The 144,179-nt window shown below is 37.5% G+C and overlaps 5 protein-coding genes, 3 long non-coding RNA genes, 2 other non-coding genes and 2 pseudogenes across 20 annotated transcripts in view; 4 read left to right on the top strand and 8 right to left on the bottom strand.

Moving 5' to 3' along the window:
* Positions 1-5,166, bottom strand: part of LOC125589850 — a 5,698-nt gene extending 532 nt beyond the window's left edge. For 2 of the 8 annotated variants that reach the window (XM_048762418.1, XM_048762419.1), the window contains exons 1-2: positions 404-5,166; positions 88-199 (exon numbers count right to left, since the gene is read on the bottom strand). In XM_048762418.1, coding sequence (XP_048618375.1) covers positions 2,624-3,556 — 933 coding nt within the window. In that variant the 5' untranslated portion in view covers positions 3,557-5,166 and the 3' untranslated portion in view covers positions 88-199; positions 404-2,623. Of the gene's footprint in view, positions 1-87 lie in introns of all 8 variants that reach the window. The other 6 variants (XM_048762423.1, XM_048762424.1, XM_048762420.1 and 3 more) reach the window with 5 other exon arrangements.
* A 5,567-nt stretch (positions 5,167-10,733) lies between these two features.
* Positions 10,734-11,491, bottom strand: LOC111212525 (ethylene-responsive transcription factor 11). Its single transcript, XM_022714083.2, has one exon. The coding sequence runs from the start codon at positions 11,419-11,421 to the stop codon at positions 10,915-10,917; it is 507 nt and encodes a 168-aa protein (XP_022569804.1). The 5' UTR covers positions 11,422-11,491; the 3' UTR covers positions 10,734-10,914.
* Positions 11,492-19,334: 7,843 nt separating this feature from the next.
* Positions 19,335-20,018, top strand: LOC106392740 (annotated as a pseudogene).
* Positions 20,019-29,942: 9,924 nt separating this feature from the next.
* Positions 29,943-30,049, bottom strand: LOC125590887. The gene has a single exon (XR_007326889.1). It is a non-coding gene; the product is annotated as a small nucleolar RNA R71 (small nucleolar RNA).
* Positions 30,050-32,680: 2,631 nt separating this feature from the next.
* LOC106392742 lies at positions 32,681-35,084 on the top strand (the record flags this gene model as incomplete). Its single annotated transcript, XM_048764071.1, has 3 exons — positions 32,681-32,926; positions 33,041-33,781; positions 34,100-35,084. Coding segments are annotated over 3 exons (1,881 nt in total), but the record flags the coding sequence as incomplete, so codon positions are not given.
* A 23,398-nt stretch (positions 35,085-58,482) lies between these two features.
* Positions 58,483-71,883, top strand: LOC106394435. 2 transcript variants are annotated; one of them, XR_007326230.1, is made up of 5 exons: positions 58,483-59,023; positions 69,517-69,724; positions 69,864-71,284; positions 71,365-71,452; positions 71,567-71,883. It is a non-coding gene; the product is annotated as an uncharacterized LOC106394435 (long non-coding RNA). The 2 variants fall into 2 exon arrangements; XR_007326229.1 differs by lacking the exon at positions 58,483-59,023 and adding an exon at positions 62,504-69,301.
* Positions 71,884-73,810: 1,927 nt separating this feature from the next.
* LOC106396936 lies at positions 73,811-89,298 on the bottom strand. 3 transcript variants are annotated; one of them, XR_001279599.3, is made up of 9 exons: positions 89,069-89,298; positions 88,446-88,569; positions 88,161-88,373; positions 87,692-87,817; positions 87,533-87,587; positions 85,814-85,942; positions 85,529-85,741; positions 78,130-85,185; positions 73,811-78,057 (listed from the first exon to the last, which is right to left on the bottom strand). It is a non-coding gene; the product is annotated as an uncharacterized LOC106396936 (long non-coding RNA). The 3 variants fall into 3 exon arrangements; XR_001279598.3 differs by lacking the exons at positions 73,811-78,057; positions 78,130-85,185; positions 85,529-85,741; positions 85,814-85,942 and adding an exon at positions 86,936-87,455 and having other exon boundaries at positions 89,069-89,200; XR_007326666.1 differs by lacking the exons at positions 73,811-78,057; positions 78,130-85,185; positions 85,529-85,741; positions 85,814-85,942 and having other exon boundaries at positions 86,936-87,587; positions 89,069-89,200.
* Positions 89,299-94,030: 4,732 nt separating this feature from the next.
* Positions 94,031-96,399, bottom strand: LOC106396934 (bystin). Its single transcript, XM_013837446.3, has 10 exons — positions 96,152-96,399; positions 95,930-96,085; positions 95,679-95,814; positions 95,536-95,572; positions 95,121-95,439; positions 94,962-95,041; positions 94,836-94,883; positions 94,598-94,744; positions 94,439-94,532; positions 94,031-94,350 (listed from the first exon to the last, which is right to left on the bottom strand). The coding sequence occupies exons 1-10, from the start codon at positions 96,227-96,229 to the stop codon at positions 94,204-94,206; spliced, it is 1,242 nt and encodes a 413-aa protein (XP_013692900.2). The 5' UTR covers positions 96,230-96,399; the 3' UTR covers positions 94,031-94,203.
* A 140-nt stretch (positions 96,400-96,539) lies between these two features.
* On the bottom strand, positions 96,540-123,542 carry LOC106392745 (annotated as a pseudogene).
* On the bottom strand, positions 102,557-102,663 carry LOC125590918. Its single transcript, XR_007326917.1, has one exon. It is a non-coding gene; the product is annotated as a small nucleolar RNA R71 (small nucleolar RNA).
* Positions 106,024-113,950, top strand: LOC125589952. The gene is made up of 6 exons (XR_007326123.1): positions 106,024-112,156; positions 112,265-112,561; positions 112,637-112,709; positions 112,814-112,870; positions 112,955-113,398; positions 113,486-113,950. It is a non-coding gene; the product is annotated as an uncharacterized LOC125589952 (long non-coding RNA).
* An 11,949-nt stretch (positions 123,543-135,491) lies between the features above and the next one.
* LOC106392748 (glutathione S-transferase T3-like) lies at positions 135,492-136,280 on the bottom strand. Its single transcript, XM_013833543.1, has one exon. The coding sequence runs from the start codon at positions 136,278-136,280 to the stop codon at positions 135,492-135,494; it is 789 nt and encodes a 262-aa protein (XP_013688997.1).
* Between the last annotated feature and the right edge of the window lie 7,899 nt (positions 136,281-144,179).

Below are 144,179 nucleotides of genomic sequence, written 5' to 3'. Positions count from 1 at the left end.
CTAGTACCATTCGAAGTCAATCCCTAAAGCAAAATAAAAATGAAAAAACCTTTCTCTACATGGAGGAGGAGCTTAGAGAAACAGTACCAGTGCCAGCTCTGAGTTACAGTTAGAAGCTTTCTCAGCTTCACAGTCAAACATTCTCCGCCATTCTGCAGATTCATCCATTGCTTCCCTATTCGCCAAATCAAACTGTCTCCTACACACCAGCGTGAACACTTACTTGATTAACCACCACTATACATCACCAACCATATAAACGCAGTTGAGCTCCAAAAGATCAAATCAAGGGAAAATGCAAATAAAAAGTCTGAAACTTTAACGAAACTGACGAACCCTTATCACCAAAAACCAATACTTGTAGCAAATACAACCCAGATTTGAGAAAAGAGAGGAGGAGAACCTTAAGCGTTCTGTGTCGTCAGAGGCAATTGAAAACATAAAGTCTGGAGCTTTAACGAAACTGACGAACCCTTATCACAGGAAACAAACCTCGTGGCTAGAGAGTCGACAATGTGTTTCTGAGAAGATGGTGGTGGCTTCTGTTTGTAGTATCGCATGAATTCCCGAGACCCAAGAGTCCTGGTTACTTTGTTCTCCCCTCTCCTGGTTACTTTGTTCAACCCATTCATCCTCACTCAGCCAAAAGAACATAACTTTTAACATCCCCATCAATGCAAATCAAAAACCGAATCATCAAACACACACAAAAAAACCGAATCATCAAACACGCAAATCAGCGACTCGTCTATCCTATCGCAGCCGAACTTTTCGATCACCTTCCCGTAATCGACATTACCGGAGACGACCCACGGAGTCACAGCTTGCGCCTCCTCCGATGATGACGATTCAGGCTCTTGTTTCTCCAACATCGACGAAGAGGAAGAGAAACAGAGAGAAAACATTAGCCAATAACAAAGAAGCACGTATAGGGTGCTTATCATTTCTAAAAGTGTCATATTAGACACCGTTCTCTTCTTTTAACTCATTTTTCATTTAATTTTTTTGGTTTTTTTCTTTAGGACCTGTTATTAAAGCCTCCGATGGAGGTGGTGTAACAGCTTAATGTTTATGCGGTACTAATGCATAAACTAAAGACCATTTGTTCTTCATTGTGATGTCTCATCTCAGCTGTGGGATATCGTTTTGACTCTTCTTGGCCAGCCGTACCGTTTCTCATGCTTTCTGATTGGCAAGCTCTCCTCTGCTTAATGCTTTCTCAGCCTTGCCAGGATTGTCTTCGATCCTTAAGAGACTCACGGTTCAGGTGGAGATATTTTATCATTTGGGAAGAAAAGAACAACATGCTGCGCAACAGCATCTCTGACACCACTCTTGCTATGTTTAGGAGGCTGGATAGAACTCTCCGTGACACTCTCTGAAAGTTCAGAGACACCCAAATTATAACTCACACACAAGAGATTTCAAGAACACTTTCTTGTATATTAGAAACCTTTTAAACAATCTCATAGATCTGTTTAATCTGATTTATGCTCAGTCACACACGACTAGCGACAGACCAGTTTCTAATCTAAATCACAAAGACCCAAGCTAAACATCTGTTACTTGATCTCTGTAGCCGACAAGAACAAACCTCTTGTTCTAGCTTTTTCTCACTTAACACTTGACCTAAAACTCTTTTAGATTATCTCATTAAGTAGACACGAAAAAGACAATATTCTATTTCCTAAAATCTTGCAAACTAGAAGATCTTCTTTGCTTCACGTTGAAGCAATATCTTCTATTTCCATAAGTTTGTGACACGTCATCACTCGTAACAAACTCTTCATACTATGTTACACAATCACCGCACTGTGTAACACACTCTTAGCTCAGCTCGAACACGCTCACAATCTTGAGCTTACATTCTCCCCCTTTTTATCTGAATGTGACACTCTACTCAACTTAGAACCAGCTGTCCTAACATCAACTAGATATCGCTGTCGCCAATAGCACAGGATCAGAGCCTGTCGTACGCACAGAACAAAGTCTTGCTAATGTAGTGCTGTTCTCAGTGAGTCAATACAAGCTCTTCTAGCCACCATCTCATGATCGCATCTCCCCCTGCATTATTGAATCACAGTCTCTCATTCTCCCCCTGTATTGAACAAATTTGAAATTCAAGAAACCAGAAACACAACATATTGATAAGCTTAAGAGTGTCAGATTACACAGCCATATTAATTCAAAAGAACATATGAAGCAACATCCAAGCAACATAGCAACATCGTAAACACTACAGACTTTCATTCACTCAGAAACTCTCACTACAGAGTTCCATTCGCTCAGAAACTCTCACTCTGATCACTGTCCTGCTCCATTACAACCTCCTCATCCCGTGAAGGCTGTTGTGTGTACTGCGGGTATTCTCCCCCTGAGTAGATGCACATTAAGATAAAACAAGATTAGAGACTCATAAAATTCAAGGAATGACTACAAGTATGACACCCTTACTCCTCAAGCGAATCCGAATGTTTTTCAGATCAGCTATGGTTCGCTCAATGTCAGCCAAAAGATCCACAGACCGAGCATCAGCACCCTGTCCTCGACCTGCCTTGATGTCTTTGACAACGAGCTTCGGATATCCTGTGTACTCATCATCTTCTTCAAAAGACAACACAGTTCATTGATAGTCAATGACTTGTTGAATCAGCGTAGGGAAGATGATCCTCCGAGACTTGTCAGTGTTAACGTTAGCTGAAAAACTGATGATCTGATCATAAACGGACTGACCAAAATCAAAACTCCTGTGATGATGAAGCATGTAGAGGAACTTGAGTCGCTCCTGATTCATTGAAGTGTAGTTAGTCGTAGGTATCCAGTTGGAGCACACGAGCTTGTAGAGCACCTGATTTGTCCGAGTTAGGTATTTGGAGCTCATGTCTTCCCAACGTTGCAATCGATTATCGGTCAGAAACGAGCACAACACGTCGATGTCAGCAGTCATGTAGTCAAGATCCTCTTCAAATCCCGGAATCAGATACAGATCATTGATCAGTGTAGGTGAGAAATCTACCATAGATCCATGAAGAAATACAGCAATGCCATCCTCTCTATTCTCAGCAGCTCTCAGATTCGCAATGAACTCTTTCACGACATTTGGGTGAAACAAATCGCAGTCAATTAGAGTATAGATCAGTCCGGACCTAACTACCACTCTTTTCACATCAGACAAGTTCTCATCATTCACATCTAACCTTTGTTGAATCACGAAGCCTCGGGGAGCCAACTTTTCATACCTTTCAGCTGCATTGCTTGTGACAAACCGACTCGAGACCGGTGTGATGTGCGAGCGAAGCAAATCGGGATTCTCCTGATTTCGTGCCTGGAAAGAGGCACGACTTGCTTGATAGCGTGGTTCCTTGGGTTGGAAAGCTTCAACCTCGTCATCAAAGGAAGAGGTAACTGCAGCAGGTGGTGACGATGGTGACGGTGTTGTTTCTCGGCGCTGCTTGCGGACTCGTTTTCGAGAAGATTCAGAGGGCTCAGCGGAGGAGGAAACCGGCGCAGATGTAACTTTCTCAGACAATAGAGAGCTTCTGCGGGAAGGTTGCATGTTTCGACTTTGGAGAGAAGAAGAGATGTGGCGGAAGCTGTTTTTGGGGGTGACACGGAAAACCCTAATTCCACTCAATTTAAAGCATTAGTCCCAAATCAAGTTCCATTTATTGAATTAAATAATCATAAATAAAACCCTGTGTGTAAAGCAATAAAACTGATGCGTTATACACACATGTAACCAGGAGCACAGACTTCACTTACAGTCGTATAAGAGCAGAGGAGTCATGTGAATTGTGATATGAGCAAGTCCCGTAACATAACCAGCATATACACATAGGCATCTATGAACATGATGCCTGCATCTCGGGGGTAAAGTCACCGAAGAACGATTTAGCCACACATCTAGCTACCAAAACTTTTATAAATGAAATCAATGAGTCAACCCAAGTCTGTAGCTATTTCTCAGCAGAGTAGCTGTCACAAACGAGATTCTGCTGTGTTCATTCAGTTAACCCCAACTCTGTTTTTCACACTCTTCTGTACAGTCTGGAAACACATGTTAGGTATCTTGTGCGTCTGCCTCTCCATCTTCACAAACAACCACGTTTCATCAGTTCACAAGCAATGAATACACAACTTCATTGTTAGGAAAGAGATGGAATCCAGAGACAGAGTGGAGTGACACCCTGCTCCGAAACATTTATCCCAAGAGATTGGTAACATGCCTGCCTAGTCAGGACAGTGATCGAGATTAGAGGCAAAGTGGGGTAACACCCAGCTCCATCACGAGTATCTATCATTCCAGGCCTTGTTCACGATTGATTTCTTTGTTGAGTAACACACCTCTTTCATGAGACTGCACACGAGTCTTATTTCTTGACCTTTTCGTGTGACACACGTTTATCCTTATGTAACACTCACCCTCTTATGTGTTTCCTCATTCAATCCAGGCAGTGATCAATACCTCAAACGTGAAATGGGGTAACATCTCAGTTCAAGGTGAGTGCCCTTCACCAGTGAATCAGAAAAGAGAGTTAAACAGAGTCAGATAAACGAACTTACACAGCGGAACTTGTTGACTCAAGGTGTTAGTGGGGGAGTAGCATCGACGTACAGAGTCAATCAAAAACTTATAGTTACTCTTCCCCCTTCTTCAGGTCTTAATCAGAGTTCCATGATTCCCAACGCCTTTCTAAGACCAAGAAAGGTGTTGTAATCCAATGGTTTGGTAAAGAGATCAGCAAGTTGTTTCTCTGTTGGTACATGCTCTAAAATCACAATCCTCATTTCCACCAACTCTCTCACAAAGTGATGTCTTATATCCACGTGTTTAGTACGTGAATGCTGAACTGGATTTTTAGAGAGATTTATAGCACTCATGTTAGCACAATGAACAAGCATGGAAGAAGAGATGATACCGTAGTCAAAAAGCATTTGTCGCATCCAAAGGAGTTGAGTGCAACAGCTACCTAGTGCAATGTATTCAGCTTCTGCTGTGGATAGAGAAACACAGTTTTGTTTCTTGCTATGCCATGAGACCACGTTGTTTCCCAAGAAAAAGCAACCACCCGATGTGCTGTGTCTGTCATCTAAGCAACCTGCCCAATCAGCATCACAAAAACCTGCAAGATTCACATTAGTCTCAAATGTATAATGAAGACCAAAGTCAAGGGCACCTTTCACGTATTTGATAATACGCTTTACTGCATTCATGTGAGACTCTTTTGGTTTAGCTTGATAGCGAGCACAAATCCCCACACTGAGGCACAGATAAGGACGACTTGCCGTGAGGTAAAGAAGACTTCCAATCATGGCTTGGTAGAGTTTCTCATCAACTGATTTCCCATCGCTATCTCTGGAAAGTTTGGTTGTTGTGCTCATAGGAGTTTTTGCAGTCTTACTTGTCTGAATTCCAAATCGCTTGATGATATTTTTGGCATAGGTACTCTGTGACACTGTGATTCCATCGGTTAGTTGTTTGATCTGAAGTCCAAGGAAATAGCTCAGTTCACCAACCATACTCATTTCAAATTCCTTTGTCATAGTCTTCACGAAGTCATCAACCATTTGCTTAGACGTTCCTCCGAAAATGATATCATCCACGTAAACTTGAATGATCAGCATGTCATCTCCATTTTCTCCGATGAACAGTGTCTTGTCCACACCACCTCTTTGAAAACCAGCTTGTAACAGGAACTCCGTCAAACGGTCATACCAAGCTCGTGGAGCTTGTTTCAACCCATAGAGAGCTTTCTTGAGTTTGTAAACGTGATCCGGAAAATGTGGATCCTCAAACCCTTTTGGTTGTGTTACGTAGACTTCTTCTTGTAATACACTGTTTAGGAAGGCACTCTTGACAACCATCTGATAGAGTTTGATTCTCAGATTGCACGCCATTCCAAACAGTAGTCGTATTGATTCAAGTCGTGCAACTGGAGCAAAGGTTTCATCAAAGTCTACTCCTTCGATCAGAGAGTATCCCTGTCCAACTAACCGCGATTTGTTTCGAATGATATTCCCTTCCTCATCAGTCTTGTTCTTGTGAATCCACTTGGTTCCAATGATGTTTACATTCTTTGGTCTTGGTACCAGTTCCCACACTTGAAGTCGTTCAAACTGTTCAAGTTCCAGGTGCATCGATTCAGTCCAGAATTCATCATCCAATGCCTCCTGAATGTTCTTAGGCTCAATAAGTGACACAAAGCATTCCACTTCATTCATCTTCACCATGAAACACGCCAACTTTAACATCTCTTTGAAGTCGATTTGTTTCTTTCTTGTAAGTCTTTCATCAAACAGTCCCCCAATCACATCTGAAGAGGAGTGGTTTTTGTGTACTTTTCCTTGATTAAGATCGACCTTGGTCATCTCAGGTTCATCGTCTTCTTCAGACTCCTCTTTCACTTCATTCTCAGCTTCATTCTCAGCTTGTCTTGAGGAACTTGGCGTGACACCGTCTATTCTCTGTGTTACACGAGCCTCATAGAATCCAATGCTATCGTCAAAGACTACGTTAACATTGTCGCCTACAAACTTTGTACGCTGATTAAACACACGGTAGGCTGAACTGTTCACTGAGTATCCCAGAAACATCCCTACGTCACTTCTTGCTTCAAATTTTCCCAGATGTTCTTTGTCATTCAGAATGTAGCACAAGCATCCAAACACATGCATGTGACTCAGGTTCGGTGTTTTACCTTTGAGAATTTCATAGGGAGTAGTCTTCGTCTTTGGCTTGACATAGACCCGATTTATCACATAGCACGCAGTGTTGATTGCTTCCGCCCAGAACCCGGATGGAACACTGTTTCCACACAACATTGCTCTAGCCATTTCTTGCAATGTTCTATTCTTTCTTTCCACAACCCCATTTTGTTGAGGAGTTCTTGGAGCGGCATACTGATGACGGATACCTTGACTGTGACAGAACTTGTCAAACTGCTCATTCTGAAACTCACCGCCATGATCGCTCTTGATCTGAATGATTCCTCCTTTATCCTGTTTGAGCTGAAGAGCAAGGATTCTGAAACTCTCAAGGGCATCAGACTTGTTGGGTAAGAAGTCCACCCATGTATACCTGGAAAAATCATCGACCAATACAAAAATATATCGCTTACCCGCAATGCTTTCAGGAGTTATAGGACCCATGAGATCCATATGAACCAGTTCCAATATCCGTGTAGATCTGATCTCTGAAATTTGTTTGTGTTGTACCTTGACTTGCTTTCCTTGACAGCATGCTCCACATACTGTCTCTGTTTGTTTCTCCAAATGAGGGACACCTCTTACTACTTCAGCATTTACGAGTCTGAAGAGTCCATTTGTGTTCATGTGACCCAGTTTCTTGTGCCAGAGATCAAGTTTGGATTCAGCAGCTGCAAAACACACGTAGGAAGGTCTCCAAAGATAGCAGTTGTTTCCGGAACGAATACCCCTTAGCACGACATTGTTTCTTGCGTCAACGGCATGACATTCCTTGCTGTTGAAGATAACCTCTAATCCCTCATCACAAAGTTGACTCACACTGATCAGATTTGCCTTAAGACCCTCAACAAAGTAAACATTTGAGAGTTTAGGCACATCAGGTTTGGAGGTTATTCCAATTGCACGGATTTTGCCTTTTCCACCATCTCCAAAAGTAACTTTTCCACCTCTGATGAGCTCGAGTTTCTCAAGGTAGTCTTCATTTCCAGTCATATGCTTTGAGCAACCACTATCAAAATACCATGGAAGTTGCGATTATGATGCTTCTTCAGCAGAGGTATAAGCAACATTACTCACGATCTCTGTGTCTACTTGCACTCGCACCAGGTTGCAAACTAGATCATGTTCTGCTTCCGTGTGTGACTTAACAGAACTGGTGTTTATCTTAGAATGAGTATTCTCTTTGAAGTTCGGATACAGATCACGTTTGGCAATCCATACACAACCGTAAGCAGTTGGTTCGGTGAAGCACAGGTTCAACCTCCATGCTCTCTCATACTGATGTCTTCGAAAGTAACAGAATCTGGCGTTGTGTCCTCGTTTCCCACAGAAATGACATCCGTTTCCAAGTCTTCTTGGTTTAGGAAAGACATTCTTGTTTCTTTCAATAGGGACTCCTTTCTCTTCAGGTTTCTTTTCTTCATTAGGAGATTCTTTCACAAACTTCGTTTCAGTATCCTTTGAGGTAGATCCTTTATATCCCAAACCGGTGTTGAGACTCGGGCACTGTCCCAATGTAAGTATGTGATCAAGAGTTGCAGTACCAGATGAGAGCATGCAGACCTTCTTGTGATTTTCAGTTAGTTGACTTTCAAGTAGCCTGCTTCGATCAGTCTCTGCGGCTAAGAGATCACTCAATCTTTGTACGTGTGCTTCAGCTTCTTTACGAACTCGTTCCTGTTCTGTCATTGCTCTCTTTAGTGCAAGAACTTCTTGATCTGACTCTCGGTCAATTGAGTAAGTTTTTGTCTTAGTGGTAGGTTGGTCAAGTTCCAGTATGTTGATCTGAGCTTTCATCATTGCTTTCTCCTTCAGAAGCTCGAGGTTCTCATGACTGAGATCAGAGAATTTGTCAAACAGAGTCTTGTACTCAGTTTCAAGATCTTGTTCAAGATCATCATCCCCATCGCTGCCAGCATCAATTACCATTCCACTTTCTCGACCAACTAGAGCCATGAAGTTCAGGTGCAGCTCACTTTCTTCATTCTCGCTTTCAGATTCAGTGTCACTGAAACAGATGAGAGACTTCTCTTTCTTGAGAATGCTAGGACACTCCCTGCGTGTATGCCCAATTCCTTTACACTCAATACATTTTTGCTCTTTTCTCTTAGCAAGGGGACACTCGCTCCTGAAGTGCCCGTAACCTTCACACTCATGACACTTCTTTGTGTTCTTGCTAGAATCATGCTTTGAGTGCTGAGAGCTACTCCTTTCATAATCATCCTTTTGGTAGCGTCCATTGAATCTACCACCACCTTTCTCCATACGCTTGACAAACTTGTTGAAGTTTCGTGTCATTAGACTCAGGTTTTCTTCAATCTTAGTAACTCGACCATCATCCTTAGACTCGGCTGTGAAAGCAATGCTCTTCTGATTAATAGATTGTCGGTCGTTTTTCTCAAGATCATGCACTTTCAAAATGTCAGAGAGTTGATCAAACTTCATCTCATATATGTCTACAGCCAGTGTAAGTACAACTTTATAAGCTTCAAACCGTGGAGGTAAACACCTTAGCAGTTTCTTTACCAGATCCTTTTCTTCATACTTCTTTCCAAGGACAGACGCTTCACTTGCCAATTCACTGATCTTGCATATGAATCCATCAATTGGCTCATCGTCACTCATTCTCAGGTTTTCAAACTTAGAGGCTAGATGATCAAGACGTGTCCTTCTCACACTGGTATTCCCTTCAAAGTGATTTATGAGCGTATCCCACGCTTGCTTGGCAGATTCGCATCCTTGTATGATCTTGAACTGCTCAACATCTACTGATGAGAATATGACAGTTAAAGCTTTTGAGTTGAATTTAGACGCCTTCTTCTCACCATCAGTCCACTGGTCTTTAGGTTTTGGACCTACAGACTTATCTTCCAAGACAACAGTAGGAGCACTCCAACCATCTTCTACAGATGTCCAGGCATCTTCATCAACCCCTCTGATGATGTGTTGCATCCTTACTTTCCAGTGACCAAAGTTGGTACTGTCCAGCATGATAGTCTTATGAATGTGTAAAAGTTCCTTCATGGTGTCCATGAAATCCGCAGGATCCCAACCTGTAAGTAGTACTTGATACCACAGAGGTTTCCCGTTCTGATACCAATTGAAAGTTCAGAGACACCCAAATTATAACTCACACACAAGAGATTTCAAGAACATTTTCTTGTATATTAGAAACCTTTTAAACAATCTCCTAGATCTGTTTAATCTGATTTATGCTATGTCACACACGACTAGCGACAGATCAGTTTCTAATCTAAATCACAAAGACCCAAGCTAAACACCTGTTACTTGATCTCTGTAGCCGACAAGAACAAACCTCTTGTTCTAGCTTTTTCTCACTTAACGCTTGACCTAAAACTCTCTTAGATTATCTCATTAAGTAGACACGAAAAAAACAATATTCTATTTCCTAAAATCTTGCAAACTAGAAGATCTTCTTTGTTTCACGTTCAAGCAATATCTTCTATTTCCATAAGTTTATGACACGTCATCACTCGTAACAAACTCGTCATACGGTGTTACACAATCACTGCAATGTGTAACACACTCTTAGCTCAGCTCGAACACGCTCACAATCTTGAGCTTACACTCTCCTTGCACGTTTATTCCCATAAACGGTGTCTCACTGGTTTCCGCTCATAGTTTCATCAGGATTTTATTTTATATTTTCGGAATATTTATAGACTTTATAGTACTTCTCAAACGCTTGTAACTAAAGTCTTGTTCTTTCTTTTTTGGAATAGTATTTACATTTATACAAAAAAACGTTAACATGATAAGGCTTCTAGATCTTATGCTATTTGTGACACAATTCCATAACAACAAAAAACAAATAAACTACTAATTTACTATGCGCCTTTATTTGAGACAGCAAAATTCTGTCTTTGACCAATAATCCCCATAGTATTTTCTCCTTTTGTTTATTCTGCCCTTTCCTCAAATAATTGTATACAGATAAAAAAGAAACGACTTATATTTGTTCTTTGCCGACAATTTTTATTTCTTTTTTTATGTGTTCGTCAAAAAGATTCATGCCAAAACAGATTTACTAAGTTTTGCTGATCAGAAAATTAAACGAAAACGTTACAATTAGTCGATAAACAACAGCAGATGAGAACAAAACATTCTCTACACTGGCACCAACTTAATAATAAACGAGACAAGCTTCATCTATAGTTACTCTCGATTCAGACCATTTGATAATTCATCTTAGTCCTCAGGCTTTGGAGGGAGATTAAGATCCAAATCCAATAACACACGTGACCGTCTCTCCGGACTACGATCCATCACCACAGACGACGAGTCCGATTCACTCCTCGTCGACTCTTCATCGAACAAGATCATCCCAGGCTTGACCTGAACCTTCGGGAAAGGGAGTTTCGAACCGACGGATCCGAGATTGAGGTCCGGAATCGACGATGATTCGACGGTGCTGCTTTGCGTCGGGCTCTCGTTGTTGTCGACCATGTAGGTATAAGGGAAATTGGTTTTCGCTTTAGCGCCGCGGAAACGAAGAGCAGCTCTGTCGTAGGCACGAGCGGCTGCTTCTGGAGTGTCGAACGTTCCGAGCCAGACACGTGTCTTCTTGTGCGGATCTCTGATCTCGGCGGCGTAACGACCCCATGGCCTCTTTCTCACTCCTCTGTAACGGGTTTCTTTGATTCCGCCGTCTCCGCCGTTGGTGTTAACTACCGCCGTTTTAACTGTCGGCGCCATATAGAGAGAGAGGAGAGATTCAAGAGGTTGGTGTGTTTGTGTGGTGGTTTGAGAATAAAGAGAGAGAGAGAGAGATTTGTATTTATAAACAAAAAATAGGAACCGCGGTTTTGACTGAGGGGCGGCTGAGTGGTAGTATCGTAATTATGGATTGAGTTGCGTGGCATCTTTGTTTTTGTCTCCACGACACGGACGGGGAAAGTGAGTGAAGAAGCTTTTTTTCTCTCTTCAACACTTTTCTTTCTTGCCTTTTTAGTGGTTTTTTCTTTAATGATATTAACCAAACTATAAAGCGCGGATATTTTTTTTACAAAATCTAATTACAATATCAATAGATTGTAACATTATATATGAGTAATGTTTAAACATTTTTATTTTAGTGTCTTTTATAATTATATAATTATATTATTTTATATTAATATTACATAAGAAAATTATCTAAAATATTACATAATTTTGTTTTTAATTATTTTAGCCTGTTTCATTACGAATTTTAAATAAAATATCTTTAATTTTCTTGTTAAATCTGTGATATATAGTTATTTGATAATTTTTTAATTATAAACTTATATGATGTTAATTTGTTGACTCTAACATTTTATTTGTATAAAACTATCTGATGTCAAATTAAACCCAACATATTCTCAAATATATAATTATATGTTCTTAACAATAAAAAATTAACAATAAAAATCTAATATTTATTAATTTTAAGGGAATGCAAACATTTTATTTATGAAAATACGAAAAATAATCTATTAATTTAATTAACAACATAATCTGCATTTTCCACCAACTTATGTATTCCTCCATGTCTTTCATCCTTGTGTTTATATAATCAATTTGGGAAAAATACAAGATCAGTTATTATATATATACAGTTCTTAAAGATAATATATCTTTTCTTATTAAAACTAAAGCAAATTCTTATTTGAATATAGCTAGTTATTAAATATATTTAGTTATTAAAAAATAGTATATATTTTCTTATTGAAATTACAGCAAATTCAGTTTGTTACTTAAACTCGAGATATACATTATAATATATTATTTTAAAAGGATACCACTAAATTATTACTTTCTACAAACTTTAATTTTAATCAGTTGATGAAAACTATTATATCTTGAGTTTTTTCATTATTATCCTTTTGTTTGTAAACAAATAATTCAGAATAATATCTTAATTATATTATTAATAGACCAGGTGTCATGAGAAAAAAAATCTTCATGAGAAAAAAAATCAACTTTGTTATAAGTATGTCCTTCTTAAATCATATTTTCATTAATTTTTAGTTATTTAAAATATATTAAAAGAGGTAAATATAGCGTTAATGTTAAATGTTATACTATTCGGTATGCTTATCTGAGTGTAAATGTGGCTTACGAGAGGATAATATTGTAGCATAATTAATGAATAATCTGGGTGTAAATGTGTGGCTTTTAAGTTGGAATATCTTTTTTTTTTTTTATAACCGTAGTGTGATCCCAAAAATTTTCTAAGTCTAAGGACTAATCACTACGAGATCCGCAGGATCCGTGATTTTTTATCATTTAAGATGCTCCGGGTGGTCAAGGAAAATCGAATCCAGGACGGTACTCACAGATGTGAGCCTTTTACCACCAGGCCTTACCACCAGGCCAAGACTAAGTTAGAATATCTCTAAAACAAAACACCAACTTTACGATTAAAACAAAAGACAATTAGGTGGAATGGATCGTATCTGAGTATTTCAAGCTGCATCTAAAAAAGGGATTTATAGTAGTATTCTAATTATGATCAAAATTCAAAATTCATCACATCTATAACAAACAAATTATGATTAAAATCTTTGACATAACGTCCAAATTTTCTTAAAACAAACCGAGCCAGTAATGCAAACAGTCAAATTGGTGTCACATGCGGTTACGGATGCTCGAGTACACAGCCTTTACACATGATAAATGGTAAAATAACAAACCATGCTTAAAAACACAAATCTATTTCTGTCCTAAAACTTGATTACTTAATCATGTGTTGATTAAAAAGCACATTATGAAAAAATAAAAAATCAAAAAATGTACACATTGTATAGACCAGAGAGCATGAAGATCAGTTTGAAACCGAAGACACAGGACTGTAAAACTGTCGGAGAACAAACACTGACGGAAAACATACAGTATTTTTATATATAGCTATCGTAGTATATAATAATAACAATGTTAATTAAAAATTGGGGTTTAAGAGAAAGTCTTGAAATTGTGTTGCGGGTTTCCTGGCTTTCCCACCGTCCCAGATGTTAATCCCACATTGCTTTCAAAGTTTGAAAGATTCGTCCGCTCATGATTTCACAATAGACCCCACATATACTCGATCTGTTTCATATTAAGTGTCAATTTAGTTCATTTTTCTTGTTTTACAAAGAGTGTCATTCCATAATACCAATACAATTTATATAACTTTTTAGTTGAAAATTAATTGCAAAATACATTGATTTTATAAATAAATCGATTTATCTAAAATACTATTAGTTATATATATGATATTAATTAAAATATAAATGCATTTTAATAAGTTCTTTAATATGTGTGAAAAGTGTCTAAGTGACACTCTTTGTCAAATGGTGGGAGTATTAGATGTACTCGGTCGGTCTTCTTAAACACTGATTTTTCCTTTTTCGGGATAAATAATTTGTTTCACAATTTTTGTAGCAAAAATAGTATTACCAAACTGATATCCGATACAATCAACGTTATCGACGTAACTGTTGATCAATATATAAGCAACACATATATCAATTTGATGAATAAATTACGTATAATTGTTGATAACTGAGTTGTTGTTTTTTTCTTTTGATATACTTTATCGTGTGATCACATCAGCTCCGCTATAAAAACATTTAGTGCTGCAGTGTTAATTTTGCTCTGAAGAATAACCACACTAACTAATTTGTGTTTGAATTTTTTCCAAATAATGTCTGGGGTAACCGAATTGCTTATTACAGGACGACCGAATAAACTGTATGCATCAAAGTCCAAATACAAACTTTCCACATAGCTGTGATGATTTTATCTCAATGGAAGGAAATTTTTTACCACATTCACACATCTTACATACCACTTGACCACAACATGCGGACATACTATTATGATAACTGAATTACTTAAATATATTAATTGTTCATTTCATTTAACACAGACGAAAGTAGCTGCTATCCGACCTTTGTCATTCGCCTGAATTTTATTTTTTTGCAACAGCTGTAGCGTAGCTTGCTCCCACAAGCATGTTAGAAACCTCAAATTGGATAATGCAGTTTCCTAGTAATTTTAATTTATATTGTTGTAAGGTTCTTAAATCTACCTTCAAGCTAACATCTAACTCTATGGCTCCAGGGAAACTCTCAAATCTTTACTGGCAAATCTCAACTATATTTTTTCACAAAAACAATCCTCCACTATTAAGCGTCTAAAATGCAATTGAGCACCATGCATACAAGTCACTCTCGCTATATGTTGAATCATTTTATACATGCATGTCATATATATAAATAAATAAATAAATAAATAAATAAATATATATATATATATATATATATATATATATATATATATATTTATATATTTATTTAATACATAAAAGTAATATTAATTTACAACTATTTGTGTTTGAGAACCTGTGGCAAACAAATCACTTTTCACAAAACAAGTTTTATAGATTTTGAAACCCTAGATATATTATATTAAAGTTTTTAAGTCAGTCATTCATCCATAGACGGATAGACCCACCTTATACGCGGTCATGATGCATCAATATCAGGATTTGTTTTTATTCATTTGGGTCACGAACTATTCCGAAACGGACATGTACTTACGTCTTACGCCTTACGCGTTACTTGTTTTTTAGTCAGAAATGTTTTTGGATCAAAAGTCAGAACTTCTAATGATAGTTGTTTAAATGTGTAACGGAGAAATTGAACACTGGAATATAATTATACGAGTAAAACAAAACAGTGGGTTGATGCATGAATGAAACTCACATCACAATTTTGATAAAAGTATCTTAAGAAATTTTTGGTTAAATATCTTAAGAAATTTTAATTATAAAGGTCAATTGATTATTGGAACGTGCCGAGAAAAATAACAACGAAGACTTTAGATTTTCATGATGGTCAAGATGGGGGACACTGGAGACATTTTGGATCAAAGCATGTCCCTCGTTGACCAAGTCTATTATTCGTCGCGTATCATATGGCAATCTAAAAAATCAATGAAATCATATGTTAAAAAAATATTGTGTTTTCTGGTACTAATAAAATAAGTCTAATTCGTGTTTATTTTCAAATAAATATACAGCCATCTTAGATTAAGGACAGCCACATGTTCACTTGAATGGATCATAGGACGGGCCTTAATATATATAATATAAGTAATGTTGCCTAAAATTAGTTAGTGGATGTAGTTCAAACCTCTTTATTAATAGTTAATAATCAAACTGATTTTACTAAGATCGGTACAAAACTCTTTACAAACGAAAAGCATAATATCTAACTTTATATTTCTATCATGAGATTCATGCATTAGTTTATACTCGGGAAGGAGATTTCAAAATTACCAACTCGTCGAGCTTAGGGACTTCCGGCGGACATAATGATCATTGATCAACAGCTTACTAAGATTTTGATTGTTTTTAAACAAAATATTTGTTAATCTGCGTTTTTGTTTAATAGTTCTAACTAACAAGAAAAGTTATTAATTCTTTACCACAACTAAGTTATATAAGATTAGAAAATTTTCACTATGGTTACATTTATCATTTTCGAAATAATTAAATTTAATTAAAATTTAAAACAAATAAAACATCTTTAAAATATTGTATTTTAAAATAAACTAATAAATATTGATATGCTTTAAATCTGATATTTTTAGAAAAAATGTTAGTTTCACAACAGATAACAAAGGTGTAAACTATACAACGTTTTGTAAAAGAGATTAGCTAATACAATATTTTTTAAAGGATTAGGATAATACAATATTGTGCTAGCTGGTGTAAGATATGCAACATCCTACAAAATGTGTAAGCTAATGCGATAATATTACGTTAGGTTTTAGCTTCAAAGAAATTGGTAGAAGGTGCATTTTTGAGAAAAACATAGAGATGAAAATTCAGACCTGCTCCGGCGTCGTCCGGCGCGTTCGCGCGCGTCCGGCCGCCGGAGGCTTCCCTCCTCCTTGCTCTGTTTTCCACTTTGCTTCCCGGTCACTCCCCTCCGCTGTTGCTTTGTTTCGGGCTCTGGTCAAGCGTCTCTTGTTGATTCCGGTGACCGCTCGCGAGATTCGTCGGAGTTTGCTATCGATTCATCTTGTGTTGGAATCAAGACGCGGTGGTGTGTAGTGGATTTGGCCATGGAGTTTTTTTTTTTTTTTTTTTTTTTTTTTCGTGGCTGAGAGAGAGGATTGTGTTTTCTGAATTTCTTTTAAATTACGAACCCGCACTTTACTGTGTTAGTAAGTACTGCCGTGTCTACAGGTCTAATTTAAGGGGTCAAAGAGATGTTTCACTTTGCGAGACCATTTCTAGTGTTTGAGAGGATCGAAAGGAGATATATGTTATTCTGGAGCTTTTGCTTCAGTGATGGTCGATTGCCGCTGATTTGCTCGTGTTAATGTTGGATTTGGAGTGGTTTTTATCTAGTTACCGGCTGTTGAATAAGACGTAGTCGGAAAGCTTTCTTAGGCTTTGCCTTAGGGTGATGGTATGTTGGTGCGTATGAGGCGCGTGGAGAACTCTTTCAAGGTCCAATGGCGAGACTTAGTTGGGATTGAAGGGTGTTTACAGCGACGGTTAAAGATTCTAACCTCTTTTAGTTCAGTTATATGTATTGGTGATGTTCGTGTGCTTCCAGTCCTCCTTGTTACTCTTTTCTACTGGTGTTAGTGGTTGATGAGGTCTCGCTAGGTAAGTTCATCTTCGAGTGCATGGTTGAGCATTCCTTGCTGAAGCTTGGTTTTCACTCTTGTGCCTTTTGTCTCCTTTTTCTTGGTTATATATTAGCTTTAAGGGTGTGAGTTATGTTTATCTTTTGGCTCCGGGTGGTTTTTGTTACCTCGCCGGCTCTTGGCTTCGGGTGGTACTTGTTACCTCGCCGACTTTTGGCTTCAGACATTGTCGTTATTGTATGCGTGTAACCGAATGTTTGATATAATCTTAATCTACTAGATGACAAAAAAGAAATTGGTAGAAGGTGTAAGCTATAAGCCTATATGCAACCGTCAACAGAATGCATGAGGTGTAAATTATTCAACAAACTACAAAAGTGTAAACTACTCTGCTGGTTACTGAATCCTACATGAGACACTGATGTTAGTTTAAGGGACACTGATGTTAGTTTAAGGAAAAGTGATTGCTGAATAGATGAATTATTGACCATTACATGGCTAACCATGCAAACTAAACAAATGTATAGTTAGCTGTATGAAGTATATATTATGTATGACAACATCCCTTAACTTTATGATGTTACGTAGTTAACGTCACGAATTTAATTTCACTCATTCAAAAAATGATGTGTATATCAGAGACCGTTTAAATATTTCGTTTCATCTATTAAAATGTGACATAACTGACGGTAATCTATCTAAATTAGATTTTGACCCATGTTTTAAAAGTGTAAGAATATTTTTAACAAAATCTAATTTACAAAATCTAATTTACAAAATCTAATTTATAAAATCAATATGTTTTATAAATTTTGATAAGTAGTGTTTTAATATTTTTATTTTAGTGTATCTGAAAACAATATAAATATATTATTTTTATTTATATTAAATATAAGTTATATAAGATATTATTTAATTTAGTTTTTTAATTCTTTTAATCTGTTTTGGTATGAACTTTTAATAAAATTTCTGTAATTCGTTTGATTAATTGTCTGATATATACTTATTTGATAAAAAAAAATTTTATAAAATTTTTTTGATGTCAATTCATTGACTCTAACATTTTATTTGTTTAATATTAAATTATTAAGTTAATGAATTATTTTATATATATTTTCATAAACAAAAATTCCATTCATTTAAATAAAAATAATACAATCATATAGTTTTAAAATACACTAAAATAAAATGTTAAAACACTACTTATCAAAAAATGTTAAAACATATTGATTTTGTAAATTAGATTTTGTTAAAAATATTCTTACGGTTTTAAAATGTGGGTCAAAATCTAATTTTAGTTAAATTATAGTTGGAACAGTCATATTTTAATTGTTGAAATAAGATATTTAAACGATATCTGACATCCACATCAGTTTTTGGATGAATGAAAATTAAACTCGTGATGTTAATTACATAACATCATAAAGTTGAAGGATGTGCATAGCATATACTTCTTGTGGCTAGGTATATAGGTATACATTAGTTTAGTTTGCATGGTTAGCCATGTGATGACTAGTACTTCATGTAAGTCAATAATCATTTTTCCTTAGTTTAAAACTGATGTTAGTTTAAGTTAAACCTGAAAAACGTGAAAACAAATAGCACTACAGTGGTAGACCTAGTGGTCGTACCCTGCTATGCTACATTCTCGAGTTCCATTCCTTGCTGGTGCAGTGAGCTTTGAGGATTCAGGTTTCAGCGTTGGTTGGGGTCCTTCGCAAATCGCAACTCATGAGCCATGAGTCATGACTGAGTTATATTTCAGCTATACCAAAAGAATAAGAAAAATGTGAAAACAAATCAAATCCCTAAGTCAGAAGAAAATGTGGGCCTTAGCAACTCCTGGGCTTGTGCTATGTCTTACGTCCTAAAGAATCCATACAAGAGTTTAATTGTAACCAACGTGATTTCGTTTCCAATGGTATAAAGTATGAAATAAAATATAAACAGCAAAAGTACATGCAAATCTCATGATCTTTTTCATTCGTATGACGTGATAGCCAAAAACACTATTGAGTCCTCAGACGCTCTCTTTTAATTACATTATACCTTATGTAAAACAAGTTAAAGTCATTATTATACAAAATAAAGAAATATTAAAACAACGCACGGGCTGTATTCCTCTATCTAATCAGGTTTTAAATATCTCAAAAAGGTAGGAACATCATGCACATCCTAAGAATCTTGATTATGGTTCCTCATGTTTCTAGCATGTCTAAGTTTCTCATAACTACCCTCGTTGGCTCGTTATCATCATCATCTCGACCGTAATGGCAAAATCCTCTTTTTCTACTTCCAAATCTTCTTCTCAAGATATCAATTCTTCCTATAAGGTGAAATCCAATAGATTTCTACCAAAGTTGTACGGAGATTACGGGTTTTGGAACCCTAGCCCGGTTTACGGAGGAGGTTTTCCTTATCCTGGACCAGTGCCTCATGGAAGTCTAGGTTCGCAACAGAGACATAAGAAGCTAAAATAAACCTGGAAGTTATGATGGATATGATCTTCAACTTTGCTACTTACGGGTGTGTTCCATAAATAAGGTAGTCTAAGGAATGCATACATACGTCATATGAATAATGTATTCATTCGTGTTTTGTAGTAGATATATACAAAGTAATTAGTTATGTACACATTTTGTTCCATTCTCTAGAAAATCTATGTAGTGTAATAATATTCCTAAGAGTATATTAGCAATCAACATAATATGAAATATCTTCATTAAAAATTAAATGTGTACAATGTTCACTATATATACATGTGTATAATTAACTACTTTAACCTCTACTCTAGCTACTTATTTTACAATTGTGTGTTATATACACTAATAGTCTCCCTCAAGATGGCGTTAGAAGCTGATGAAAACCCATCTTGGACATAAATTTATGAAACAGAGTAGGGTAGAGTGGCTTAGTGAACGGATCGGCTAGTTGGTTCTCCGATCTCACATGAGGCGTTTTGATCTGACCAGTCACCAACCGTTCTCGAACTGAATGACAATCTCGCTCTATGTGTTTGGTCCGCTCATGAAAAACAGGATTCTTGGCTATGTGTAGAGCTCCAGTACTGTCACAATAAAGTACCGGTACCGTAGGAGCAAAGACCTCCAAGTCATAACCATCCGAGATAACCAGATGACTTCCTTAGTAGTGTAAGCCATCGATCTGTATTCAGCCTCGGCTGATGAATGAGAAAGAATGTCTTGCTTCTTTGATTTCCAAGAAACCAAAGAGTTGCCAATGAATATGCAGAACTTGAGATAGATCTTCTAGATCAGGACATTGTGACCAATCTGAATCACATAATTCCTTAACCTGAAAGTCATCATCAACATGATATAAAAGAGCTTAACCAATTGTTCCTTTGAGGTAATGAAGAATCTTGTGAGCCGCCTTAAGATGAGGAAGACGAGGAGCTGAAGAAAATTGACATAGCTTATGAACCGCAAAGCATATGTCCAAGACGCGTGATAGTAAGATATGACAACTTCCCGATTAAGCTTCGATAACCTTCAGCATTAGGAATGAGCTCACCATCTTCAGAAGAAAGTTTGATGCTGGGATCCATTGGAATCAGAGAAGGACGACAATCAAGAAGACCAACATCAATCAGCAAATCAAGAATATACTTGTGATGACATAAAGAGATTCCAGAAGCAGAACGAGCAATTTCAATGCCCAAGAAATATTTCAGAATTCCTATATCACGAAGCTTGAAACAAGCAGAAAGTTGAGCAATCATGGTAGAGATAGAAGCTTCGAAGTTACTGGCAATGAGAATATCGTCTACATAGACAATAACCAGAAGAAACTTCTCACCAGAATGAGACCAAAACAGAGTGTGGTCACCATTGATCTTTTCAAAACCCATATTCAGAAGGGTTGTTGAAAATTTTAGAAACCACTGTCTGGATGCCTGTTTAAGACCGTAAATAGACTTCTTGAGCCTCAATGCTGCATTCTGTGGCAGATTGTCCCCCTTTCTTTCTGCATAACCTTGAGGAATATCCATATAAATCTCTTCTGATAAATCTCCATTCAGAAAGGCATTAGAGATGTCTAACTTATGAAGAAACCACTTCTTCTTAGTAGCTAGGGCAAATAACATCTTGATCGTTACCATCTTAGCAACTGGAGAAAATGTGTCAACGAAATCTACACCTTCTCGTTGTGTGTAACCCTTGGCCACCAAACGACCTTTAGGACGCTCAACTGTTCCATCCGCATTCAGTTTGAGCTTGAAAAGCCAACGACATCCAATAGTCTTCTTGCCCTCAGGTAAAGAACAAACTGGCCAAGTATCAAGGTTCTCTAAAGACTCAAACTCGTCGTCCACAGCTTTACACCAGATTTTGGACTTCTTTGCCTCATTGAAAGTGGAAGGAGCAGTAAGCATAGAAACAGAAGAGTTGATGAATGAAAAATAAGAAGAAGAGAGTTTATCATAAGAAACAAAATCAGAAAGAGGATAGATAGAATGAACAGAATTGCACAGAAAGTCTTGCAGATAAGAAGGTCTTTTCTTGACACGAGATGTAGTTGCAGAAGGCAAACCTACATCAGAAGGTGAATTGGCAGAAGCCAACGGTTCACCAGAAGAAAATGTAGTTGCAGAAGGCAAAACTACATTGGATGGTGAATCAGCAGGAGCCAACGTTTCACCAGAAGATGATGGTACAGAAGGTACACTGTCATCAGGCAATGCAAGACATGGAAAGAAAGCTTTTGATGTATCAGAAAGAGAGGAAGCAGCAAAAGGAAAGATGTTTTCGTGAAATATGACATGCCGTGAAATGGAAATGCTATTAGTCTCAAGATCAAGCACTCTATACCCCTTGTAACCAGTAGGATAACCTAGAAAAATGCAAGCTATTGCTCTAGGATCAAACTTAGTTCTACCTTTGAGAGACGTGCTCTTGTAACAAAGACAACCAAAACTTCTAAGAGAATGATAATCTGTTGTTTTGTTCATAAGAATTTGAAAGGGAGATTTGTTTTTAAGAACTGGTGAGGGTAAGCGGTTAATGAGAAAAAACAACTGACATTATGCATTCACCCCAGTATACTAACGGAATATGAGATTGAAATAGAAGAGCCCGAGCAACATTTAGTATATGTTGGTGTTTTCTTTCTACTACGGAGTTTTGTTGGGGTGTTTCAGGGCATGAATGAAAAGCAAGGATACCTTTTTCTTTCAAAAGAGTACCAAAAGTTAACTCAGGAGCATTCTCAGTCCTAACAGATTTTATGTTTTTGTTAAATTGAGTTTCAATCATTTTAATGAATGCAGGAAACACAGGCAAAACATCAGATTTCACTTTTAACAAGTATATCCAAGTAGCACGACTGTGATCATCAACTATGGTTAGAAAGTATTTATAACCATCATGAGTTTGTACTGAAAACGGACCCCAGACGTCAATATGAATCTAATCAAAGCAAGCATCACTAATATGATTATCAGATGGAAAGGATAAACACTTTTGTTTAGCTTGAGGACAAACATTACAATGAAATGGTTTATTTTTCTTAGATTTATGCAATGACAACAGATGAGACTGAGTGTCAATATTTTCCATAGATGGATGTCCTAAACGAGTATGCCAAACTTGATTATCTATAATAGATGCGCAAACAACATTGTTTTGATTTTTATTAAAAGGAACAAGAAGCAGAGAACCTGAATCAAGCACATAGAGGTTGTAAACTTGTCTACCCTTCCCAATCATCAACTCCCGTGTAAGATCCTGTATAAAACAAGCAGTAGAAGTGAAACCAACCAAAGATTCTGTATCTTTAGTAAGGGAACTAACACTTAGTAAATTGAAACGAAATTGAGGAATGAACAGAACATTTTTCAGAGTAATGTTATCACTAAGTGTAATAGGACCAATACCAATAATGCTCACTGAGTTTCCAGTTGGTAAAGTGACAAAGGTATTGAGTAATGGTTTTAAAGTGGTGAAAAGAGATCTATTATGACAAACATGGTGAGTAGCACCCGAATCTATTACCCATGAATCACTTGAGATTAAAGCATTTCCGGAAGAGAGAGCAGAAGGCTTGCCAATGAGAGAAATGTATATAAAGGTAGGAACGTACTAGACGCTTTGCAAGCTGATGGTACAGCTGAAGGAGAAGGAAGAAGTCCATCTGATGCTGGTGTATTGATGTGATCTTGGAGCTGAGCATTAAAGTAAGCAATGAACTTGTGCAGTTGTTCTGGAGTGAAGGAAGAAGGTACTGAAGTCTGATTCGCGTCAGATGTTTCTGTAGATATGGCATTGGCAGAAGCTGAGACATGTTGAGAGATGTTCTTCTTCGGAGGATAAAACTTTCCTCTTGGTTTAAGACCTGGTGGATAACCATGGATCTTGTAACATCTATCAACCGTGTGCCCAAAGCCTCCACAGTGAGTACAAACTGGCTTAGACTTCCTATAAGGTGCATTTGAAGACACCTGAAATGCACTCGCATCAACACCAGCCTGAGAAGAGGTTCTTGCAGAACGTTGACTATCTTCCTGATCCAATATGTTGTAGACCTCAGACAGAGACGGTAGAGACATCTTCATGAGAATCTGACTGCGCACATGGTCATAACTGTCGTTGAGACCCATGAGGAAATCAATCACCCTATTGTTGTCAACCTAAATCATGAGACCTTCAATAGTTTGAGCTGGAGCATACAGACTGTTGAGTTCTTCCCATAATGATTGAGTCTTGGTGTGATAAGAGGATAGATCCATGCTGCCCTGTCGAAGAGAGTGAAGCTGATGACGGAGCTTGTATAGTCGAGGAAATTTCGATTTGTGAAATCGTGTGTGTAAATCTTTCCAAATGTCAGAAGTTGCTTTGAAATACAGAATACTAGTGTATATCTGTTTGGAGACACTATTAAGCAACTACGATTTGACCATACTGTTGCAGCGACACCGGATTTTGTAAAATGGATCATTCTTAGCAGGCATACCAATGGATCCATCAATAAATTCTAGCTTGTTATTCGCTTCTAAGCTAGTAGTCATAGCAATAGTCCAAATACTATAGTTCGTTCCATCTAGAGCTTCAGACGCTAGTACCAATCCAGGATGATCAGAACTATAAAAGTAGTACAGACTTTGTAGATTATCAGGAGAGTTGGATACCTCAAACGGCTTAGATGATCGAATCACCCTCAGATTATCGAGATTCGGAAGATTCGTAGCTCGATTTGAAGATCCTGATGCTTCACAACGCGGATCGGAAGCCGGAGAAGTTTGCGATGAATCGGAGATTCGAGCTCTGGAGTGGAGCTGCGATACTTTGAATTACACTTTATCTTTCCCATGGTGAGAGATCTGAGAAGGAGAATCGATGATCAGAGATTGCAAGAGGTGAAATGCGGAAGAAAGAATGAATCGATGAAATCGAATCGCCGGAGATTTGAGATTCCGCGACGATCGTTGATGTAGAAAGATCAGAGGATGATGCAGATGCGGAAGTGGAGATGGATCGATGAGAAGATGATCGGAGTTGATCGGAGAAGAATGAATGAAGACGGTTAACGGCGATCGACGAAGAAGACGAGCTTAGCTCGATCGCTCTGATACCATATTAGAAATCAACTTAATATGAAATATCTTCATTAAAAATTAAATGTGTGGAATGTTCACTATATATACATGTGTATAATTAACTACTTTAACCTCTACTCTAACTACTCATTTACAATTGTGTGTTATATACACTAATAGAGTATGTCTTTACTCAAAATGCTGAGTATTATTAGTAATTGTTCTCAAGAAACATTTCTATATTAAAAACCAGCTGGAGCATAAAGAGCAATGAAGAAAACTAACACAACATAATAGGAAACCCTTTATGACCAAAAAGTCAACAATTTTAATCCTAGACCACGAATGAGTTCAGACAAGCGTATGGAAAGAGTCTTGACATTCTCATTAGGCAATTTGAGTTCATATTAATAGCACATCAAAATAGTTATTTTTCATCAAGCAACCAAGCTAAATTAATTAGACCAAGAACATACATTTGGTTTCTCCTTCTCAAACCAATGATAGAGCACAACAATGATCTAAAGTTTCATAATTAAAAATCAAGAGAATAATCTTTTTAGTAGTTGTGTCCGTACACGTGTTTGGTTGTCTCTCTTTGAAAGCAAACTGCCAAGAGATTCAGTTGTGTAGCATCATTGCAACCGAAACCACTCTTGATGGTTGTTTATGGCTTGCAGTTAGATATGAGAATCGCTCTAAAAAGACCTCTTCAATACTGAATTATCCAAGCAAGTCATATAGCCCACAGAGCAACCGCTTCAGCTAGCAAGGAAGATTGAAGTTTTGGGTACAAAAAAGAAATTGTTTTGGGTACGCTTTTGCTTCACACCAAAGAACCATCTAATACCACACTTCTCAGACTCTACATGCTAAGAGCATGATTAATGGGAGATTCTTAGGGTGGAGTTCTTAGCAGAATATAAGAAATCATCTCTTAACTTTTAACTAAAAAAAAGCTAAAAACCGGTTCTTAAATAAGATATTTAATAATAACAACTTCTATAAATTCACTCAATCATTATCATCCATACTATAACTCTCTCAGTTTTTTAATACATGACGTTTTATCTGAACTTTTTTTCCAAATCATTTGACAGTTTTAAGTTTCTATGTAAAATTTATTAATAGTTAATATTATATGATCAATAATATTATACATTCTAAATATTATTACTTACATTTTGGTTAGATAAATAACTAATGATGTTTTATTTAGAAAATATAAGAATCTACTGTATAATCCTAAAACATCATTTATTAATAAACAGATGGAGTATTTTTCTAACATACAGTTTATTGAATTCGTGCATTATACACTCTATAAGTCATTATGTTTAAAATTGATTGAGCTAGGAAGAATAACCACTGCCTCGAAAGGGCGATCACCACCAACACCGCAGCACTGTCAAACCCAAAGAGCTACCGCCAGAAGCACCAACACACGCCAATACCGATGACAAAGCATGCCTTTGAGCAAAGAGCAACTCCGGAAAACTCAAGATAGCTTAAGAGAAGACGTGACTCACCACGATGCTGAGGCATAGTCAACAACCTCACTTCCACCGCCGTAAAGCTAGCCACCAAGAGAGATACACTATAAAGCCTGCTAAACAGGAACAGCAAGACATGACCATATTCTCCTCCACATGCCACCGCCTCTACGAGTGGCTTAAGGAACCGCCTACGAAACCCTAAGAGCCGACTTCGCCGATGGCAACTGCTACACACCCCGCACTGAGAATCCGGCAGCTAGCTAGATCCAGACCACAAAATCACCTCCTCTCAAGCTGAGACTCCGAGGACGGCCCACCGGGAGCAGAATCAACGAGCTAAGGTGGATGAGAGACACTGGCTGAGACAAAGCAAAAGGAAAATGGAGATGAGCAACAGAAGAAGTAATGACAAATTGTAGTTTGGAAATAAAGTTCTTATCTTTTATTGATGACAATCGATGAGTATATATATACTCACAAAGTTGTAAACCCCAAAGCTAAAGGGAAATAGGAAAACCTAAAGATAACACTTATCTAAAACAATAAAATATATCAAATATGATGTAATTATCTCCAATATCCCCTCCCCCCCTCAAGTTGGAGCATGTATATTGTTAATGCCTAACTTGAGAAGAAATGCATCGAACTCCTTTCGTCCCAATGCTTTGGTTAAGATGTCTGCAAGCTGTAAGCCACCTTGATAACGCCTTTGATAATTTCGTCACGAACAAACTGGCATATAATCGCCATGTGTTTCGTTTGTTCATGTAGAACAGGGTTAGCGCTGATATGTATGGCTGGTTTATTGTCACAGCATATCGTGACAGGATCTGTGTGACTGATTCCCAATTCTCGAAGAAGTTCCTTAAGCCATATAACTTCCTTTGTAATGGCTTTCAAAGCTCGAAATTCTGCTTCAGTAGAGGAAAGAGATACACCATCTTGTTTCTTTGTTTTCCATGTAATTGGTGATGTCTCAAACTGTATAATCCAACCGGTAAGTGATCGTCTAGTTGTATGACAAGTGCCCCAATCCGCATCACACCAACCAGTTAAAGAAAGCGTAGTGTTGGCACGAAAGAGAACACCTTGACCCACAGTCCCTTTTAAGTAACGAACCACTTTCAAGGCTGCAAGCCAATGTTCTTTTTGTGGTAATATGCACAGCATAAGCCAGATCAGGTCTGGATGCAAGAAGGTAAATAAGATGGCCTGTGAGACGTCGAAACTTTTTTAGATCTGTAAGCACCAAACCGTCTGCTTTTGCAAGCTTATGGTTTTGATCCATTGGTGATCCAGCCGGTTTGCACCCAAGTAATCCACATTCTGTAATTATATCCAGCGTATACTTGCGCTGAGACAGATAGATTCCTTGAGGGCTACGAGCAATTTCCAAAACAAGAAAATATTTGAGAGCTCCTAGATCTTTCATTTGAAAACAAGTTGATAGATATGTCTTGAAGGAATTGATTGCTGCTTGATATTCCGTGTTTTTAACGGTTTTAAACTCGTTTTGGAGCAATTAAATGGTCGGTTTTAATTAATGTTTTGGTCTATTTGATGCGTTTTGGTGTTCTTAAGTGTAATATGCAGGTTACTAGATAGCTTGAAAGAAAAGAACGCATTCGGGATTTATTCAGAAGCAAGATAGACCGAACAATGGACCGAATGAAGTATTGATCGCACAGGACGTGGGATCGACCGATCCGGTCAATGTGGATCGACCGATCTTATGCTTTCATGCACTAGATCGACCGATCCGGTATATATGGATCGACCGATCTAAGGATCTACGGGCTCCACACGCACAAACGAGCTTTTCACTCCTTTTTACCCACTCCCCTCAATAATTTGAAAAAGAACTCGACCTTTGGGACTCAGAAAAAGACCAAGGGCGACCAAGAAGGAGATTTACAAGTTCTTGAGAGAGATTTGAGAGTTTTGTACTTGTTTTGTGTGATTTGTGAAGATTTGTAAAGAAGTTCATCTCAAAACCATTTGGAGAAGATCTTCTGAACCTTTACTCTGTTTTAATACAATCTTATCATGTTTTCTTCATCAAAATCGTTTTGTTCTTGCTTAGTTATGTGTGAGTAGTCATCTAGTTGGGTTTAGGGGTTCTCATAGGGGATTTCTTGATGTTTTGATCCATAAAACGTGTGTAGACTAAGGGATTACGTTTTGGTTCTTCATCTAATGGATTTCTTACTGCTTGAACTGAATTGATCACTTAGTTCATGATTTCAGATTGTTTGATGCACCGAAAGTGATTGTTTGAACTTCCGAAAATACTTTAGATGAGCAAAGTGTCCTTAACCCTCGGAAGTTGATGTTATTGCGCTTTGTGAACATATTGAACCTGTTCTTAATGCTTGTTTAGAAATTGAAACTCAGCGGAAGTTAGTGTGGAGATTTCTATAACATAGAGAATTAGCGCTACGGAAGTAGGTTAATTCTAATATCGTGTTTGAGTTCTAGACGGTTCTTAATATATCCCTGTGTCTTCCATTAATTGTATCTTGATTAAAAAGAAATCCCTGAGAATTCCCAATGCCCAACGTTTGTTTTAAAATAGTTTTCAAATCGTTTAAATCATCTTTTTACATGCTTGTTTATGTTTTGTGACACCTAAGAAAATTAAATAAAAACCATCAAAAATATATCTTCGTTCGCTGTAGCTATTAACTTGTCTGCAACTCTACGTGTGATCATCGGTCCCTGTGGATTCGATCCCGCATTACTACTGCGTACTTTACTGTGCACTTGCAGTTAGATAATCGGGTTAAAACTCGAGACATCAAGTTTTTGGCGCCGTTGCCGGGGACCATTTGGTCACCCTAGAGTTAATGATCAGTTTAAGACTATAGCATTTTCTTTATTTTGTCTAATGTTTCTGTCTTTCTCTTTCTGTTTGTGTTTTCAGGTGAATGAGCGGATTTCATACTAGAAGCAAAGGATCATCGAATTTAATACCTTTGGAGTTAGAGCTCGGCCGCCTAGAGAGACAAGTGAAAAAGAAAAGACTTGAGTCCGCTGAAGAGGTTGAAATGGCTGAACACCAAGAAGACCAATTTCAGGACAACCCGCAAAATCCAATTCCTGTAGATGAACGAGAAGGCAACAATGCTGGTGATAATCAGCAGGCTGGTGTAGCTGCAAGACAACAGGCTGGAGACTATGGCATGCCTAGGATGACGCTTGCACATTATGATACACCAGATGCATTCTATGCCGATCGTTCTGGGATTCGCCCACCTCCCATTGAGAGAAGAGACTTTGAGATCAAGACTGGTCTCATTAATTTGGTGGAGAAAAATCCGTTTCATGGAAACCCGTCTGAGGACCCGATGTATCACTTGGAGCATTTTGAGCGAGTCTGTGACACCAGCAGACATAATGGAGTTCCTCAAGGCGCTTTGAAATGCAGGTTGTTCCCGTTTTCCTTAGCTGATAAAGCTATCAGATGGTTAAAGTCCATCCCTCCAGGATCTCTTACTACATGGGAAGAGACAAGAGCTGCTTTTCTACAGCATTTCTTCACCAAGTCAAGGTCCACATATCTGAGAAGCAGAATTGGAAGCTTTCAGCAACTTGATTCAGAAAGCTTTCATGAGGCTTGGGAGCGTTTCAAGGAGTACACACAGGACTGCCCTCACCATGGCTACACTGATGTGAGTTTGCTGAACATTTTCTATAATGGAGTTCATGAAGAGAGTCAAGATGCCATGGACACAGCAAGTAATGGTGATTTCATGACCAAGACTGTTGAAGAAGCTTACACCTTGTTGAACAACCTGTCATCCAGCAAAGCAAACCGCAAGTCAAGGTTTGATACCAGCCAGAAGGGTGTTGGTTATGAATCCAAGAAGATAGATGAGTTGAATGCCAAGATTGAGATGCTTCTCAAGAGAGATCAGAAATCTGTGAAATTTGTGGAGGAGCAAGGCTATCGTTCCTCACAAGAAGCTGTTGGTGATGATTCAAGTGATATGCAGGCTGATGTGAACTACATTGGTGGTCAAGGAAACTACAACAGAGGCTACAATCAGAACCTTGGGTGGAATCAAAATCAGCAAAATAATCTGTCTTACCGGAGCAACAATGTGGAGAATCCACAACATCAGTCCTACCCTCAGGCAGGAAACAGGCAGAACCAGAATCAGAACCAGAGTGTGTTCAACCAAGGATTTCAGAACAGAAATCAATATCAGGGGAACAACTCGGGCAACTCAGGATTTCAGCAAAGGCAGCAGTACAACAACTATCAGAATCAAGGGAATGCCTCTTCGTCACAGTCTTCTCAGGATAACGAAATCAAGAAGATGCTGCAAATGGTGCTAGAAGGTCAGAAGAATAGCACTGCAGAGATAAACACCAAGGTGGATAACATGTATGGAGAGCTTAATGGGAAGTTTGAAGCTTTGAACACCCATTTGAAAGTTTTGGAAAAGCAAGTTGCTCAAACCGCCTCCAGCAGCAGAACAGCACCTGGATTTCTACCAGGGAAGTCAGAGACGAATCCCAAGGAGTTTGTGAATGCTATAACACTTAGGAGTGGAAAAACGATTGAGGAATCGAAAGAGAAAGAGATCGACCGATCTCAAGAACAGATCGACCGATCCAAGGGAAGGAGATCGACCGATCCGGTCCATCTGGATCGACCGATCCCGTGTCGACGAAGCCAAATTCCTCTGAACCTGAAGAGGTGTATGTGGCGCCTCCTGCTTATGTTCCTAAGGCTCCATACCCATCCAGACCAAGGCAGAAGATCAAAGAACGTGAGTACGAGAAGCTAAAGAACCTTGTTGGGGAGTTACATGTGAGATTGCCATTTGTTGAAGCGGTGAAGATGGTACCTTCTCTTAAAAGGTACATGAAGGAGATTCTTACCGATAAGATGAGCCTAGAGCGGGGTGTGTTGATGCTCAATGAGGAGTGTAGCGCAGTTCTACAAAATGTCATGCCTAAAAAGCGTGAAGATCCCGGAGCATTTGTTCTACCATGCCGCATTGGATCACTTACTTTTGAGAAGAGTCTCTGCGATCTGGGTTCAGGAGTGAGCCTAATGCCTTTCTCTGTCTCTGAGAGGCTAGGCATGACGAACTACAAACCTACAAGGATCTCCTTGGTCCTTGCTGACCGATCAGTGCGAAGACCAGTCGGTGTACTAGAGAACATCCCTGTTGGTGTTGGAAAGGGATACGTGCTTACCGATTTTGTAGTTCTGGAGCTGGAAGAGGAACCTAAAGATCCTCTCATTTTGGGCAGACCGTTTTTAGCTACTGCTGGAGCCATGATTGATGTACAGAATGGGCATATAGACTTACGTCTAGGAGACATGGCGATGAGATACAATGTGGAGAAGGTGCTGAAAAATCCGACTATTGATGGACAGACTTTCTGGGTTGATACATTGACTGAACTGGTGGAGGAAATGGATGAAGAGTTGCACACTGATGATCCTCTACAAGTCGCATTGACCCAAAAGGAGAGTGAGTTCGGGTTCATGAACCAAGAAGTGGTTGGATTTTCTGAGATTTTGGATTCAGCCTCACCGATTGAGAAGCATGTCGCCTATGTCAGCCTTGAAGACTCAGGCACCGATAAAACCGTCAAACCGTCATCCTCCCAACCAGATTGGAGTGAGGAGAATGCTCCAAAGGTGGAACTTAAAGCCCTCCCAGCTGGGCTGAGGTATGCATTCTTGGGACCGAATTCCACATATCCTGTTATTATTTGTGCTAACCTGAATAATGTGGAGACCGCTTTGCTTCTTTCAAAATTGCGAAAGTATAGAAAAGCATTGGGGTACTCTTTGGATGATATTACAGGTATTTCTCCAGATCTTTGCATGCACAAGATTCACTTGGAGGATGAGTCAAAGACGTCCATAGAGCACCAGCGAAGACTGAATCCCAAACTGATGGAAGTTGTGAAAAAGGAGATTCTAAAGCTGTTGAGTGCAGGGGTGATCTACCCAATTTCAGACAGCACTTGGGTGAGCCCGGTTCATGTGGTTCCTAAGAAGGGTGGCATCACTGTCATCACAAATGAGAAGGATGAGCTGATTCCTACCAGAACAGTCACAGGGCATAGGATGTGCATTGACTACAGGAAGCTAAACTCAGCCACAAGGAAGGACCACTTCCCACTTCCTTTCATTGACCAGATGCTGGAAAGACTAGCCAACCACCCCTACTACTGTTTTCTCGATGGCTACTCCGGGTTCTTTCAGATACCCATTCATCCAGACGACCAAGAGAAGACAACATTCACCTGCCCATACGGTACTTTTGCCTACAGGAGAATGCCTTTCGGATTGTGCAATGCTCCTGCCACTTTCCAGAGATGCATGATGTCGATCTTTACTGATCTTATTGAGGACATTATGGAGGTTTTTATGGACGATTTCTCAGTCTACGGTTCTTCATTTAGCGACTGCCTTGCTAATCTGTGCAAGGTGCTGGAAAGATGTGAGGAGAAGAACTTGGTGTTAAATTGGGAGAAGTGTCATTTCATGGTGAAAGATGGCATTGTTTTGGGTCACAGGATATCAGAGCAGGGTATCGAGGTTGACAAAGCAAAGATTGAAGTTATGACCAGCCTACAGCCTCCCAGGACAGTGAGGGATATTCGGAGTTTTCTGGGACATGCCGGTTTCTACAGGAGGTTTATCAAAGACTTCTCTATGATAGCGAGGCCACTCACCCGTCTGCTGTGCAAAGAAGCGAAGTTTGTTTTTGATGCTGACTGCCTCGCTGCGTTTCAGATTCTCAAGAAGTCTCTAGTCAGTGCTCCCATTGTGCAGCCACCAGATTGGGACTTGCCATTTGAAATAATGTGTGACGCAAGTGATTACGCGATTGGAGCTGTTTTGGGGCAGAGAAAAGACAAGAAACTCCATGTGATCTATTATGCCAGCCGAACGCTTGATGATGCTCAAATCAAGTATGCTACCACTGAGAAGGAGTTGCTGGCAGTAGTTTATGCTTTCGAGAAGTTCAGGTCCTATTTGGTGGGCTCGAAAGTAATTGTGCACACAGATCATGCAGCCTTGAAGTACCTGATGACGAAAAAAGATGCTAAACCGAGACTCTTAAGGTGGATCTTACTCCTACAGGAGTTTGATATTGAGATCAGAGACAAGAGAGGAGCAGAAAATGGAGTGGCAGATCATCTTTCCCGAATGAGAGTGGAAGCTGAAACACCACTGGATGATACATTACCCGAGGAGAATGTCTATGTGATCACCTTGCTGGAGGATGAGTATTTGGATCAGGCTGATTGCTGTGTCATGAGACAAATTCAGGATGATCTCCCATGGTTTGCAGACTTTGCAAACTACCTATGTGCTGGAATTGAACCACCGAACCTGAAGGGGTATGAGAGGAAAAAGTTCATGAGAGATGTGAACCACTACTACTGGGATGATCCCTTCCTCTACAAGAGATGCTCAGATGGTTTATTCAGGAGATGTGTTCTGGAGAATGAGATGCAAGGGATTCTTTTCCACTGCCACAGTTCAGAATACGCAGGCCATTTTGCAACATTCAAGACGGTTTCTAAGGTCCTGCAGGCTGGTTACTGGTGGCCTACACTTTTCAGAGACGCCCATGAGTTTGTCTCAAAGTGTGATGCATGTCAGCGGAAGGGCAACATCAGTAAGAGAAATGAGATGCCCCAAAATTTCATCCTTGAAGTTGAAGTTTTTGATGTATGGGGAATTGATTTTATGGGCCCTTTCCCATCTTCTTATGGAAATGAGTACATCTTGGTTGCGGTTGATTATGTCTCCAAGTGGGTGGAAGCAGTAGCCAGCAAGACAAATGACTCTAGTGTTGTCAAGAAAATGTTCAAGACAGTCATTTTTCCAAGATTCGGGATCCCGAGAGTGGTTATTAGTGATGGAGGCTCTCACTTCATCAACAAGACGTTCGATAAACTGCTGAAGAAACATGGAGTAAAGCATAAGGTAGCTACACCTTATCATCCTCAGACAAGTGGGCAGGTTGAAATATCGAACCGAGAAATCAAGGGGATTTTGGAGAAGGCTGTAGGCAAAACAAGGAAAGACTGGGCTGTGAAGCTTGATGACGCCTTATGGGCGTATAGAACCGCCTACAAGACTCCCTTGGGCACCACTCCTTTTAATCTGGTCTATGGAAAGTCTTGTCACCTACCTGTGGAATTGGAGTACAGTGGTTTTTGGGCAACGAAGTTGATGAACTTCGACATTAAAACCGCAGCAGAAAGGAGGATGGTTCAGTTGAACGAGCTGGACGAGATTCGGTTGAACGCCTATGAGAACACCAAAATCTACAAGGAAAGAACTAAGGCATGGCATGACAGAAAGATAATCCCGAGAGACTTCGCTGCTGGAGACAAAGTCCTTCTGTTCAACTCTAGACTCAAGCTATTTCCTGGAAAGCTTAAGTCTCGTTGGTCCGGACCTTTCACCATCACAGAGGTTAGACCTTATGGAGCTGTTGTCTTGGAAGACAATGGGAGGAAATTCACCGTCAATGGGCAGAGGCTAAAACCTTACTTCACAGATGCAAAACCCGAAGAAGGAACCAACATTCCTTTAACGGAACCCGATCTCGCCTAAGGACAACAAAATAGTCAGGCTCGCGACTTTAAACAAGCGCTGACTGGGAGGCAACCCACATGGTTTGATTTTCTTTCTCTTTTGTGATTATGTTTTCTTGTGTGAATTGATTTTTGGTTGTGTTTTTAGATGATTTTTAGGCATGTATCACGATCAGGCATAGATCGATCCGAAAGAAACAGAACGGCGATCCAGGTAAGGGATCGGTCGATCCGGTATACGCAGATCGGTCGATCCGTTCATAAGATCGGTCGATCTTAAGAGTACGGATCGGTCGATCTCAGGTAAGTCTTGCCCGGTTTGATTTCACTCAATTTAAACCGGAAAACACCCACAAAAGATCCCACTCGCGAAAATCAGATCAAAACACTCATAATTTCATCTTCCTCTCCTCTCAAACTCTCTCAAACCTCTAAAGAACATGCAAATCGATTTTCATCATATCTCAACCGATTTTTGTAATTCTTGGTGCTAAACTCATTAGTTTTTCAAGCTTTATCCATTTCTACCATCAGTTTTCATCAAGGCACAGGTATGACTCTCTAATTTTAGAATCAAAAATCGCCCTAGGGTTGGATTTAGGGGAATCTACGAATTCTAAATGGAATAGCATCTAGGATGGTTTATTTGTGATGATTATACTCATGGGTTACCTAGATTGCCAATTTGTAGGATGAATTGCAATTTTGCCAAAAAAAAAAAAAAAAAAAAAAAAAAAATTAATATCGAGTTTAATTGAAAAACGAAAATTGGAATGGAGTGTGATGTGTTATTTTGAGTTTAGAGAAGAGATGTGTGCTAAATTTTTACATGTTTAGGAGGTTGATCAGAAATGATTATATAAGAGTGTTTTTCTATATGTCTCTTACTTGGGTTTTGATGAATTAATTTTGCAGATAATGCCTAAGAGACAGAAGAAGCAGAGTGAGCGTGGGGATTCCTCGGTACAGACTGCTAGGCTCAGCACAAAGGGCAAGTTCCGAAAGACGGATAGGTCTCATCCTGCGAATCGAGAGATAACCCAGCAGTGGGATATACATGATGATGATTTCTATGAGCAGATGAGGGGAGTGGAAATATGTCCGTCGCGCTTCGCTCACAGAGACACTACAGATGCATTGGGGATAACCGAGGATATTGAAGCCTTGTTCGCGAAGATTGGCCTGGGATACATCTTCGATCTTCACTGTGATTGCTATGCTGACTTGACCAGGCAGTTCCTCGCATCAGCCCGCCTCTACCATCCTGACGAGGACAACCCAGTTGCTGATAAGGCGATGTTCTCCTTCATTGTGAACAGGCAGTTCCACTCCATGACCATCTTTCAGCTGTGCGACGTCTTTGGGTTCGGGAAAGGACGTCAATCTTGTGTTCCTGACTTCCCGGAACACAATGATTTCTGGACATTCATCGCTTCAGGAAACTTCATCTCTCGAGAGGCCAAGCAAGCGAGAATACGTAGCCCTGTTCTGCGATATGCAGTGAGAGTGATCAGCAGTGTTATCTATGGGAAGACGGAACCCGCTGCAGTGACAAAAGATGAGCTAGCTCTTCTGTTCATCGGGGCTGGACACCTATGGCCTCAAGGCGCGGACATTACCTATGTTAGCGGGAAGGACATAAACATAGGAGCTGTGATCGCGGAGAAGCTTGCGTACTTCAAAGTTTCAGATACGAAGAGATGTGGGTTTGGAGCGGTTATCACACAGATCTTAAGGCATTGTGGAGTGTTTCTTCCACCTGTTGACAGAGTGGTGGATAAGAAGGGGATGTATCAGAACTTTTTCGACATGAGAGCACTCATTAGCAGCCACTACCTCACCGGCCCTTGGCGAGGAAGCATCGACAAGTCCGCCCCTCATATCTACCAGTTCCAGAACCAACAAGGGAGAGAGCAATTTGTCAAGCTACCCGATACCGCCATCACCGAGCTGACTGATCCAGGTGCTATCATATTTCTACCACCGCCTGCATCTCTCTGCACCAGACCCGCGACACTGAAGAAGAAAGGAGTCGCATCATCATCGACACACCAGCAGACACCACATGATGATATAGAGGAGGAACCTGAAGATGAGGAAAGTCTTTTCCCCACGGATTTCACTCCGTATATGCTGCCACCAGCACCTCCCGCTACTGCATCCGCTGCTGAGATCAACGCTTGGTCGATCAAGAGCCATCAAACCAACAACTCCATACTGCTGAAGATGTGGAAGGGAATCTGCAACATTAAGAAGGGATGCGCATCACAGCCAGCTGTTTCTGGAGACAGCGATGACGACTCAGGCGCTCACGACACCGCTGCTGGACCTGAGGCAGCGGAGGACTCTGATGATGATGGAGCCTTGGAGAGGCGCTCCAAGAGGCGTACTGACCGCAACGCCTGATCGGTAATCTCTCTTGGAATTATTTTCACACCGAGACGGTGTGAAGTAAGTCTGGGGGAGGATGCTACTTATGTACCATATTGCTTTTATTTCTTTTATTTTCTTAGTTTATCGGATTTGATTGTGTTTTAAAAAAAAAAAAAAAAAAAAAACTCTCTACGTATTTTTCTCAGACCCTGTGATGATTATTAGACTATTTCCTTGTGTGTTGTGCATTACATTTCATATTGACCATTTTTCAGGACTGTTAGCGCAGACAAACCGAGGAACCACTTGACCAAGCAACCTCTCCTTAAATCTTTTATCAAGTCTCGGTGAATTGTAATCGACTCAAATATTTTTGACCATTAATGAATTTAATTTCTTTTGACCAGGAATCAACATCAGGAAACGGTACACCATATACACATTCAGGATTTTCTTTACCACATTTTACCACTCTTTAATAATCCTGAATGGCCAGACTCATCAATAGTTTGGTACCACACCTACACCGTACCCTTTTATTTCATCTCCATGCATTCTTACACACTGATTATATGTGCATACATGTGCAAAAACAATGGAGAGATTAGGGTAGACATGGTTCATCCGACTGCTTAGGTAGGATCGGAACATTTAGGTGGTTAGACACGGACCTGTGTGTCTAGAGGTGTAAATGGAAAAATTGGGTGTTGTAAGTGTGTGATTGCATCGCAGTGTATATATTCGATTTCGGTTTGTATATGTTTTTTATCAAAAAAAAAAAAAAAAAAAAAGTTCATGTTTATATCTCATTCAGTATATTTGATTTAGACATTTTATTTTTATTTTATGTACTAGAGATGATGCTTTGTTTAAATTTGGGGTTAGAGTTTGAGATTTGTTGGGTTTTGATCATTTGAGACTTGAGCAGTTCGAAAACATGGTTATCAATATACTCGGTCTCTCCAGCGATTTTGCATAATGTTTTGCATTTTTTTTTTTTTTTTGTTATCGCTGATACCCACAAACACTTGAGCCTCACCTAATTAAACACTAAAACAGCCTCCCATACACCGAGCCCGTTATACCTGATGGAGATATCTTTGGTGGAAAGGTCACGCCCTTTTTAATGAATGTAAAGAGTTGATTACTTGAAACTGAGACTTGCAGGTCTGAAATATGGGAAGGTTTGCGAGGTCTTGGTAGGGATTTGGAATGAAAGCCTTGACAGTCTCTGATTCAAGTGGTTAGCGAAATCACAAGGTAAGGTCTACTGAGGGTTAGTGAGCTCCCAAATTTTAATCCTCTTTACTTGAGGACAAGCAAAGATTCAAGTCTGGGGGAGTTGATATTCCGTGTTTTTAACGGTTTTAAACTCGTTTTGGAGCAATTAAATGGTCGGTTTTAATTAATGTTTTGGTCTATTTGATGCGTTTTGGTGTTCTTAAGTGTAATATGCAGGTTACTAGATAGCTTGAAAGAAAAGAACGCATTCGGGATTTATTCAGAAGCAAGATAGACCGAACAATGGACCGAATGAAGTATTGATCGCACAGGACGTGGATCGACCGATCCGGTCAATGTGGATCGACCGATCTTATGCTTTCATGCACTAGATCGACCGATCCGGTATATGTGGATCGACCGATCTAAGGCTCTACGGGCTCCACACGCACAAACGAGCTTTTCACTCCTTTTTACCCACTCCCCTCAATAATTGAAAAAGAACTCGACCTTTGGGACTCAGAAAAGACCAGGGGCGACCAAGAAGGAGATTTACAAGTTCTTGAGAGAGATTTGAGAGTTTTGTACTTGTTTTGTGTGATTTGTGAAGATTTGTAAAGGAGTTCATCTCAAAACCATTTGGAGAAGATCTTCTGAACCTTTACTCTGTTTTAATACAATCTTATCATGTTTTCTTCATCAAAATCGTTTTGTTCTTGCTTAGTTATGTGTGAGTAGTCATCTAGTTGGGTTTAGGGGTTCTCATAGGGGATTTCTTGATGTTTTGATCCATAAAACGTGTGTAGACTAAGGGATTACGTTTTGGTTCTTCATCTAATGGATTTCTTACTGCTTGAACTGAATTGATCACTTAGTTCATGATTTCAGATTGTTTGATGCACCGAAAGTGATTGTTTGAACTTCCGAAAATACTTTAGATGAGCAAAGTGTCCTTAACCCTCGGAAGTTGATGTTATTGCGCTTTGTGAACATATTGAACCTGTTCTTAATGCTTGTTTAGAAATTGAAACTCAGCGGAAGTTAGTGTGGAGATTTCTATAACATAGAGAATTAGCGCTACGGAAGTAGGTTAATTCTAATATCGTGTTTGAGTTCTAGACGGTTCTTAATATATCCCTGTGTCTTCCATTAATTGTATCTTGATTAAAAAGAAATCCCTGAGAATTCCCAATGCCCAACGTTTGTTTTAAAATAGTTTTCAAATCATTTAAATCATCTTTTTACATGCTTGTTTATGTTTTGTGACACCTAAGAAAATTAAATAAAAACCATCAAAAATATATCTTCGTTCGCTGTAGCTATTAACTTGTCTGCAACTCTACGTGTGATCATCGGTCCCTGTGGATTCGATCCCGCATTACTACTGCGTACTTTACTGTGCACTTGCAGTTAGATAATCGGGTTAAAACTCGAGACATCACTGCTGAAGAATCGCCCAATATGATTTAAGTCGTCAACATACACAAGTATGCGAAGGGTGACATTGTTGCAAAGTAAACGAATAGAGAATGGTTGGAATGTGTCTGCGAGAATCCATAGCTAAGTAGAGCATCAACTAGTTTTGCGAACCAACAACGAGGGGCCTGCTTAAGGCCGTATAACGATTTTCACAGTCGACACACACGAGTGTCATTAGGTCGAGAAAAACCCAGAGGTATTTTTATATTAAATTCCTCTTGGAGAATCACCATGAAAAAGGCATTGTGCACGTCCATTTGATGAATTTCATATTTTTCTTCGCTGTAATATCAAGAAATAGGCGAACCGTTGTCATCTTAGCAACAGGAGAGAACGTCTCGGTGTAATCAAGACCCTCTTTCTGATTGTTTCCCAACACGACCAGTCTTTATCTGTGTAGTTCTATGGTCCCATCAGCACGTAGTTTTATTGTATAAACCCATTTAGTACCAAGCGCCGTTTTCCCTGGTGGTAGCTCCTGAAGATCCCATTTATGGTTTCTTTCTAGAGCATCCATCTCAGATTGCATAGAATTTTTCCATACTTCATCCTCCATGGCCTGGCGAAAATTCTTAGGCTCGATATTGATCGTCAGAGCCATGAGAAAACTGCGATGTGCTGAAGAGAAACGATCATATGTTAAATAATCAGATAAGGGATAGTTCGAACCTGATGATGGCTGTGGCGCAGATGAAGGAAGAGAGGGAGTGAAGACAGGGATTGTAGTGACTGTATTTATGACGAAGTCACGTAGTCGAGTTGACGGTTGTCGAGTTCGCTGGCCGCGTCCTAAACAAATGTATTAGTTTGCTCATTAGCACCAGTAGGTAACTGTTCTGTGTGAGATGGTTCTTTTTCAAGAGGAAACTGCTCTATTGCTGAATTCGAAGGAGCAATGTACTCTGTTTCGAATTCAGTATCATCTTCGTTGGATTGATGGGGTATTAGTACGGGTGTCTCAGTAGTGGGAGATGATTTTTCATATTCAGAGTATGGGAAAACATCTTCTTGAAACTCCACATCTCGGGATATGAAAACTGTTTCATTTTCTAAATCGAAAAGTTTCCAGCCATTTGTTCCTGAGGGGTAGCCCAGGAACATACACCTCCTGCTTCTGGAAGCAAACTTGTCTCCTTTCGTATTTTTATTATGAGCGTAAGCCAAGCATCCGAGAACTCAGAGATGGGTAATGTCTGGAGGCTGGCCGTGAAGCTTTTCATATGGCGTTTTGTTCTGAAGAAGTGACGATGGTGTGCGGTTAATGAGATATCCCGCAGCTAGAACACACTCTCCCCATAGTTCAATTGGTAAGTTAGCTTGGAAACGTAATGCTCGAGCGACATTGAGAATATGACGATGTTTTCGCTCTGCACGTCCGTTTTGTTGAGGTGTATGTACGCATGAATTCTCATGAATTATCCCTTGTTCTTTGAAGAAACGTGTGAGACACATAAACTCTGTTCCGTTATCACTTCGCAGAGTTTTGATCTTCTTAGAGAACTGTCTCTCGATCAAGGTTAAGAAGTCTTTGATCTGTTGCGAAACCAACGTTTTATCGGGGAGGAGAAAGAGCCATACTGCTCGCAAATGATCGTCTATGATTGTGAGGAAGTAACGAGATCCACATAATGCCGTTGTTCGATAGGGACCCCATAGATCATAATGGATTAATTCAAAAATTTCGTTTGCATTATGAAAGCTGTCTGAAAAACTGAGACGGGTTTGTTTTGCCCGAAAACAAATAGAACATGTTTTAATAAGATGATCAGCCGTAGAATATAAACTCGGAACAGTTGGGACCTTGCCGGTGATATGTGAGGATGGATGTCCAAGGCGACGGTGCCATAATAACGACTCTTCAAGAACCGTTGTATGCACTGATGCCAAAGACTCAATCCCTCGAAACCGGTACAATCCCTCTCCCTCTTTTTCACCCGCTCCAATCAGCATCCTCGAGGTACGGTCCTGCAAGATCATGAGATTGTCAGTGACTTGACCAACAAAGAAGTTATCTGTAACAAGTTGTCCAAAAGATATCAAGTTTGTATGGAAGCCGGCCACATAATACACATTCTTAATGTGTAACGTCGGAGTTAATTTAACAGTGCCCTGTTTCAAAGCCATTGCTTCGGCGCCTGCTGGTAATAAGACCGGTACATGTGGAATGTCTCGTGTATCTTCCATTAAGTGTAGTTGGCCTCTCATGTGGTGTGTAGCGCCTGTATCCAAAATCCAGATACTATCAACACTCTTACCCTTTAGATGATCATTGGTTTTGCCGTTGTTGATTAACGTTTGTACGATACTCCATTGATCGTCCGTAATACCACTCAATCCTTGTCGATCAGCATCAGTGATGGTGAGATTAGCTTGAATTTTTGACAGGTTTGTCGAGGATACGGTAGCTGTGTTGGCTCTTGGCATGTTGTTGTGGTTTTGATTTGTTGGAGTAGTCGGTTTAGCAGGTATGTTGCGATTTTGATTTTTGTTCTTTTTAGAATCTTCCCACCAATCTGGATATCCGATCACAATAAAACACCCTGATGTTTCATGACCTGTAAGTCCACATACCGTGCACTGTCGGGTTGGATCTCTATTACTCGGACGAGGGGTGTTTGTATTAGGTCTTGAAGGGTTGGAAGGTCGAGCTTGTGATGCAAAGCTCATAGCCGGTGGCTCATATGTTTTTATTGACTGTATCATTTCATTCTGGGAAATCGTTTGGTAGACGCTATCAAGATCAGGAAGCGGAGAGATAGCACAAATTTGAGAACGTATGGCTCCGTGTGTTGCTTCATCCAAACCAGCCAAGAAATCATGAATCCTTAATGTTTATGTTTCTTTGTCGCGTGCTGAATTTAAATTGCACTCACACTTGCCACAACTACATTGTTTAGAATTCATGCACTCCGCGATTCCATCCCACAGTTTTGTTAGACGTTCAAAGTAGTCATCAACGTTGGAACCATTCTGTCGGCAGTTAGCTAAGGCGTTGCGTAGTTGCTGTAAATGTGCACCACTTTTGATGGAGAAGCGTTTCCTGATTATATCCCAGAGATCCTTCGCAATTTCGTGAGTTGAGATGGATAATCAAATCTTTGGTTCAATGGTTTGTTTTATCCACCCTACAATGAGGTGATTGTTTGCTGTCCACTCCTCAAGATAGGTTGAATCGGCTGCCGGTTTAGGTAGACTGCCGTCAAGAAAGCCAAACTTCTTCCGAGAGCTTATTGCCATACAGAAGTTGATGGCCCATTCATCATAATTTAACCCGTTGAGGAGCGGCTGTGAGATTACTGCTCCTGGATTGTCGTTGGACGATAAATCATATGGAGATATCGTCTTGTATTTGATTTCGCTGGATGGAGTAATCGACATCGTATGTGATGAAGATTTTGATGAATATCCTCTGTTTTGTTATGAAAAGAAAAACAGAGAATTTTGAAGGAATAAGATGGTCTTCGCTTTTGTGGAAGATCAACAATAAAATTGTGGAAGATCAACAAGAAAATATGAATGTTTTGAAGAACAAGAGATCGATTTTTGATGTGTTTAGTTTTGTTTATGCTCTGATACCATGACAAATTGTAGTTTGGAAATAAAGTTCTTATTTTTTATTGATAACAATCGATGAATATATATACTCACAGAGTAGTAAAACCCAAAGCTAAAGGGAAATAGGAAAACCTAAAGATAACACTTATCTAAAACAATAGTATATATCAAATATATGTAATTATCTCCAATAAGTAAGCCTCTGCCGGTGCGCTCAGGCGCCGTCATTATGTTGTTCTCTAGTAGAATATCATATCCATTAGAGTAACTCAAGTACAAAATCATTTTTGGTGTCGAAACGCCAATTTTTTAATTAACAGATTGTATTTAGGCTGAAAACCAAATATCGATATCATTGACAAGGAGTACAGTTTCAATTTTTTTTTAGGAAGTCTGAAGTGTGGCATCTTCTTCTGGTTAAATAGTAATATTAACTTTGCTTTTACCAGAAATCGAATTCAAAACCGAGAGAGATGTGTTTTTTCAAGTCAATCTTGACTACTCAATTAAACCACTTTGTTTAAAACACTAAATCTGATATTTTGTGTTTAGTTTTTATTTTGAATCGCCAACTATTATATCAAATTTTGACATATTTCATTGTTTAACTAATCAAAAAAAAATTATATCACGTTCCTTTGATTTCAAATATTTATGTAACTGTAAAAAAAGAAGAAGCAAATCCCTATTTTTCTCAAACTACCACAATCACACGTTGGAAGATGATACTCAGTCAACTATTTTCTGTATACTTTTCTCTCTCATTCTCAATAGTTTTATATTTTGTTTCTAGTTGGGGTTTGTATTCTTCTCAGTGCTTCTGTTTTGTAGTTAATTTTTCAAAATGGTGGAAAATTAAAGAAGTTATTGTCAACGTGAAAATCTGTTCTTACTGAACAAAGGTAATTTCATATTCATTTAAAGTTATGATATCTTTATATAGGGTCAACAAACTATTTACCCACAAGAAGTATCATATATCATCAAATGTCTCTCAAACTATTGCCACTTACTATATGTCCCAGAAATAAAAGTTTCAGATGTATTTGCCAATGAATGTCGGTTTAAACAGTATTTGGTATAATCATGTGACCAGACCATAAACATACATAAATTGAACCGGCCTCAACACTTTACCAAACAAAATTGAACTAAACCTGATTTTAAACTTAAACCAAAATCAATTTTATTGGTCCCTCCTCCATATCTGATTCCTCCCAAATTCATTTCTTTGCCAGCAAAAAAAAAAGTCTTGATAGAAAGAGATACACGACCACGAGGATCAACCAACACAAACTCGTACCTCTATCCCTCTTCACGTTATCTCTTCGCCTTCGTCTGTGTTCTAAGGAGAAAGCCAGAGATAGTGTTAGTGATAATGGTGGAAAATTCAAGAAGTTATTTTCAACGTGAAAATCTGTTCTTACGGAACAAAGGTAATTTCATTTCATTTAAAGTTATGATATCTTTATATATATTTATATATAAAGTTGGGTTTGGTTCGCTCCTAGGCTGTTCACGTAGGCGGACACGTCACTAATTCGAGTCTCGAGAAGCCGACACGTGACCGCGTCCAAAACGTGGTGTTTCACTAACTTGGAGTTGAAGATCGTGTGCGCTTTTCGTATGACTCATAAACATGCGAGAATATTGTCGTGTATGTTTTAGATCAAATTAAAAATAATACTTTTAATAATATACTTTTATATTTTAGTAAACAAATAATGTCGTGTTTTTCGTCTTATGAATACGTCATAAAACAGCTCTTATGATATTGTTGATATTCAATCCGATCATGCCGGTATGACAAATTAATGTAAATCAATAGAACCGAGTACAATGATTTTAATTGGATTTACTTGTGTCGAAAATACAATAAAAAGTTTAAATTTATTTTAATGTGTAAAATAGCCCGTAAAAACCAAAAAACTAGATGAACCAATAGGTTTATAGTATATTAGTGAACGTACATATAAATGTATATATTATATAGTGAATGCAAAATTGAATTTGCTAATTTGATATACATATATTGAACTTTTAACATATGAATAATGTTTTAGCAAAAAAAAAACATAGGAATAATTATTTGCTTTACCCATTTACATCAATTTATTTTTTAAGGTCCATGATTTCACGATAAATAGTGCTTATATAATTATTTTCTTGACCCATTTACATCAATTTATTTTTTAAGGTCCATGAATTCACGAGAAATAGTGTTCCTAAATTTTTTTTTTTTCATACAATAGCACAAACATATTATTATATATTACTCCTACTTAACTATTTTCATAAACGAAAACTCTGATATTTGAAATTTTTTAACGATTCCCTTTGTACGGTAAATGGTTTTATTTCAAAGTATTAATACACCAATGCAAAATATAGTTTGCAAGATAATTACACGCATCTGCAGCATAAGCTCTTTATTACATACGAGCATAAATTCTATAAAAAACGTCAATTCAATATTATCATTTAATTTAAATATATTGTTAATTCATAACGCAAGTTTCCACAATATTAATAACTTCTAAATTAATAGTAAAACCTATCTAATAAATTCTAAACTTATTTAATAACGATAGACCATATTCAATTTAAAGAGTGGCGGAGAAGTTGAAGTATGACTTTCATTAGTAGAAAACTATCACATTTTAATTAAAAAATACACAGGCCAAGCTACTTATGCTAGCAAAAGGTTGTTTTGGCTTAGATAATATAAGATTTTACTTAACATATTTTTCTGGCATGATCATTGCATAATTATACTCGGACATCATTTCTCTTATTATATTAGATTGTTCTTCATAGAATAATGAATTTACTGCCATTTTAATTAAGTCCAAAAAATATTTATTAAAAATAACAACATGAAATCCGAATTCTATTTATTTATTTTTGTTTATAATATCGTTTTAATCTACAATTTTTTTTAAAAAAAATGCTTCATAAAATTAATGTAAATTTATATAAATTTTTTTTTTTAACTTCCCGTCTCTAGGACGGACTGGCCCTAGTTTTTAAATATAGATGAAACTCAGCTTTGGAGACAATTCTTATATAGAAAGGAGAAATAATTCAGGTTTTTGGGAAATATAAATTGGTAAAAACAAATTTCTACAGGGAATTAAAAGAAAAAAGAGAGTGGATGGATTTCTATTACAACATATGAAGCTACTAGGTGATTCTCATGTACAAATATTTTAAAATTAAATATATTATAATAATTGATTAATATTTTACTTTCAATTTAATAATTTATATTTATAATTTATATTTATATTATATTTTTTGAATTAGACATGTGATTTTGTATATGTAATATCTAGTCAGTTTAGTTATCACTTGAGTATATCAGATTGCATCTACTTCTCTGAATTCAACTATAATACTTTTTTGTTCTAAATATTAATAAAGCTTTGATTAATTTTGTTATTTTGCATTTAGGTTGGCTGTTCTCTGAAATATATAATATATTTTAGTAAAATTATATATAACATAATAGTTTTTTTTGAGAAACAAATAGACAAAATAAACTAAAGTGTGGACTGATTTAAAATTGCATAAAGGAATATAATGATAATATTTTGAATCTCATGCATATATTTTTTGCAAAATAAATAAATTGGAAAACTTACTTAATATTTTATTTTTATTTAAAAATGTTTTGAGTTATCCCATAGTTTATATCTATAAAATAAATAAAATATTACTATAAAATAATATGTTTGATTTTATTATTCTTTCTTAATCTCAAGATTATTTTTGTTAATTTTTATTTTTTTGAAATCACATTATATAGAAATATTATTAAAATAATTCTTTTTTAAATTTTGTATATTTTTCTTTTTAATTATGTATGTTATTGGAAAAAATTAAAAATAAAATAAATTAAAATCTAATTACCAGAAACAACTAAATAAAAAGGAAAATAAATTTAATAATGGTAACTAAATGTAATATTTTTAATTCATTAAGGGACTTCGGTAACTAACCATCGTAAGAAACATATTATAGAGATGTGGATATAGCAATTTTTTTTGGTTAACTAGGAGGTGCATCAATTTTTGCCCCAAATAGTCGGTACCAGCCAGTATAATAAGATTTATGGCGTAAAGCTTTCATCCCAGGGCGGCGAGTCGAACCTGAACAGCTCATGATGTTCATATCGATCTACTATGCGGGTGGCGGTAGTTGCATCCGCAACTCCTTTACCACGAGAAGTAACTCGTCCTGGCTGGAGAGAGCATATTTCCTTCTTCTTTTCTGGATATTCCAATTTATATACGAAATATTTATGTATGTATAATTATACAGTTTGTTAAATTTACTAATATGCTAATGAAATTCTGGAAAACAGTGAAAGTGAGTCGTGCGTAGCACGGTAGATATACTAGTATATTTTTTTTTGAGAAAAGGGCCTTCAAAATTTCAAATATTGGGGCATTCCGACAAATCTAAGAGCTAGAGAACCTAATAAATCTAATCAGATTAGTTAAGCTAGGTTGTTTAATGATTTAAATGTAACGTTGCAATTTTGTGAGCAAAGTAATTGCTCGATTGATTGATTGGGGTTTTGGTACTTAAATGGAAATAGCTAGACTTAGGGTTTTTATTCAGGAAATCATGATCATAATCCTACAGATGCTTAACAAGTTGCATGCATGATATTATAGAGCTCAACACTTATAAACAAACCATTAGGCTCTCGCTTTGTAGGTTTGTCTAATGACCTTATATTAATGTCGATCGATGATTCTATAAGAATATCGATCGATGCACTTGTTGAACCGTCGACCGATTATTCGATAAAAATATCGATCGACGCTTTTGGTCAAGCGTTAATACGCGGGTTGAATGTGCTCACTAAGCTTCCTAGATCAGCTCTTGCCTTATTCTAGCAATCTTAGCTCATTAGGATGGATTCATGGTGAGCTGCAAGCTATCGCTTATATCTACAACTTCTAGGACAAGTTCTAGGTAGCTAATCTAGAAGCAGACATTAATGACAATCCTAAAGATGAATATCACAACAAATCTATAGTTGAGGCTAATCCTTCATAACCTATTTAACCCCTAAAATCTAACAAGGGAACTACTCAGATATGGCCAAACAATTCATAACAACAATAAGGTATAAAAACTGCATAGATAGATAGAAATATAGATATCAATGGAGTTCCAATCACAAATAATCATTAGATCTTCTCTTCAATCTACTAAAAATCATAGAAAATCTTTGCTGTGAAAATAGTAAAACAAGAAAGCACACTTTGCCTCAAACATGGCAAAGCTTATATAATTAGGTTAAAACTCGTCAGGGATAATCTTGTAAATTGGTGAAGACTTGGGCTCTAAGTCGTCTGAAACAAAACATGCTTTCTGCGCGCTTCGCTGTCGATCGATGTCACAAGGTGTGCATCGATCGATTATTGTCTCTGAGTGTCAACCGATGGTCAGCTCGATGGTCAGCTCGGATGCTTCCTCCAAATATCTCCAAAATGTTCCAAAATCATCACTTTCTCCCAAATCACTCCTGATCTTATAAAAATAATAGATAGACTCTATAATATAATAATTAGTTATAAGAACACCTATAAATCATGGCTTAAAATGAGTAAAATCCATCGCATATCAACCCCCCAGACTTACCCTTTTGCTTGTCCTCAAGCAAAATATACATGCAGTCTCTCTGAAAGAAGTTTGAAAACAGCAGGGACTCACACAATTTTAAACTTACTTCCTTGACCTCTGAAATGTTGCAAGCCACATCAGATCAGTGCCAACTTTAGAGGCACTTCATGTACTAGAGTTTAGCTTAGCAACCAAACCTTTCAGCCCACAGCTTAGCTGATTCCGCATGACATACCGCTCTACTGACTTCATTTATGCATATAAATGTGTAGGCTAAATCTTGGGAGTATCGATCAAAGGACACATGGACTCTTACTCTAGCAGATATTGTTTGGGTCAAAAACGGTTACGACGAAGTTAACGTCCAAATCCCCGAAGAAGAAAAACGTAGAAAAATTCTTCGACAAATATATTTTCGAAATAGGTTCTTCTTTACGAAAAACCTTTGCGGAAGAAACGCGAATCATCGGACAAGAGCTCGAGAAGGATCGTTTCGCAGCGACCAAACGCGTGCCCCACTCGGTCGCTACGTAGCGACCGAGTTCGAGGCTAAGCTCAATCGCTACATAGCGACCAAACGCCCATTCCGCTCGGTAGCTACGTAGCGACCGAGCTCGAACCAAAGTTCGGTCGTTACGTAGGGACCGAGCTCTTCTGAAACATCGATACGACATCAGTCCATGCATTCTTGTCTACCCTTCGATGCTATCTCCCGAATACCGTAGCGAACCCATCTCACGTTCCCCCGCCACTTCTAAGTTATCAATCAAACTTTACCGTAAAAACCGCGGAAAGTTCATTCTTTATCGAAAGGAGCCGTAATAAACGCTTCGATTCGAAAGACGGCCCAAAGGGACCTAAGACACGACTCGAGTCCAACTTGCGATTTCTTAACCAACAGCCCATAAACCGTATGTCGGTTTACGCTTGGTCCGCAAGGGAAGATAAATGTCAAGTTTCCACGGATAAATACGAAATTTCGAAGATAATTACGAAGATTGGAAAAAATGGAATATCTCCATTTTTATGCTATGGCGGCTTAAGGGCAGAAGAAGAAAAGCGTAAACCGACCTTGGAGCCAGTATATAAGGGGTCCTAGGCGAGAGGCATAAAAAAGACTTTTTCGGAGAAAACTTAGCACTTAGAGCAATTAGGCAACTTTCCGTTTTTGTTATTTCGAGCTGCGACTCAACTAGGTTTTGCAGTCTTAGGTTGTTAGAACTAAGAACCTCGCCGACAGCTCTCGTGGCCAAGGCTTCTACTTTGTTGTAACGCTCATACGCGGATTCGGAATAAAACTCCTTTTGCTCTCTTTTACGATTTCTTATACTTTATCGTTGTCATTATTATGTTCTGATTGCTTGGCATGTGGTATTAGCAGATATCCGGGACCTCTGGGAAATTAGGGTTTTCCTAGTTTCCTTATTTAAACAAAAATCGACAGTGCGAATTTCGGTTCCCACAGGTATCTGACTAAACATGTAGTCTTATTCTAGTTTCCTTTCTCCCTATATCTCTCTTCTCTGAATCTCATTAGTTTCAATTTCAATGAATGTTGATGCTGATACAGTCCATCTTGTTCATCTCATTGACTTTTCTACTTTTGTAGCTCTTTTTTGACAAAGTGTAGCGAATACTGGGGTCACAGGAGACACTCCTACCCCTCGTTTCCACAATGTGTGATCATTCCCTTCAGACTAAGAATAATGGGGTCACAGGAGACACTCCTACCCATCTGCCTCTTCCAGGAAATCATTTCAATCTTTTATTATTATTTTTTTCGTAAGATGCCGAAGAGAGGAGAGAAGGAAACCAAAAATTTACAGACTTGTACCTTTCAGAGCTGAAAGAGAAATCCGATCCAATATATACCAAGCCCCAAAACAAGCAGGTTGGATTGTTTAAGGTTGGAAGTCAGCTTCGGTTCCTTCAGACTCTCTCAGCTAGCATGGATGTTATTGGCAGGTGATCCCTTTGGTGTTTCCATTTAGTACACCCTGCAGTAAATAACCTCAAAGAATGGTGCTAGAGAGTGGTTAGATAGTAAGTAAAATTGAAAAAGTTCATCATCCCCTTTTTGACTCAATAAAAACTTTTTGAAAATTTTTTAGATAAGAGTCATGAATAGATCAATATCAGTAAACCTTCCCCAAGACTTAAACTACACTGTCCCCAGAGTAAATTCAGTCTAAGTTATGGTGATAACTAAAACATGAGGACTCAATTTGAACAAGTAAGAACGATATACACGACCGAAATTGATGTCGATCGATGTCAAGTTGTTTTCATCGGTCGCCACTTGAAATGTTCTGTCAATCGATGTCGGCAGTGTTTCGTCGGTCGATTCTCATAGCAAACGTCTACTCGGATCTTCTTTTTCTCTTTTTTTTTATATAATGACCTGCAAAATTTTGAAATAATATAAGTATTAAATTAATAAAAACCAATTAAATATTACCTAATAGTGAGTTGCCTCCCACTCAGCGCTTTGTTATAGTCATTTAGCTTGAATTTGGAGGTGATTACGCTAGTAACATGGAAAGCTGGAACTTGCTGGTAAACAAGTTTCCATCTCTTCTCTGCGCTTGTTGAACCATGTACCAGTGAAGTCTCGCATTGCTTCATCTCCTCTGCGCCATTTGTCCTTCATTGTTGCAGTTGCATCCTCTATCTTCTGCAATCTATCACCAAGACTTTCAAGGTTGAATTGATGTCTCATGAGTGTGGCGTATGTGCCAGCTGAGATCTCCTCTCCATGGTTGTATGTATCAGACATATCTGATTTCACCTTTGGTACTAGCCTTCCTCGGTTTGTAGCTTTGTCGATCGATGTTCCTCTGCGACTGTCGATCGATATGTTGTTACGTCTGTCGATCGATGCCGATGCTTCTGGTCAACGGGCGATGTATCTCTGAATCTCCACTATCTCCCTCTGTATTGGTTCTGTCTGAGAATTCAAAGAGCTCATGGTAAGGTCCATTGGGAAATAGATATCATCACATCTCCTATCAAGCCTCTCTTTTGTTGATTCCAATGTTCTGTAGATCTCTTCTATAAACTGATCAATCTCTGCTCTGGTTTAAGAATTTTGTTGAGACTTCATCGGATTTGAGTGTGGTAAGTTGTCGTCGACCGATGCTGGTAGGCGATTATCGATCGATACTGGTCGACGTTTGTCGATCAATGCTGGTCGAGAAGCTTCGGCCTCACGCTGTGTTTGAATTTTGGCTATGTCTTGCGTCATCTCCTCCATGCATGTAGTCCACCAACTGATGCTATCATTCAGTGGGCATTAGACACCATCAAGTTTCATCTCGAAGTCTCCTTCATTCTTCTCTTGGGCTCCACCGACTACATAGAACATCTCATTGATCTTGTCCTTGGTGTAGATTTCTTGTACTAGTTTAGTTTGTGTGAATGAGCTAGCATGTTCTGGAAGACAGATATAGCTGTGCTCGTCTCTTGAAGCTCTTTCCAGAAGCCTTCTGATATCATCTTTGGATACACGGACGACGTGTCCATCTACATCTCTTGTGTGGCCCTGATCGTCTCTGTAGACTCCATATTCATCATTTTCCTCCTAGTGAAATCTCCTAGTTCCATCACGGTCATAAGCGCGTTTTCCAAAATCAGGACGTCTATCGATCGATGTTGGGTCATCAACGTCGATCGACGGTCGAGTATGATGTCGATTCTTCTTCTTGAAACGATTGTCTAATCCACCAGTTGTGTCATAGAACTCGTTTGTAACCCTCTGCTGGTGCTCTGGAATGTTGCGTTGTTGCATGAAGAGGTTGTCTGCTTTATTAGCCATCTGAAGAATGTCTGCAATGTCCTCTCTGGATATTTGCAGTGCATGCCCATCTATTGCTCTTGCATATCCGCCTGGGTCCTTGAAAATACCAAATTCTTCCTGTGTTAGATACTAATTATCACGTTTAGCTTTTTTCGCTTACGGTGGATGGTGGTTTCTGACGGATGTCGATCGATGATGGTCGGTTTTTGTCGATCGACGGGGGTTTGTTCTGGTTAAAGGACGATAGAAACGGGTCCCTTTTCCACAAGCTTCTGCAAAAAGTGAATCTGTATCTGAACGTTCCTGTTGGTTAAGTAGCTCTTCAGTTGTGAAACCTTCGTGGAGTTCATCTGCTCGTGGCTCATGGATTGTCGTCTCTACTGCATAGCTCTCGTGATAGCGATCATCTGCCCAACTTCCAATTGAGTAATCTCCTTCTCGTGCATGGTCGACATTAGTGTCGATCGACGGGTAGTAGGCAATGTCAGCCTATGCTCATTTGCGGTTTCTCGTGTAATGATGAGTGTCGATCGATGTTGAGACGGTTCTGTCGATCGACGTCGCATTCCTTGCCAAGAGGAATGGTGGAGAGGTCAATCTTCCTCAGCACAAATGTTTATGTACTCCGTAGCTCATTCCTCCTCGTAATCTCATCATACTCCTCTGTATGCAGTGTATCTCTAGTATATTTCGCAGTGTGTACCGCCCTGGTGGGATTGTAGTAGTCGTCTTCACAATCTCCTGAACTACTGTCGACCGATTCTTCCTTTGGAACGTCGATCGATTTTTGTTGAGCACTGTCGATCGACGTCGTAGTGTGAGTGTCGATCGACGCTGAATACTCTGTCTCATACTCGGCTCCACAGTGGCATGATGCGCTGAGTCCTGGATCATCAATTCTTCTGGAGGACGTATGTGGCTTCATGACTGGAATAGGGTTGTAGTGGACATGTGGATCTATGAGCGTCAAGCATAGCCGGTTGGTTTGCATGTTTCACACTGCCCCTACTGTTGATATGAAAGCTCTCTCAAGCACAAGGGAAGAGTTCCAGTTCAGCTTGATATCCAAGACATGGAAATCAACTGAAACTAGGGCATTACCAATTTGCACCTCTAGATCTCTGACAATTCCTCCTGAGCTTTTCTTAGAACAATCCACAAAAGTGAACGATTCCTTGGAAGGCTCCACTTGCAGACCTAGATGATCTGCCATAACCCTAGGTAGAATGCTGACGGATGCTCCTGTGTCACACAATGCATGTGGGAATTCAATACCCTTCACCGTACATGGTATTGCGAACTTCCCAAGATCACTCTTCTTCTTCAATATAACCCTATTCTTCATCTTTTTTCTAGCTTTACAGAATATTCTCCTAATGTATTCTTTGGTCTCTCTGGTTTCTCTGAAGAACATCCACAATTTGTGGGTAAAATAGGCCTCCTCGAATGGCTTTTCAAATGGAATCCCTGAAGACTCTCTTTTGGAAATTTTCCATTTCCTTCTCATTAGCTTTGCTCGTCAGATGTTTCACCACTTTTTCCTTTCTTTTCCTCAGGGTTCTCCCCATAGAAACCCTATCAACTTCCATAGGATCTGCTGCATCATCTGAATGTGTACTGGTAGCCTCTGGTGGGTTATCTGAAGGTTTGGGTCATGGCCAGAGTGAATTGAGACATGCAACGTCTATCTTTAGCATCTGCACTCGGTATGTACGAGGTGCGCGTCGATCGATGGGCGCTGGAGGTTGTCGATCGATGGCGGTTTCTCTCTGTCGATCCATCGATCGACGGCGGGATCAGAATGTTGATCGAATTTGACATAAACAGAGCTGGGCGGATGTGGGTGTTTCGCTGTGAACTGTTCATGAGTTATGATCCTCACGATATTGTAAGATGCGGTCGACTATGTAGGTGTTGTCGATCGATGCTCGGGAGAGGATGTCGATCGGTTTTGGGTGATGTCCATCGACCGATGTTCAGAGCTCGGCGTTGATCAACACCAATGCGATCCGCTGAAACTCATCAAACTCTCTATTTCGAAATCCCCTTCTTACAACTTCTCTTACTTCACCACTTGCCAGAAGTCATCATCTATGATGGCACTGACGTGGTGCTTCATCACATCATCTCCTACCCCCCCCCCCCCCCCCCGTGTTAAGGCTTCTTGCCTTTTAACAGCTTCTCATGTCTGAACAACTTGCATCTCCAGCTTCTTCACATGAGTGTTCAAAATCTCAAACTTTGTGTTCTTGTTGTAGACAGACAACCTTCCCATTGAAGTCCACTGTCATGCGCTGTTGTCCCTCAAGAACCTTATCAAGCATCTCTTCAATCTTGCTCTCCTGAGTAAGTGGTGGTGGCTTTTGGTAGTAGGAGTAGGGTTTCTGGTACTGCGAACTCTGGTTGAAATTACCCCTCTGTCCATTGCCATAGGAGTTTCTGTTCTGACTCTGGTTTCCAGAACCCTGGAATCTAGTTCCATTGATGAAGTTCACATCTTCTTCTACCTATGCTCTACCCTCTGTGAGTACAGCCTTTGCATCCTCAACTAAACAGATCTTCTTCCTGAGAAGCTTATGAACACTGTCCAGCTTTGCCTTCACTTCATCCATCTGATCATTCCCAAGAATGGTTGCAGATCTTTTCCTCTCAAAATCAGTGTTCTTCGTGCTTCTGCTGGATGCTAAGTTCTCAATAACTCTCACAGCCTCCTCTGGATTCCTTGTGTTGAAGTTCCCATTGCTGGAAGCATCAAGAGCCATCTGATATTGCACCTTGATGACTCTGTAGAAAGTACAGAGCAGCTGTACTTCATTGAATCCATGGTGTGGGCAATCTCTCTGATAAGACTTGAATCTGATCCATGAGCTTCTGAATGATTATGCAGGCTCATGAAGGCTCCTAAGTGAATGTAGCGATCTTGGTCCTCAAGTCTTCAGCACGCGCCTCATCAAAGAAGTTGCATAGGAATGCATTCTTGATGTCGCCCCAGGATGTGAGAGATCCTGGTGGTAACTGCTTAAGCCAATGCGAAGCATCTCCAGCAAGTGAGTACTTGAAGAGCCTCCCTCGACTTTAATAGCAGATATAAGATCCTCGAACCTCTCCAGATGGTCTATAGGATGCTCGTGAGATAACCCATAGTAGGGTGTCTGTCCCATGAGTGTGTAGTACTGCGGCTTCAACTCAAAATTCCGCCCTCTGGATTGGTGGAGGACGAATGGCTGATCTGTTGGTGTAGAACTGATCTGGACGGTTATAATTAGCCAACGTTATGGGTCGAGCAGCCTCATCTATAGATTGAGCAGCTCCTGTAGCATCAGTATCAGACTTAAGGATTACAGCCCCCTGAGCATTTATCCTCTGACCTGTTGCATTACGCAGATGACCCTCCTGGTCATACAAGTCTCCCTTATCATCACGTACAAGAATCAAAGTCGCAACCATGTCTCGCGGCTTAGTATCAATCGATTTCCGGATTGAAGTGTCGATCGATATCGGATGGAAGATGTTGGTTGACGGAAGAGTGTCTTCGGTCGAAGGTGGAAAGCGAGTGTCGGTCGACGAGACTGGTGTCGGGGACGACAGTGGTTGACGAGAATCGAGCGACAAACTAGTGTTGTTGTCGGCCGATGAGGAGCCTCTTCCCTTGTGGATTGCACGTTCCAAACTTACAAGATCTGATGAGGATAACAGTTGAGTTTCCTTGTTGATTCTAGTACTGTTGGGCATGTACCTGAAAAGACAAGAAAATTTTTGTGTCAAAAAGTGGGTTTTAAGAAGAAACCTAGGCTAAACAAGATTAAATCTGTAAGACGGTCAAAGCACCCTGGCAACGGCGCCAAATTTGATCTCACTCAAATAACCCTAAAGAGTGAATTACTCTCAACTAAGAGGTTCAGTTGTAGTACTTAGGGATCGAATCCACAGAGAGCTAGGGAACCTAATAAATCTAATCAGATTAGTTAAGCTAGGTTGTTTAATGATTTAAATATAAAGTTGCAAGTTTGTGAGCAAAGTAATTGCTTGATTGATTTATTGGGGTTTTGGTACTTAAATGGAAATAGCTAGACTTAGGGTTTTTATTCAGGAAATCATGATTATAATCCTACAGATGCTTAACAAGTTGCATGCATGATATTATAGAGCTCAACACTTATAAACAAACCATTAGGCTCTCGCTATCTAGGTTTGTCAAATGACCTTATATTAGTGTCGATCGATGATTATATAAGAATATCGATCAATGCACTTGTTGAACCGTCGACCGATTATTCGATAGGAATATCGATCGACACTTTTGATCAAGCGTTAATGCGCGGGTTAAATGTGCTCACTAAGCTTCCTAGATCAGCTCTCGCCTTACTCTAGCAATCTTAGCTTAGTTAGGATGGATTCATGGTGAGATGCAAGCTATCGCTTATATCTACAACTCCTAGGGCAAGTTCTAGGTAGCTAATCTAGAAGCAGACATTAATGACAATCCTAAAGATGAATAACACAACTTAGCAATCTATAGTTGGGGCTAATCCCTCATCACCTATTTAAATCCTAAAATCTAAAAAGAGAACTACTTAGACATGACCAAGCAATTCATAACAACAATAAGGTATAAAAACTGCATAGATAAATAGACAGATATCAATGGAGTTCCAACACAAATAATATTTGGGTCTTCTCTCCAATCTACTAAAAATCCTAAAAAACCTTTGCTGTGAAAATAGTAAAACAAGAAAGCACACTTTGCCTCAAATATGTTGGCAAAGCTTATATAATTCGGTTAAAACTCGTCAGGGGTAATCTTCTAAAAGTGAAGACTTGGGCTCTAAGACGTCGGAAACAAAACGGGCTTTCTGCACGCTTCGCTGTCGGTCGATGTCACAAGGTGTGCATCGATCGATTATTGTCTCTGAGTGTTAACCGATGGTCAGCTCGGATGCTTCATCCAAATATCTCCAAAATGCTCCAAAATCATCACTTTCTCCCAAATCACTCATGATCTTATAAATAAAATAAATAGACTCTATAATATAATAATTCGTTATAAGAACACCTATAAACCATGGCTTAAAATGAGTAAAATCCATGGTCTATCAATAGCATCAGTTGGTTGACTACATGCATGGAGGAGATGAGGCAAGACATAGCCAACACTACAGGAAATATGAGTATTAATATCATCAGATTATAGGGTTCATGACAATTTTGCTATTGTATACTAACACTTATATTTTTTAAAGCGTTTGTCAATTCAAAACGCTATATTTGTTATCGCGGAAAAATAAAATGTTTTAGCCGCGTTAATTTGATAAGTATAAATGTTTTATCATTGCAGATCCAAAATTAAAAGCTATTGTAAATGTAAAATATCTCAAATTTTAGTCAAAATAAAGTTAACATCTTTGACTAGGCTTGATACATACCCTGTCGACCTTCTTCACTTTTTTATTTTCTGAAACTTTTCTTCGCTGTTTCTGAAACCCTATTTTTCTTCGTTGTTTCTCAAAAAAAAATTTATAAAACAATCGTTCATCGGAAGAGACGCAGACCAGAAGAACGCTCGCTCGCTAGCCTTTTACTATTTTGTAAATCAAAATCCTTTTCGCAAGCGATTCTCTGGTACTGTTCTTAGGTTTCGAAATCAATTTTTTCTTCTGGCGTTTACATCCGGAGAAAGCGCCGGAGGTTTTGGAGTCAGCTCCTCACCGTCTCCAATCGTCGTCTGCTATCCCTCGCCATCGCAGTCAGCTCCTCACCGTCTCGGAGCTTCACCGTGACCAAGCCTCTTCGTCTTGCTCTGCCGTCGTTGGGCTCCAGATCTGGCGAAGAGAAAGCTTCGCTGTGACCGAAGGCAGAGCAGAGCAAGGAAGGAATTAGTTACATCAACAGCCCAAAAGCCATGGACTCATAAGCTCGTCTCCAATATCCTCCTCTCCTTACCCAGATTCTTCTTCACTTCCCCACGTTCCATTGGTGCGCAAAAGGGTATATGTCTGATTATGTTCTTGTTTCTATTGGGGGGTATTTGTTTGAACGGGATTCAGTCGACTAGATTGAAAGAAGTCTGGGATGACTAAAGACGTTTTATTAGATTGGACTGAGGGGTTACAAGAGTGACAGGAAAACAAGAGAACAACAAGATCAGAGAAATCGCTAAAACCCTAGATCTAGCCGTTTAGTATGTAAAAATCCAAAAGATCCCCTACTTGTTGCTTCCTCTCCCCTTTTTATAGGTCTCCAACCCTTGATGCCCTAATTTCGTGCCACTTTGGGCCTTGATGCGAAAGGCCGAGTACACGGGCCCGGACAGAATTCCCTTCAAGCCGGGTACTTTTGGTCGGCTTGGTCGACCGGCTAAAAGTACTCTAAGATCAAGCTCTCGTGTTTTGCCGCCGAGCCGACCAAACTAATCCAACTTGCTGGATTAGGGCCCGTTATTCGATGGACCTTGTGGAGGGATGTAATCCATCTCCTACAATAAGTTTCCTCCCCAGTTCACTTGTGAGCGGCGCGGCGGTCTCAGTGAATTTGTGGGTCAGGTTTATTCGGATAGCAGGTTCTAATGCAAGGGATAATACTTCCCGTTTAGTCGTCGGCGTGTGCTTTTAGTCGCATGATGTTCTGTAAGTGTCTCTAGTCGCTCCGAGTAGAGTTTAGTCGTCGATGCGTGCTTTCGCCTCTTAGTCTTTACGATGAGATACATTTTACTCGGGTGATAGATTATTTTGGGTGAAAAGACGGGGATCGGTTTTGTTGGTTAACCGGAGACCGGTTTAAATAGAGATCGGGAATCGATTCCGGTCTGACTACCTGATTGAAAACCGGTTCCAGCGAGAAGCTGAACCGTCGCGAGTAAGTTCCTGGGCATTTAGGCGGCCTTTGAGGCCCATTTAGGACTTCATAGACCTAATGATTGCGCTCGGAAAACGTGCCTTCGTTTTTGCTATAAATAGGTATCTCTCCTTCGCTTTCGTCATTCTTCTCTGCAGATTCAGGTATTCCGTTTTCTCTCCTTTCTCTCTACTTTTACTTTCTCTCTCTAGATAGGTTTTTCTGCGTAGACTCGTTTGTATCGTTCGGCGGTTGTAGTCGTCCCCTGCATTAAGGAACATGCCTCCGAGAAGTCGATTGTCGCGAGAAGAAAAAGGGAAGGACATCGCAGATTCTCCGAGTCCGACCAGAGATGCGTCAGCAACTGGCAGCCCACTGGACGACTTTGACTTGATTCATCACGATGCTCTTCGGGATACAGAGAACATGACCCTATCTCAACGTCTTTTGGTCGCTGATGCTCATAGGATGATCCGTGATGAAGGCGCGGACCGCGTTGAAGTCGGGAGCAGCGACGCAAGCGGAAGTGAGAACAGAGTGGGGGGACCAAAGCGATGCTGTAACCGGTTTCGAACGTGGCGACGCTAATGCGTCTGGTCGATCCTCGACGAATTCGAGGCGGGTTCGCGAGAGAGTTTGTTTCGACCAGATAGATTGTCGTCCAACTATCTATCATCCTGGTGGGATCTTTGAAGAACTGGCTGCGCTGCCACCCGAACTGCTACGGGATCCGCGGGCTCAGTCGTGGGGGAATTTTTGGATCCTGCGCTTCTCATCATACCTTGAGGAATCTTTTAAGGGCAAGCGGCGGTGCAGGCGTTACCTACATCATCCCGTCTGCTGAGCAGCGTCCCTGGTCGCCTCCGGTTGGTTATCAGTGCGTATATGAGTCCTACTTCGGGGATCATACGAAGCTATGGTTCCCGATCCGTCGGTTGGTAACGTCTTATGCATTCCGCCGAGACATTGCCATCTCTCAGCTTTTGAACGGGTCGCTGCGAATAGCCGTCATGTTGATGGTAATGGCAGCTGAGATGGACATCTCGATGAGTGTGAGGGTCTTCGAGGAGCTGACTTTCACGAATGTGGAGCCAAACGGGATTTTCTCGGTGAAAATGCGTTCGAATTACAACGTCTTGACCGGTCATCCAAATAAGACGCAGGATTGGCAGCGCGCGTACTTTTTTGTGAAATCTGATGAACATGCCTTCGAAGAGCCGCCGGGGGACGACTACCACGTTCTGTGGAACCGGCAACTCGGTAGAGACTCGTCTGTTGGAGTTTTGTTTTAGTCGTTAGTTCTAACCCTTCTTATCCTTGTATTTTCAGTTCGTCACCCGAATACGATCGCCTACCCCGAGAAGTATTTTGAGAGTGCTCAAGCGATCACAGCGCACAGTCATCTTCGTTGGACGGATCTCAGTCGAGAGTGGATACGTCGTCAGCAAGCTAGGATCGCTAGAGGTAAGCCTGCTGATTGCTTTTAGGGCCTGTTCGAGTCTCCTTTTGCGATTTTCATGTTGATTCTCTGCTTCTGTAGTTGATTGGGAGTCGAGGCTTCCTTGTGTTCTCGGTCAACGTAAGTCGCGCCTCCCTTTGTTTACGCGTAAACAACAGAGACTTTTCGGCAAAGCTAAAGAAATGGATGGAGTTCCGGATCTAAGCGCCCTGTTGAAAGGGAAGTTGCAACTGCTCTCGAAGAAATCGACTACAGTCGATCCTCAGGGAACATTTAACTCTGGAGTCGACGGCACTTCTGAAGGTGGTGGAACCTCCAGGGAAGGGGCCTCCAAAAGAGCCTCCAGAGAGGGGGGCCCTATTGCAGTCGATCAAGGGGTCGGAGCAGAGACTTCTGCTTCAGGTCCCAAGAAGAAGAAAAAGAGCAAAAAGACCAAGGGGGAGCGACCGACGAGGCTCCTCCCGAAGGGTCTGCTTCCCTCGAGGTGACTTCCGAGGGTTCGAAGGAGAAGAAGAAGAAGGATAGGAAGAAGAGGTCTCGTGGCGGGGCTGCTTCCTCTGTCGATAGAGGTGAGAGCCTAGCAGAAGGGCAAGAGGCTGTTTTAGTCGGGACGGCGCCAGATGGTCACCCGAAGAAGAGAACTAAGAGGTCTGTTGAGGCAGAGCCCCGTCCTTCTACCTCCGGCGCGACCCGTCCTTCTACCTCCGGCGCGAATGCCGCCGATGCAACCTTAGTCGACGCTGTTGGGGAGGCCAGCGGTACTCCGAAAACTCCGTCGGAGGAAAGGAGGAAGACAAGCTCGCGAGAAGGAGGTTCTGGTGGTGAGCCTGAAAGGTCTGCTCCAGACTCTTCTGCGAGACAAAGATCTCGATCTGAAGGTTCTGTAGCGAAGAGAAGGAGGATAGAATTCCCTGATCGCGTCGAGTTTTCCTACGACGAGACAACTCCCCTAATCCTTAATCCTCTTAGGTGGGCAGAGCTGACGCGTCAAATTCGCGGTGGGACGAAGGAGAAACCGCAATTGGAAGACCTGTACTTCAAGAATGAATACATTGACGCTGCTTCCTCGAGAGCGCGGGTAACTGCGCTACCTTTCAACTTTTATCTCCTTCTTTGATTTATTGGGTTCATCCATCTCACGTGGTCTATGTTTGTCGTTTTGCAGAGTGACGGGAGCATGAACTTCCTCGTTGAGAAGTATGACAGTTCTCTGAAGCACACAATGATCCAGTTAGGATCTTCAGAGAAGCTTGCCCAGGCGAGGTTGAAGGCCATCGAGAGAGTAAGGGCGGAGCATAAGAAGGCTAATGAGAAGGCTGCGAAGGAGAAAGAAATTCTTCGAGTGAAGTTCGAAGAGCTGGAGGGTAAGCTCAAATCTGCCATAGCGGCGAGGAAAGAGCTTGCCCGAGAGAACACTCGTTTGGAGCAAGCGGCTGTGAACCTGGAGAAGGAGAAGACTGAGCTACTCGAAGAGAGGAACGCTGCGGTAGAGAAGTTGATCAAAGAGAGGCAACGCTTGAGGGACTCCTGGGGTTTGGAGGTTACTCGTGAGAGGGAAAGAGTCGAAGCTGCTATGATCGAGAAGGCAAATCGCCGCTTTGGTCGCGTGTGCGACCTTTTTACTCGCTTGGAGGCCTTTGGGAAAGCGAAGAGCCTGTACGGTCAAGCTTCGGGAACGAAGAAGTGCCTCGAGATGATACGGGCAAGCGGGACGGAGATCCCGCAAGAATTGATCGACGTCTTTGATGAGCAGTAGAAGCTCTATGAGGCGGAGGCTACGAAACTTTGTGTAGGTCCGCTATCTGATAGCGACCTCACTCTTTCTCTGCTGGGACTCCCTTCCTGCTTCGCCGAGGACAGGTTTAGAGCGTCGTTTGATCCTTATGGGTCGAACGTAAATTTGATCGGACCGGAGACGGCTTCTCAGCTTATTACCTCGCTCGAAATTACCGAGGAGCCAACAGAAGAGCCATTGGTTGACGTGACATCGGTCCCTGCTGAGCACGTCGAGGTTCCGGAGGGAGGTGGTCTTGAAGAGGTCCCTGGAAGGGAGAACCTTGAGGCAGATGACACTCCTATTCGAGAGGAGGAGACCAAGAGCGTGGGCATCGAGGATCCTGTCCTCGTCTTGGGTTCTTCTTCTGAAGGACGAGAAGACGAAGAGGAGGAAGATGATAGATTCGAAGAGACGTCGCCGCCGCAGCCCGTCGAGGAAGAGACAGCCAACGAAGTTGGAGATGGAGATGTTCAGAAACCCTCATCTCCTGCTGTGGATTTCCCTGTCCCCGTTCCTACTCGAGTGGAAGACTCAGCTGCTGCCGCTACTGAAGATCCAGTTGGTCCCCCTGCTCTTGGGACGCCAGAGGAGGACGATCAAGATTTTGCGCCTTGACGTTTTGCCTTTGTTGTTTTCCTTGTGAACAACGAGGGGTGGAAGGGCTTAGTCGGATGTTCCATTTGCTGCAGAAGTCCTTGAAGTTGCCTGACATGAACTGTGATCCGTTATCAGTAACGATTTCATAAGGTAGGCCGTGGCGGCAGATAATGTTTTTCCAGACGAAATCACAGACTTCTTTGTCTGTGACTTGAGCGTAGGCTTCAGCTTCGATCCATTTGGTGAAGTAATCAGTGAGGACGAGAATGAAACGCTGCTGGCGGGAGCAGGGAAGGGGTCCGATGATATCCATTGCCCATCGCATAAACGGGTACGGCGCGGTCGTCGTTCGTAACATTTCAGTTGGACAATGGGTGCTTGGTGCGTGCCGTTGGCATTTGTCGCAGCTTCTAGCATAGGACTCGCAATCAGCGTTCATCGTCGGCCAGAAGAAGCCTAGGCTTCTCACTTTGATCGCTAATGCTCATCCACCCGAATGGTTTCCTCCGGCGCCTTCATGCGTTTCGGCCATAACCCTGACTGTTTCATCACCGTGGATACATTTGAGGAGTACTTTATTCGCAGTCCATCGATGGAGTTCGTCGTCTAGGACGACGTAATAGGCACTGCGTGTTTTCAGTCGGCGGGCTGCCCATTTCTCGGTTGGAAGTTCTCCCTTTGGGAGATAGTCAATGAACTCAGTTCTCCAGTCAGGGCGGAATCTGTCAGTATCGGGCGTAACGGTTTCGGTGACTGGGGCTATGATGGTGGTTTGGTCCATTGAGATATCCACGCTCGGCTTCTCGATGCGGTGTATTGGGGTGGTTCGTTTAACCTGATCCCGAAGCTTGCTTCCAAGGGCTGCGAGTGCGTGGGCGCAGACGTTTTCTCCTCTGGGAACTTTGACGAGTTTGAAGAATTCAAAATCTGCGGCTAAGCTTTGTACTATCTTGAGGTAAGCATCCATCCGATCGTTGCGGGCGTCGTAGTCGCCGCTAAACTGACTGGCGACTAACTGCGAGTCGCAGTAGGCTCTTAGGCGTTTAGCCTTGACAGCTTTTGCTAAGCGGAGTCCAGCGATCATAAATTTGTATTCTGCTTCGTTGTTCAAAGCTGGAAAGCCGAAGCTAAAAGACTGTCTGATCAGTTCTCCGGTCGGGGATTGTAGTTGGACTCGGTACCTGCACCCTTGTTAGTCGAAGATTCGTCGACATGCAGTATCTAGTTCGGATTTGGGAGTGTGAGGTCTTGCTCCAACTCCGGGGCCAATTCGACTAAGAAGTCTGCAAGAACCTGAGATTTTGCCGCGGTTCGGTTCTTGTAGTTGATATCAAGCTCACTGAGTTCGATAGCCCACTTCGTCAGTCTTCCGGACCTGTTTGTATTTTGGGGTATCGTTTGGAGGGGCTGGTCGGTTAATACTTCCACCGAATGTGACTGAAAGTATGGGCGAAGCTTTCTCGCCGCTTCGACGACCGCCAGCGCCATCTTCTCCAGAGTTGGGTATCGCGTTTATGGACCGGTCATGCACCTGCTTGTATAGAAGATTGGCTTCTGCTCACCACGGTCCTCTTTTATCAGAACGCTGCTGACTGCTGCTTGCGACACTGCGACGTAAGGAGATAGAACGTCGCCGACATCTGGCTTGGCGAGAACGGGTGGTGTTTTCAAATAATGCTTGAGTTGAGTAAATGCCTCCTCGCATTTCTCGTCCCAGATAAACCTCTTGTTACCTCGCAGGAGATCGTAGAATGGCAAGCATTTGTCGGTGGATCTGGAGATGAACCGGTTGAGTGCAGCTATCCTACCCGTAAGCCGTTGCACTTATCTACTGTTTTTGGGCTTGGGAGGTTCAGGACCACGGAGATCTGCTTTGGGTTGGCTTCGATTCCTCGCTGCGTGACTATGTACCCAAGGAACTCGCCTGAGGAAACCCCGAACGTGCACTTTGCTGGGTTCAGTTTCATGCCGTATTTGTTGAGAGTTTCGAAGCAATCTTGCAAATGATCAGCGGTGTGTAGCGACTTGACAAGCATATCATCGATGTACACTTCCATGGTGACGCCCAGCTTGTCTGCGAACATTTTGTTCACAAGCCGTTGGTAGGTTGCTCCTGCGTTCTTCAAGCCGAATGGCATGACCTTATAACAGTAGGTTCCTCTATCTGTGATAAAGGCCGTCTTTTCGCGATCGTTGGGGTGCATCATGACTTGGTTGTACCTAGAGAAAGCGTCCATGAAGGTGAGCATCTCGTTTCCAGCCGTGGACTCGACTAAACGGTCGATGTTGGGAAGAGGATAGCTATCCTTTGGGCAGGCTTTATTTAAGTCGGTGAAGTCGACGCAGACGCGCCATTTCCCGTTCTTCTTCTTAACAACTACTAGATTTGCTAACCACTCCGGGTAGCGCACCTCAGCAATTGAGCCAGCGCCGAGTAACCAGTCGACCTCCTCGTTTACAGCCTTTGACCTGTCAGGACCGAGCTTGCGTCGCTTCTGCCGGATAGGCTTGAATGTCGGGTCGACGTTTAGTTCGTGAGTTGTTAATGTTGGGTCGACGTTTAGTTCGTGAGTTGTTATAGTCGGATCGATTCCTTTCATGTCTGACATGGACCACGCACATTCGTCTTGAGAAAGTTGAGAACTGACTGCTGCATATCTTCAGACAGATACGCACCAATCCTTGCGGTCTGGCTTGGATCGGTATCGTCAATGGGTAACTCGAGAACTTCGCCTTCCTGGGAGCAGAATTTATAGGTTGGAGGAGAAACGGAGTTAACCGATAGAGACGATCGTTGGAGTTTGACTGTGGCGACTAGGAGTTCCCTAGCGGCTTTTTGATCCCCTAGCAATGTTTTGATTTTTCCGTCTATACCGGGGAACTTGACACACTGGTGATAAGTAGATGGAATAGCGTGCATTGAGTGTATCCAGGGGGTTCCAAGTATAGTGTGGTAAGGCGCCTTCGTGCTTACAACGGCAAAATTGACAGTTCGAGTGACTCCACATGCGCGTACCGGATGGCGGATTTTTCCCAGTATTGTTTCGGAGGATCCGTTGAAGCCGGTTAATGTTCTGGAGGACGGTTTTATGTCGTCGAGATCGACTCCCATCTTCTGCAGAGTTCCTCGGAAGATGAGGTCGACGGAGCTTCCTGTATCAACGAGGACCTTGGTGACGTCGTACTCCCCAATTCCAAGGACGACAAGAAGAGGGTCGTTGTGGGGTACGTGAATCCCCTCAGCGTCATCCGGCAAAAAATTTATCGGAGGGTGACTTGGCGGCCTAGTCGGCCACCTCTGCGAAGTCGGCCTGTCGACGGTAATCCTTGACGGAGCGAACAGAGTTGCCGCAAGGAGGAGAACCGCCCATGATGACATTTAGTTGATGTCGTGTTTCTACTTGCTTGGAGTCTAAGAAGGCACGTAAATCGGTTGGTACGCTGCTGTCATTTTTTGACGACGGAGTGTCGTTGCTTGATGTCTTAGTTTGCTCCAAACGCCTTCGGAGGTCAGTGGATTTCGAACGATTCAGACGGATGCGAAGATCGCATGCTCCTGCGTTGAGTTTATCTCAAAGGTCACCGTTTGAGCGCTCTTTTGGATTGGGGTCACCTGTTGAGATACGCCGGGACTTCCGTGCATCCAACGTTGTTTGGAGATCATTGTGCGTGAAGTTGTTGCTATCTTCGGATTCGAACTTTCGTTTCAGAACATCTCTCAAATCTTCGAGTACAGGTGTGTCATCGTTCTCGTCGTCCGACGACAAGGTTTGCTGAGAGAGTATAACCTCAATGCGCCTGCGGTTAGCTGGTTGCTCTTCGTCGGCTGAGGAGTCTCCCTCGCTGTTACTCTTCGGAGCATCCTCCTCGTCGTCTCGTTGTTGAGTTTCGCTATGTCGACCTTTGCCTGTAGCTTTGCGCTGGGCTCTCTTTCTTTATTCTTGCTCCAGCTCTTGCCGTTCTTCGGCTTAGCCTTTAGGGGTTCGAACTTGAAGTCGCCACTTGCTAGGGATGAGAGGTAGTGCGCATAGAGTGACTTGCACTCTATCGTATCGTGCCCTTTGACGTCGTGATATTTGCAGTGTTTGGTGAGATCGACGGTTCTGGAAGGTCCTGCCGCTGAACCTGCTGCTGTTGTAGTCTGGGTCGAGCAAACGGCGTTGACTGGTTTGTCGGACGAATCGAGCTCCCTTACCCACTTGTTCCAACCTTCTCCGTGGACTACGAAAGTTGAAACAGGCACGTTGTTCTCATTGACGACATACATGTATCCGTCTTTGCGGCCGTTTTTTTCGATTGGGGCATGCTGGCGCGGTTCTTGTCACGTGTTGGCGTTTTTAGCCGCTGGAGCTTTGGGTGCGTTCATCTTGCTGAGAATGGCATTAGTGTCTTCTTCCATTCGGATATAGTTATCAGAGCGCGCGATAGCATCCTGGAGTGACGTAGTTGGGTTTTGGTATAAATCCTCTCGGAATTTAGAACGAACCCACAATGTGTTCCGCAGGGCGTCGATGGCAATACCGTCTGGGATTTCAATCCTCGAGACTACGGCTTTGAACTTCTCCATGTAATCGCGGAGGCTCTGTTCTTTGGTTTGGTTAAGGTTCCACAAGCTAGAGGCGGTAGCGCTGCGCTTGGTGAACATAATGTAGGTCTTGAGGAAAGCTGCTGACAAGTCACGGAAGTTTCCGATGGAGTTTTCCTCTAACTGGGAGAACCAGGTTAGGGCTTGCTCGTGGAGAGTTTCGACGAACAGTTGGCAGTAGCCTGCGTCCCTTTCTTCTTCGGAGAGTCGAGCCCGCGCCATCCCGATGTTTAAAGCTGTCATGTGTTCCACCGGGTCTCCACCGGGTTTGTACTCGGGTAGGCGCAGCTTGTCTATCTTTCCGAATTGCACACTAGTCAACGCGCGAGTGAAAGGGGTGCGCGATGTTGCGGCGAGCACGCTCTCGATTTGCGGGGCCGCGCTGGTTACCTGATGGATCTTCTCGCTCATTTGCTGGAAGCTAAGCTTGAGCTCGGCGATCTCGCGTATGGTTGCGAGATCGGAGCCTACTGGGGGAGCGTCGGCGAGAAGGGTTTCATTAGGCTCCGAGTCGTCTGAGACGTGGTCGCCTCCGGTCGCCGTTGGGTTGGTGTTAAAGAGGCGACGGCGTATCTGCTGGGGACGGCTCGTTTGGCCATCGGTAGCTGTGAGTGCCGCGACCAAAGCAGCTAATTGGTCGTTGGTCGTCTTTTGGACTTCGTCTTGATGAGCGAGTCGAGCCATGATAGAGCTCATGAAATCTGCGGTGATGGGTGGCGCGGATTCGGGCGTGGGGGAACAATTCTTCACTTCCTCGACTTGCCGTCAGATCTGCCTTCACCTCCGTTGGTTACAGAGAAGCAGCAGTTCCAGGAGCGTTTCGACTTTCCCAACTCATCCTCTCGGGAGTAATCGAGTTTTGACGAGTTTTGTATGATTTGGTGAAGGCTGGAGCTTGTTTACAGAAGATCCAGAATTCATCAAGAACATCTCCTGTTCGTCTTTAAGTTTCAGATTACACAGAATTCACCAAGAACAGGTTGCTAGTTTCTAAGTCTTCCGGCATTGATCATGGTTTGTTTTCTCTTCTTCCATATCTCAATTCGATAATTTAATCCTTTTCCAAGTCTTTGAAACACAAGAGTCTCTGTATTTGCTCTGTTCTTGGCTAAAGTTTGGCTGTTGGAATCAAAAATATCTCCTTTGTTTGATAGATTAAAGTCTCGATTTTTATCTATATTAAAGGTGAATTTTGTTTGATAAGTTTTGTCCCTAATGTTTGTCTATAGATGGAAGTATCGAAGAAGAACACAGTTGTATCCACTAACTGATTATGCTGGTGGTTTGAAAGCTGGAAGTAGGATTAAATTCAAGGAAAGCTAGTTTTAGGAAAATCAGTTGTAACAGTTGTACCAAACGCAGTGAACAAGTCCTCATCGAAGGAAGACACTTTGGAAAAGAAGAAGGCTTTCTTCTGGCACCTCTTCTAGCAAGAAGGTAATACATCTTTTTGTTTTATTTTCTTCTTCTGTTGCAGAACAACGACATTGAGGGATCAAGTTGACTGATTCTTAAAACTTTAATCTTTCAACTTAAAAGTCCTTGTGTGTTCTAAAAGATGTGTGTGTGTATCCAGGGAGACGAGGAGGATGTAAACGTCGATTTGACAGAACAGAAGAAAGCCAATGACGTTTATTCCATTTGAACCCATGACCTCAAAACGTTCTTTTTTTTTTAAAATAAAAGTTTAGAAAGTACATGTCTCTTTAAATATATATTGAATCTTCGTTTATAGATTAAGCTCAAGGAGAACTAGGGTTCTTAAATATCAAAACGAAAACAGCCATTACAAAGCCAAGAAACAGAAAATAAAGTAATGCAAAATTGAGTATTTCTTAAACTAAGGTTATTTTTTTGTCATCTCTAAACCCTAAACCCCAAAACTAAACATATTTTTAAACTCTACACATAAACATAAAAACTTCAATCTTTTCATAATAATATCAAGCTTAAACTAAATTTTTTTCTAAGAAAATCTAATCTTAAATTTAAATTCTAAACCTCAAACACAAAATCCTAAATCTACACCCTATATCTAATACCCTAAACCCCAAACTTAAACCCTACTTACAAAATCTTAAATCTAATCTTTTCAAACCTATGATATATACTTAAAATTTAACTTCAAGTATATTCTAAAACTAAAGCCATATATTTTAATTCTAAATCTTAACCCTAAACCTTAAACAACACACCTCATATTAACATATATCATAAAACAATCAGTCTTAGCTTTAAATAAATTATAATTCCTTTAAGACATCTATGCTATTCCGAACTATATACAACTTTTATATCTTAATTCCTATAAGATACATATATTACTCCAAACTATATACTCTAAATTTTAACATTATTTATCTTAACCCAAAATACTATTTTAAACTACACATAAAACTTAATCTTAATACCCTAAAACGAAAACTCAAACCCTGCATACACGACCATAAATTCATCTTCTTTATTTAATTGGTTACATTTTTAAAATATTTAAACACTGAATTTTAAATATAATGTAAAAACTAAATTATTTCATTGGTTTCTCTTAAAAATATTTCCACCAACACTCACAAATTCTCCTTCTCCTTTCCGCCGCACATCTTGACCAAAACTAAGACACTAAATAAAAATATTTAAGCTAAAACTAAAACATTTATCTGTGTCCTTATTGGTCAAAAAGAAAAGACATGGATCACTATCAGTAACCGTTGATGCAATTGCATCCAATGGTTACAGTTTTTTTCAATATCTTTTTGTTTTTCTGTTTTAATTCTCTTTCTCATCTCTTTCGTTTTCTCTTCTCTCTTCCTTCTACGGCAGATCTCAATCTTCTCTTCTTGTATCGTACTCTTTGTTTTTCTCTTTTCCTTATTTTTTTTCCCGAAAATCTCATCTCTTCTCTTTCTCTTCGATCTGTTCAATCTTCTCTTGGATCTATAAACCGCCTCCGATCAAATACATACCAAGATGTATCGCGGCTTAAGTTTGCATTACCAGGTCTGTGTTTCTTCTTGACCATTAACATTAGTTATGTATGGTGTATATTAGTTGTTTAGATATATGTTAAGTTATTGCAGGTTAAAGTGTCAGAGGTGGATCACGGTATGGCTCCACCAAGTCACCTCCTAGATTCTGAGATACCCCAAAAGCCTAAATCAGAAACAGGTCTTTATATCTCCTACGTATCATCCTCTCATCTCTACTGGTTGTTGTATGAAGCTTATTGATTCCACATTGATTAAAAGGATATTGAAATAGGGTGAATATACATTGAAACAGGCTTGAGAGGCGATGGAGAAACTCCGGTATCGAGCAGACGAGGCGACAGAGAAACTATGATGTCTGTAGCAGACGGCACGATAGAAGTCAACTTCGGTGACTAGGTGATGCGACGACAACACTCTGAAGGCGGATGCTCTGGAGGCTGGAGGCTAGAGACGGAGGATTAGGGTTGCAGGCGGATGCTTAGTTTAGGTTTAGGTTAATTATGTTTTGGCTAATTATGTTTTGTTTTAATCTGTTTTTTTGTTTAATGTGTTCTTTAATTATTTGTATACTGATTTTAATTAATAGATAAAATTAATTTTAATTACGAATTATATTTTTAATAAATTTTTGAATAATTAAAAAAATTAATTAATAACACAAAACATTTGCCATATTTGTATAACAAGCTATATGTAAAATCAAATAAACGAGTTTTAATAACATTTGTATTATGTTATTATAAATATTAATAATTGCATAGACATTAAAGCTATCGTTGTTTATTTAACTATAGGATACGACATATCCGCTATCGAAAAGGTCGGACCTACAATAACGGGCGCTGTGAGAGCATTTTAGGAAACGCTATTAAAACGAACAAATAGCGTTTAACGCCCGCTATTAATACCACATTTTCTGTAGTGCAAAATACAAACACAGCGAGCGGCCAAAGCAACTCGACCAGCATCGATCGACAGATGCCTACCAGCATCGGTAGACAACAACTCACCACACTCAAATCCGGTAAAGTCTCAACCTGATTCTTACACCAGAGCAGAGATTGATCAGTTGATAGAAGAGATCTACAGAACTCTGGAATCAACAGAAGTGAGGCTTGATAGGAGATGTGATGATATCTATTTCCCAATAGACCTTACCATGAGCTCTTTGACTTCTTAGACAGAAGCAATACAGAGGGAGATAGTGGAGATTCAGAGTTACATCGCCCGTTGACCAGAAGCATCAGCATCGATCGACAGACGCAACAACATATCGATCGACAGTAAAAAAAGGACATGGATCGATGAAGCTACAAACCGAGGAAGGCTAGTACCAAAGGTGAAATCAGATATGTCTGATACACACAACCATGGAGAGGAGATCTCAGCTGACACATACGCCACACTCATGAGAAATCAGTTCAACCTTGAGACTCTTGGAGCCAGATTGAAGAAGATGGAGAATACAACTGCAACAATGAAGGACAAATGGTGCAGAAGAGATGAAGCAATGCGAGACTTCACAGATACATGGTTTAACAAGCGCAGAGAAGAGATGGACACTTGTTTCCCAGCAAGTTCCAGCTTTCCACATTACTAGCCAAATCACCTCCAAAGTCAAGCTAAATGACTATAACAAAACGCTGAGTGGGAGGCAACCCACTATTAGGTAATATTTAATTGGTTTTTATTAATCTAGTACTTATGTTATTTTTATTTTTTCAGGTCATATATATATAAAAAAAAAGATCCGAGTAGACGTTTGCCATGAGAATCGGCCGACGAAACACTGCCGACATCGATCGACAGAACATCACCTGCCGCGACCGATGACAACAATTTCACATCGATCGACAAAAATTCCGGTATGGTATATCGTTCTTACTTGTTAAATTGAGTCCTTATGTTTTAGTTATCACCATAACTCTGACTAAATTTACACTGAGGACAATGTAGTTTAAGTCTGGGGAGAGGTTTACTGATATTGATTTATTCATGTCTCTTATCTAAAAAGTTTTTATTGAGTCAAGAAGGGGATGATGAACTTTTTCAATTTTACTTACTATCTAATCACTCTCTAGCACCATTGTTTGAGGTTATTGACTGCAGGGTGTACATAATAGAAACACCAAAGTGGATCACCTGCCAATAACACCCACGCTAGCTGAGAAAGTCTGAAGGAACCGAAGTTGACTTCCAACCTTAATCAATCCAACTTGCTTGTCTTGGGGCTTGGTATACATTGGATCGGATTCCTCTTTCAGGTATGAAGGTACAAGTCTGTAAATTTTTGGTTTCCTTCTCTCCTCTCTTCGTCATTATAAAAAAAAAAACAATAAGAGATTGAAATGATTTCCTAGAAGAGGCAGAGGCGTAGGAGTGTCTCCTGTGACCCCATTATTCTAAGTCTGAAAGGAATAATCACACATTATGGAAACGAGGGGTAGGAGTGTCTCCTGTGACCCCAGTGTTCGCTATACTTTATCAAATAAAAGATACAAAAGTAGACAAGTCAATGAGATGAACAAGATGGACTTTATCAGCATCAACATTCATTGAAATTGAAACTATAGATATTCAAAGAAGAGATGTATAGGGAGAAAGGAAACCAGAATAAGACTACCCGTTTACTCAGACACCTGCTAGAGTAAGAGTCCATGTGTCCCTTGATCGATACTCCTAAGATTTAGCCTACACATTTATATGCATAAATGAAGTCAGTAGAGGGGGTATGTCAGGCGGAATCAGCTAAGCTGTGGGCTGGATTGTTTGGTTGCTAAGCTGAGGTCTAGTACATGAAGTGCCTCTAAAGTTGGAACTGATCTGATGTGGCTTGCAACATTGCAGAGGTAAAAGTAGTAAGTTTAAAATTATGTGAGTCCCTGCTGTTTTCAAACTTCTTTCAGAAAGACTACATGTATGTTTTGCTTGAGGACAAGCACAATGGTAAGAATGGGGAGTTGATAGGCCATTGATTTTACCCACTTTTATCCATGGTTTATAGGTGTTTTAATAACTAATTGTTATATTATAGAGTCTATTTAGTATATTTATAGGATCATGAGTGATTTGGGAGAAAGTGATGATTTTGGAGTATTTTGGAGACATTTGGAGAAAGCATCCGAGCTGACCATCGGTCGACACTCAGAGAATAATCGATCGATGCACATCCTGTGACATCGATCGATGGCGAATCGCGTAGAAAGCCCGTTTGATTTCAGCCGACTTAGAGCCCAAGTATTCACCAATTTACAAGATTACCCCTGACGAGTTTTAACCTTATTATATAAGCTTTGTCAACATGTTGGAGACAAAGTGTGCTTTCTTGTTTTACTATTTTCACAGGAAAAGATTTTCTAGGATGTCTAGTAGATTGGAGAGAAGATCCAAAGATATTTGTGATTGGAACTCCATTGATATCTATTTATTTATCTATGCAGTTTTTATACCTTATTGCTGCTATGAATTGCTTGACCATGTCTGAGTAGTTCTCTTGTTAGATTTTAGGGTTTAAATAGGTTATGAGAGATTAGCCCCAACTATAAATTTCTAAATTGTGATATTCATCTTTAGGATTGTCATTAATGCATGCTTCTAGATTAGCTACCTAGAACTTGTCCTAGGAGTTGTAGATATAAGTGATAGCTTGCATCTCACCATGAATCCATCCTAAATGAGCTAAGATTGCTAGAGTAAGGCGAGAGCTGATCTAGGAAGCTTAGTGAGCACATTCAATCCGCACATTAACACTTGACCAAAAGCGTCGATCGATATTCTTATCTAATAATCGGTCGACGGTTCAACAAGTGTATCGATCGATATTCCTATCGAATCATCGATCGACACTAATATAAGGTCATTAAACAAACCTAGAAAGCGAGAGCCTAATGGTTTGTTTATAAGTGTTGAGCTCTATAATATCATGCATATAACTTGTTAGGCATATTTAGGATTATAATTCTGATTACCTGAATAAAAACCCTAAGTCTAGCTATTTTCATCTAAGTACCAAAACCCCAATCAATCAAACGAGCAATTACTTTCTCACAAACTTGCAACTTTACATTTAAATCATTAAATCAACCTAGCTTAAAGTACCTGATTAGATTCATTAGATTCCTTAGCTCCCTGTGAATTCGATCCTTAAGTACTACAACTGAACCTATTATTTGAGAGAGTAATTCAATCCTTCGGGTAATTTGAGTGAGATCATAATGATATCAGCAAGAGTACGCTGAGGAGGCGTTTTCTTAACAAAGAGTGATTCAAACAACTTCTCGTCTTCTTCATTGACATCCCCTTGATTCACACAATATATAAAATATAAGCACAAATAGCCAATAAAGTTTGTAAAATCTAGACATGTTCTTCTTTTTCTAAAATAATAAAGTGACAATAAACTTCAATAAATTGGCAACTAACCAGTAAAACAAGTCACATTGGAAAGTCAAAATTGACACAATATTCATCTAATCTTGCTTGAAAATAAATAAAATATAAGCATGAAGAAAAGAGCCAATGAAGTCTTTATCTTCTAAACATGTTCATCTAATCTTGCGTGAAAGAGACTTTTCTTGTAATGTTTAACACTGAAACAAAAAAAATAAAAAAAAAGAGTTGTAGAGAGAGAGTAAAGGCACTCACATGATAACTATCATCATCGAACTTTCCATCAAAATCATCAATGTCATCTTCCTCCTCTTAAATCACTCTCTTCTCCTCTTCCGTATTCAAGTCGGAAGCAGCGGAAAACACGGCAGTGATGGAGTTCCACTCGGCGTTCTCATCTTCAGCGATCTCTTTTTGCTGGCCAAGGGCTACCTTCATGATATTGGAGCTAATACCAACCTCAAGCAACTGCATAAGGAAATAGAAGGGTGTTGTTACAACATTCTAGAAAATCTTGAGAATGAAGTTGACAGTCGTCACCTTATTTTGCTGCTGATGGATTTTAGGAACCTTTGATCGTTTCCTGGAAGAACCAACGGATGCATCATCAGTGATGAAAGGCTGTGCATTGACAATCCTATCTCGTTTCTTGGCCATTTTTGTCCTAACCTGCGTGAAAGAAAGTGGCAATGTTCTTTGATATTAAACACAAAACAAATCAACCAATATGCAAGGCACTGAGTTAACATTAAAAAAGCATAAAACATAAACAGAGAAACAAATATCCATCAAGTATTCTCATTATAAAAGTACACGTTTAACAAATATGAGTCACTTTATACAACATTTCAAAGAAAAAATGAATTACATATCCACTACATAATATAAAGCAAAAGTCTTATTTTCAGATTCTTTCAATTTGATTTTCATTCAAAAGTAAATAAGAACACGAGCTTAGATGGCTCTGACTATAACACTGATGCTTTTGTTTATTCAATCTTAGTAAAAATAATAAGTTTCAAAAATATTGAATTCACTCAGCACACATCATACATGTATATCAAGTTTAATCAATACTCAGAAGACATAAATTACAGAATTTGGAAATACCCAGAAGACACAAATTACAAAAATAGAAGAAATTAAAGAACACCCAGAAGACCAAGCTTTGGATGCTTGTATGAGTGATAGAGATACGGCTGAGAGATGGAGATATTGGCGGGGAGAAGTTGGAGGATCGACAAACAAAAGACAAGAATAATGAATATTAAAATGAAAACGACGGCGCTTTCGGTTAAAAAGATATATAAACGGGTTAGAAGGGTCCTCATATTTTAGCCGAAACCCATTTAATAAATTGATTTCAAGAGGGCAACTCATTTAAAACTCGATAAACTAAATCGGTCTAAATGAGCATTTGTGATCCGCACAAATGCTCTTGGCATTTTCCCAACCGTGTATTCACTCATAAGCTTGGCAACACTGCAATATATATCATTCTCAGAAGCAGTGAGAAACACACTACACAAATAAAAGGAATGAAGATAACACAACATTACCCTTTACATAGTTTAGCTATCATAGGGTCCATTTGAGGATCAGAACGCTCTTCTGCAAAAAAAAAGATACGATATTTACAATTAAACAATGATATTCAAACAATATACAATAGTCAAAAACAAAGCAGATATATGTATGCATGATCATCAGACTTTCAGCTAACTCATCATCATTATCTTTGATCTTCTTGATAATGATATCAACAAGAGTACACTGAGGAGGCGCTTTCTTAACAAAGAATGAGTCAAACAACTTCTCGTCTTCTTCATTGACATCCCCTTGATTCACACAATATATAAAATATAAGCACAAATAGCCAACAAATTTTGTATATCTAGACATGTTCTTCTTTTTCTAAAATAAAAAAGTGACAATATACCTCAATGAATCGGCAACTAACCAATAAAACAAGTCACATGGGAAAGTCAAAATTGACACTATATTCATCTAATCTTGCTTGAAAATAAATAAAATATAAGCATGAAGAGAAGAGCTAACGAATTATTTATCATCTAAACACGTTCATATAATCTTGCGTGAAATAGACTTTTCTTGTAATGTTTAAAATTGAAACGAAAACAATACAAAATAAAAAGTTGTAGAGAGAGTAAAAACACTCACTTGATAACTATCATCATCTAACTTTCCATCAAAATCATCAATGTCATCTTCCTCCTCTCAAATCACTCTCTTCTCCTCTTCCGCATTCAAGGCGGAAGCAGCGGAAAACACAGCGGTGATGGAGTTCGTCTCGACGTTCTCTTCATCAGAGATCGCTTTTTGCTGGAAAAGAGCTACCTTCATGATCTTGGAGCTAATACCAGCCTCAAGCAACTGCATAAGGAAATAAAAGGGTGTTGTTACAACATTCTAGAAAAGCTTGAGAATGAAGTTTACAGTCGTCACCTTATCTAGCTGCTGATGGGTTTTAGGAACCTTTGCTCGTTTCCTGGAAGAACCTACAAATGCATCATCAGTGATGAAAGGCTCGTTTTCCTAACTTGTGAGAAAGTAAGCGGTAATGGTCATTAATATTAAACATTTAACAAATCAACCAATGTGCAAAGCAATGTGAGAGGCACTGAGTTAACATTAAAAAAGCATAAAACGTAAAGAAAGAAACAAATATGCACCAAGTATTCTCATTATAAACGTACACGTTTAACAAATATGAGTCACATTATACAACATTTCAAAGAAAGAATCAATTACATATCCACCACAGAAGTATTAAAAAAAGTCTTATTTTCAGTTTCTTTCAAATCAGTTTTCATTCAAAAGTAAATTGGAACACGAGCTTAGATGGCTCTGACTATAACACTGATTCTTTTTATTTAAATCAATCTTAGTAAAAAATAATAAGTTTACGAAACATTGAATTCACTCAGCACACATTATACATATATATCATGTTTAATCAATACCAAGAAGACATAACTTACAGATATTGAAGAATACCCAGAAGACATAAACTACAGAAAGAAAAGAAATAAGAGAATACCCAAAGACCAAGCTTTGGATGCTTGTATGAGAGATGGAGATACGGCTGAGAGATGGAGATGTTGGCGGAGAGAAGATGGAGGATCAACAAACAAAATAGAAGAGTAATGAATATTAAAACGAAAGCGACGGCGCTTTTAAACAGGTTAAGAGAGTCCTCATATATTTTAGCCAAAACCCTATTAAATAAATGGATTTCAAGAGGGAAACTCATTTAAAACCCGATAAACTAAATGGATGAAAAATGATCATTTGTGATCCGCACAAATGATCTTGGAATTTTCCCAACCGTCACTCATAAGCTTGGCAACACTGCAATAAATATCATTCCCAGAAGTAGTGAGAAACACACTACACAAATAAAAGGAATGCAGAAAACACAACATTACCCTTTATATAATTTAGCTATCATAGGAACCATTTCTGGATCATGACGCTCTTCTTCAAAAAAAATACGAGATTTACAATCAAACAAAGGTATCCAAACAATATACAATAGTGAAAAAACAAAACAAAGATATGTATGCATGATTATCAGACCTTCAGCTAACTCGGCGTCATTATCTTTGATCTTCTTGATAATGATATCAGCTAGAGTATACTGAGGAGGCGTGTTCTTAACAAAGAATGAATCAAACAACTTTTCGTCTTCCTCATTGACATCCCTCTTATTCACACGATATATAAAATATAAGCACAAATAACCAACAAAATCCATATCATCTAAACATGTTCTTATTTTTCTAAAATAAGAAAAAGTGACAATAAACCTCAATGAATCGGCGACTAACCAATAAAACAAGTCACATGTGAAAGTCAAAATTGAAACTATATTCATCTAATCTTGTTTGAAAATAAATAAAATATAAGCATGAAGAGAAGAGCCAACGAAGTCTGTATAATCTAAACATGTTCATCTAATCTTGCGTGAAAGAGACTTCTCTTGTAATGTTTTAACACTGAAATGAAAATATTAAAAAAATATGTAGGGAGAGTAAAGACACTTACTTGATAACTATCATCATCGAACTTTCCATCAAAATCATCAATGTCATCTTCCTCCGCCTCAGTCACTCTCTTCTCCTCTTCCGCATTCAAGGTGGAAGCAGCGGAGAACACAATGGTGATGGGGTTCCTCTCGGCGTTCTCTTCATCAACGATCTATTTTTCCTGGGCAAGAGCTACCTTCATGATCTTGCAGCTAATACCAGCCTCAAGAAACTGTACAAGAAAAGGAAAGGGTGTTATTACAACATTCTAGAAAAGCTTGAGAATGAAGTTTACAGTCGTCACCTTATCTTGTTGCTGATTGGTTTTTTGAACATTTGATTGTTTCCTGGAAATACCTACGGATGCATCATTAGTGATGAAAGGCTGTGCATTGACAATACCCTCTCGTTTCTTGGACATTGTTTTCTTAACCTGCACGAAAAAAAGCGGCAATGGTCATTGATATTAAACATTAAACAAATTAACCAATATGCAAAGCAATGTGCAAGGCACTGAGTTAACATTAAACAAAGCATAAAAAGTAAACAGAGAAACGAATATGCATCAAGTATTCTCAGTATAAACGTACACGTTCAAAAAATATGAGTCATATTATACAACGTTTCAAAGAAAGAATCAATTACATATCCACTACAGTAATATAAAACAAAAGCCTTATTTTCAGATTCTTTCAATTCAATTTTCATTCAAAAGTGAATAAGAACACGATCTTAGATGGCTATGACTATAACACTTATGCTTCTTGTTTAAATCAGTCAAATTAAAAATATAATAAGTTTCTGAAACATTGAATTCACTCAGCACACATCATACATGTATATATAGTTTAATCAATACCCAAAAGACATAAATTACAGAGATTTGAAAATACCCAAAAGACATAAACTACAGAAAGAGAAGAAATTAGAGAATACCCAAAGACCAAGCTTTGGATGTTTGTATGAAAGATGGACATATTGGCGGAGAGAAGTTGGAGGATCGACAAACAAAAGAGAATAGTAATGAATATTAAAACGAAAAGAACGGCGCTTTCAATTAAAAAAATATATAAACGGGTTAAGAGAGTCCTCGTATATTTTAGCCAAAACCCCATTTAATAAATTGATTTCAAGAAAGCAACTCATTTAAAACCCGCTAAACTAAATGGATCTAAATGAGCATTTGTGATCCGCACAAATGCTCTTGGCATTTTCCCAACCGTGTATTCAATCATAAGCTTGACAACACTGCAATAAATATCATTTCCAGAAGCACTGAGAAACACACTACACAAATAAAAGGAATGGAGAGAACACAACATTACCCTTTATATAGTTTAGCTATCATAGGGTCCATTTGAGGATCAGGATGCTCTTCTGCAAAATAAGATACAATATTTACAATCACACAAAGGTATCCAAACAATATACAATATTATAAAAAAGAGAGATATATATGCATGATCATCAGACCTTCAGCTAACTCGGCGTCATTATCTTTGATCTTCTTGATAAGGATATCAGCTAGAGTACGCTGAGGAGGCGCGTTCTTAACACAGAATGATTCAAACAACTTCTCATCTTCCTCATTGACATCCCCATGATTTACACAATATATAAAATATAAGCAAAAATAGCCAACAAAGTGTGTATCATCTAAACATGTTTTTTTTCTTAAAAAAAAAAATGGCAATAAACCTCAATGAATCTGCAACTAACCAATAAAGCAAATCAAATGTGAATATCAAAATTAAAACTATATTCATCTAATCTTGCTTGAAAATAAATAAAATATAGGCATGAAGAGAAGAGCCAACAAATTTTTTATCATCTAAACATGTTCATCTAATCTTGCGTGAAAGAGACTTCACTTGTAATGTTTTAACACAGAAACTAAAAAAAAAATGATATTGAGAGAGTAAAGGCACTCACTTGATAACTATCATCATCGAACTTTCCATCAAAAACATCAATATCATCTTCCTCCTCCTCAATCACTCTCTTCTCCTCTTCCGCATTCAAGGCGGAAGCAGCAGAAAACACAGCGGTGATGGGGTTCCTCTCGGCGTTCTCTTCTTTAGCGATCTCTTTTTGTTGGGCAAGAGCTACCTTAATGATCTTGTAGCTAATATCAGCCTCAAGCAACTGCACATGGAAATGAAAGGGTGTTATTACAACATTCTAGAAAAGCTTGAGAATGAAGTTTACAGTCGTCACCTTATCTAACTGCTGATGGGTTTTACGAACCTTTGATCGTTTCCTGGAAGAACCTACGGATGCATCATCATTGATGAAAGGCTGTGCGTTGACAATCCTATCTTGTTTCTTGGCCATTGTTTTCCTAACCTGCGAGCAAGAAAGCGGCAATGGTCGTTGATATTAAACACTAAACAAAAGCTTGAGAATGAAGTTTACAGTCGTCACCTTATCTTGTTGCTGATTGGTTTTTTGAACATTTGATTGTTTCCTGGAAATACCTACGGATGCATCATTAGTGATGAAAGGCTGTGCATTGACAATACCCTCTCGTTTCTTGGACATTGTTTTCTTAACCTGCACGAAAGAAAGCGGCAATGGTCATTGATATTAAACATTAAACAAATTAACCAATATGCAAAGCAATGTGCAAGGCACCGAGTTAACAATAAAAAAGCATATAACGTAAACAAGGAAACAAATATGCATCAAGTATTCTCACTATAACGTACACGTTCAACAAATATGAGTCACATTATACAACATTTCAAAGAAAGAATGAATTACATATCCACTACAGTAATATAAAACAAAAGTCTTATTTTCAGATTCTTTCAATTCAATTTTAATTCAAAAGTTAATAAGAACAGGAGCTTAGATGGCTCTAACTATAACATTGATGCTTCTTGTTTAAATCAGTCTTAGTAAAAATAATAAGTTTCATTCAAAGGTTAATAGGAACAGGAGCTTAGATGGCTCTGACTATAACACTGATGCTTCTTGTTTAAATCAATCTTAGTAAAAAATAATAAGTTTCTGAAACATTGAATTCACTCAGCACATATCGTACATCTATATAGAGTTTAATCAATACTCAAAACCCATTCAATTAGTTGATTTCAAGAGGGCAACTCATTTAAAACACGATAAACTAAGTGGATCTAAATGAGCATTTGTGATCCGCACAAATGCTCTTGGCATTTTTCCAACCGTGTATTCACTCATAAGCTTGGCAACACTGCAATTAATATCATTCCCAGAAGCAGTGAGAAACATACTACAAAAATAAAAGGAATGGAGAGAACACATCATTACCTGTTATATAGTTTAGCTATCAAAGGGTCCATTTGAGGATCATGACGCTCTTCTGCAAAAAAATACGATATTTACAATCAAACAAAAACAAAGGTGTCCAAACAATATACAATAGTCAAAAAACAAACCAGAGATATATATGCATGATTATCAGACCTTCTAGCTAACTCGGCGTCATTATCTTTGATCTTCTTGATAAGGATCTCAGCTAGAGTACGCTGACGAGGCGCGTTCTTAACAAAGAATGATTCAAACAACTTCTAATCATCCTCATTGACATCCCGCTTATTCACACAATATATAAAATATAAGCAAAAATATCCAACAAAGTGTGTATTATCTAAACATGTTGTTTTTTTTCTAAAATAAAAAAAAGTGACAACAAACCTCAATGAATCGGCAACTAACCAATAAAACAAGTCAAATGTGAAAGTCAAAATTAAAATTATATTCATCTAATCTTGCTTGAAAATAAATAAAATATAAGCATGAAGGGAAGAGCCAACAAAGTCTTTATCATCTAAACATGTTCATCTAATCTTGTTTTAAATATATTTCTCTTGTAATGTTTTAACACTGAAACGAAAAAAAAGAAAGATGTAGAGATAGTAAAGGACACTATCATCATCAAAATTTCCATAAAAATCATCAATGTCATCTTCCTCGTCCTTAATCACTCTCCTCTCCTCTTCCGCATTCAAGGGGCTCCTCTCGGCATTCGCTTAATCAACGATCTCTTTTTGCTGGGCAAGAGATACCTTCATGATCTTGTTGCTAATACCAGCTCCAATCAACTCCAAAAGGAAAGGAAAGGTTGTTATTACAACACTCTAGAAAAGCTTGAGAATGAAGTTTACAGTCGTCACCTTATTTTGCTGCTGATGGATTTTAGGAACCTTTGATCGTTTCCTGGAAGAACCTACGGATGCATCATCAGTGATGAAAGGCTGTGCATTGACAATCCTATCTCGTTTCTTGGCCATTTTTGTCCTAACCTGCGAGAAAGAAAGTGGCAATGTTCTTTGATATTAAACATTAAACAAATTAACCAATATACAAAGCAATGTGCAAGGCACTGAATTAACATTAAAAAAAACATAAAAAGTAAATAGAGAAACAAATATCCATCAAAGTATTCTCATTATAAACATACACGTTTAACAAATATGAGTCACATTATACAACATTTCAAAGAAAGAATGAATTACATATCCACTACTGTAATATAAAACAAAGTCTTATTTTCAGATTCTTTCAATTCAATTTTCATTCAAAAGTAAATAAGAACACGAGCTTAGATGGCTCTGACTATAGCACTGATGCTTTTTTATTCAATCTTAGTAAAAAATAATAAGTTTCAAAAATATTAAATTCACTTAGCACACATCATACATGTATATCAAGTTTAATCAATACTCAGAAGACATAAATTACAGAATTTGAAAATACCCAGAAGACATAAATTACAAAAATAGAAAAAATTAGAGGATACCCAGAAGACCAAGCTTTGGATGCTTGTATGAGAGATGGAGATACGGCTGAGAGATGGAGATATTGGCGGGGAGAAGTTGGAGGATCGACAAACAAAAGACAAGAATAATGAATATTTAAATGAAAATGACGGCGCTTTCAGTTAAAAAGATATATAAACGGGTTCAGAGGGTCCTCATATATTTTAGCCAAAACCCATTTAATAAATTGATTTCAAGAGGGCAACTTATTTAAAACTCGATAAACTAAATCGATCTAAATGAGCATTTGTGATCCGCACAAATGCACTTGGCATTTTCCCAATCGTGTATTCACTCATAAGGTTGGCAACACTGCAATATATATCATTCTCAGAAGCAGTGAGAAACATACTACACAAATAAAAGGAATGGAGAGAACACATAATTACCCTTTATATAGTTTAGCTATCATAGGGTCCATTTGAGGATCATGACGCTCTTCTTCAAAAAAAGGATACAATATTTACAATCAAACAGAGGTATCCAAACAATATACAATAGTCAAAAAACAAACAAGAGATATATATATGCATGATCATCAAACCTTCAGCTAACTCGGCATCATTATCTTTGATCTTCTTGATAAGGATGTAATCTAGAGTACGCCGAGGAAGCGCATTCTTAACAAAGAATGATTCAAACAACTTCTCATCTTCCTCATTGACATCCCCCTGATTCACACAATATATAAAATATAAGCAAAAATAGCCAACAAAGTGTGTATTATCTAAACATGTTGTTCCTTTTTCTAAAATAAAAAAAAGTGACAATAAACCTCAATGAATCGGCAACTAATCAATAAAAAAAGTAAAATGTGAAAGTCAAAATTAAAACTATATTCATCTAATCTTGCTCGAAAATAAATAAAATATAAACATGAAGAGAAGAGCCAACAAAGTCTTTATCATCTAAACATGTTCATCTAATCTTGTTTTAAATAGATTTCTCTTGTAATTTTTTAACACTGAAACGGAAAAATAAAAAAAAAGGATGTAGAGATAGTAAAGGACTCACTTGATAACTATCATCATCAAAATTTCCATAAAAATGATCAATGTCATCTTCCTCCTCCTCAAACACTCTCTTCTCCTCTTCCGTATTCAAGGCGGAAGCAGCGGAAAACACAGCGGTGATGGGGCTCCTCTATGCATTCGCTTAATCAGCAATCTCTTTTTGCTGGGCAAGAGATACCTTCATGATCTTGTTGCTAATGCCAGCTCCAATCAACTCCAAAAGGAAATGAAAGGGTGTTATTACAAAACTCTAGAAAAGCTTGAGAATGAAGTTTACAGTCGTCACCTTATTTTGTTGCTGATGGATTTTAGGAACCTTTGATCATTTCCTAGAAGAACCTACGGATGCATCATCTATGATGAAAGGCTGTGCATTGACAATCCTATCTCGTTTCTTGTCCATTTTTGTCCTAACCTGCGAGAAAGAAAGTGGCAATGTTCTTTGATATTAAACACTAAACAAATCAACCAATATGCAAAGCAATGTGCAAGGCACTGAGTTAACATTAAAAAAACATAAAACATAAACAGAGAAACAAATATCCATCAAGTATTCTCATTATAAAAGTACACGTTTAACAAATATGAGTCACTTTATACAACATTTCAAAGAAAGAATGAATTACATATCCACTACATAATATAAAACAAAAGTCTTATTTTCAGATTCTTTCAATTCAATTTTCTAGGGCTGGGCAAAAAACTCGAATCCGAAGAACCTAACCGAACCCGATCCAAAAAAGTAGTACCGAACCCGAACCGAAATTGATTAAATATCCGAACGGGTTCAAAATTTTGGTATCCAGAAAACCGAAACCGAACCCGACCCAAACCGAAGTATTTTGGGTACCCGAATGTATCCGAAATAGATTTATATATCTAAATATATTAATTATTTTAGATTAATGTATATTAAAAACATCCAAAATATATAAGATACTTTTAAGTTGTCTAAAATAGTTGAAAATATATACAAATAGTCAAAAGTAAATGTCTAAAATAGCTAAAATATACTCAAAACACCAAAAATACTTGAAATATCTACTGATTCTCTATCAAAATATTCAAACCAAACCAATCTATATGTTAAGTTTAGGTATTCTAACATATGTTATTCAAATTTATTTGTAATACGGTATTTTATTTACAGATTTTGAGAAATTTAAACTATTTATTGAATTTTAAAATTTTAAAATTCATTTAAATGGGTTATCTGAACCCGAACCGAACCCGCAAAGATCCGAACCGAACCCGAACCGAAATTTGAAAATACCCGAATGGGGCTGAAATCTTTAACCCCGAAAACCCAAAACCTGAATAAACCCGAACCGAACCCGAACGGGTACCCGAACGCCCACCCCTACAATTTTCATTCAAAAGTAAATAAGAACACGAGCTTAGATGGCTCTGACTATAACACTGATGCTTTTTTTTATTCAATCTTAGTAAAAAATAACAAGTTTCAAAAATACTGAATTCACTCAGCACACATCATACATGTATATCAAGTTTAATTAATACTCAGAAGACATAAATTACAGAATTTGGAAATACCCAGAAGACACAAATTACAAAAATAGAAGAAATTAAAGAACAGCCAAAAGACCAAGCTTTGGATGCTTGTATGAGTGATAGAGATACGGCTGAGAGATGGAGATATTGGCGGGGAGAAGTTGGAGGATCGACAAACAAAAGACAAGAATAATGAATATTAAAATGAAAACGGCGGCGCTTTCGGTTAAAAAGATATATAAACGGGTTCGAAGGGTCGTCATATATTTTAGCCAAAACCCATTTAATAAATTGTTTTCAAGAGGGCAACTCATTTAAAACTCGATAAACTAAATCGGTCTAAATGAGCATTTGTGATCCGCACAAATGCTCTTGGCATTTTCCCAACCGTGTATTCATTCATAAGCTTGGCAACACTGCAATATATATCATTCTCAGAAGCAGTGAGAAACACACTACACAAATAAAAGGAATGAAGAGAATACAACATTACCCTTTACATAGTTTAGCTATCATAGGGTCCATTTGATCAGGATCATGACGCTCTTCTGTAAAAAAAAAAAAGACACGAGATTTATAATCAAACAAAGGTATTCAAACAATATACAATAGTCAAAAACAAAACATATATATGTATGCATGATCATCAGACCTTCAGGTAACTCAGCATCATTATCTTTGATCTTCTTGATAATGATATCAGCAAGAGTATGCTGAGGAGGCGCTTTCTTAACAAAGAATAATTCAAACAACTTCTCGTCTTCTTCATTGACATCCCCTTGATTCACCCAATATATATAATATAAGCACATATAGCCAACAAAGTTTGTATAATCTAGACATGTTCTTCTTTTTCTAAAATAAAAAAGTGATAATAAACCTCAATGAATCGGCAACTAACCTATAAAACAAGTCACATTGGAAAGTCAAAATTGACACAATATTCATCTAATCTTGCTTGGAAATAAATAAAATATAAGCATGAAGAAAAGAGCCAACGAAGTCTTTATCTTCTAAACATGTTCATCTAATCTTGCGTGAAAGAGACTTTTCTTGTAATGTTTAACACTGAAACGAAAAAAATAAAATCAAAAATTTGTAGAAAGAGTAAATGCACTCACTTGATAACTATCATCATCGTACTTTCCATCAAAATCATCAATGTCATCTTCCTCCTCTTAAATCACTCTATTCTCCTCTTCCGCATTCAAGGCGGAAGCAACGCAAAACACAGCGGTGATGGAGTTCCTCTCGGCGTTCTCTTCATCAGCAATCTCTTTTTGCTGGTCAAGGGCTACCTTCATGATCTTGGAGCTAATACCAGCCTCAAGAAACTGCATAAAGAAATGAAAGGGTGTTATTACAACATTCTTGAAAAGCTTGAGAATGCAGTTTTCCGTCGTCACCTTATCATGCTGCTGCAGGGTTTAGGAACCTTTTATCGTTTCCTGGAAAAACCTATGGATGCATCATTAGTGATGAAAGGTTGTTGACCATCATATCTTGTTTCTTGGCGATTGTTGTCCTAACCTGCAAGAAAGAAAGTGACAATGGTCGTTGATATTAAACACTAAACATATCAAACAATATGCAAAGCAATGTGCAAGGCACTGAGTTAACATTAAACAATGCATAAAATGTAAACAGAGAAACAAATATGCGTCAAGTACACTCATTATAAATGTATACGTTCAACAAATATGAGTCACATTATACAACATTTCAAAGAAAGAATCAATTACATATCCACCATAGTAATATAAAAGAAAGTCATATTTTGAGATTCTTCAATTCAATTTTCATTCAAAAGTAAATAAGAACACGAGCTTAGATGGCTCTGACTATAACACTGATCCTTCTTGTTTAAATCAATCTTAGTAAAAAATATTAACTTTCTGAAACATTGAATTCACTCAGCACACATTATACATGTATATCAAGTTTTATCAATACCCAAAGACATAAATTACAGAAATTGGAGAATACCCAAAAGACATAAACTAAAGAAAGAAAAGAAATTAGAGCATACCCAGAAGACCAAGCTTTGGATGCTTGTATGAGAGATGAAGATACGGCTGAGAGATGGAGATATTGGCAGAGAGAAGTTGGAGGATCGACAAACAAAAGAGAAGAGTAATGAATATTAAAAACTCTACACGAAAACGACGGCACTTTAGTTAAAAATATATATAAACATAAAGAATAAAATGACTGTATATTTCTATATAAAAATGACAAAATATTAATGATTTTATATAGATATAATTTTTTCTAAAGTGTAAATTTTAAAAAAAAAATCAAGCAGGAAATTTTATCATTAATGACAAAATAATAATGATTATATATATACATACATATATATATATATATATATATATATATATATATATATAATTTTTTCTAAAGTGTAAATTTAAGAAATTTGGTAACGGATGGAGGACTTTCCATTGATGAAAAGCGCTCATATTTTGGCAGAAAAAAAATTGAATAGTTTTATGATGCCGCTGGTTTGAGGTCGACCCATCGGCTAGATGTAACGTTATATGAATTTTACTGAAAAGTGGTCTATCTAACGTACAAGGAGGAAATTTACGAGAACTCAGTTTGATCGACATGGTGTCAAGCGAGACCATGGAGCTTGACACCATGGAGGGTGTCGAACAACACCCATCAGCCGTCTTATGTCTAAGTCGTGTTTTAGACCTATATTATATTTTCTAAGTGACTGTTGACGGGCTAAGCTTTATTTGAGTTCTAGAGAGAATGTCAGAACTTTTTTAGAAATTGATTGGAATTCCAGTATTTCTATTTTATCTATCTACTCAATTATTTCAGACTATTGTTATGTTTTCCATAATCATATCTGAGTAATCTCTCAGTTAGATTCAGCACAAACTCTCGTTCATTTATGCAAAAATTTACCAACTTCTTGATCAATGGTTTTTGCTCACCATCCAAGCCCCTATAGCTGAAAATTTCTGAAAATTAGTTTTTCTAGGGTTTATGAGGATCTGTTAATTGATATATTTTCTAGTGCCGTTCATAGAATATAACAAAATTTCTTATAATACTAGTTTCAATAGTAATTAACTAGAATCTATAATCACATGATAGTTGTGAGACATAATAGTGTAATCAGTTACCTGAAATCATAGGATAGTTGTGAGACATAATAGTGTAATCAGTTACCTGAACTGAATTCTTCTGAACTAGATACTTATTGACCTGGTGAACTAGATACTTATTCACAACGAGAGTTGGGGTAAGAATTTATTTGAACAAATCAAATATGGTCATTACATGCATGTATGGATTGTTCAAATCCACAACAAGAGTTTATTTTCTAGGATCTAGACATAGATATAGTCTTTACAGCGAGAGTTAATGGACCTTATCATTGAGTAATTTGAGTTCTAGAATCGAGCATAACAACCCTTGACAGCTATTGATCGAAATTATTCATTGAATGTTTGATTTTCCTAGATCTAGCGCTTTCTTTCTTATCTCGCAACCCGTTGGATCTATTTACTGTTTTGTTTTATTGCTTTATAATTTCTGGATTAGCTTAACTTGAAACCATAAGCCTCTTGTGTGATCCTCAGTTTTAGTAGATTTGATCTCTAAGTACTGCAATGGACCTGTGAAACTGCAGAGTTGCTTTTAGGGTATATTTGAGTATATTATTGATCAATAGAGCAAGAGTACAATGTAGTGGTCTACGAACACTAGTTGTAGCTGCCTCTTTCTATATCAAAAGTGTATATAGTCTATGATCCTCTTCTTCTACGGTTTAAAAGTTCTTATATAGGTCATCATAGTTAAAATATAGGTTAAATCTTTCACTTTCTTAAATATAGAAAGATCTCTGTTTTAAAACAACTTTTTTTTTGTTTTCAGTTAGATAGTTAATTATAGTTTCTTTCTTCAATATACAAATCCAATTTCCCCTATAAAATTTGGATGGCTATTAAAAAACAAAAAAAAAATATCTTTGGAAAGAAAAAGGATACAAATCCTTGAAACATAGATTGATTACAATATCTTAGCATGAATAGGAATTTAACACAAAACACTCAAGATTGATACACAACGACCAACAATTGGAAGACCGGATATAAATATAGATAATCAAATAAGATTTTAGGACGAAGAAATTGGTTGAAGAATATTACCCAAATAAGATTTTAGGACGAAGAAATTAGTAAGATTTAGAGTACAAATGATGGATTACAACTTTTTAGTTACTTACTCTAGAGTCTAGTATTATAAGAATTCCTAGTGTATATTTCTATGAATGACCCTAGCAAATCTATCAATCAATAGTTCTTTATAAACCGTAGAAAATCCTTAATTCTAACATAGAGATTACTCAGATATGGTCATGGAAAACATAATAATAGTCTGAAATAATTGCATAGATAGATAAAAAAGAGATACACTGGAGTTCTGATCTTCTCTACAAAACTCAAGTAAAGCGTAGCTGTCAACTATGACTTAGAAAACATAGTATACGTCTAAAACATGACTTAGATACTTTTGTAAATACTTGAAACTTTGTGGTTGCTTTGGCCGATGGGTGTCGTTCGACACCCTCCATAGTGTCACTCGACACCATGTAGATCAAACTGAGTACTTAGCAGCTTCCTCCTCGCATAAGATAGACTATCCTTTAGTAAAATGCATATAATGTTCCATCTAACCGATGGATCGACCTCAAAACAGCGGCATCAGAAAAATATTTTAATTCTCTATCTCGTGTCAAAATATGAGCGTCGTCCATCGCTCCATCTGTTACAAAATTCTGACGCATATCCACAGTTGTATATCTCAAATTGTGATTATTTTTTTTTGCATCCATAGCAACTCAACCCTATACAACACATAATAATAAAAATAGATTTTTCAAATGTAATTATTTGTGTTTTTTTTTAGAATGCATGAAATTTTTGGATACCTTTATTTAAATAATAAAAAATAAATATACTGAAATGAAATGAATAAATTGTTAAAATGAAAATATGAATATATTGGATTCGATTGTGTTTTCGATAAAGAATATAACATGTATTCACAAAGAAGGGTATTATCTTGAGTTGTTTTTGTTAGTTTATGGATTATAAAATGGGTGAACTTGTGATCTATCCAAATTCTCAATAACTATGAAATATATAGCATATATAACTGAGAAGTGAAATCAATAAGTAAAAGTACCTTTTCATATTTGTACTTTCCAACTATAAACACAAACTTGTAATACTATTTGTCTATTGTTCCACATTTTTTTATTTAGTATAGATACATAATAGTATACTGTAAAATATGTTATGTCATATGTTGATAGTTTTAATTAAAACGAAACTATATTGACTAATGAATGAAAGTTATGTGTAGAAGATTTTTATAGTTAATCCATGTTGATTTAAAACTGAAAACATCATGACTTTTCAAAATTTGTGATTTCTAAGAAAATGATAAACATATAGAATAAGATGACTGTATATTTCTATATATATATATAAAATTAAAGTGTAATTTAAAAAAAAAAATCAAATCATATAATATGTAAAAAGAGATGATACTTTTTAGTTGAAATAAAAATTTGATTTATTATATTTTTTTGATGAATATTATCCAAATAAGATTTTAGGAAGAATAAATAAATAAATAAGACTTTCTCTCTCTCTTAATTTTCCTCTAACCTCTCTCTAAATCTAGAACTCTCGGAAACAGTCTTCGCGTTCGGTGTCCGGCGGCGGTTCTATCGTCGGTCACCACCGAATTTTGTTTTTGTTGTACATATTCGACCTATGAGTCGATCTACTCTTCCGTGTGCGGATAAATAAAACTTCGATCGATTTCGATCGACTATGGTTTCGGGTTTGCCGATTTTGCTTTCGCTTGGCGACTTTTTGTATCAATCTCATTCGAGAAGCTCTTCAAGTTTGTTTCTTTTATCTTGATGATATTGAAATCAGCCTTCCACTTGGTCCTCAATTAAAGCCCGTTGGTGAGTTGAGAAGACTCCTTTGTTTTGCCGCCACTTGCATCCCTCTCTATGAGAATCAGTTTTCCTTATAAGAAAGCCAGTTATGGCGTCGAGGATAGCGTCTCTGATTGGGAGTTGATGTAGTTTGATGGATTGCTTCAGCCATCTGTGAAGTCGATTAAGAAGAGTTGGCGTTCTACGGTCCAACAAATGATCGATATTTAGTTATGGCTTATGCGTCCTTTGTTTTGGAATTCCGGTGAAATAAGGGTAGTCCGATCAAGTAACCGAGGTTTAGCTGGAAGGCAATATGGTATAAGCTAATGGAATGGCAACAGAGAAGCGAAGAGATTGGAGGTGAATTTGCTGGAGTCACGGTGGAGAAGCCGTCTCGACGGCCGTGCTTGTTGTCTCGTTGTTGAAGAACACGTAGTGATAACGTGATATCATTGAAGGCTCCACAGTTGACACGCGTTTCACTCTGCTTCCAATTATATTTATTAAATATGTAATCTTTCTGTGACTCTGTTGTTTTCTTATCTATTGCTTGTATTTCTTAAAAAAAAGTATCTGCGAGCCTTGGTGGCGTCTGCAAGGCTTCATGGTAAGTATCTGAAACACTCCCCTATTGGTCGTCTAGTGCTTCATGGATAGTGACGGTTATAAGCTTGGTGGAGTTCATTGGAAGCTAGCTACTCCGAAGACAACTCGGGAACTCCCGGCATCCGAGGCAACAAGGAGAACCTCACATTCTCAGGACCCTCGTCATTGGTAGAGAACGGTAACCAATTCTAAAGAATTTCGAAAAACAGACTAGCGGAATGTGCGGGCGAAGCTAGTTTGTAATAGTTTGACTTTGGAAATTTTGTTCAAAACCTGTTTGTAACCGAAACTCAATTCCCGATTTTCGGGTTGAATTAATATATTTTATTATTTGAAAAAAAAAATGTATAGTTTCTTTGTTCAATATACAAATCCAATTTCCCCTATAAAATTGGATGGTTATTGAAAAACAAAAAAAAAAATCTTTGGAAAGAAAAAGGATACAAATCTTCGAAACATAGATTGATTACAATATCTTAGCATAAATAGGAATTTAACAGAAACAAAAGAGGCTCACGCAAGATTGATGCACAACGACCGACAATTGGAAGACCGGATATAAATATAGATAATCGTTAGTCTTCTTCCATTGGAACTTGTGGCATGTCAAACCAGACTTCTTTGATCGGCTTGTTGTTGATCGTTGAAGCTGAATGTGAATTATCCACCATCTCTCCACGGTTTCTGCTACTAACAAGCTCTCTCACAATTTCAGGAGTAATCTGCATTAATGGTAGATACGGCTTAAATAAATAAATAAATAAAAAGAGAGGAACAGATTTATGATTAGACAAGGGAAAGTGGTCATACTAGCTCGTGATTTTGTTTCTCAAGTAGACTTGTGAGACTCTTTTTATCTTCCTTTCTTAGTTCGTGCTTGTAGGTGCAAAAGAAGAGATTAACACTTTGACAAAAGCAGACTTACAGTGCCTGAAATGAACAACTCTTCTTCTTCTCCTTATTCCTTACCGTTGCACAAAGGCGAGAAGAGTTTGGTGCCAAATGACCGGCATAACTTTTGTCTCCTTACAAAATCTCAAGAAGTGAGCAGCGACCGCATCAATGGCCAGATGAGCCAGCGCATATTTCTTCTCCAGGATAGCTTTCATGAAGTAGACACACAAAAACAAAAACACAATGTAACCGAAGAAGGGCACAAGATATGAGTACCTACATATGTAGGTCTAAGGTATAGGCTGCATTTTACCTTCTTGTGCCAAGAAACTCCATCTCCGCCAAACATACCAAGGCGGCACTGCAGTTCATGTGCATGAATAATTTTGGTTTTATGTGCTCAATAACTTGGAAAATATAAAAGCTAAATCCTTGTTACCTTGAAAATTTTTCAGGAATAGAAAACTTGTGTATTATACTCCCAATAATAACAGCTTCGGGGATGGTGCATGTTCCAGACTTAACAAAATTATGCAACTTAATTTAGAGAAAAGTCACAAAAGGAGAAGGACAAAAGAAAAGAAAAGAGAAAACACACCTTACACAGGGGAAGTAGAATCCCACAGTAGAATCCTTTGGGCTTGAAGAGTGCGTTTTTCAAAGATTGGTAGAGACAAAAATGTAGCTTTTTGTGGATTCTGATGTCCTCTCTGACCCTAGGAAGAAGAAAAAGCTCATAGAAGCGTTCAGCTTTGGTGCTGGAGGCAAACATGTTTGTAGCCTTGTACATTGCATTAGGGGACCAACTCTCTGGTCGAGTCAACTTCAATAAACTTTCCCAATTTTCCAGTCTAGTAAGATGGTTAAGAGCTTTCGGCATTTTACCGTTTGTGTATAGACTCATAAACTCTCCCAGCCTGCAATAATTTATCAGAGACAATTGTAAGATGGTGGAATTTGTAAAAAGGTGACTTTTTTTTTTTCAAGGAAAGGGGTAAAAAGAGAGGCTTTACTTTCGATAGTAGTCAGTTATTGAAACAAAAGCTGCGCCTACAACAGAAAATTCATCCACCCAGAGAATGAGAATTAGCCAGTTAAATCATACAGAAGAAGAAAAAAAAAAGCAAAGACTTTAGTGTTGTTAACAAGCAAAAACCTGTAGCAGCACTATGTTTTTCTTCAAGCGAAGAAGTAATAGCATTACAGACACGTTTTGCTATTGAAGCCCCATCCTTGTGAAAGAATGCATCTAGTAATAACTTCGCTTCTTTCTCGCTACAGGCCATATCCTCCTTGAACAATTTAATCGGAAACAAATGCAACAACTTAAGACCAGTGCCACCAATAAGAATCTCAATCTAAACCTTACATATATGAACACAAACGATTGAGAAGAAAGAATCTCACATGGTAATCAAGTTGGCTCTGGATCTCATCAACATCATCAATAACATCTTCCAACTCATACAATGGTTGCTTGAACAAGGCGCTCATGGGGGCGTTTTCTTCATCCTCGACTTCCTTTTGCTGCGCATACGCTTCCTTCAGTATCTTCTCCGTTAGCTGAACAAACAAAACTATTAGAGAAACCCATCAATCAATCAACAAAAAGAATCCAATACTTCTCACCTTCCGGCTTTTGCAACCATTCATCGGTGAGGAGGCGGCAGCCACGGAGAATGCCTTAAAGTTCCTCTTTGTCGCCATTGGAAACGGTCGAAGAAGGGCAGTGAGAATCACCTTACGGCTCTCTCGCGCAGACCTAGCCTTATTGTTGTGACCGACCACACACAAGAAGAAACGATGGGTTAGGTTTTTTACCCGATTAAAATCACCTACCTATTGCAGCCCATTTATATGCATTCATAATTTACTTGATTTACCAATTTTTAAGTCCATATTTTTAAAATGTCCCTATTACCAAAAAAAAAAACTCTTCATTTCATATTCAGATAAAAATAGAGATCGATAACTCGATGCGGGTTTGGAGTTTTTTGAATCGGTTGTTCTAACTACGGGTATGAATGAAGCAATGCTGGTCCTAATACCAAAAGTAGTCAAGCCATAAAAAATTATGCAATTCCGCCCCATCAGTTTATGCAATGTCCTATTCAAGATAATAACAAAAGCGATGGTGTTGAGAGTGAATAAACTTATGCCTAAACTCATTGGTCCAGCGCAAGCCAGTTTTATCCCATACAGACTTAGTACTGTTAACATTGTTGTGGTCCAGAAAGCCCATGTTTGGAACTACGCTAGGCGATAGTCAGGCAGAAACTGCGGACCTAGCGAGTTACCAAAAAATCAGGGATTAATCAGGGACTAGTTTAATTATTATTTTATTTTATTATAATATTTAAATTAAATATAAAATATAAATATATTAGAATGTAATAGTTTTTTTGTATGTTATCATTGAAATTTATTTTTATTGGTTGAACAAAATTAATTGTTAGCATATGTTAATACCATATAATTGAAAAACAAATTAATCTAGACTATTTTTTTATTATTTATATATGTATACGTGTATATATATTAACCTCTACGAAACTCTATCAAAAATTTGTTGTTTCCCATTGGCTGAGTCCCTTGTTCTTACGCCAAGTTACCGGGTTCGATACTTCCTGACTCGGTTATAGAAGAAAAAGGAGACAAAATCTCACTCTATATATAGAGTTCACATGCTATAGGAAGAGTAATGTATTTGGGCTTCGGAATTCAATCTAAAGCCCAATGTATATTTTCATTGTTTATAATTTAGGCCTAATTAATCAGGTCGATTAGTTGGTGATTTGGCCGATTAATCGGTTTAATGGGCCGAGTAATATATGTCCGATTTTCTTGGACGATTTTACTGCGGGAGCTGTCCGAGTAGTGTCTACACGGACGCCTAGGTGGCTAGGCAGCTGTGTTTTTGAACAGGGAAGGAAACTGTTCATTCAATGAGAAGGAAGAAAAGACGCAGAGGCTGGATGCTTCTTAAGTTGGACCTTGAGAAAACCTATGATCGAATCAGATGGAACTTTTTAGAAGACACTCTACAATGATATGGATTAAATGGATTATGCAATGTGTTATGAACCTGGGAATGAGTTTATTATGGAATGGAGAGAGGACACATGCGTTTACGCCTCAGCGTGGACTTCGGCAGGGAAATCTTCTGTCATCGTACTTATTTGTGTTATGTATGGAGAGATTGTGTCACCAAATTGAATTCGATGTTGCTAATAAGGAGTGGAAACCAATCAGGCTGTCTAGGGGCGGACCATCCTTATCACATGTTTGTTTTGCGGACGATCTGATCTTGTTTGCAGGAGCCTCAATATCGTAGATTCGGGTGATTCGCAAAGTTCTGGAGAGATTTTGTAGAGCTTCTGGGCAAAAAGTAAGTCTGGAGAAATCTCTAATCTTCTTTTCTGAGAATGTTCATCGTGATTTAGCGAACTCAATAAGCAATGAGAGTGGCATCAAAGGAACTAAAGAGTTGGGAAAGTACTTGGGTATGCATGTCTTGCAAAAAAGGATAAACAAGGAGACGTTTGGGGAAGTAATTGAGAAAGTTTCTTCCAAACTTGCTGGATGGAAGAGGAGATTCTTGAGTTTGGCGGGAAGGATAACACTTACTAAGTCTGTCCTCTCATCTATTCCAGTACATACGATGAGTACTATAGCTCTTATGATATCTACCTTGGATCAATTAGATAAGATCCTCGGTCCTTTATCTGGGGTAGTTGTGAGGGAAATAGAAAACAGCATCTGATTTCTTGGGGAAAAATCTACAAACCGAAGAGTGAAGGTGGACTTGGAATACAGTTAGCTAAACAAATGAACATTGCTCTATTAGCAAAGTTGGGCTGGAGGTTGCTGAATATGCAGGATGGTTTATGGGTTAAGATACTGCGGAATAAATTTCGAGTGGGCGAGTTAGATGATTCATCGTGGCTAATAGTCCAGGGAACTTGGTCGCCGACCTGGAGGAGTTTGGTGATGGGGCTCCGTGAGATTGTTGTTCCGGGTATGTCTTGGGTTCTTGGTGATGGTCGCCGAGTCCGTTTTTGGAAGGATAATTGGCTGTTGAATGAGCCCTTGTCTGAGTTAAGTATGGTGGATACGGGCTAGTGATCTTTGGCAAAATGGCAATGGGTGGTTACTGCAAATAATCGAACCATATATGTCAAATGCCAAATCGCCAAAGATTGGCTTCAGTAGTGATTGATGATGTTACTGGTGCACGGGATAGAATGTCGTGGGAAGAGAGCAAGGATGGATTACTTTTTGTGAAGTCAGCTTATGCCTTCTTAACCAGAGACGCTGAGCCAAGACAAAATATGAAAGCCTTATATCATCGGGTGTGGTGTGTTATTTCCCCAGAACGTGTCCGAGTATTCTTATGGCTGGTAACTCATCAGGCTATTATGACGAACATGGAATGTAAATGCAGACACTTGAGTGAGAATAGTGTGTCCATTGTGTAAGAATGTAACCCACAAACAAATGACTGCAACATGAAATAATACAAAGCAATACCAACTTTGGATAATAACAAAATCGCTAAAACGATTCTTAAAAGGATTCACACAATCGTATAATCATAAATTTAATTATGACTTAAACATTAAGTAAAAGATCATGACAAATCTGGAATTTCATAGTCATCTTTTTGTTCTTTCAAAGCCAAAACACTACAAAAATAAATAAAAATCAGTCGTCTTTCATTGGCACTTTAGAAATGTCAAACCTCTCTTCATTGATTCGGATGCTGAGAAAGTGAACTGCAGTCAAAGAGATAACATAACATAACTCTTATAAAAAATAACTGAAAGGATAATTTACAAGATATAAAAAGTTATAATTAATCTACATAGGATCATCTTTCTCTCCACGATTTCTGCTCCCCTGAATCTCTCTCGGTATCTCTGGATTAACCTACAAGAAACATCAACAACCCCTATTAAGTAGTGATTCACAATACAATACAAAGAGACGCTTAAATTTTTATAAGGTAGAGAAAATGTCCTACAAGATGGTGATTCTGCCTCTTGAGGAGAGTTTGGATATGTTATTTGTCTTCCTTTAGTAGTTCATACTTGTACCAATACATTATGTTTAAACATGAGCTTATATAATACTTTTACGTTAGATAAATTTCTGCTCTATATGTCAAAATTAAGAAGAGACTGCTGCAAAATCACAAGCATAACTCTTATTTCCTCCACAAATCTCATTAAATGAGCAACCAATGCATCAGACACTCAATATGGCATACACTATTTCTTCTCCAAAAGAGTTTTTATGAAATAGCTTTCTAACAAAAAAATTATCAGAAAGAATGGCTATAAATATCAATACTCCATCTTAGCCAAGATTAACAAAACAATATTGCAATTCATCTAAATAATTTAGTAACAATCTAAACATTTCCATATGTTATATTTATGCATATCTTTGTAAACATACCCTGAGTGATCCACAAGGAATTTTTTTTTCAAGAATGCTCTCTAAAATCACATCTTCTTGGAGACTGTATGTACCCGACTGAATAAATTAAGATCCAATGAACATGTAAGAAAAGCGCAACATTCTGATATGATAGTGTTCACAACATTCTGATATGTATCTTACAAAGATGGAATAATATCCCTTTGTTGAATGCACTAGGAATGCACAAAGCAAAATACAGCCTTTTATTCTTCCTAATATCATCTCTCACCCACGGAAGCAAAACGTAGTTGTAAAACTTCTGAATTTGGATGTTTTGCAAGTGGTGAGCAAGGATTTTTGTTGTTTGATACATTGTGTTAAGTAACCATGTCTCTAGCATGATCAAGTACAACACTTCCTTCCATCGTTCCATTTTAGTGATACACACAAATGGTTTTGGCATTTTTTCAACCGTGTATGCACTCATAAGCCTAGCAACACTGCACAAATAAAAGGAATGGAGAGAACACAACATTACCTTTTATATAGTTTAGCTATCATAGGGTCCATTTGAGGATCGATACGCTCTTTGATATATGGTGTTTTTGGCATCTTGTATATATGTTTTCTAATTGGTTTTCAAGTCTTTATCGAGTCTTCCTAGTCCTTTTCGAGTCATTACAGGTCTGGAGTTGCATTGGATTGGAGATAGACCAGCTGGAACAAAAAGGACAGAACATAATGCAATCTGGAGATTTTCGCGCGGAACAGTCTGAGTGACTGTTCCCGATAGCAGAGCAACCCGAGCGACTGTTCCTGATCGAGCGGAGCACCCGAGTGCTTGTTCCTGATCAAGCGGAGCACCCGAGTGCCTGTTCCTGATCGAGCGGAGCACCCGAGTGCATGTTCCTGCGGCAGAGATTTTTAAGGAAACTACAAGTCAATACGGGATTTGCCCTAATTATCCCATCTTTTTCTCCCAGACGCCTGTGGCTTTGATATATCATATTTTTGTCTTTCTTTTTACCTTCTACGCTACTTTTTACACAAGGAACCAGACTTGCGCTTTCAGAGATTTGTGATTTGATACTTTGTAAAGGGAGAAGGCTCTATCTCTCTCACCATAGAGAAGAACCCCCTGAACCCTTATTCTAATTTATCTACACATGTTTTATTCAGTCTTAGTCTCTGTGTTTTCTCTGTTCATGGTTGAGTAGTCAACTTGCTTAGTCTAGGGTGTTTGGGTGTTAGATCCGTGAGCTAAACATAGATAAGTGAAACCATTGATTGTCTTCATTCATAATTGTTCTTAATGCTTGCATTAAACTGGCCGCTTAATGTTAGATCCTAGGTTTAACCTGTTCATTAACCGTGTAGTAGGTTGCTAGATCTGTTATGAATGAGCATTGCATCTCTAACCAGCGAAAGTAGATGTTAGGGTGTTTTGTGAACATATTTGACTTGATCTCTATTGCTTGCTGTCGCGTCTTTATCCAAACGAGAGTTTAAGTATCAAGATCGATCAGCATAGGGAGCAGTACCACGACAATGGACTGTTCTATTTGAGTGATCCAAGTTCTAAACTTGCTCTTAATTGAATTTGAATAATTGTTTGGCTCACACTTGCTTAACACCCGATCAAACCACCCTAGGCTAGCATTTTAATTATGTGAATACTTTAATTAATCTTGTTACTTGTTTCTCACGAAACCCTCAAATCTTAAACCCCCATATTGTTTTAGCTAAGTATTGATCTCATAAAGATAAAGTGTAATCGTTGGTCTCTGTGGATTTGATCCTAAAGTGTTATATCGACATACCATTCGATTGTGGTAGTGTGCACATTAGGTTAATTGGTGTGCGTATACACGTAATATCAATTTGGCGCCATTGCCGGGGACCATCTTTTTTACCTTTATTTTTCGGTTATTTATTTAGTCTAAGAGCTCTAACTTGCTCTATCCTTTTTGTTGTAACTAATGTTCCAGGTGCATGATCAGTAGACATACTCGGAGAAACGTACAAGGAGAATTGGTTACACTTACCAACCAGGAGCTAGCAAGGTTAGAAAGAACAAATAGTCAATAGCCAAGGCAAACCGACACCACTATGGGTGATCACGCCAATCAGGATGATCTCGCTGCGGCTATGGCACTCATGCAGCAGCAGATGCAACAGTTGCAGCAGACTATTCAAGCGCAGGAATAAGCTGCCCAACATCAGCAGGAAAAGTCAGAGTAGGCTGTTCCAATCGGGCAGAGAAACCTTCCTTGCAACATCCCTACAACTCGTTCTGCCATAGTTCACCCACCCTGCACCAGGCAGAACTTTGAGATCAAGTCTGCTTTGATCGGTCTAGTACAGAGAAAGGTGTTCTCTGGTCTCTTTATAGAAATTCCAATGGAGCATATTGAGAGCTTCGAAAAAGTATGCAGTTTCACTCGTGCGAATGGTGTTCCACCATACTACATCAGGTGCATGTTATTCCCATTCTCTCTTGATGGAAAAGCTGCACGGTGGTTGAACTCTCTCCCTACCGGCTCTCTCACTTCATGGGAACAGGTCCGATCAGCGTTCCTCAGCCATTTCTACTCTAAGGCGAGAATAACTGCTTTGAGAAACAAGATTACCTCCTTCAGAAAACTCACAGATGAGCCTTTCTGCGACGCTTGGGAGCGCTTCAATGACTATCGCAGAGAATGTCCTCACCATTGATTTGATGATGACTACCTCTTGGAAATTTTCTACGATGGAGTTGACTGGGAATTTCATAGTGCTATGAACTCTGTCAGCAATGGAGACTTCATGACTCAGACCACTCATAGAGCGTTTGAGCTAATTGAGAACATGGCTGTTACCTTAGCCAATCAGAACGAGGAGAGTGAGTGCTCGAAGAAAGGGAACAGTTCTGACACCCAGAAGATAGATGAGCTGACTACCAAGGTCGATCAGCTACTGAAAAACAATCAAAGGCACGTCTTCAGTATGGAGCAAGCTACGGCCGGACAGATTCACAACCAGAACCAGTGACAACCGCAGAACAATCGGCAAGCTGTTCCAGCTACCGGGAACAGTCAACCAGATGAGCTGAAGGGTCTGGGTATGCTGATGCAACAACTGTTGCAGGGTCAGCAGGTTCAGGCCAAGGCGTTAAATCAGGTAACCACGGAAATCGACACCAGGATGGGCAACATGTTCACTGAGCTGAATGCCAAGTATGACGCTGTTGCGAGCCACATAAGAAAGATCGATGTTCAGCTCGCTCAAACAGTTGAGAGTGTTAAGAGGCAGCAAGGTATGCTCCCTGGAAAAACTGATAAAAATCCTAGGACTGAGCACTATAATGCAATCGAGCAGCCGTTCGCTGAGACTGTTCTAGGCACAGAAGAGAACACAGAGCTGTCTGCTAGCTCTGGAGCGACCGCTCCTAGTGAACCTGCTGAAACTGCACCAGTGCGAGTCTATGTTCCTAAGGTTCCCTATCCAATTCCACCTAAACATTTGATGGATCCCATTAGTGCAGAGCAGCTGGCTGGGTTTAGGAAGATGGTGAGCAGATTTCCTAAAGAGATCTCATTTGAACATGCTTGGGAGATTCAACCATTGCGTCTGTTCTTCAAAAATTGCAGAGAGACTCAAGAGGAAATTAAGGCTCTCTTTACTGAAGCACTGACACCATCGCTGAAGGTACTGCCTAAGGTTGATGACCCTGGAAAGTTTGTTTTTCCTTGTTCCATTGCTGGAGTGGAGTTCAAGGAAGCTCTTTGTGATTCTAGGTCTAGTGTGAACCTTATCTCAAAAGCGATTGTAGACGAGCTGGGCATTGTTCATGTTGAGCCTTCTCAGCTGAAGATGGCTTTTGCAAACTCTTCCATGGCAGTCCCTTATGGAACCATTCGCAATCTTCCTGTCCAGGTTGGGGACTGTGTGCTCCATACCGAATTTCAAGTTGTTGAGATGAGGAACGATCATGAAATGCCTTTGATCTTTGGAAGGTCATTTATGGCTACAGTGGGAGCAATCGTCGATATGCCTAATAAGAGAATCTCTTTCTCCAACATCAACAAGGAGGTTTTCTACAAGGTTGTCCCAACCAGATCACAAATCCGCTACGCCTCTTGCATCTCAGTGGTTAGTGGAGAACAGCTGGAAATTGTTCCTAAGGAGGAGCTTGGTAAAAAGGGTGAGATCAAAGAAGTCCTGGATGGAGATCCTCACACTGATACCAAGAAACTCAGTGGAAATGTAAAGGTGAATGAAAAAGTCTAGAAGAAAAGTGTCAAGGGTGACCCTATGATGACTTTGATACCTCGCTTGTGTGATGAGAAATCCATTGAGTATGAGGTAAAGTGCAAGGGTACCTCTAAACATTTCTCTAAAGTCAGAGTAATTTTCACACATAAGCTGAAAGAGAAAGGAGAAGCTGCTGTGAAAGGGTTGTTGAACAGAGTTTTGAATCTGAACATGTCTGATTGTGGAGCTTGTTTTGGAACAAACCCTCATACTCAACCCGACTGATCCCAGTCACCAAGTCAAGCTAATGACTTAAACCAAACGCTTGGTGGGAGGCAACCCACTGGTAAGTGTAAATATAACTTGGTTTTGTTTTTGTTTGCTTATTTTTCGTTTTAGTTTATTGAGTTTCAGGTCAAAAAGCAGAAAAATCCTAGATACTTAAAAATTCTGGGTTGCTGAAGGAGCGACTGCTCCAGGCAAAGATATTGTGCGGGAACACTCAGAATTTTCGTGGAGCGCCTACTCCACTCAGGTAAGTATCTCACAAAAAAAAAACATGTTTATTCTTGTTTTCACCTTCTTTCTGATTTATTTTCACACCAGGGACGGTGTGAAGTAAGTCTGGGGGAGGGTTTTCGTCGTTTACTAACTCATTTCTTTCTTTTGTTTTTCTTCTGAGTCAGTTTGAGTCAGATTTTATGATCGAGTCAGTCAAAACTTTGTGGGAATTATGACCTTATTCCGTGTTGATCACTGACCACCTCGTGCCTTAGTTATCTTATTCAGTGACCTTAGCAGTGGCGAAAGACACAGATGTGGACCTGGAACACCCTGACATATCTCACTTGATTCTCCAGAAGTTCTCAGCCGATCAGGTTACACTGGGTAAACTTAACTCCACCTAACTTGAACCTAATCTTGACTGAAATTCTTCTTGTTATGGGCATTAGATCAGGGAAACGAGAACACACTCAGGACTTCTTATCTTTTTTATCCATCTTGTTGATCCTGAGTGGCTAGCTCATCTTTAGCTAGTTCCCACCCTGCACCTTAGCCTTTATTCCACCTTCATGCATTTGTTTTTCAGTGTCATATGTGCAGATATGTGCAAAAAGGTCGGAGAGGAAAGGATCAACACAGCCTTTTACTCGTTACTGCTGCAGAAATTCATTCAGAAAGAAGAACAAGCAGATTTAGAGAGCAACTGCTCCAAAACCAATGAACTGCGCAAGAGCAAGGGTGGAGAACCAGAATGGTTGCAAAATTAGAACCACTAGTGGCACTCAGAACCATCATGTATTACCTCCTTCTCCGTCACATCACCCAAAAAAAAAACGAAAATAAGGTGATGGAGAAGGGGAAAAAATCAAAGAAACATGAGCCACTGGGAAGGTCGAGCAAGAAGTTGGTACCAAGTATTGAAGAGTATGTAGAGGAAAGTAGAAAGCAGAACAATCAGTCGTCTGTTCCGTCATCAGAACAGTCTCACCTGATAGAGCAAAAACGAGTAGAGGCTGAGGACATCAACTGGATCTACCCTCTCTTGCCATTTTGTGCGATATCCTGCATCCTCTACAATGAAATGGTAGCCCCTAAACACTTTTAACTCCACCATTAAATAGCATGTTTAACACCTAGCCCGTCTACCCTGAATAGTGCATGTGATGAGAAGCTCAGCTACTCTTAAATGAATGTAGGGAGTTCTGTATCGATAGTGTTGCTTTTTCAGGTTTGCGATGTAGAGTATGGAGCCGATTTTTGAACAGCAGTCAGTGGGGTTCCGGTAAGGGTGTGTTGTCCTAGTTTTACTGCTTATATGGTTCAGAGATTCGTGGTTAAAGTATGGTTGCTGAGAATAGAAGAGTTTCCACACTTTCAAACCTTTCTCCCTGTTCCTGATACTTGACATTGTTTGAGGACAAACAAGGATCTAAGTCTGGGGGAATTGATATATGATGTTTTTGACATCATTGTGTTATGGTGTTTTTGACATCTTTTTAGAGACATTTCAGGTCTGGAGAAGATTGAAGAGCTTAAAGAATAGGCATGAAGAAAAGAGCAAGGATTGGAGATTTCCCCTGAAGAACAATCCGCGGAGCAGTCTGACGGTCGATCCTACCAGGAACAGCCAAACGATTGTTCTCGATAATTATGGAAGTTTCCATATCTTCCAAAGATTTGCCCTAGTTGCTGACTCTCCACTCTGAAGTCTATGGGCGCCTCCATATAAAAGCGACCCCTATCTATCTTATTTCTTTACGCTAGTTTTTTGCAAAAATGACCTAGACCTATTCTTGGATATTGCTATTGTAAGGGAGACGGCTCCTCTTCTTGACAGAGAAGATCATCCTGAACCCCATTGTTTTACCTTTGATTTACATGCAGTATTATTCAGTTATTATGTCATGTTCATCTTGTGTTATGGCTGAGTAGTCGTCTAGCTTGTCTAAGGTTCTATGGTGGTAAACGCAAGGTTACACATATATAAGCACTTATCGTTTCTTCGGTCATTCTAGTTCTTAATGCTAGTTCTAACCTGATCACTTATTGCTAGATCTTAGGTCCGATCACCCACTAACCGTGTAGTAGTCTACCTGATATCGAATGAATGAACTGAACATCTCTAGCCAGCGAAAGTAGATGCTAGAGTGTTCAGTGAACTTATCGGACTTGATCTCTATAGCTTGCGACCGATCCTTGATCCAAACGATAGTTTAGGCGTCTAGGTCGGACCGCAAAGGGAACATCACCACGACAGTGGGATGTTCTACTAAGAGTGATCCGTGTTCTAGATCGTGTCTTAACGAGCTTGAATAAATGTTTGGCTAAATTTTAACACTCGATGAGAAACCCTAGATCAGCTTATCCTTAATATCAAATCTAAACCTTTTAAAAATCTTTTACTTTACTTGCAAGTCACTACTTAATTCAAAACCCATTTTAGTTTTAGCTAAGTTGAAAACACATAAGAATAAAGTGTAGACTGGTCCTCTGGATTGAATCTCAATTACTACAATTATCACTGTTAACTTGACAGTAGGAAAGGTTCAGTTTTAGTGTATCACTCTTCTGCAAAAAGATACAAGATTTACAATCAACAAATGAATACAACAATATACAATAGTCAAAAACAAAACAAAGATATGTATCATCATTAAACATTCAGCTAACTGGGAATCATTATCTTTGAGCTTCTTAATAATGATATCCGCTAGATTACGTTGAGGAGGCGCGATCTTAACAAAGAATGGCTCAAACAACTTATCGCCATCTTAAAAAAAAAGAAATATGATTCTCATCTTGATTCACACAATAAATAAAATATAAGCATGAAGAGCAAACGAACTTTGTATCATCCAAACATATTCCATCTAAAACAATGAAGGAGACTTCTTTTGTAATGTTTAACACTGAAACAAAAAATAAAACGTTGTAGAGAGTAAAGGTGCTCACTTGATAACTATCATAATCCAACTGTCTAAAATAATCAATGTATCTGCCTCCTCAATCAATTTCTTCTCCTCTCGGCATTCAAGGCAGAGGAAGCAGACAACATGGAGGTGATGGGGTTCCTCTCGGCGCTTTTTTCATCCACGATCTGTTTTTTTTTCAGGGTAAGGTCTACTTTCATGATCTTCGAGTTTAGTGAATCAAGTTATATGTACATATGTTATAACAAGTAGTGTATTATCAATCAAAATTACACATCCATGTGATAATGTTACATATCTTATATTTTCAACATATATGACATTATAATTTATAAACCATATGAAAAATGATCATGATATACATTGATGTTTAATAATATTAAATCATATGTGCATGTAATATCATTACCCACTTGGTGATTAATTTAACACATAGTATTTATTACAACTATTAAAATATACAATATTTTAATTATAATATTTTAAATATTTGATGATGAAATTAATTTAGATAAGATCATATTAATTTCCAGTTTGGTGATAATCATGGTAATAGTTTACTATAGTAACATAATAAATTATATATTATAATTATACCATAATATTACTTTCAACTAGATCATGTGGATATTTATGGTTTATTCCCATAACTATAATATCACTATCACGATATTGTATAATCATCTATAATACTTAATCCCTACTATTGAATTGTTAATCTTGATAATCATCATATAATCATTGAAATTTCAATCACATTAGGCGAAAAAATAAATTACTATAATAATTTCATAAACCCGTGGAATCCACTTAATATTAAATGAGATATTAACTCAAATTGTTATAATACATTTCCTTTAATCTATTACAAAGTATTAACATACAATATTACCCATATTATCATGATTCTATCATACTTCTTTCAGCATATGAATTTAGACTATTAAGATATTAAGTGATATTTTATTTGTATGCGATCATATGTCTTTTACATATTCTGTATTTGAGTTATACATAATAGAATGAGAATAAGAATCAACTTCAATAATAGAAGTCAAAATCAAATTACTTGATAACTATAGTGCATGTAATATTTAATTTAGCATACAATATAGTTCTGAAGTTGGTTTTTATTCAGTCAGAAGACTTCAGTATCGAGACGAAATCTGGTATTGATATAAATCATATAAGGAACAAATATACAAGTATTGGTATTTGTATAAACGTTTAACTTTCAGAATTATACTAATATACTATATAATAATATTAAAGTTGATATATGTAGTACTTACCAATATGTGATTAATACAAAAGTTTGTACATTTAAAATATGTTATCGCACTTTCGCATCAGGCGATACCAGCTTATCGTGTTTGGAGATATGACAATTTCTTCAAGATTCTAATCAAACTAAAATGAATCAAGATGTAATAAGCTTGATTTAGACACAAAAATTATTGGAGAATCACAATGAAGTTGAATCAATATCATAGGAGTTAAAATGAACAAATTATCCTACTTTCAACTAAAGTGATTTCAACTTACACTGTTTGGTTAACAATTTAATTGTGATTATACAACATAATCAACAACTCGTAATAATAGTATTCAAGTTAATGGTATAAAAGTATGAAAATTATCATTTTATGTTATTACACTTTGAATATTATCCCACTTATGATTATTATTATGAACATTTATTGAGATCACATCAATGTAGAAGTTATGTTTTTACACACCTTCTACACTTATAAGTTTATGATTTATATGATCTATTACTACATTTCTTTTAGTAAAGTTAATTTTGATTAAACATTTATGTGTCATGACATTATATATATAAGTATCAATAAGATCATAAGAATATATTACCTTTAGGAGTTATGATAAAAAAGTTATCATATACTTTCAATTGATGTGATTCCAACTTAACATGTTTGCAGATAGGGAAATTTCTTTGATTATAATCAACCCATAATGAGTCACAATAAATAACTTAAATATGTTTATAAACTGTTTCCTATAAACAACTGATTGTTCAACTCCTAAATTTTGGAGAACATCATTAAATCAATTCAGATATTTTCATAATTCATTATCCACAATTTAGTCAAAATTATCTTTCTATGATTATTATAATTAATTGTTACCAACATATAATATTAATAGTAAAAATCTTATAAATGTTCTCATTATAGTATATAATATTCAATACTATGTATTTTAATTAGCACTCATATCTTCTAAATATTGTACACTATTATCTAAATAATATTAATTGTAATGAATGATTATATATTGATAATTAGGTAATTATATATATATATATACATAACGTTTTCAAGAATTGAATACATAATTAGAGTGTTAACAATATCAAATACATGTATTAGTTTGACTTCAATCTACCTAGTGGCGAAGATAAATTTTTGGTTAAAAAACACTTTTGTAGAGGATTTAGATTTTCTTTTAAAATTTCTAATTTTCCTGCAGGTTAATAATCTTAGGCATGGATTGCAATTGTTCGCTTCAAACAAACCTATAACTAAAATTTCAACAGGAGGATCAAGTTCTTTATAGTTTATAAGTTGATGTTTTCTATTCCTTACTTCATTAAAAATCTGTTACAAATGAGCAATTTGTTTTGGTTATTATGTTGATATGAAATTAGAACACTAGAGGATTTTCAACCTCTCCACTTGCTTTTATTTTTTGGAGATCCAGTTTCAGGTTTTTTTTCTTCTTTTGCTACTTTTTTTGTAAAAAAGACAATCTTATGTTTTACTCAAGGGCATTTTTTCTACCATTAAAAAGTCATTTCGTATATAATATCATCTTTTTGTTGGTAATTGTTTTCATAAAACAAAAAAGTTAACAATCTCTTTTGATTCCCACAAAGGTAGAAAGTATAGTTTCATCATTATTATTGAGGTTATAGGCTATGGATATGTATGGTGGAAGGTAATAATATTTCACCATGTTTGAGCTACTTAAAATTGTTACATCCTCGTTTGAAGTGCTGTAAAAATACTTTTTTCTTACTCAAGATCATTAAATATTACAGATAATAAACTAGAAACAGATTTATACAAAAAATAATAAAAAAATCCACCTTATAAAATCGTGCGAGAACAAAAAATTACAATAAAATCAAACTACTATATTAAATTATCTGCAAGACTGTAACCCACCAACTACTAACTGAAACATGAAAATAATACAAAGCAATGCCAACTTTGGGTAATAACAAAATCGCTAAAACCATTCTTAAAAGGATTCACGACAAATCTTGAATTTCAGAGTAAAAGATCACGACAAATCTTTAATTTCAGTAATAAAATAAAATATTTAATTCTTAAAATATTATTTCTATTAAGATCACGACAGATCATAACAAAATCGCTAAAAAAAATCATATAATAAAATATTTAATTCTAACTTAAACATTAAGCAGAGTCATCTTTTTGTTCTTGCAAAACCAAAACACTACAAAAATAAATAAGAATCAGTCCTTTTCCATTGGCACTTCAGACATGTCAAGCCTATCTTCTTTAATCCTATTGTTGAGAAGGTAAACAGCATTCAAGAAGATAACATAACATAACTCATATGAAAAATAATTGAAAAAAGAATTAACAAGATATAAAAGGTTACAATTAGTCAACATAGGATCATCTCTCTCTCCATGGTTTCTGCTAATCCGAAGCTCTCTCACAATCTCTGGAGTAACCTACAAATAACATCAACAACCTAATAAGTAGTGATTCACAATACAATACAAAGATAATCTTTAATTTTTAAAAGGTCGAGAAAATGTCCTACAAGATGGTGTTTTTGCCTCTTGACACTACAAAAAAAGTCTACATTGATAGCACATTTTTATAGCACGTTTTACTAAATTGCTATTGTAGATAATTAAGAAATTTTCATATTATATCATAGCGTTAGATAAATGCTATAATATAATTAAACGCTACGATAAAGTTTCAACAAGCTGGAACCTAAAACTAAATTTTACCTTAATGAAAATCACTAAACTAATCATTATCCTTCTCCTTACTCTCATTTTCCCACCCTCAACTCTCACCTAAACCACCTAAACCCTATCTTTGTTATTCCCTTTCCTTTCTAGGGTCTGAGTCTGAGACACGAGTGCACAAAAAAAGAAAAAAAAAAAGGGTCTGAGACATGAGAGACAGAAGAGAAGGGAGAAGAGACGAAACAGGGATAGAGAGGAGACAGAGCTCGGGTGTGTCTTGCTTCGTCTCCGATAAGCAGAGCTTGGGTTGGGTCGGGTCTTGCTTTGTCTCCGCCGTTTTCGCCTCTGCTTCATAGATCCGCCGTATTCGAGATCCGTCGCCGCTTGTACCTTTCTTCAAAACTCGTCTCGAGAGAAGAGAAGGCAGAAGACGGAGTCGTCTTCTCGAATCACTCTTCCCTCGTCAATGGAGACTGACAACTCTCACTCTCATTCCTCTCCTCAGGAGCTGTGTCTTAGATCGCAGAGGAAGTTCGTTCTAAAGCTCTGTTGTATTGCAAGATGGTAACTTTAATTGGATTCTCTGTGCTCTTTTTTTTGTTTCCGGGTTAAGCTTGAAACTTTAAATGTGGATTGGTTTCTATTCTCTAATGAGATTACAATTGGTTTCAGTGGCAGTAGTAGTCACGAACTCAAAACCGGCTGAGAAATGCTAAGATAAGACTTTTATCAATTCCATCATAAGAAGCAGACAAGCTTGCAACGTAGCGTAATGGGGAGGAAACAGGAGTCAACAGTTAGTATCACGGTGGTTGGAGCATCTGGTGATCTTGCTAAGAAGAAAATATTCCCAGCCTGTGAATTTCTTCTTGTGAGATTTTTTTTCCCAGTGGTGTTTACAATGAATATCAGAATATGGTCGTTGCTCCTGTAGTTTACTGCAAGAAGGTTACTGAGACTTCCAAAACGGTAATCATCTAGACTTGGACCTAATCATGTTGTGCTTATGAGCTTTTGAATCAGTAAGTTTTTGAATTCTTTCAGGCGAGTGCATTGTTGATTAATGCATGGCAGATTCTGGCATTCTGCTGCTATTGCAATCATGAAAACTGATCTTGTAAGCAAGAGTGTGGCAGTTGAATCACAGTTAGGTTTAAGAAACTGAGTTGCATTATTTTTCCTGTAATCTCATATATCTTACAAAGATCTGAAACTGCTCAGATTGGAGGAACCACAATTTGAGTTGGAGGTATGGGAAAAGGCTCTGGGATGATCACAGTGAGTTAAACATTTCAAACATTGTTGTAAAGATATCGATTTTTCATTTACAGGCTCTGGTTTATGACAAGTATGGTCTTATAGGTAGATGGTGACATGAGTACCAACGGCACAGTCATTGCTTTGGCGAGCGGACTATTGGATCACCTTTTATATATTCTTTGAACTGTAAGGAAGCTGCACAGCTTCAGGCATGCCTTGATGCGGTATGTATGTCCTTGCCATCTTTCTAACAGTTGTTCATAAGATGGACTTAACATGGAACTCTTAAACGTAATTTACTCTCAGGTGATGCAATGACTTGCCAAATCAATAGCTTGGGATGGTGAAGGCAGTAACATGTCTGATATTGATAACGATTTGATGTTTCAGATTCTTTGCAGTTCTTTACTTATGAGGTGTGTTCTTGTGTTTTCAGGTCTGTTGTTTTGTGTGCTCGTTACTGGTGTCATAACGGATGCTATTAGGGATGCTGTAAGTCGGCCTCGTCCTGGCTTCTTTTGGCGTTGTTTCCTTGATGGTAGAGGGGTAAGCAGCTCATCATTGCTCTTATTAACACCCTGGATACTCTCTATCTAGATGATTGAATTGTTGTGATTCTCCATAAATTTGTAGTTCTTTGACAATGTCAAAAAGGATGTTCTGTGTATTGGAGATAAAGACGTGGTCAAGGAGGGACACAAGAGCTTCCCCAACCCCACACGTCTTGTTAGTTTTTTATCTTTTTGGGTCTGTTGTGCCATGAGACAACTTATCTAATCGTGTAATTCAATGTCATTAGGATAAGGGTTCTCTGTATTTTCAGGAAGAGGAAGATGAGGTTTTCTGTTATATTAGTTGGCCTTTGTATGTAATTGCTTGCAGGGTTAGAGGCACGGATGGGTTAAGGCACGGGTGGGAGTTGTAATATGTATTGCAAGTTGATGTATATTTTAGATGATATAAGAAATAATATATGTTTTATAAAATGAATGAAATATAAACTTTTATTTATAGATCTGTTGTTTGTGAGAAATCTTTATTTAATATTTCATCATAAAATTCAAAGACAACATAACAAGAATATGATTAAAAAAAAAATCTAACACTAATATACCTCAAACCATCTATCCTAAAGCTCTAAACCCTAAACATACCCTAAACCTAACTACATACTTCAAACCCTCTATCCTAAATATAAATTTCAAGAATAATATTTTAAAGCTGAAATTTAAATATAAAACTCTAAATTTAATCATTTTTGAAATTTAATCTCAAATTATATACTTATTCCCAAATTCCAAACCATAATTTTATACGTTAAACTCTTTTCATAAACCATATTCATTTGATATACCCTAAACCCTGATGTTTTAAAAATCTAAACCTCAAACTTATAATAAAATATAAAAAATAAAACTCCAAGTATATTCTAAAACTCAAACCATATATTTAATTCTAAATCTCAACCTTAAACCCTAAACCACATACCTCACATTAACCTACATCATAAAACATTAAATATTAATTTTAAATAAATTAATCTTCTATCTTTTCGTAATGAACTTTATTAGTTTATTTTTCAATAATTTTATCCCAAAATTTTAACTTAACTACAATTATATTTACACATTACAATAGTTGCCAAGAACAAAAGAAGAGAAACTACAATAACAAAGAAGGAAAAAAAAACAAAAATAGAAATAGAAAAAGCCTCGACCAATGAGGGTGAATGGTGAGGATTACTAAAGTATTAATCTCCACCGTTGATTGATCTCAATCCAATGGATATAATTAATCGATTTTTTTCTTTTCTTATTAACTTCCTGCTATCTCTCTCTCTTCCTCTTCCTCCCCGTCTTGTATGTTTGCAGAATATGTTTTCTCTTTTTCTAATCTTAGTCTCTTCATTCCCTTAATTGTCCGATAATATTTTCTGATTTGTGTTGACAGAGCAAGCTAGCAGCGGTGGTGGTGTCTGGAAGCTAGTGGCGGCATGAGATGGTGGATGTGGAGCGTACCATGGAAGACGATGGCGGAGGATGGCTCGGCGTGCCAAAGATTTTCTCAGGTATTCCTCATCCATTCACTTCATCCATTCACTTTGTACTTCTCTTTAAGCTAACCATTGGAGATTAGGATTGTAAGTCTGTTTGTATTCCTTGATACCTGTACAGGGTATGAGATCAAGGAGTGAGTCTAATCTGCGCACTGTGTGCTCAACAAAGAAGCTGTTGAAGGTCGATGGTGAAGGTCCTTTGTTTCCAAGACTGAGATGTAGAAGGTTCTTCACTTTCTCTTGCCCTTAAACTGTTCGATAATTGCAATGGAACATTACTTTAAAGTGTGGAACATTTTCTTCTTGTGGCTGCAGATTGAGATGAGTCAATTGGATTGAGATATCATCACCAGCACTGGTCATCATCAGATTGAGATGCGTCATTTGGAGACAGAATAGAGTAAGACATCGAGAAGAAAGAGGCAAAGGAGGAGGGAGGCGACAACAACATACAGATTAGGGTTTAGAGTTAATTAGGGTGTTCTGGTTTACTTAGTTTTTTAATTCTGGTTTAGAGTTAATTAGGGAGGCGACAACAACATACAGATTAGGGTTTAGAGTTAATTAAGGTTAATTACTAAACTAATTTGTAACTGTAAACCAATGTAATTGTAAACCAAAATTCAATTTATAAAAATACCAATTTATTATTTTTAGTCAACTTAACCGATTTAATTATAAATTAGTTCTAATTTATGTTTTAAAAAGAAATTAAATATACATTCCGGATAATTTATATATATATATATATATATAAATTCAATGGCACTGAAATGTATTATCAAGATTCATAGATAAATGCTATTATAATTTTCATTCTATAATAGCAAACTATAAATGTTATGGTAAAAGGTAATAACATCATAGGAGTATTGCTATGATACGTGTATATTTCATAGCATTCCAAAAAATGCTATCGTAGAAGGGGTACATATGATGGCTGCCGTATACATAGCATTTATGAATTCGCTATCAAACATCTAATATAGCATATTTTCAGCGCTAACAATGTACATATTTCTTGTAGTGTGAGGAGAGTTTGGATATGTTCTTTGTCTTCCTCTTGTAGCTCATACTTGTACCTATACATTACGTTTAAACATGAGCTTACATAGGTCTTTTACGGTAGATAGGTTTTTGCTCAATATGTCAAAAACATTTTTGTAAAAAAAGAGAGAGATACCGTTGCACAAAAGTAAGAAGAGATTGTTGTCATATCACAAGCATAACACTTATTTCGTCCACAAATCTCATGAAATGAGCAACCAATGCATCAAACACTCGATATGGCATACAATATATCTTCTCCAAAAGAGTTTTTATGAAGTAGCTGTCTAACAAAAAAATTATCAGCAAGAATTGCTATGACCATCACTTCTTATCCGACTCACTCTTGTTAAAAGAAGTCTATACAATAATGTTTATCTTGTTGTACTACAATACTCCATCTCAACTAAAATTTGAAAAGCAATACTGCAATTCATATAAAGAAATTAGTAACAATCTAAACATTTCTATATGTTCTATTTATGCATATCTATGTAAACATACATTGAGTGATCCACACGGGAAAAAAAACTTTTCGAGAATGCTCCCTAAATCACTGCATGTACCGACTGAATAAATAAAGATCCAATGAACATGTAAGAAAAACGCAATATTTTGATATGATAGTGTGGTCAGAAAGATTATGGAAGAAGACTATGTACCTTACAAAGAGAGAATAATATCCCTTTGTTGAATGCAATAGGCTTGTATAGTGACATTTTTAAAGCCAATTTATCTGGCTCGGTCAAGCAAACACATCCTTCCAACATTCCATTTTAGTGATATGCACAAATGCTTTTGGAATTTTCCAACCGTTTATTTATTCATAAGCTTGGCAACACTGCAATAAATATCATCTCAGACGTGTGAGAAACACACTACACAAATAAAAAGAATGTAGAGAACACGACATTACCCTTTATATAGTTTAGCTATCATAGGGTCCATTTGAGGATCAGAACGCTCTTATGAAAAAAGATACAAGCTTTACAATCAACAAAGTTATCCAAAAATATACAATAGTCAAAAGCAAAACAGAGATATGTATCATCATCAGACCTTCAGCTAACCGGGATTCATTATCTTTGAACTTCTTGAATATGATATCCACTAGAGTACATTGAGGAGGCAAGTCCTTAATAAAGAATGACTCAAACAACTTATCGTCATCCTTATTGACATCCTTTTGATTCACACAATAAATAAAATATAGGCATGAAGAGCAAATAAAGTATGTATCATCTAAACATATTCCAGCTACCAATATATTTTCTAAAATAAAGAGCGGGCAATAAACCTCAGTGAGAGAGACTTCTCTTGTAATGTTTAACACTGAAACAAAAAATAAAAGGCTTTACAGAGTAAAGGCGCTGACTTGATAACAATCATAATCGAAATGTCATCAAAATCATCAACGTCATCTTCCTCCTCAATCAATCTCTTCTCCTCTTCAGAAGTCAAGGCAGAGGCAGCGGAAAACACGGAGGTGATGGAGTTCATCTCGGCATTTTCTTCATCTTCGATCTCTTTTTGCTGGGCAAGATCTACCTTCATGATCTTCGAGTTTAGTGAATCAAGTTATATGTATTTATGTTACCGCAAGTAGTGTATTATCAATCAATATTACACATCCATGTGATAACTTTATATATATATATATATATTTTATATTTTTAACATATATGATATTTTAATTTGAAAACCATATGAAATATGATCATGATATATACATAATAGTATTAAATCATACGTGCAGGTAATATTATAACCCACTTGATGATTAACTTCATACATAATATTTATTATGACTAAAATATATAATATTTGATCATAATATTTAAAAAATTTGATGAAAAAATTAATTTAGATAAGATCATATTAATATACAGCTTGGTAATAATCATGGTAATAGTTAATTATAGTAACACAATAGATTATATACTATAGTTATACCATAGTCCTACTTTGAAATGAATAATGTGGATATTGATGATTTATTCTCGTAATTTTAATATTAATATCATGATGCTGTATAAACATCTATAATACTTACTCCCAACCATTGAATTGTGAATCTTGATAATCATCCTATAACTTAAATTATCATAATACATTTCATTTAATCTATTACAAAGTATTAACATACAATATTATACATATCATCATGATTCTATTATACTTCTTTCAACATATGAAATATGATTATTAAGATATTAAGTAATATTTTATTTCTATGCAATCATATGTCTTTTACATATTGGGTATTTGAGTTATACATAATAGAATGGTAATAAGAATCAACTTTAATAATAGAAGTTATCAAACTTGATAACCATAGTGTATGTAGTATAAAAATTTATCATACAGTATAGTTGTGAAGTTGGTTCTTATTCCCTTAACAGACTTCAATATCAAGACGGAATCAAGTATTGATTAACATCATATAATGAACCAATAAACAAGTTGTGATATTTGTATAAATGTATAATTTGAAGAATTATACTAATATACTATATAATAGTATTAACGTTGATATATGTAGAATTTACCAATATGTGATTAATACAAAAGTTAGTAAATATGAAATATGTTATCACACTTTCAAATCAGGTGATTTCATCTTATAATGTTGTGATTTCATCTTATAATGTTTGGAGATATGACAATTTCTTCAAGATTCGAATCAAACTAAAATGATCACGATGTAAGAAGCTTGATTTGGAAACATAAATTAGTGAAGAATCACAACGAAGTTGAATCAATATCATAATAGATATAATGAAGAAGCTATCCCACTTTCAACTAAAGGTATTTGAACTTAACATGTTTGGTTAACAATTTAATTGTGATTATACAACATAATCAACAATTCGTAATAATAGTATACAAGTTAACGGTATACATCTATGACAACTATATTGTATATGATTACACTAGTGGCGAGGATAATTTATGTGTTAATATACAACTCGTAATAATAGTATACAAGTTAATGATATACAAATATGACGACTATCATTGTATATGATTACACTTTTAATATTATCTCACTTATGATTATTACCTATAAACATTTATATTAAGATCATAACAATGTAGAAGTTATGATTTTACACACCTTCTACACTTATAAGTTTATGATGTATATGATCTATTACTACATTTCCTTTAGGATACTTAATTTTGATTAAATTATTATGTTTTCATGACATTATGTATATAAGTACCAATAAGATCATAAGAATATATTTATTTTAGGAGTTATGATCAGTTTTTAAAATAATATTATATAGGAATTATGATGAAGAAGTTATCATACTTTCAGCTGATGTGACTCCACCTTACCCTGTTTAGAGATATGACAATTTCTTCAAGATTCTAATCAAATCATAATAAATCACAATAAATAACATAAAATATTTATCAACTATTACTCAATAAACAACTGATAGTTAAACTCATAACTTAGAGAAAATCATTAAATCAATTCAGATACTATCATAATTCATTGCCCATAATTGAGTCAAACTTACCTTTCCATGATTATTATAATTAATTGTTACCAACATATAATTTTAATAGTATAAATATTATGAATATTCCGACTAGGGTATATAATATTCAATATTTTGATTTTTTTAATTATCACTCACATCTAGTAAATTTTGTACAATCATATCTTAATAATATTAATCATGCTTTGTGATTATATGTTGATCTTTAGGTAATTATATATATATATATATATATATATACAAAACTACTTCGAGAAATGTATACATAATTTATGTGTTAACAATATCAAATAACCGAATTAGTTTGATGTCAACCTACCTAGTGGCGCAGATAAATCTTTGTACAAGAAACACTTTTGTGGACGAATTAGATTTACTTGTCAAATCCCTAAATTTTATGCATATTAATAGTCTTAATCAAGAATTGCAGTTGTCGGCTTCAAACAGACACATAACTATAATTTCAACAGGAGGATCATGTCCTCTATAGTTTATATGTCCTCATTAAAAATCTGTTACAAATGAGTGATTGGTTTGGTATTATGTTGATATGAAATCAAAACTCTAGAACCTTTTCAACCTCTCCACTTGCTTTTATTTTTCTGGCCATGGTTTGAAAATCCAGTTTCAGGCTCTTTTTTTCTTCTTCTTTTGTTGTTTTTCTCATCAAAAAACAATCTTATGTTTTAATCAAGGGAATTTTCTTCCGACCATTAAAAATTCATTTCGTATATTACATCAACTTTTAACTGTTATTTTTTCAAAAAGCAAAATGTTAACAATCTCCTTTGATTCTCATGCGGTAGAAAGTTTGGTTTCATCATTATTATTGGGGCTATAGGCTATGGATATGTATGGTGAAAGGTAATAATATTTCACCATGTTTGAGCTACATAAAATAGTTCATTCTCGTTTGAAGTGCTGTAAAAATACTTTTTATTATTCAAGATCATCAAAGGTTCCAGAGAATAAATTTAAAATAGATGTATACAAATTTAAAATAATAACAAAATTCACCTTATAAAACTGAGCGAGTACGCAAATTTTGGAATAAAACTTTAACTACTTTATTAAATTCTCTGCAAGACTGTAACCCACCAACAAATAACTGCAACATGAAAATAATACAAAACAATAGGAACTTTGGATAATAACAAAATCGCTAAAATCATTCTTAAAAGGATTCACACAGTCGTATAGTCAAATATTTAATTAAGACTTAAACATTAAGTAAAAGATCATGACATATATGGAATTTCAGAGTCATCTTTGTGTTCTTGGGTAGAGATGTCAAACAGGTTTATCCATCCCGTTCTGTCCCGTACCGCGGCGGGTTAGTCATCGAGCGGGTGCTCAGAATGCCAGTCCAAACCCGTACCGCAGAACATAAAAGCCTCCGCGGACCGTCCCGCGGGATGCCTCCTTATCAAACCGCCTACTACAACTTCCTTCATGAATGTTAAGTGGAAGATTTGTGTAAGAGAGTTGAAGAGAGCTCATTAAGCTTCACTAAAGCCTTATCAAAATCAATGCCATAAAGCTCTGTTTGTGCTTGCGTTCTTGAGTCAAAAGCCTTTTTTTGTTATCAGCCTAAAATTTTACTAAGCTTGAATCTGATTAAGTTGTCGTCTTTGAAATAACTTGGTTCAAATATTGTATGTATTCATCAAACCATCTCTCTTTGTAACTCTTTGGATTTCAAAAAAAAATCGTGAATCACTTTGTCAAATTATACAAGTGACATGATATACAACTAACTTTTCTCCTAAACAACATCATTGTAACCAAATTTAATTTAAGAAAAACACCATTTCACTGTACTGAAAACAAAACCAATCAACTTAAACTAGAAATCCCACATTGTAATAAAGCAATTCATAGTTGTGTGTAATTAATAAAAAAAGAAAACCAAATCAAAACACCATCAGAGATCGAATCGTCATCGCTGGAGCTGGAGTCGTCATCGCCGGATCTCGAATCATCATCACCGGAGCTCGAATCATCATCGCCGGAACTCCTTATATTTTATGGAGAAAAAGTCACAAGAATCGATGTCTTCTCACTCTCTCTCTCGTTTTTCAGGTAAAATAAGAAATGAAAAAAAATGTGGTCCATGTAATCGCGCATGACCCGTTTTGGCTCATCCCGCAAAAAGCTCAGTCCCGCAAAGACCCGTCTCGCGAGGCCCGCAAATTTCCAGGCCTAGAAAACCCCGTCCCAATACCGTCCCGCGACAGTACTTTACGGGCCGGGCCCGCGGTCCAAGTCCATAATTGCCATCTCTATTCTTGGGAAACCAAAACACTACAAAATTAAATAAGAATCAGTCATCTTCCATTGGTACTTCAGAAATGTCAAACCTCTCTTCTTTGATTCGGTTGCTGAGAAGGTGAACTGCAGTCAAGGAAATAATATAACATACCTTATATGAACAATAATTGAAAGAATAATTAACAAGATATAAAAAAATTATATTTAGTCAACATAGAATCATCTTTCTCTCCACGGTTTTTGCTACCCTGAAGCTCTCTCGGAATCTCTGGAGTAACCTACAAATAACATCAACAACCCCCAATAAGTAGTTACTAACAATATAATACAGAGACAAGCTTAAATTTTTAAGAGCTAGAGAAATTGTTCTCAAGATGGTGTTTTTGCCTCTTGAGAAGAGTTTGGATATGTTCTTTGTCTTCCATTAGTAGCTCATACTTGTACATATACATTACGTTTAAAGATGAGCTAACATAGTACTTTTACTGTAGATAAATTTCTTCTCGATATGTCAAAAACATTTTTGTAAAAAAAGAGAGATACTATTGCACAAAAGTAAGAAGAGACTGTTGCAAAATCACAAACTTAACTCTTATTTCATCCACAAATCTCATAAAATGAGCAACCAATGCATCAAACACTCGATATGGCATACAATATTTCTTCTTCAAAAGAATTTTGATGAAGTAGTTGTGTAACAAAAAAAATATCAGCTAAGATTAACAAAGCAGTACTGCAAGTCATGTAAAGAAATTAGTAACAATCTAAGCATCTCCATCTGCTATATTTATGCATATTTTTGTAAACATACCCTGAGTGATCCACAGGGGAAATTTTTTTTCGAGAATGCTCCCTAAAATCACATCTTCTCGGAGACTGCATGTACCCGACTGAATAAATAAAGATCCAATGAACATGTAAGAAAAGCGCAACATTCTGATATGATAGTGTGCTCAGAAAGATAATGGAAGTGGACTATGTACCTTACAAAGAGGGAATAATATCCCTTTGATGAATGCACTAGGCTTGTTTAATGACTTTTTAAAGCCTGGTATAAAGCAAAATGCAGCCTCTTATTCTTCTTAGTATCATCTATCACCCACGGAAGCAAAACGTAGTTGTAAAACTTCTGAATTTAGCTGTTTTTCAAGTGATCAGCAAAGATTCTTATGGTTTTATACATTTTGTTAAGTGGCCATGTCTCTAGCATGGTCAAGTACAACACCTCCTTCCATCGTTCCATTTTAGTGATACACACAAAATGCTTTTGGCATTTTCCCAACCGTGTATTAACTCATAAGCCTGGCAACACTGCAGTAAAGATCATCTCAGAAGTGCGAGAAACACACTACACAAATAAAAGGAATAGATAGAATAAAACATTACCTTTTTTATAGTTTAGCTATCATAAGGTCCATTTGAGGATTGGGACGCTCTTCTCCAAAAAGATTCAAGCATTACAATCAACAAAGGTATCCAACAATATACAATAGTCAAAACAAAACAAAGATATGTATCATCATCAAACCTTCAGGCTTCAGCTAACTGGGAGTATCTTTGAGCTTCTTGATAATAATATCCGCTAGAGTACGTTGAGGAGGCACATACTTAACAAAGAAAGACTCAAACAACGGTCAATGGACAAACCTGTCCTATCAACAACCATGGAACAACACTCAACAACAGAATCAGCGTCAGGATTCAAGGAGTCCACGACCGTACCTTGGGCGCTGTCAAATCTGTGGAGTTCAAGGCCACAGTGCCAAGCGATGTGCACAACTGCAGAGCTTTCAAGCCGCATCAACACAGCAGCAGCGAAGCCCCTTCATGCCTTGGAACCCGCGTGCTAACTACACGGCTGCGTCTCCATACAACACCGCGACTTGGCTGGTGGATAGTGGAGCCACGCACCACATCACTTCCGATCTAGCCAATCTGTCACTCCATCAACCCTACAATGGAGCAAATGGAGTCATGGTTGCAGATGGCTCTACTGTTCCAATCCAACAAACTGGTTCCACAAGTGTTTCCACTCTCTCTCGTCCATTGGATTTACATAAAGTCTTATATGTTCCAAATATACACAAAAATCTGATCTCGGTTTATTGACTATGTAACACTTATGGAGTATCTGTGGAATTTTTCCCATCTGCCTTTCAGGTGAAGGATCTAACAACGGGGGTCCGGTTGCTCTCCGGCACAGCCAAGAATGAACTCGACGAGTGGCCTCTAAACACGCCTCAAGTCAATGCGGCAGCTACAACTCCGAGCTCAAAAGCCACACTTACATCTTGGCACTCTCGTCTGGGTCACCCATCTTCTTTTATCTTAAATTCAGTGATTTCAAACTTTTCTCTTCATGTTTCTTTACCCTCTCAAAAACTTGTTTCCTGCAATGATTGCTACATTAATAAAGCCATAAGCTCCCTATTTATCAATCTACAATTGTCTCTACACGACCCTTTCACTACCTCTATTCTGATGTTTGGAGCTCACCTATTCTATCATCAGATAATTCCAAATACTATCTAGTTGTCATTGATCATTTCACTAGATATTCATGACTTTTTCCCCTCAAACAAAAATCACAAGTTAAAGAAACCCTTATAGCCTTCATCAATCTAGTTGAGAATCACTTCCAGACAAGAGTGTGTACCTTTTACTCGAACAATGGTGGAGAATTTGTGGCTTTGAAACAGTTCTTTCAGTCGAGAGGCATCTCACACTTCACATCTCCCCCTCACACTTCACATCTCCCCCTCACACCCCTGAGCGCAATGGGATCTCTGAGCGCAAACGCAGGCACATTGTTGAAAAAGGAATGGTCTTGATGTCTAAAGCTTCGGTTCCAACCACATTCTGGCCATTTGCTTTTGCGGTCTCTGTCTATCTCATAAACAGAATGCCGACACCACTCCTATCCATGGAATCACCATTCTCAAAGCTCTTTGGAACCGTCCCTAACTATCAGAAACTCAGAGTCTTTGGATGCTCCTGTTATCCGTGGCTGAAACCTTACACGAGACATAAGCTTCAGAATAAATCAGCAAGATGTGTCTTCTTAGGGTATTCAGCAACACAGAGTGCATACCTTTGCTATGATAATCTTAATGATCGACTCTATGTCTCACGCCATGTGACCTTTGATGAGAACACTTTTCCGTTTGCCTCTCCTCCAATGTCGACTGATTCGACCGAAGACAACATCGCTGCTACAGACAACGTCACTTCTTCACCAGTCGCTACTGTGCTGCCGACTCACCCCTCGTCGTCAGATCCTCACTGTCACTTCCAATCACCACCGCCAGTTCCCGAGAAGCCGGCGACCTCTCCGTTGTCTCAGGTATCGCCTCTAAACTCTGAATCTGCTTCTGTCTCTTCCTCCTCTGAGCCCACTGCTCCAAATGAAAATGGGCTGCAACCCACGGCCCAGACAAACCCAAACCCAGTTATATCAAACACTTCCAACCCAACTCATATCTCTGAGGCCCAAATCAATCCATCTTCTCCACCCACAAATGATCATCTCTCTCCCACAAAATCCGTTTCTTCACAACCGCAAACTGAACCACCACAACAACCACCAAATACTCACCCGATGTCTACTCGTGCCAAGCATGGCATCACAAAACCAAACACAAAATATGTATATGCCTCTCACCTCACCTCTCACAAAGAACCAACAACCATAAACCAAGCCCTTAAAGATGAGAAATGGAGAATCGCAGCGACCGACGAGTTTAATGCTCAGATCAAAAACCACACTTGGGATTTGGTTCCACGTCCTCCACCTCACGTAACTATTGTCGGTTGTCGCTGGATTTTCACAACAAAGTATAACCCCGATGGAACCGTTCGTCGCCCAAAAGGCCGTCTTGTGGACGCTAATGTTTAGACTTAATTATGTACCTTATTTCTTAATTATAATTATTTAAGAAATCTGAATGTAATGAATAGTTACGTTATAGAGGGACGTGTCTTTACTCCAGCAATTATTACTAACTGTTTTATTTTACTATAAATATAACTATCCCTTTGATCAAGTTACAAAAAAAAATGGTGCAAACTGGTATGCAACGAGAAGACAAAATGGATATCAATCCAGGTAATTTTTCCTTGATTTTTTATACTTTTTTTGTAAAACAAAAAAAATATAAAAGTAACATGCTGAAGATTTTACAGCTTTAAAAAGTAACAAATTGTCCAAATTGATTATTTTTCATTTTTTGTGTATATATGTTTTTATCAAGTTTATAATGTTACGTTTATTTGGAATTGACAATGTAGTTATACTGGTTATCTTTGTATTAAACTTATATATTAAAATTAAAAAAAACACATTAATACTTCCATTTATAAAATCTAAAATTTCATTTTATCATAATTGTAAATTAATTCTAAAACCTTTTCTATATTTTTTTTGTTTAATAAACTAGATTAGAATACGTGCCTCCAACCTACAATTACTATGGGCAATCCCAATTAATTCAACGGTTGCTTCTTTTCATTATAACTCTACTCATGTCTGTTTGTTGTATCTTCTAGTTTATAATCATTAACGGTAACTACGGTTGTATCTTTTCGTTATAAAGTTGTATCTTTTCCATCTTATGTTTTTGAACTCTATAAAATTGTGTTGTTCACAAAATTTTTGAACCATCATATCATCATAATTTCACTCTCACTATTGCGTATATTTTCGCTCTCAACCGGCTATCTCCAAGCGTCTGTTAAACAATTTTCTTTTGATTTCTGGCCGTCGGTGACTCCAGCGCTGGTTGTTTTCTTTTCTTATTTACTTTCTGTTTTTAATACATTTAGATCTCTGGTTACTACTATTAAACTCAGTGGAAGAAACTTATAATCGACTGTTAAAATATTATTTGCTGATTCAACCAAAACAATTGAATTTTTTCAAGAAGTGGTTGGAGCTAAATATCATGTTAAAGAAAACCTTTTAAAAGATAGAGACGTAATTGTATGCAATATTTGTTCTGATAAAAGTATAGCTGGAACATTACGGTTTATATATATATATATATATATATATATATATATATTGGAAATCATATTTTAATCATTAAGATTAACTTGATTATTTATATAGATTGTATTATATGTTTTATACAAAACGAGTTCCGTGTAATATCGCACGGGTTCCTTATCTAGTAACTAAAAGAGGAAAGACAATTAAACTAACATAAAATATTCAAGATATGTGATAGAAAAGTGTTAGTGGAAGAGGTAAATAAAATAGTTGTGGCGAGGGAATCACAATCACTAGTTAATGTCTCTTTTTATCTTGGTTTCTAGGATTCAAATGTAAATATTTCTTAAGGGTTGTTAAGGAGGGTCTAGATGGTTCTGGTACCATGTAAACGAGAGATATGGTGAAAAGATCTTATTATTCTTCTCTGTCACAATCGTGACTTATATACACAGCTTAGCTTACATAAGGTGATAACACCGTATCTCAACAGAATCTATCGATATCTATCTACCCTTATCTTTACAAACGTACGTCGGTCCAGAACCATCTACTTAACAAGATCAGTATTTTTAACGAGAGATAGAAGATGAGTGGAGAGAAGACAGCAATCGTGAGTTCGTCGAAGTCTGTTACTGAAGGAACGACGTCTCCTTACTATCTCGCACCCGCCGATAATCTAGGAATGTGTATTACTCCTGTGATCTTGACGGGAGAGAACTATACAGAGTGGTCTTCAGAGTTGGAGAATGCACTCAGAGCCAAACGGAAGTTCGGCTTTGTTAATGGTAGTTTGAAGCTCCCTGACGAGAAGGAGAACCCGGTAGAGACAGAGATGTGGAGAACAGCAAACTCGATGACAGTAGGGTGGATAAGGGCGTCAATCTCACCTACCATACGATCGACAGTGCCGTTCTCCCCTGATGTGTGCAAGATGTGGAACGAGCTTAAGAAGCGCTTCTCGGTGGGAAGTGGAGTTCGTGTTCATCAACTCAAGACTGAGTTGGCTGCGTGTAAGCAGGAAGGTTCGAGTGTGATAGAGTATTTTGGGAGGTTATCTATAAAGCAAGACACAGTGTCTCACTCGTCTGCAGAGGCCGAGTACCATGCTATGTCAGACGCATTGAAAGAGCTGAAGTGGATGAAGACACTTTTGGAGGATCTTGGAGTTAAGCATGAGACCCAGATGGAGTTGTTTTGTGATTGTAAAGCTGCCATCTACATCGCAGCGAACCCTGTGTTCCACGAACGGACGAAAACTCATATCTACCGTTCATGTTCGGACTAATGAGCAACTCGCGGATATCTTGACAAAGGCTTTGGGGGCTTCGTCGTTCCGTTACTTTTTGTCCAAGTTTGGAGTGTGTGATTTGCACGCTCCAACTTGAGGAGGAGTGTTAAGGAGGGTGTAGATGGTTCTGGACCGACGTACGTAAACGTATATTCTGTTGTAAAGATAAGCGTAGATAGATATCGATAGATTCTGTTGAGATACGGTGTTATCACCTTATTTAAGCTAAGCTGTGTATATAAGTCACGATTGTGATAGAGAAGAATAATAAGATCTTTTCACCATATCTCTCGTTTGCAAGGGTCTTTTAAAACAATTTGCTTGTTCCAAACTTCACCAAATTTATGAGTGCAAACTCATACATGTATTACTTTACATTTAATTTAAAAGCTCTTTTAAAAAAAAAAATTTAGCTAGTAACATTAAATGTAAACGTCTATATTTTATTATTAGATCTTAATTTATTTTTATAGATTGTCATGCAATTCCTATGAAGTCATGAGACACAATTTATTAGATGTGTAGTTTTTTTCAGAACACCGAAAAGATAATATATTAAAAACAAAAGAAAAGGTACATAAGTAGGCGATGGACATTCTGGAGAAACAGAGCCGATGGATTACAGATAAACCACGGAGACCAAAGCCCACAGATGAGAGATTAGACTAGGAGACTCGTGGATAAAAAAAAGAGTAGGAGACTCGTTTATTTTGTTCCATATTCCTTAGATATTTTTGTAAATTTCTATTAGATGTGTAGTAAATATACTTTATTATTTATATTTAAGTTTTATTTACATAACATATTCCAAAGGTCTAATTTTTTACCGCCTTAAATATTTAGTGACAAAAATAAAAATTAGCCCAACGAGTTAGGACAAATGAAGAATAAAAAATAATGGATTCATGGATTCTAAATTTTGGGATTTACACAGAAGTACTGAATAATATTGTATAACTTTTTGAACAAAAATAATTGTATAACTCTTTTTTTGACAACATAAGCTAAACTAAGTAACTGGATCTGCCAGTTTGGATAGCCAAACAGGAGGTGATGAATCGACATAAAGCATAGTTGAAGGAGAACTATTCGCACCATGTGCAAGCTTGTCCACCATTGTGTTTTGTGCTTTTGAAATATGTCTGATCTTGGAATTAGGGAAGAAAGTCTTACTTCGTCGAAGTTCTTCAATGTGTGTAGAGAAAGCTGGTCACTCTTCAGGTGTCGACACCATCTTTACCAATTGAGAAGAATCTGTGGCAAAAACTACATCAGAGAATTGGAAGGTCTTCATGCATTCCATTGCCTAAATCAGAGCTTCACACTCGGCATGTAAAGGTGATAGGCTTCGTCGGAGATTCATCGCCCCCATCATTACATCATCCGAATTTATCTTTCGATAGAACCATCCCTGCCCAATAAAAACATCTTTCTCTCTCCATGGGCCATCGACATACTGAACTCTGGAATGCGCCGTGGTTTGCCAATCAACATTCGGTTGAACAGCCCCATGTTATTCATTCACCGTCAATTGCGCCTCAGCCCATAGTACCTTCACCGTCAATTGCGCATCAGCCCATAGTCCCTTCAACTTCAGACATACGCAGAATTTAATGTGGGTTCCCATTCTTGTTGTGATAAATATTTTCATTTTTATTCATTCAAATATACCACAAAATCCATGGGAAATAACTAAAATCCTCATCTTTCGGAAGCCTCCAGAAAAGATAGTCCATACTAGTGAAAACCTAAGAAGACAGAAAGATTCTGGGTGGGGAAGGGATCCTAGAAAGATCCCAAGTTTATAATGCTGGTGGAAATTCGAAAAGTACATGGTTAGTAGTTTCCTCGTCTGCCCCACAAATACTACACCATGTATCGCAATCAATCTTGCGTGTCCTAATGTTCTTTGAGACTGGTAACATGCCCGATAAAATTTGCCAAACAAAATGTCTCAACATCAGAGGACACTTTAGTTTCCATGTAAAGGCCAACAAGGGTTTGATATTTGGTCCACAGATAATCGTCATTGGGCCTCTATCTATATATAATGACTCCATTCGGAAACCTGATTTTGCCGAATATTTATCAGACTCTGTAAACATCCACCCATATGTATCTGGCTTCGAATACCTACTAACAGCCAAACCTCTGATGATTTTCACATCGTTTGGATGGATATATGTATTAAGCAAATCCACATTCCAGTCGACCGGATTAATAAGATGTTTCACCATTAGAGAATGGTTTAAAATTTATTTTGATTTTTTAGTATTGCTGACCTCGGACGAGGAGCGGGGATGTAAGTGTCAGTCCATGCGGAATTAGACTGACCAGTTCCCACTCTTTTGATTAGCATTTTTTTAACCAGAGGCCTAGCTGAACAGATGTTTCTCCATCCATAAGATGATGAATAAGATCTATGGTCATCCAAAGGATGAGAATTCCAAAAATATCTTATTTTAAATACCTTTGAGATCAAACAGTCCGGTTTATCTATTAAACGCTAGTACTATTTAGCCAGCAATGCTGTATTGAAGTCTTGGAGATCCCTAAAATTCAGGCCCCCTCCTTCTTATATGAGTGCAGACTTTGTTCCATGATTACCAGTGTATACCTTTCTTATTTCAACTACTACTCCACCAAAATGTGCAATAGTACTCATAATTTTCTTAGTTACTCCTTTGGGAAGTCTGAAACATGACATAATGTGCGTTGGCATCGCTGAAGCCACTGATTTAGTCAATACCTCATTTTGTAAGAAACCGAACTGTCCAACTATTCACTTTATTATTTACTATTTCGTTTTAAAATCCAAAAATCTGGATTTTAAACTCCCCCCCCCCAAGCTTTCATGAATGCCTAAATAGTTACCCATCCCTCCCAAATTCGTGGTACCAAGTAAGATATGAAGTTCTGACCGCAACTCATCTGGAACCTTGTGCCCAAATTGAACCGATGACTTAGAAAAATTTATTTGTTATCCTAACACATCCTCATAATCTTTGATTAGCTTTAGAATGATCCCACATCCTTTCATTCACACTGGTCTTACAAAAAAATAAACTATCATTTGGAAATAGTAAATTAGAAATCGAAGGACTTCATAGCGCTATTTTCAAACATGTTAACCTTTTTTTCCTTTCCTCCTTATGTAAGTTAGCTATAAGAACTTCTTTACATTAGATAAATAGATATGGCAACAAAAATAATTGTATAACTAAAAATAGTTTTATATAATCAAACAAAACAAACTTTACTTTTTGTGGTGATTTCACTTTATCGAAAAAGGAGAGAGAAATCCTACTATATATTAATTGAGAAGTCACTTTATTGATTTTTGCTTACGTGTTAATCATAGGTGAACTCTTACAAAATTGTTATAATTTGATTGGTAGATGATTTTTAATTTTTATTTATTTTAATTAGATCTAAAAAGAAAACGTAAGTTTGTAACCAATTAATACCACTTGCCAAATAATCTACATAATATTATTTATGGTAACTAATTGTTAAAATTATAGAAAAAGTAATAATGTTGATCAATTTTTTATATTTATAAAATACATAAAATAATAAACAACAAACAGTTTATATAAATCAATATAATAATTTTATATTCTTATTTAAAGCATTATATTTTATATAAACTATTATAATAACTATTAACGTCTTTAAAGTTCACATAATATGTTTTATGAAATTACAAAAACATTTATAAAATTATTTATCTTGGCTTATTATATATTTAAATTATTATAAAAATTTGTAAGTCATCTATAAAAGCTTATAAGTTGATTTATACAATCTATTTTAAAATTTTATCCTACTATCCTACTATATATTAATTGAGAAGTTACTTAAGAGATTTTTTCTTATGTGTCGATCATTGATGAAATCTTTAAAAATGTTATAATTGAATGGTCGATAATTTTTAATTTTTATTTATTTTAATTAGATTTAAAAGAAAAAATAAGTCTATAAACAGTCAATATCACTTAGCAAATAATCTACATAATATAACAAATAATTATTTATGGTAACTAATTGTTAAAGCTATAGAAAAAGTAATGATGTTTGATCGATTTTTATATTTATAAACTACATAATATCACAAAAAAGTTTATTAAAATCGATAGAATAATTTTATATTCTTATATAAAGCCTTATATTTGTATTTATAAACTATATAAAATATTTCAAAAATTTTTTATGGAATTGATATAGTAGTTTTATTTGCCTATGTGATTGGATATGAATATGTAGAGAATCTGTAACAATTATATTGTTTTAACTTTTTAAGCTTATTAAAGACATAAAACTTTAGCTACAAATTATTTAAAATCAAAATTTTTAACATTATATACCTTCAAAACTTAAGTAGTTTTATTAAAAACTAAATCTTGAATATTGTATATAACTAATTTTAGTAAAATTATCAAAACAAAATATCAAAAAATATTTAAAATAGTCATATTATCTTTTTCAAAAAAAATATTATTCTTAGAAAAATATTTAACAAAAAAAACACATAATTGATAAAAACATATTTTAATTTGAAAGTTACAATAAATATATTGTTACAAAACATTTAACCCGCGAAATCGCGGACATCCACTTAGTAATAATAAACGAAAAAAACAACGAGGGAGAAATTGAGGGGCCGAGTAATAATGCAAGGATTGAGGGATAGTGAGTGGGCTTGGGGCGTCGCGTCCCACTGATCACTATGGAAACACCAAGATACACATCGATCATGCGACCCCAAGAGCATCTGCATTAGTTAACCTCCTCTTGGGTTCATAAGAATTTTTTAATAATTTTATGATGGAACCATGAACAGTGATGAACCTCTATCTATTGTGTTCCTCCATTGGTGAACCTGAAGAAGGAGTTCTTATGAATAAAATAAAATATATTTTATTTTATTTTTTAAATTTTGAATACATTGAGAATTCATGAATAAAAATAAAATATTTTTTAAAATTTTTTAAAAGTTTTTATTCAATACATTGAGAATTCATTACAGAAGTAAAAAAATTTTAAAAAGTTTTTATTCAATACATTGAGAATTCATGAACATACAAAGATTATTCATCTACATTACCAAACTTTTGCCATACATTTTCAACTAAATCAGCTTTCAAACGATCATGTTTCTCTGAATCCCGAACTTCATTGCGAATGCCTAGCATATTACCGACATTAAAACTTGTTGTCCTTTGCACCCCGGAACTTCTGCTTGACTCTCCTGACTCGAACTCAGATGTATCAATTTGAGTGTATCCGCCTCGTTCGTTTTCTACTATCATATTGTGCAATATGACACAAGTTCTCATAATCCTTCCTATCTTTTCCTTGTCCCATAGTAGAGCTGGGTTTTTAACTATTGCAAACCTCGATTGCAATACTCCAAAAGCCTGTTCGACATCTTTTCTGGTGGATTCTTGACGTTCAGCAAATAGCTCTGCTTTAGGACCTTGAGGAAGTGGGATGGATTGAATAAATGTTGACCAATTCGGATAAATTCCGTCAGTAAGGTAGTAGGTCATACGATAAGTGTGGTTGTTGACCTTGAACTTAACTTTAGGTGCTCGACCTTGTAAAATGTCATCAAAAACTGGTGACCGATCAAGAACATTGATATCGTTGAGGGTACCTGGTAATCCAAAAAATGCGTGCCATATCCAAAGATCATGTGATGCCACAGCTTCTAAGACAATTGTCGGCTTTCCTGAACCACGTGTGTACTGGCCTTTCCAAGCCGTTGGGCAGTTTTTCCACTCCCAATGCATACAATCGATGCTGCCTATCATCCCTGGAAACCCGCGTACCTCTCCAACATCGAGTAATCGTTGAAGATCATCCGGTGTAGGTCTTCTTAGATAATCATCTCCAAACAATTGTATTATTCCATTAGTGAAATTTTCCAAACATAAACGTGTTGTACTTTCACCAAGTAGGAGATATTCGTCATATGTATCTCCCGATTGACCATATGCCAGCATACGTATAGCTGCCGTACACTTTTGAAGTGCAGATAGCCCGTACCTTCCGTGTGCATTTCTTCTTTGCTGAAAGTATGGACCTTCAATACTTAGGCGATCGACAATGTGAAGGAACAATGGCTTGTTCATTCGAAAACGCCGCCTAAACATTTCCGGTTGGTATGTAGGATTTTCCTTGAAATAGTCGTTCCATAGTTGATTGTGTCCTCGTTCCCGATCTCTTTCGATATAAGCTCGTCTCTTCGGCTTGTTGGCTTGAACATCAACCATTGAGTCGATGAAATTATCAACTACTTGGTCGACTATTTCTTCTAAAGCTTCATCTACTTCATCACTTGATGAGGAAAACATTGTTGAAGCAATTTATTTCTCTTCTCCTTCCTACAAAAGGCAAAAGGGGGTTTGTAACTCATATTTAATCCTATTATTATTTTCATTATTTCTTCTATATTTTCATTATAAAATATTTTTTCTTGATTATGGCTAGATATGTTCCCTTTATATCTTTTAAACATATAGTTGCATTTTAATATAAATATTTTTTTCATAATCCACAATTTTTTCTTTCATAATCCATATTTCTTCTTTCATAATCCTTTTTTTTTCATAATCCATACTTTCTTCCCAAGCTATTACTAAGCAACATGTTTTAATTACCTTCTAGTGAATTTGATATTTTTTCGGTATGTGAAGATGAGAGCTGAGTTCCAACTCCCTTCACCGCTTGTCCCGACCCGTGAGAACTACTTTCTGAGCTTGGAGTTTCTTGTTTGGTCAACTCGTTTGTGAGCTGTGAGTTACTTTGTGCATGACATATGTGAACTACTCTTGAATTTGTGAGCTTGAAGTTTCTAGTTCTCTTTCAACAACTTTGTGAACTACTCTTGAATTGAAAGAAGCAAAGTTTTTAAAGAAAGAAACATACACAGCTGTGAGAAAGAAACATACACATTTTTTAAAGAAAGAGAAGTGAAAGACTTTGAATCAAGTTGCACATTTTATAAAGATAGAGAGACATAGTTTATATATAGAGAGTTATAAAATATAGTATATCCGTGAATCAAGTTGTGAGTTACAAAACATAGTACATCCGTGTGCAAAATAAGTGTAGAAAGAAACAAAAGGCTACACTTTCTCGTGGCTTAAACTACCTATGAAACAAACAGACATAAAGAACAACAAGGCTTGACCTGCAACACCGTGACCTCCAACCCGTGACCTGCAACCCGTGACCTGGAACCCGTGACCTGCAAAAGAAAAGAAAACAGATTCAATAAAGCTAAACAAGCTAATAGAACATATTCAAAAGCTCAAGAATTCAACCAAGTTAAACAAGCTAATAGAACATATTCAAAACTCAAAAATTCAACCAACTTAAACAAGTTCATCCAATCAACCTAAGCCAATCAACCTAAACAGATTCTACGACTCTAATATTCACTCAAATTCAAGGCACTAACCAAATCAAAGCATTTCAGAGATGAGTTTATTCTTAAGAGACACTTCTTGATCAGAAAGTGTGTCTTCGTTTTTGGCTAGGAGACGATCAAGGATCTTTTGTTTGGAAATGTTATTTTTCAGAGCAAGCATGCTCTGTATTTGATCAAAAGCTGCTTCATTCTCGTGCTTCTTGCGTTTGGTTGCTATGCTAGCCTTAACACCAGGAGGCCTAACCGCTTCCTCGTCAGGCACCACCTCCAGACCTGATTCCTTCCTTTTCTCCTTTGCCCCATCTCTCGAGAAAGAGTCTGATCTCCATTTTTGATCAAACCTCAGTTCCCTCCAGCAATGTTCAAGGGTGAACTTGACATGATAGTCATTTAAGAAGATGTCATGGGCAGCCTTCATGACATCATTCTCATTTTGGTCACTCGCTTGCTCCTTCAAAGCGGCTTCATGGCTTCCCACAAACTTGCACACCTGCTCATTCACTCTTCCCCACATCTGCTTACATTGACTCCACTCTCTAGGAACAGAGCCAATGAGCTGAGGGCTTGAATTGAAATACTCCTCTATTCTCTTCCAAAACGCTCCTGCCTTCTGCTCATTACTGACTATGGGATCCTTGCTCGTGTTCAACCAAGCACTGATGAGCACAAGGTCTTCTTTGGGTCCCCACTTTCTCCTTTCCAATGGTTTAACTAACCCGGGAGAGTTACTAGCTGCCTCAGCAGAGTCTGTGTCTATTGGTGGACTGCTCTGCGAAGCTAATAGGTTAACAAACCCGGGAGAGTTAAGGGAGAAAGGTTCCATTTTGGTTTAGGTTTGGTTTGGTGTTCTTATGTTTGTGTGTTTTAACAAGTGGATTTGCTATGTTTATAAACTAGTTTTTTCCTTTGATAGGAGAGAACAATTAAACAAACTCTACCTACCAAACATTCATTAGAGAAGCCATTACACAACAACTAGTTCACATAGAGCAGTCAATACACATCAAATCAGTGGAAAAAATTGACTACAGCTAAGTACAATCGAACATTCATCACAGTAACCAACCAACCAACCAACAGAGAATTAATGATAGCTTTCTTAAGTTCTAGTTATAGTTCTAGTTCTCGTTATAGTTTACTTTACTTGTAGTTGTAGTTCTAGTTCTCTTAAGCTTACATTAAGTTCTAGCTCTAGTTCAGTTTTAAAAACGGTTAACTTTTTATTAAAAAGTTGAACTACCTCTACTTTTTTTAAAACATAAACATTTTCGAACAGACATATAGCAATGATCACAGATACAGTTTAGTTGAGTCTTACCTTTACTTTTCATTCGAAGCAGACCTTCTCCAGGTCAGCCACCTGCACGGTGAGGTAATCTACCTGCCCAGAGAGGATTTTAACATGTTCCTGGACATGGAAACATCAATGAAAAAGTGTTAGTCACGCAAAAAAAACTAGATAACTATAATGTAACAGCAATGAAATAGCAAAGAAAGTTCACTAACCTCCAGTGTCTCAATCTGTTTACTAAGATTCGACACCCCCATCATCACCTGCTCAGCCTCCTCCACCCGCTTAGTCAACCTTTCGATCTCTTCCTGCACACCTATCACCCAAGGCTGACGATAATGGAACCCATCAGCCTTGGTTAAAACATAAACAAAAATCAGACACTTTTCGATAATGGAACCCATCAACGATAATCAAACCGTGAAAAATCAGACTTACCTCGTAGTTTTTGCAGGTGAAGAACCGCTTCCCAGGAAGAGTGTCGTAGTCGTCCTTCCCGCGAACCTCATCAATGATTCTCCCACCACATGGACACCTTCTAGGAATCCCGTATTCTGAATCGGCCACGAACCCTAACATGTTGGTGTAATCGTTTTGCCTCTTTGAATGTCTTCTCTCTTCTGCCGGATCCATCTGTACCACAAATCGAAATTATTGGCACATAATAACGATACAATATGATTAAACGAACCCTCAATCGAACTCCCATATCGATTAAGAACCCTAACAAAAAAAACCCCAAATCGATTTTAAATCACACATATCGCAAATCGCTTTCGAGCCCAAAATCGACTCTAAGAGACCGTGACTCTACTCGATACTGACCTAAGCTCGTGGAGAAGAGAGTCCGTCGTGGATTTGATGGAGAAAACCTCCGGAATTCGCAGTCGCACGAAATATCGCCTCGGAGAAGGCAAACCCTAGCTTTTTCAGAGAGGAGAGAAATGAATCGAGTTACGCGGAAACCCTACTTTCGTCGTCGTCAACGCGGAAAGGAGCAGCCATTCAGTGATCGACGCGTGGCTTGAACTCGCCTCCTACGGGTTCACTCGTAAGGCCCGGTTCATCGAAATAAACTCTTTTTTCTTTTTCTTTAATCCCTTCGGACCTAAGAACTCGAGCCCATGAACCCATCAAAAACCGCTAATGCGGATGCTCTAAGCCACTATCCTCTCTAGTCTCTATTGGTACTATTGTGTCTGACTAAATGTTGGGGCTCTACATGACTACATTTCTTCATTTCTATCTTTCCATCATATATAATATATATATATACACTTTTAAGAAATGCAACTTAAATAAAAAAAAAGATCGTATGACTTTTCAATTTATCGGGATAGTTAAGTTTTTATGTAGTAGATAATACACCATCATCTGTAATCTAACATTGAAATTAGATAGATGATAGGAAACCCAATGAATTTTTATAAACAAACAAATAATTGTCAAAGAAAATGGGGGAAAATAGATAAAATCTATAAAAATTTCAAGCAACATTGACTAATTTCTGGAGATGAGTCTGAGAGTAAGAATTTATACTCAAAAACCTAAAAAAGAATATAAATGAGAAGAATATAGTGCCCGTGTAATTTAACCTTTTTAAATTAAATAAAAAGAAAAACTATAATGAGATCTATAATAGGTGCAAAATATACAAAACGAAAAAATCTCAATATATAAAAGGGATTGAGCTAGAGCTTTCAGCCTATCCACATAGGCACAAAAAAAATTAACCTATCATAAAGCTTCAACTTGCCATGTCATTAAACAATTTCTACATTGTTATATCTATCTTTTCATTGTCGATGAAAATATAAGACCCTTCTATTTTCTTTCCAAAACAACGGTTTATAGTCTTAACACCATCATCTCTTTCTCTTACCTTATAGCATCTCCGACCCACTCTATTTTCTACACTAAACTCTATTATAGAGTAAAACTTTCTCTAACCCCGTTCTATATCCCACTCTAAAATAGTGTATATTTATTTCGTACTCTATATTTGGAGTTAACACTATTTTTTACTCTATTATAGAGTAAAACCTTTTTATTTATACTTTAGTCCTTTTATTATTTAATCTTTTTATTTTGTAACTATTTATTTGTGTAATTTAATTATGCAAACAACATGTTATGTTCAACACAATATATATAAACGTTGGAGACTTATTTTATTAGCCAAAGAAAAAAAGTACTAAATTAAAAATAATTTTATAAGATTAGCCAAAGAAAACAAGTACTAAAATTAAAAATAAGCAACATAACATTAAATTAAAATTATAGATATTATTGACTTAATTTTCTAGTAAATTTCTCCCAGGTCCACCAAAAATGTAAAATATTATCCAAATGATATTCCGTTTGAATATTTTCTTGGTCGATTCAGAAAAAATCAAAGATAAAGAAGCTCATTTCGTATTCAAAGTTTGTTAATTGACCATTTTGTGGGAATCTTTATGAAAAACAATTTTTACAAGTCTTTATTAAAATGTATTATGTTTTTAATATAATGTAATGTAATTTTTAATATAATAAATGTTTGACATAAATATATAATTTATGAAATCTTTATGAAAAACAAAATATAAGGAATCAATTTGTAAATTTTGTAAGTAAAAAGTATTAGTCATAAAATAGAAAATGAATATATTTAACAATATTCCTTTTTAGAATCAAATATATAGTAAACCATTGGAGAGAAACTCTACTATATCCCCTATATATGAATCATAGAGTATCATAACATGTTTTTCGTAGCCACGTTTTATCACTAAGATGATTTTTAGAATCCTTAGAAAAATAAGTTGGTCCATATAAATATATATTATACTTTTTATTAAACTAACTATCAAATTGATTAGTAATGTACAAAAAAATATTCTTTATTTTCTTAAATAAAAGCTATGAAATTACCTAATATGATTAACATATATATGACAATTAATGATTATGAATAATACATATTTGAAGACAATTTTTGTATCCTCTCTCTCTTTTTGTTTAATTTTATATTATAAAAGAAATTAAACAATCACATTAAACATATAATTTAAATTACCTGGTTTGAACCAGAGATTAACCCGGTTAACGGTTTGCTCACAATGCTCAAAACTAGACAATGTTTTGAGCAAGAAACAGAAGCAAAACCAATATGTGAACATGGCTGATGCATCAGATGAACATGTCTTCTAGAAATCAAACTAGGCAGAGAGTAAGATCCATGCTCCAAACACCGGGAAGGTAATCAATGCAGATGCTTGAAGACTTCGTTTTACAGTCAGACGAATCAAACATGGACTTAACACAATTACCCAGATATTAAGAAAAAAAAACAAAAAACATGGACTTACATACAAACCATACTAGAATCAAACAGATTCATTAGCTACCACAGCAGAACAAAAGCGCTAAGCCAAACAAGTGTCAAGTTGAGTTAGAGAGATTGTATATTTGTATCAAGGATCCACACCAACTTTCTCTAGATAAGCTATAAAGTACACATATGCTTTAAACACATGTTCAACTTCGAAAGCTGTGGCTTTGACTTGACCCTCAGTATCTCTTTCCTTATCCCCTAAAACGTGAAGCTTGAAGTTGGCTGTTCTCAAGGCAGCCCATAGGAGATTTACCTAGCAATGCTCTGCGATCAAAGTAGCAAGTGGCAGCTATCATGATAAAGTATATGAACAGTGTGTTTCTCAACTGAGAATGGAGAAACTGATTCCAAAGAGAAACAAAGATCCCAATCATAATGTCAGTGTGGGTTGACGTGATACGTTTTGTTTCGCTCTTGTTTTAGACTTTTGGTCATGCTTATATTGTTCTCATTTTGGTTTCTGTTTTCTTTTTCTTTCTACCTTTTCTAACTTCTTTTATTTTATTTTTTTGTCGTGGGCAATTTATTGTAGCAATGCAGAAGGACCATACTCATCCATATGAGAGCAATATGTATAAGCCACATGATGTCCGACCTCGAAGAGTTAGTTTCCTAACTATATATATAGGCTCTATTTAGTTTCTTTGTTCTGACTTGTAACGTTCACCTAGATATCTGTCTCTGTAGATGGTGACAGCCTGAAAGTATATCAGAGGATAAAAATGCTGCCTGGTTGCTATGGATTTATATTTTATATGCAACTTAGCTTTTGCTTCATGCTCCTTTGAAATTCTTATAAATTGCTTTCTTAGCTCGGGAGGAGTCCCCTCTCATTGTTTCTAGTAGTTGAAATCTCTTACATCATATACTAAAGTAGCATCATCTCAACTAGACCAGTTAAATAGGTTACAAAAGCTGATGTATGATTTATTTTATTTTTTTTATGGTTGGAGTTATTATAAAGAGTTCTCCTTGCATAAAATGCGGACGTATAATGTCTCATGGCTGCTATTGTACTCTGATTAATGTTAAAAATTATAATTCTGCTTTGTTGTTTATGTTATCTTTCTTGTGCGTTCATGTGATCACAGTTTCATATTATTGTATGTGCTCTACTTTTTTGAACTTATCTGTTTTTATTGATTATAGTCTCGACCTGCTGCCCGTTCTTTCCATCAGCAACAATATCTTGATGATCCCTCTCCCTTCACACCTGAGGTGTAGGGACGATACTCTGAAACTCATGCACGTGGTAAAGACTATGAAAGGTGCGGCCGCACGTTTCATCATTTATGCACCCTAATGGGTCTTTACCTTGGAGTTTACGTTGAATGATTCATCATCACCTGAAGAGCTTTTTGCAGGTACTATCATCTTGTTAAATTCAAACTTGAAGTGACGTCGCTTGTTTTAAAACTTGATCAAAAAAAGAATATTTGTTATCCAGTAGTTTTGTATCAGCTAAGGAGCTGCTGATTCAGGATCAGTGGACGTTCTTCCATGGATACCAACGACAGTATCAGCGGTTGCTTTGAGACTTTCAGAGCTTGATGCATCCATTATTTATGTGAAGCCAAGCCAGAGAAAGCTGAGCTAATCCCAGAAGATGAGACGAGCAGATTGTAAGTTTTGATTTTATAAAGACTTGTAAAAATTGTTTTTGTTACTCATCTGGAAGTTATTTATATGTTACTCGCTTTATACAGAGCCTTTTCCCTGGAAACTCTCTTTTCTAAGGCAAATGAGCCAAACAAGAAGACCAGTACGAGTTTGTTTCAAACTCGGGTAAAAGAAGTATTAAACGACGAGTAAGCTTTGGATCTGGTTCAAACAGAAAGGTGAAGAGGAAGAAAGTGCCAAGGGGGTCCCAACAGATTCGTCGCTGGTATGAGAAATGGTGCGGTAATTGAGTTGAACCATCAGGACCCTGGAAGAGTAAAGAGAACGGTTAGAAAAAGATCAGAGAGGAATGATGAGGATAGTTACCGCTTAGTCAGGAGAACGTCTGACATTGTTAGGCCTAGAAGCAAAGAAGTTGAAGAAGACCAAACGTTCAGAGACATTGATGAAGATTGGGCAAGTGAAAATCATAGAGAAATGGACGAGGAGTGGGCCAGTGAAACACCTAACAGAGTGATGACGCCCATGCAGGTGGATGATGAAAGTGACAACAGTGCAGTAGGAGTTGAATCAGAGGATGATGACGGTGATGGTCAGTTTGTGGATTACGGTCCCAGAAACAAGTTAGGATTATATTGGAATAGAAACCCAAAGGAAGCGATGGAGGATGAGGAAGAAGTTGTCGCAGAAATGATAGTGAGAGCTCTGAAGATGATGATGTTACCTGCTAATAATGCAGCAACAAACAATTACGACCGAAAAACAGATTATTACAGCAGCAGCGATTCATGAAATAAGATCTACAGATAAGAAGATTACACTGTTGAAGACATAATATAGAGAAAAAGATAGTGTAATATCAGAATAGAGTATCACCTAAGAGGAGCATTAGGACATTTCTGATTTGTTTGGTCAAGTCAATTGACGAAAGCCCAAGGCAATATTTAGCAAATGCTTTTGTACATGATAATAATAACTTCAGTGATTTGTTCAGTATAAGTTAATGATTCTCGTGTTAAATCTCTTTAGTCTCTTGTCCTGCTTTTAAAAAGTTCTCGACCAACAAGAAATGATTCTCAACTATACTCTACATGCTTGGAGAGGATATAAGTGTAGTTGCATGTCTCTTTCTACCAGGTGAGAATCAAACATCCTAGGATTCAGGTAGAATCTCACCATTAAATGTCAAATACATACTACCTCCGTTCCTGAAAGCAACATGTTTTAGATTTTTTCCTTGTTCCACAAAGATAGATTTTCTTTATTGTTAAGGTACTTTTTTATACTTTTGAGGAACATTAATTGAGAATATTTGAATTGATTAAATTTCATTGGTGAAAAATTATTGGAAAGTGTATAATCAAGTAAAAAATAAATTAAATTATAAACATTTATTAAATTCTTAATAAGCGTGCATACTCTAGAAAATCTTACTTTCAGGAACAGGAACAGAGCAGCGAGTATATGCCAAAGAGTCCAAAAAAAAAAGAAATTGTGTTTTTTTCCACCCTCAAATCATTGTCATGACTATTCGCAATCGCATGATATATCTTCTGCTTCGTTGTCTTAAGAACCTTTCACTTGAATCTCTTTAAAGAAACTTGCAATTTATATTAGTTTTGTGTTTGAATATTAGTTATCTTAAAGTAAAGGTAACCACTTTCGTAGAAGGTCCAAGCCTTCAATCTAGACCAGATAACTGGTAAGACATCACCAGTAAAACATATAAATAGCATAAGCAACCGGTACAAATTTGACAATCTATTTTCACAAAATGGATGAAAAATATATCTCTGCTGCTAATTTTTAAATTTGAGATATCAGTACTCTTTTTCTATTTATCCTTATTAATATTATTGAATGCTTTGAATGATTATGTAATATATAAATTTACTATTCAGGCTTCAATTGTTTGCAATTGTGATGAATGTGGCTTTACAAACTTTAAGCTTTTAAAAACTGAGGTTCCGATTATCAAACGTTGATGGCTGTTGAGACTTTCGCTTGATTCTAAAGTTTTTAAAATCAATTTATTCCAGACAGACTTTAAACTCTTTAAAGTTTTAAAAGTTTTTTAAAAAATTTCACAGCCAAAAAACTAATTTACTTTTTATGTTGTTTATTTTTCTTAAAGCCACAATTTCATGTTTTTTGAAATATTTCTAAGCCACATCAAACATTTTAACATTAAAAATTTTAATAGCCAAACTAAATCTAAAAATCTTGACAGCAAAAGTCTTCAAAGTCTCAAACAATCAACCTGATTGTCGCTTTAGGAAAAACCTAAAGCCATAAATTATTGTTTTTGAAAATTATTACATAACAAACTATGGAAAGAATAAATTCAGTTATTGTGGTTTTGCGAATTTTAAAGAAAACTTTAAAGATTTTAGAAGCTCTAAGGTTTGATTGGTAATAATTTGACTTTGAAGACT

Source organism: Brassica napus, chromosome C7, assembly GCF_020379485.1.
Source record: "Brassica napus cultivar Da-Ae chromosome C7, Da-Ae, whole genome shotgun sequence".
Taxonomy (NCBI): Eukaryota; Viridiplantae; Streptophyta; class Magnoliopsida; order Brassicales; family Brassicaceae; genus Brassica; species Brassica napus.
The sequence above is the reverse complement of the archived record's forward strand: the minus strand, read 5'-3'. Positions and strand labels throughout refer to the sequence as shown.

Bases quoted from the DNA above. Each gene is read 5' to 3' on its own strand.
- LOC111212525 (XM_022714083.2), bottom strand. From the start codon at position 11,421: ATGGCGCCGACAGTTAAAACGGCGGTAGTTAACACCAACGGCGGAGAC.
- LOC106396934 (XM_013837446.3), bottom strand. From the start codon at position 96,229: ATGGCGACAAAGAGGAACTTTAAGGCATTCTCCGTGGCTGCCGCCTCC. The intron at 94,884-94,961 runs GTAACAAGGATT...CATGAACTGCAG, and splicing joins ATTCCTGAAAAATTTTCAAG to TGCCGCCTTGGTATGTTTGG. The intron at 94,351-94,438 runs GTATGACCACTT...CCATTAATGCAG, and splicing joins AGAAACAAAATCACGAGCTA to ATTACTCCTGAAATTGTGAG.
- LOC106392748 (XM_013833543.1), bottom strand. From the start codon at position 136,280: ATGGAACCTTTCTCCCTTAACTCTCCCGGGTTTGTTAACCTATTAGCT.